General features: G+C 37.1%; 13 protein-coding genes and 1 long non-coding RNA gene across 16 annotated transcripts; 4 read left to right on the forward strand and 10 right to left on the reverse strand.

Annotated features, from left to right (window-relative positions):
* The first annotated feature begins 463 nt into the window (after positions 1-463).
* LOC113748922 lies at positions 464-5,275 on the forward strand. Its single transcript, XM_027292521.1, has 9 exons — positions 464-1,265; positions 1,369-1,476; positions 1,926-1,948; positions 2,447-2,872; positions 2,947-3,266; positions 3,576-3,708; positions 3,815-3,957; positions 4,157-4,286; positions 4,442-5,275. The coding sequence occupies exons 1-9, from the start codon at positions 640-642 to the stop codon at positions 4,789-4,791; spliced, it is 2,259 nt and encodes a 752-aa protein (XP_027148322.1). The 5' UTR covers positions 464-639; the 3' UTR covers positions 4,792-5,275.
* Positions 5,276-9,475: 4,200 nt separating this feature from the next.
* LOC113749887 (non-functional pseudokinase ZED1-like) lies at positions 9,476-10,648 on the reverse strand. Its single transcript, XM_027293762.1, has 2 exons — positions 9,785-10,648; positions 9,476-9,716 (listed from the first exon to the last, which is right to left on the reverse strand). Exons 1-2 carry the CDS (start codon positions 10,580-10,582, stop codon positions 9,624-9,626), a joined length of 891 nt encoding a protein of 296 aa, XP_027149563.1. The 5' UTR covers positions 10,583-10,648; the 3' UTR covers positions 9,476-9,623.
* Positions 10,649-12,945: 2,297 nt separating this feature from the next.
* LOC113750834 (non-functional pseudokinase ZED1-like) lies at positions 12,946-13,954 on the reverse strand. The gene is made up of 2 exons (XM_027294774.1): positions 13,745-13,954; positions 12,946-13,602 (listed from the first exon to the last, which is right to left on the reverse strand). Exons 1-2 carry the CDS (start codon positions 13,952-13,954, stop codon positions 12,988-12,990), a joined length of 825 nt encoding a protein of 274 aa, XP_027150575.1. The 3' UTR covers positions 12,946-12,987.
* Positions 13,955-21,769: 7,815 nt separating this feature from the next.
* Positions 21,770-22,846, reverse strand: LOC113750835 (non-functional pseudokinase ZED1-like). The gene is made up of 2 exons (XM_027294775.1): positions 22,076-22,846; positions 21,770-21,961 (listed from the first exon to the last, which is right to left on the reverse strand). Exons 1-2 carry the CDS (start codon positions 22,844-22,846, stop codon positions 21,770-21,772), a joined length of 963 nt encoding a protein of 320 aa, XP_027150576.1.
* Positions 22,847-24,051: 1,205 nt separating this feature from the next.
* On the forward strand, positions 24,052-29,745 carry LOC113750904 (UV-stimulated scaffold protein A homolog). Of its 3 annotated transcripts, XM_027294851.1 has the most exons (5): positions 24,210-24,268; positions 25,501-25,547; positions 25,661-27,343; positions 28,300-28,668; positions 29,155-29,745. In XM_027294851.1, the coding sequence occupies exons 2-3, from the start codon at positions 25,513-25,515 to the stop codon at positions 27,318-27,320; spliced, it is 1,695 nt and encodes a 564-aa protein (XP_027150652.1). In that variant the 5' UTR covers positions 24,210-24,268; positions 25,501-25,512; the 3' UTR covers positions 27,321-27,343; positions 28,300-28,668; positions 29,155-29,745. The 3 variants fall into 3 exon arrangements, with proteins under 3 accessions (XP_027150650.1, XP_027150651.1, XP_027150652.1); XM_027294849.1 differs by lacking the exon at positions 25,501-25,547 and having other exon boundaries at positions 24,052-24,268; positions 25,548-27,343; XM_027294850.1 differs by lacking the exon at positions 25,501-25,547 and having other exon boundaries at positions 24,052-24,268; positions 25,548-27,343; positions 28,300-28,664.
* A 2,396-nt stretch (positions 29,746-32,141) lies between these two features.
* On the reverse strand, positions 32,142-35,587 carry LOC113750836 (non-functional pseudokinase ZED1-like). Its single transcript, XM_027294776.1, has 3 exons — positions 34,568-35,587; positions 34,399-34,466; positions 32,142-32,310 (listed from the first exon to the last, which is right to left on the reverse strand). The coding sequence occupies exons 1-3, from the start codon at positions 35,585-35,587 to the stop codon at positions 32,142-32,144; spliced, it is 1,257 nt and encodes a 418-aa protein (XP_027150577.1).
* Positions 35,588-46,094: 10,507 nt separating this feature from the next.
* LOC113750837 (non-functional pseudokinase ZED1-like) lies at positions 46,095-47,138 on the reverse strand. Its single transcript, XM_027294777.1, has one exon. The coding sequence runs from the start codon at positions 47,136-47,138 to the stop codon at positions 46,095-46,097; it is 1,044 nt and encodes a 347-aa protein (XP_027150578.1).
* Positions 47,139-48,755: 1,617 nt separating this feature from the next.
* Positions 48,756-50,293, reverse strand: LOC113748926 (non-functional pseudokinase ZED1-like). Its single transcript, XM_027292526.1, has one exon. It carries the CDS (start codon positions 50,011-50,013, stop codon positions 48,985-48,987), a length of 1,029 nt encoding a protein of 342 aa, XP_027148327.1. The 5' UTR covers positions 50,014-50,293; the 3' UTR covers positions 48,756-48,984.
* Positions 50,294-61,050: 10,757 nt separating this feature from the next.
* LOC113749733 lies at positions 61,051-62,441 on the forward strand. The gene is made up of 2 exons (XR_003464573.1): positions 61,051-61,877; positions 61,981-62,441. It is a non-coding gene; the product is annotated as an uncharacterized LOC113749733 (long non-coding RNA).
* A 4,367-nt stretch (positions 62,442-66,808) lies between these two features.
* Positions 66,809-67,815, reverse strand: LOC113749976 (salicylic acid-binding protein 2-like). Its single transcript, XM_027293871.1, has one exon. The coding sequence runs from the start codon at positions 67,801-67,803 to the stop codon at positions 66,970-66,972; it is 834 nt and encodes a 277-aa protein (XP_027149672.1). The 5' UTR covers positions 67,804-67,815; the 3' UTR covers positions 66,809-66,969.
* An 18,413-nt stretch (positions 67,816-86,228) lies between these two features.
* Positions 86,229-87,429, reverse strand: LOC113750165 (probable leucine-rich repeat receptor-like protein kinase At5g49770). Its single transcript, XM_027294117.1, has 2 exons — positions 87,179-87,429; positions 86,229-86,746 (listed from the first exon to the last, which is right to left on the reverse strand). Exons 1-2 carry the CDS (start codon positions 87,396-87,398, stop codon positions 86,340-86,342), a joined length of 627 nt encoding a protein of 208 aa, XP_027149918.1. The 5' UTR covers positions 87,399-87,429; the 3' UTR covers positions 86,229-86,339.
* Positions 87,430-101,950: 14,521 nt separating this feature from the next.
* LOC113748674 (protein EMBRYO SAC DEVELOPMENT ARREST 30) lies at positions 101,951-110,712 on the reverse strand. The gene is made up of 11 exons (XM_027292195.1): positions 110,375-110,712; positions 110,055-110,260; positions 109,884-109,968; positions 109,201-109,271; positions 109,009-109,097; positions 108,682-108,925; positions 106,614-106,726; positions 105,884-105,974; positions 105,469-105,597; positions 103,421-103,974; positions 101,951-102,837 (listed from the first exon to the last, which is right to left on the reverse strand). The coding sequence occupies exons 2-11, from the start codon at positions 110,220-110,222 to the stop codon at positions 102,399-102,401; spliced, it is 1,983 nt and encodes a 660-aa protein (XP_027147996.1). The 5' UTR covers positions 110,223-110,260; positions 110,375-110,712; the 3' UTR covers positions 101,951-102,398.
* Positions 110,713-117,757: 7,045 nt separating this feature from the next.
* LOC113748756 lies at positions 117,758-125,526 on the forward strand. Its single transcript, XM_027292303.1, has 7 exons — positions 117,758-118,139; positions 121,632-122,222; positions 122,636-122,704; positions 122,913-123,017; positions 124,339-124,458; positions 124,693-124,782; positions 124,869-125,526. The coding sequence occupies exons 2-7, from the start codon at positions 121,737-121,739 to the stop codon at positions 124,983-124,985; spliced, it is 987 nt and encodes a 328-aa protein (XP_027148104.1). The 5' UTR covers positions 117,758-118,139; positions 121,632-121,736; the 3' UTR covers positions 124,986-125,526.
* Positions 125,527-125,604: 78 nt separating this feature from the next.
* On the reverse strand, positions 125,605-133,074 carry LOC113748755 (putative late blight resistance protein homolog R1B-23). The gene is made up of 3 exons (XM_027292302.1): positions 128,441-133,074; positions 127,757-127,902; positions 125,605-126,033 (listed from the first exon to the last, which is right to left on the reverse strand). Exons 1-2 carry the CDS (start codon positions 132,971-132,973, stop codon positions 127,792-127,794), a joined length of 4,644 nt encoding a protein of 1,547 aa, XP_027148103.1. The 5' UTR covers positions 132,974-133,074; the 3' UTR covers positions 125,605-126,033; positions 127,757-127,791.
* Positions 133,075-143,412: the final 10,338 nt, after the last annotated feature.

Here is a 143,412-nt window from a genome sequence, read left to right on the forward strand (position 1 = left end):
GAAAGGTCAAAAATACTTTTAGAAAACATTCCCATATAAGAGTTCAAAATTTAAAAATATTTTTGCAAAAATTGATTAAAGGAACTAAAAATATATATAAGAATTATTCCATTCTAAAACTGATAATCAAAATTTCATAAAAAATTTTAGTATCTTAAAAGTGTTATATTTTAGATTAATACAATCACTTGCAAAACACGTTGTTAAGTATTACTAGTCCAATCAGAAGTGCAAGTATCAAAATCACAAAAACTCAAACAAAATATAAAAATCTATTACTTATTAAAGGTATAATGGGCATTTTAATTAATATTACTACTAAAGCAACTTTTTGTCTGATTCCACTTTACATGAAGCCACGACCACGAGGGATTGGGTGGCCTTTATCAAATCATAGGGAATTTCCGTGGTATTAAGTGAAACTACAGGACAATATAACACATGTTTACAGACTAGTTCAAAGTGTTTGCGAGAAGACTAGTTGATTAGCTTTCAGAGTCAACTGAACAATACACCGACTAGTTCAAACATTTCTGCATCATAAGTTTCCTATTGAACCTGAGATCATCTGAATTTGATGATTTGTTACCATTGATTTTCAATAGGAAAGTGATGATAGTCATGATCGAAAGATCATAGATGCCTAGGAGTTGTGACAACTGGGAAAGGCTGGTGACAGCCACCCTGAGAAGAGAAGATCTCCGCCTCACTGCTCAGAGGACTCCAAGTGAGCTTTCCTTGGCATCATTATCATCATTTTCCTCCTTCGATCTAGCTTCTTCCTCTCGACGAGTTTCATCGTTCAACTTCTCCAGCTTGTTGGTGGGGGATTCATTGTCATACAATCAAATTCTCCAAGCAACGGATTACTTGAGTGAAAACAAGCTCATCAAGCATGGCTACTCTGGGGATTTCTTTTTTGGAGTTCTAGAAGGAGGGACTCCAGTTATAGTCAAGAAAATTGATCTCTCATCAGTCACCAAAGAATCCCTTTTCATAGAAGAACTGGAAATTCTTGCGAAGGTTTCTCATCATCATAGATTTGTCCCTCCGATTGGTCATTGCTTGGAGAATGAGGAGGAGAAGTTTCTTGTCTACAAGAATATGGCTAAAAAGGATTTGTCAACTTCCTTGTCTAGAAAAATAGATTCAGGTAATCTTAGAAAATTACCATTGCTGGACTGGGTAACGAGGTTGAAGATAGCAACTGAAGTTGCTGAGGGTTTGCGCTATCTACACCAATGTGTCCCTCCCCTTGTTCACAGGTAGCTGGGATGTTCCTCACTTTGTTCCTAGCAAACTTTTATTATTTGTATGTTTATTTGGGCTTTTGGGACATAAGTTGCAGCTTATCTTTCTATTGTCTAGCAACATTCAAGCAAGTAGCATACTTCTTGATGACAAGTTTGAAGTGACGTTAAGCCTTTATGAGGTCTTTGCTGAAGAAAACCACATGCGTCAGAATGGTATTTCCAGGTCAGTGCAGTAGCCAAAAGTTTAAAAGCTGTGTGCTCATTGCACATTGATAGACATCAAAATTGTCCTGTTGAGGGCGTTTGGATTTCGCATATAATGCTAATTTTATATATAAAGGAGGGCGTAGATATAAGCTTGCCCCCTTTACAACAAAATTAATCAAGCCAAGATTGCAACATCCCCAAATAGCCATCTGCTGTCTTGAAAATGTAAAAGGGATCATGAATTAACTTCTTTAGTTGATATGACATCTATCAGTCAGATTGACACTTAATGCTCTTCAATTTTACATGTGAAACTGGTGTTACATTCTGCTTTTCCATGATTCTACAAGTATTTGGTTCTTGCTACGTCTAAACTATGCCTGCCAAACTGAAACCATCACTCGTTTGCTTACCCAGTTTCAAATTTGATGTCTGACATGTGTATTTCATTCTTAATATTCTCAGGGCATTTGGACAAAGCGCTACTGGTACGTAAAATTTCATTCAATGATAGTCCCTCATCATCAAACATTTGTTATTCCACGAGTGGTTGAATTGACATGAAGCATAACTAGTGTAACCTTAACTATCTAGAATTGTTGAGTTCAATTTAGTTTATTCAATATAATTACATAGACCTGATTTTACGTACATGTCTATGCCATAGTAATACTAGGCAAAACCATCTACTTGATCATTTTGAAGTAATAAGGAAATATAGAGTGGTGTTGGACGGATATTCCCTATTAAAAGATGAAAATGATAAAGCAATTTTCGTAGAATTTTCCAGATTCAGCTATAGGGTTGCTCTTCTTCCCCATGTTCCAAAACAATTGCTAAAGCAAATAGATCTTGCTGTGTCCTTTTCTTTTCAATACATTCAGTAACCTTTGGGTTCCCTGGTAATCATTCATTTGAAAGTTAACAACGGTAGATGATGTGCTGGATATTCTTGTCTAAGTTAGTCTATTATCTTGAATGATCAGGTACATCTAATGAAAGTTATGCATCGTGTTCGTATGATGTTTATAGCTTTGGAAAGGTCCTGCTGGAGCTAGTCACAGGAAAGCTGGGTTTAAGTGCCACAGATGATTCCACCACCAATGGTTGGATAGCAAATTTGCTGTCTTATATTCTCCCTGACAATTCTGAACTCATTATAAACATCGTTGACTCATCTTTAGACATGGCTAGGCATGTCTTGGCCCACGTATGGGCAGTTTCTTTTATTGCTAAGGCATGTCTCAGTCCTGAATCTGCTAAACGACCCCAAATGCCTCAGATACTTTTGGCTTTAGAGCATATCAAATCATCAAGCTTCACCAGTAAATGTCCCAAGACTACGGGTGATCATGACTCACTTAGAGCAGCTATGGAGATTGCAGAGATACTCTGGGGATCTAAACTTGTAGGTTGGTTTATGAACGTCATTAGCATTTTGAGAATTTGAAATGCCGAATGCCAAAAGTGAAAGTATATCTTACAGGAAGGACAGCTCATGCAACTGCTTATACAGAAAGTTTAGGAAGTGGCATTGCCTCAAGGAACCATAAATTCTCACAAGCTGGTGGCTTTGAGAAGACACATCCAAATGGAGGGATCTTCGCTCACCCCAGTTTAACTATTTTCTCTTATTCAGAACTTAGAACTGCAACCAGACATTTTGGATGTGACATAGCTGTGACAGAAGTTGAATTTGGGAGAGTATACCAAGCCTGGCTTCGAGACAAATCCTCGTCAAAGCATGGCAATGGATCGGTAGTTGCTGTTAGAAATATGTCTTCCGAATATATGCAGCTATTTAAGGTAATGGAAACCAATCTTGTAAGTAGCAACTAACTTTAGATCTCTAGCAAAACCAATCCTTTCAACTGGTATCTAATTTCCAACTTCCAAGTGTTGCTCCGTCCTGGTTCAAACATACTTTCCACCTCGTACAACACAAGAGCATATCCTCCTAAGTTCTCTGGAAATTTTTTGCCAGCATCTCCATAATCCATATGAGAAATCTATCATTGGCCAACTCAGTGGTAGCTGAACTTTAATTTGCTTTTTCGTTACTTATTCAAACTTTTCTGTGATGCTTTATGTTTTTCTTTCATATTTTCTGGGCAGTCTCGTGTACTGTCACTTGGAAGGCTTTCTCATCCTAACATAGTCAAGTTCCTTGGATATTGTGAGGACAAAGACCTACTTGTTGTCCATGAATTTATGCAAAGTGGCTGCCTAGACAACCATCTCTTTAGAGGTGAGATTTAGATTATATTGCACTATTAGTATCTCAAACAATCTAAGCATCATCTATTTTTAGAAAATTTTCAATTGAAATAATCTTGATACTTGGATGTCTCTAGCTGGCTCTGATGTTCAGCCACTTTCCTGGGACACAAGACTTAACATTTTAACTGGAGCAGCTCGAGGCCTAGCCTTCTTGCATGCAACACAAAAGCAAGGTTTTTATGAATATTTTGGTACCTCAGACATCCTGCTTGATGGTGTAAGTTGAGAAGCAAATATTTGATCAATACAAGTTTATTGCATGTGCAATCAAATAACATAAATCTATCAGAGTTTATCAAACGACTTGAAAAAATTTAACGTGCATGCCGAGTTTTATATGTCATCAATAAAACTGCTGACATATCATTTAGCGATGCGATTATCATCCATCTCAATTTTGTTTATCTTGATTTCAGGCTTTCAATGCAAAGATATCAGGTTTTGGCACAGCAAAGATTATTCTTCCGATCGATGAAGTACATCCAAATTTTTTTAGGAATGGAAGATATGTTGATGCTCCTCCTGAGAATGTCTTTCCAGCTGCAGGTAACCCATCCAGATTGATCTCTTGAGGTTCTAGAATAAAGGTTTTGGATCTTGTGGTGCAACAGCGCTACCAAAGAAAATAAAGCTCGATTACTAGCTTAACAGGACTTGGAAAGATGAGATTATAATGCTAATAACTCTCCCTCATGTAACAGGGCTAATGAATATGGAAACAGGGCTAATGAATGTGGAAAGCGATGTATATGGTTTTGGTGTGGTATTGGTTGCATTGCTAACAGGTTTATCTACAAATGGAAGGAATCAACCTAGTTGGGGTGAAATCTATCCAATTCCATATTTTATGAATCTCAAAAGAAACAAATTGGTGAAAATTATGGATCCAAAGTTAGAAGGCAAATATCCTTTTAAAGCTGCACGAAAATTAGGTTCTCTTGCTTCCATGTGTCTTCAATATGAACCGCAATTCAGGCCATCAATGAAAGTTGTTGTCGAGGTACTTGAACGTGTTGCAGCTGCTAAGTGGAAAGACAAGAGCCCTGGATAAATCAGAAAGCTCATCAACAGGTCCAGCAACTTTAGCAGTCTTAAAAGTTCTGGGATTCTATCAATGCTTTGATGGAATCCAGCCAATAATAGCTACCTGTTGTTTTCTCTTCTAAAAATTAACAGATCCTTTCGTATGTTTGTCCTGGTTAGTTGACTGATGTCTACTACAGCTTTCTGTTTCTTTGGTAATCCAAGCCTCACTTGTCTGTGAAAGGTAATAGTGAATACAGCTTTACAGTCCTTGGATGGATGTCCTTTTAAGAATGAGCTTGAGCGACCAAGGTGAAGCCCCTTAACATTTGCTAGTGATTATTACTAAAAACAATGTACATGCTCACACATCAAATCACTAGTACTTACAACTACATTATCAATCGACTCTCAAATGTCGAATGTAATTATTTGTGCCTCAACTCTTAGCTTGAGAAAAGATGTACCATCTCAAAATTCAATGATTCACTTTTAACAGCCTTCCAATTGAAGCTGAAGCTTTGCAACCCAAGAAAGTTGTGGCTGCCCTCAGAACTATGTACCTTCTGGTTTCTGTTACAAAGACCAAAATTAACTTTTAGCTCGGATCGTTTGTCTTTTAAATTCACCCATGGCCTCAGGCCTATTCTTGTGATCACATGATAATGTTAAAGGATTCTGGAAGGCAAAAAGAACATACTGGTAACGGAAGTAGATAAAGGAAGATCAAAAACGTAAATGAAAAGAAAAATTAACAAAACAGAAAATGGAACAGAAGGAAAACTAAAAAAAAAAAAAAAAAGGAAAGCTATATGAAAGAAAGCAAATTATAGAAAGGCCATCTGTGGATGTTAGCCTAGGCTAACAAGCAACAAAGTCACATAGTATTGGATTTCTGTTTCTACACCGTCAATGATATTTTTCATTTTTTGAATGCTTTGGAACTGCAAAGGAGGTAGCAAAGAGGGAATGCAGGTAATGAGTTTGGCGCCATCAAGTAGGTTCTTGGCAAATTGGAATATCCAAGTGCAGAATAACCATAAAGCCAGAATTGCTTCTGATCTCAGAAGTGTGCTTGTATAGCAAACTGAAGTATTTTGCGTGACAATTGCAAGTGTTTTTATCCTATCAATGAGTTTTCTTAAAAGTTGTGATCATTATCATCTCCGCATCACTCACTCAATCGTGCTTAGATGGAAGTTTCTCGCTGCTGTGGAGAATCTGCCCTGCATGCCTGGAAGTATCCGAGTGCATTCTCACCAATGTTCATTGCTGAACATTCTGAGTCTCTGTCTATCTTTCGGTTTTGTCTATCTGTTATTTTATTTTTTTTAGCATGATCAGTGAGGCTAATTGTGCATTTATCGCTTATCGGCAATTCCACATTTATTACGAATAGACTAAAAGCAAATTTCACCTCTTTTATTGTTTGAAAACCTGAATGAAGGTTGTAGAAGACTAGCACTAGCTCAAGAGGTCTTGGTTCCAGGATTACAACAGTTTCTGTGGTGAAGGTTTTGAGAGATGGTGTAATTTTCCCTTCCAGTTCCCACATCAAAATGTAAAGCGAATTGAATCAATCATTCTGTCGGTGGTTCCTGATCAAACAATTTCCTAGTCCACGGGAGTTGTAATTATCATGGTCAAGGATCATAATTGTGAGAATATGTTGTGAAGAAGCCTAAGCACATGGTTACAAGTTCATCAGAATGGCGTAACTCCTTGTTCAACAAGTTCATGCCTAGTTTCTCAAACCTAATTCCAGATTGCTTCCTATTAAAGCTGTCAGAGATTAGCACATTTTTCATATTTGCAGATATCTTTTGCAGCATCCCATTTGCCTTCTACTTTAGCATAGACAAATTCATGGTACTTCTTATAGGGTAAACTATGACACTGTCCACCCCTTACGCTCCAGCCATTACCTCCTCGATCACCACCTCTACCACTCCCGCTTGTCTAAAACCTGGTTTTAGCTGGAACCTGTGCAGAAATTCATTGTCCATGCTCATAGGTTAAACTTGCCATTAAGAAAAAATGGAAAATTTGGATTAAAAAAAAAATAATCAACAGATTTCAATCAATTGGTGTATGGTAATATAAGGGCAGAAACAATACGTTGTTACTTTTCAATTCCGTGGGATGAGACTCAAGTAGATTCACAAGTATCCAAATTTTGACAAGAATAAGGTATTACTATAAGAACAAACACATTTTTCCAATTTAGTTATAAGGCTACTCTTTTTTGCCATGTTCCATGACAATCGACAGAGCGAATATATCTTGCTCAGCCCTTTTGTTTTCAGTACCTTCGGCAATTTTTTGGCTCCCTGATACTTCAGTGTTGAAATTCTTATTCAAAAAAGTGGAAATAGTCATCGATGTGCTGGAAATCCTTCTCAAAATTAGTCTATTTTGTTGACCCACCAGGTACATCAGGTGCAACTTACGCATCATGTGCCTTTGATGTTTGTAGCCTCGGAAAGGTTCTGCTTGAGCTAGTTGCTGGAAACCTGGTTCAAGTGCCAGAGATGATTTTGCCATCAACGATTGGTTGGAAAATGTGATGGCTTATATTCTCCCTGATGATGGGGAACTCATTGCAATCATCATGGAATCACCTTTAGTCACAAGTAACTATTTTTTGGACCAAGCATGGGCAGTTGCTCTTATTGCCAAGGCATGTCTCAGTCCCGAATCTTCTAAACGCCCGAATGGCGCGGATACTTTTGGCTTTAGAGCATGTTAAATCAGTAAGGTTCAGTATTACCAGCTTCAAGGCTACCGATAAGCATGGCTCTGTTAGGGCCATGGTTCAAAGTCGCGGTTGCGGTTGTGGTCGCGGTTTGGACAGTTCCACATCGATCTCGGCATATGGATTGCGGTTTCGGTGAGACGTGAATTTTTGAAATATTTAATATTCTAAAAATTGTAAAAAATATGATAAACAAAAATAATTAAAAAATAATAAAAATTCGAGTTGACTCGGGATGACTCGGAGTGATTCGATGTGACTCGACCGTTTCAACCCTTCATGGTGACATCTCGACGAGTCACGTATCTCGGTATCGATTCGTCGCGATCTCGTCTCGAACTAGGCCGAGACGGTGACGAATCATCCGTGTCTTCGAACCATGACTTGGGGCAGCTTTGGAGATTGCAGAAATTCTTTGGGGATCTAACATCTACTGGTTGGTTTATGAACATCTTTATCTTTCTGCGGATTTGAAACGACTAATGGTAAACAGATTAGTGTATCATGCAGGAAAGATACCAAATGCAACTGCATGTACAACAGCTTTAGGCAGTGGCTCTGCCTTAAGGAACCATGGAATCTCAGAAGCTGGTGGTATTGAGGAGACTTATCCAAATGGAGGGATCATCGCTCAGCCCACTTTAACTATCTTCTATCATGCAGAACTTATGGATGCAATCACTAGACATTTTTGTACGAATGCAACCAGATATTTTGGAAGTGTACTGGTGAGAGAAGTTGAACGCAGGAGAATATACCAAGCTTGGATTCAAGAAAAGGCCGCATTGAAGAGTGGCCAGAAATACGCAGCCATACAAGGTAATGGAAAAAACTTGCAATTTGTAACTAACTTCCCTCTAACAAAATTTATTCATTTCAAGTGGTATCTAATTTCCTTTTACCGTACAAGAACTGGTCCTCCCCATTTCAAAGCTGGTCCTTTCTGCTTTATAAAACACTGGAAGGTACCTTCCTAAGCTTTCTGGGATCTTTTGTTCTCATCTGCATTAAAGTTATTTATAGTTCGAAAACTCTTCGATAATTAAAGGTAAATAATGGAGGCCCTTGCTGTTCTTTGCGGTTATATATTTTGAACAGTATCAAATTCTCCAAGCCACAGATTGCTTGTCAGATTCAAAATTATAATGTAGGCCGCTCTTGGGATCTACTTACAGTGTTTTAGAAGACGGGAATCGAGTAGCCATTAGAAAATTGATTCATCCTTGGTCAAGAAACAATCATATCATTTAAGAATTGGAAATTCTCTGGATAGTTCTTATCCTAGATTGGTTCCTCTTCTTGGCCATTAACTTGAGAATAGGAATGAGATAATTGTTTAAATATTCCACAAGGAATTGTCAAGGAGTTTGTTTAGGAAAATTGCTTCAGGTTATGGTAGCTGATCACCATTTTTGGATTGGATAACAAGGTCGAAGATAGTAACTGGAGCTGCAGAGTCCCCCAGGTACTCATGCTTGGTAAATTCTGTCATCCTAACCTTTTGTCGGAGGTCAATGTGCTATTCCATGTCCATGAATGTACACAAATTTGCTGCTTAGAGAAACGCTAGTGCATAAGTTTTTTCTTTTTCACCAACTGGTAGTAACCTTAACATTCACCTAATCTAACTTTTTCGATGATTTAATGTCTTTAGGCAGCTCTACCATCTTTTATTCCCCCCTTGGCACTTTTCTGATACACAAGGCCTATGCTTTCAAGGCCTATGCACAAGGCCTATGCTTTCAGTGCAAGCAGTTCAAGGCCTAGCATTCTTTGGATTCATCAAAGAGACTATTCACACCCTCAAACATATTGGTTCTGGTGTTCGATAAAGATACATTAGATACAGATATGTTACTCTGCTTACTAAAAGCTCGGAAGTTCTATCACATTTACTGAACTTATGACAACATTATTCAGTGATCAACCCTAGTTCCTTTAAAAGGTTAACAAGCTTTCCGTACCTAATGATATAGCTTCCAATTCAGCTAGTTCATGCCCTAGTTCTGAACCTCCATCCTGCAGTGCTTTCTACTTAAAGCTGACCGTGGTTAGCACAATTCTCTATCTTGCAGAGCTCTTTAGCAACTTGAATCATATCAGGCCTATTGGGTGCCTTCGTCTGAGTACACATCATTGCAAGGTCCAAGAAAGCTTGAAAATGCTTGTCTTGCATTACATTTCCTTCCGTCCAAATTCTAGGATCCAGAATGTTGTTAGATTGATTCTTATCAATATAATACTTGACATAATCCACGATATCTACTTTTTCACCTCCATGATTCTTGCACATGGCTTCTTTTCCAGTTAAAAGCACCAGTAGGAGCACACCCATGCTGTACACATCAGTTTTCTCAGTAACAATGCCTGATTCCAAGTGTTCAGGATCTACAAAACCCCATGTGCCCATTACAACGTCTTCTACCTGTGATTTTCCTGGAGGAAGCTTTACGGAGAGGGAGAAATCAAATAGTTTAGGAGTACCATCCTTGTCTAAGATGACTGTAGACGGCTTTAAGTTCCTATAGACTATAGGTGTAGCAAATGCATTGTGCAGATAAGCAATTGCATTGGCAATGCCCTTTGCTATCTGCATTCTGCTTTTCCAAGATAACAGTTTCTCATCGTCTGGGTAATAGAGGAGTTCAGCAAGCAGCTGAGTTGCAGAGCATTCATACACCAAAGCAGGAAATTTCAATTCCAGGCAGCAGCCTCTAAGCTTCAGGATATTCTTGACGTGGCTCATCTGCGAAGAAACGGCTATATCACGAATAGGTCCACGGAAAACATGAGGGCTGATGGCTTCATATGCGCAGAATCTCTTGACAAAGATTTGTTTTTCTCCAAGAGAACCTCGAAACATGCATCCACTGTCTCCCAGGAAGACTTTTTCTGTGAAGTCCTTCGTTGCTCCAAGGAGTTCTTTCAGCGAAAAGGTTCGAATTGGATTTTCATATCTCCCACCAAAAGAAGCCATTAACTCCTCTAGCAGGGCACCTCCATTCTCAAAGAAGAAGGGTGAGGTTTCATCTTCCTTCTGTCGTTTTCTGAAGAGAGGTATCATTTTTTGGCTTTGGTCCTCAAGAAAATTTCTCAGATATCATAAAACCAGTAATTCATTCTAAGGTATGGGAAGTATCTCCAGTTGCCTATGTATCGAACTTAATTCTGATTTAAATAATTGATCAGCTTAGACTATGCATAGAACTACTGAAAGATTCAAGCAGATTGCGTGGTTTTACTTTGACATTTGGCATGCATTTGTCTTGTTTTGGCCCCATTTCCTTACTGTCAGGTCACTTCAATGAGTTCTTATCTCATACGCTACGGAAAAACATCAAACTCGGTTGCTTTTTCGTCATCAAAATCTTATACGGTGATCAAGAGTTCAATAAATGGGATGCTGCGTGAGGAATACCATTCATAGTCAATATATATCATCATTCTCAATTAAAAAAATTGATGACTATGATATATCTCTAAAGTTGCATCCCTTTCTTAGTTTTTGAGGATATTTAGCTAAAATTCTGCCAAAAGAGTGAAAAAAAAAGGATTCCTATCAGGATTAAATTTGATGCCCTTACCATTAAATAAATAATAATATATTATGATGCCAAATTCAATTGCCTTTTTTTGAGGGTTTTTGTTTTTTAAAGGAAGGGTATTTGTTTATTACAAGAAGAGAATTTGAAGCACAGTTAGATTTAGGTTGAAATTAGATTAAAGTTGTTGTTTATATGGAAATGAAATCTTTAAACAACAGAAAGAACAAAAATTCCAAGAAACGTTAGATCTGGAAACGGCCCTCAATAACTATAACTGATGAAGTGCCAATAGCGCATTATCCCCTGTATAGGAAAGAGAAACCATATCATCGGTATAAATAGAAACGTCACTCATGAATATATAAGTCATTCTAGTATTGTAGTCATGAATATATTAAATGTAATTTTGATTTGGTAGTTAAGTGATTTAGACTTTTGAGGATTTGGAGCAGGAACGGTTGGAGGAAACAACCATTCCGAAAGATTGATGGCCAAGATTTGGCCAAAAAAATGTAAGATTCAGATTTCATCTTTTACATCGTTTTTCATACCATGTGTAGAGTTCACAAAATTTTATTCTATAGTTACATGTTGTGCAAAGTGAGTTACATCGTGTGCAAATTAGTAGAGTGTTAATTGTTGGTTATTTTATTATTAATTTCCCCTTTGTCCCTGCCAAATATTGTTTTAATTGTTAATATCTACTTACATTTGGTTATATATGGTATTTGGACTTAATTTCAGGGAATGAAGCAGAAAACTACAAAAAATGAGGGACTTTCTGGAGACAATTGAGACTTCAAACAACCGGGCCCACATGGTGCTACAAACGGATTGCATTTTCTTTGCTGATTAGGAGATTAGAGTCCTACTAGTAATAGGAAACAAAATAAGAAGGAAAGCCTCGGTTGGTGCAGGAAGTTTTTTTGGGTTGTGCTTGTTTCTTATTCGGCGGGACCACGTAGAGAAGTTAGGAATTGTTTTAGATTAGGGACAGTTAGTTTTTCTTTTGGGTGATTATTCATTGGCCGCTGCTTTTCTTTTATCATTGTATCGCTTTTTGCGTTTCTTCGATTAGACTACTGGAAAACAAATTTTCTTTCTCGATTAATAGCAAGAAACCAATGCCTTTGAAATCAATGGAATTGTGCGGAAATTTTCTTATGAGGCGTGGCTACGCCTTTTATCTAGTCAAGGATCAATTCAACGGTGCAGTCTCGGATATCTGTGAAATTTAATTAATTTTCATGCATTCTTTAATTTGTTAATATTTGCATGTTGTCTACTTGAATTTTCATGGGATTATTTTGTTAATTGAATGTCAAGGGCCCGATGTTCAATGTGACTTGTTAATCCCCTGCCAAATTAGTCAATTAAATCAGTAATTATTTAATCGATTAATATTAGTGGCAATTAGTATTTTTACACACTAGGGCTCTACAAAAAAAAAAGATAAGAAGGCGTAATATATAGAAACAACAATCTTCCTGCAGCATCACTCAGTCTGTTTTGGATTATCCAATGCAATATTCCTTCACTTCCTGAAAGATGGCTAAAAATCTGAACTCAACATTTGTTTGATTGAGCTTGTTGGAAATCTAAAGAGTACAGATAAATATTTATGTTGCAAAACATATTTAGTTTCTAGCCTATTTTCAGTTACTCCAGATTGCTTTTAATGCCAATTATGAAGCCTATTTGATGTTATCTATGCAATAATTTTCTCAGAAATGAAGTTTGATTACACTGTTATAATGAAGCATTTCTCAGGAAGTCATTGAAAATTGAGAGAGATTTCTGTGTAACTGAAGTTCAGATTATTACTGACATTACCTACAGACGTACAATTGTATCTTGAAGCTGTACCGTAAGAACATGGATCAGGCCCTTGAGCTCATTCAATGATCAGGTGGTGGTGGTAGAGCTAATGACGAACAGACTTCTCAATATGGAGGAGCTCTTTTGCAACATCAAGCATATCTGGTCTATTAGCTCTTTCATATTCTGTGCATCTTAAAGCCAGATCCAGGAACGCCAGCAAATTCTGCCTGAGCCCGTCACTGTTTTCTCCTTCAATAATCTGTGGATCCAAAATTTGGTTAATTTGAGCATTGTCAAGGCAGTCTTTGATGTAATCTCTGACATGAATCGGTTCTACTGTTCCTTCTTGATACTTCATTATCGCTGTTTCTCCACTGAAAAGCACAAGCATGAGCATCCCAAAGCCATAAACATCTGTCTTCTGAGTAATAAAGCCTGTAATTGCGTATTGAGGCTCTAAGTATCCAAATGTCCCTTTAACACGATCTTCCACCTGCAGTTCTCCAGGAGGAAGAGATATTGAAAATGTGAAGTCAAAAAGTTTAGCAACACCACATTGGTCTATTATCACTTTATTTGGCGTCAAATCTCTATAAATAATCGGTGTAGGAAACACAGAATGAAGATAACCAATAACATTGGTGAAGAAGCGCTGAGCTTCCCCGAGGAGAGCTGACCTGATCAGCTCGGGGTGTCGATGGGAGAGCTGATCCAAGACCTGCAAAACAGAGAAGATGAGCTAACAGAGGGGGCCCGAGGGTTGTCCCCGAGGGCGCTCCGACGGCCAAGTTAGTTTTCCGATGGGTCAGGTTCACGGGAAGTAGCAACTGCCCAGAGTAAATTGTCAATAGTGAGCGTACCTTGTACAGTGGATGTGTGTTATTATTTATACCTTCAAGGGAGCCCGACCTCCGCACGACGCGGGACTTGCCCCGCATAGATGGTATCCCGCACTCAGGGGGATTACCCCCGACCTCTTCGGGGAGGACCTTCGCCTCCCCTGGGAGCCCTAGTCGGTACGGCCCGGGGCCGCTCCTAGGGATCTGAGGGCCAAGGCCCAGCTCGGCCATTCCTGGGCTGCCACGTGTCTGGGCCCAGAATGGGGCCTCTGCACTAGCCCCCTAGATTAGGTAGGACTGTCAGGCAGACCTAATCTACCTCCGCCACGTGGGAGGCCAGAGCCGCGCACTACTCTGCCAAGGTCACTTCTGGTACAGGGCTGTCACAGGGACGCTGCGCCCGCGTCCTTTCAGCTGTCCCGCCTCTTCGAGTTTCGTGCCAGCATTAAATGCGTTCACATGGGGGTCGGTTCAAATTCATGCAACCGTTCTTCCTCCACCCTTCCCCCCATAAATAGGGGATGCCAAATTCTCCTCTGTCCCATTTGCCATTTCCGCTTCTTCTTGTGCATTTCAAGTTATCACTCCCCCTGTGCACCCACAATTCCGTCCCCCAGCAACTTCCGGCGTCCTGTGCCCAGATTCCGGCGAGCCTTCAGTCCTTCTCCTGCCGTCATCAGTAAGTCCTTTTTGCGATTCATCCTCCCTCTTTGCAGTGTCTCTTTTACCTTCTGCCGCCTCCCATTTTTTATGTCGGATCATTCCGGCGCCTCTTCCTCTGTTGCTATAATTTCCGTCCGCCGCAGAGCCCCCCGGATCACCGTTCTTTCCTCGCCTTCCCCCTCATCTTCATCACCATCTTCTCCTCCTCCCCCTTCCTCTTCTTCTTTCTCTAGCCCCAACTTCCACACCTCAGACCTACTTGAGCCTACCGATACCATGAGTTCTCCGTCTGCCCACTCCCCTTCGGCCCAAGCCCTTGAGGAGGCAGCCGAGCTCGACGCGCTCATCGCGCGGCAGGCTACCTCCACTCCCTCCCCCAAATCCCCCCATGATTCCCCTGGCGGAGCCCAGGAGGGTGCCGGGGAGGATAGGGACTCATCGGGTGGGTCCCCTGCTCCCGAGCAGGGGAATGATTCTGAATTCTCCTATGGCTATCCCGACCTGCAGGAGGCCACCCTTTCTCCCCAGGATTTGGCCGAGCTGGCTAGGTCGTACTCCATCCCTCCAGCCTACGAGCCGAGGTGGGCCGGGCCCGACGACCGGGCCTGCCGGCCTCCTCCTGGCTTCGTAGCCATCTATAGGGAGCAGCTCATCGCAGGGCTCCGTCTCCCCATCCATCCAGCTCTAACCGAGATTCTGAACCACTGGGGGCTCAGAATCACACAGCTCCATCCCACCTCTATCAGGATCATCACCGGATTCCTGATCTACTGCCTTCTCTGCGACATCCCTTACTCTCTCTCCCTCTTCCGAGCTGCCTTCATTCTTAAGGCCGCCCTCCCGGGGTGGTACTACTTCTCCCGCCGTGGCCCCCAGACCAAGGGGGAAAAGGGGCCCAGGAGTTGTTCTACGGGCTCCCCTCCTCCGTGAAGGACTGGAAGGAGGACTTCTTCTTTGTCAGGTCCACACATTTTCCCCCCAATGTGTGGAAGGTTGGGGGAGTCAAGGCCGACCCCTACCCGGAGGACCTGGACTACGAGACCCTCGGCCAGTTGTTGGGTTCCAAGGTGAAGCTCGATGTCACCAAGATCTCCACTGAGCAGATCTCCGCAGCCGGGCTGATGGGGACGGTGTCCGGATCCTCTGGGGAGGTGGCCACCCCCCAGCCCAAACTCGACACCTGTAACGCTGGTCTTGCCCCTGTCGCATTTGTAGTATATAGTTTTCCTTTTTTACCCTTAACTGTCTTGCGTTTGGCTGATCTGGTGGTGTTCATTGCAGTGAGGAAGCTCTCCCAGCTACTGGGCGCGCCCCTCGAGGAGGCCACTCCCGACCCCCAGCCTGAGGCTGCTCGGGGGGTCCCAGGTGGGGCGTCCACCCCGGGGGACGGCTCAGCCCCCCAGAAAGAGACGTCACAACCCTCCCCCTCCAAGCAGGCCGCCAACAAGAAGAAAGCGGCCGGGCAGAAGAGGGGCAGGGCTGAGGAGGCCTCCCAGGTCGGGCAAAAGAGGCCCGCGCCGGCTGTTCCCTCGCCGCTCCTCCTTGTGCCATCTGGGGGTCCCGTCCACGTGGGCGTTGGCTCCGCTGAGGAGCATGCTCTGGAGTCCCCTCCTCCGAGCTTGTGGCACTTCCGCCACATCCTCCCCCAGAAGCCGGGCCAAGCCCCCACTATGCACGATCCCCGCCACTTCTGCCCCTCCTGGAAGCTCTCCATCAACGACCGGGTCCAATTCCCTGAGGCAGCTCGGGAGCTGATGGTGGGCTCGGTCCTTCCGCGGGACAAGAGGTGGATGGAGCTCGCCGACCCAGCCGAGCTCCAGGACATGTACTTCACCTTTCAGGCCCAAGTAAGTTTTCTGCCCCTGGGATAATTTGGCCTCCGTGTCTGGACTGGGTAGTGTGACGCGCTGAACTGCTTTCTTTCTCCTTCAGGCCAACGCCGCTGGTGCCGCCCTGGTGACCCGCTTCTCCGAGCTGTCACCCGACCTGGAGAAGATGCGGAAGAAGAACCTGGAGGCGGAGAAGAAGCTGTCCCAGGCTCTCAAGGAGGCCAGCTCCCTCAAGGCCAAACTGGACAAGGCCGAGAAGGAGCTGGACGCTGCTCAGGTCCAGCTTGCCTCTACCAGGTCGGAGCTCGACCAGGAGAAGGCCAGTGTGGCCAAGCTGAAGGAGGAGCACGTCCTCGAGCTCTCCGGCACCGTCAGCCGGGAGTGGAAGAGGGCTGTTCGGGAGTTCCTTACTTCCGACCAGTTTGAGGAGGACATCGCCCACCTCAACCTGCCCATCCTCCAGGTCGGCTGCACCCGGGCCCTGGACCAGGTGAAGAAGTTCAATCCTCCTGGCCTCGACTTGGCGAGATTCAAGGACTACAACCCTGCAGCCGAGGCGAGGCTGGACTGGCTCTTCGACGGGTATCGCAAGGGGCACTCCCTGAAGGAGCTGGCGAGTCGGGCTGACACTGGGGCCGAGCTGGAGGAAGTTCCCTTGGAGGAGGACGGGTCTCCTGGCCGAGCTGCCGGGAAGGAACCGGTGGTCTAGGGCGGCAGCCACCCCAGGGACCCTTTCTGTCTTCTTATAAGGATGTGACCGTGCTCCAGTTGAAAATGCTCTTGGAGGTTCATCCGAGATGGAAGGGCTCCCCTGCTCCCGGGCTCCTGAATGGCTTCCACCATACGCCTCTCAGCATGTTTAAGGTGTACTTTCAGCTCCTATCCCGGTCGGGCCACCAGCAGGTAGAACAGACATCGAAGGGGGCTGCCAACTCGGAAATTTTGCGGTAGATAGGTGGAGTACCTTGTAATAGATAGGCGGCTCAGAGACTCTGTAAGCCTTGTAATAGATAGGCTTCGAATGCAAAAACTTGAGGATTATTCTGCATTTCTTGCCTGCTCCCATTCTGTTGATCCGACCTCCTGGGTCGAACAGTTCATAAACATTAAGTGCGCTCGTGCCGACCTCCTGGGTCGACCACTTCATACTTTAAACATTAAACGCGTTCGTGCCGACCTCTTGGGTCGAACACTTCACACTTTAAACATTAAGTGCGTTCGTGCCGACCTCCTGGGTCGAGCACTTCACACTCTAAACATTAAGTGCGTTCGTGCCGACCTCCTGGGTCGAACACTTCACACTTTAAACATTACTCCGTACCCCTAGCCCCCCCACTAGGACATTGAGCGAGAGATCGCTTAGTGTGCTAGTGTGAGGTGCAGACTCGTTAAAAATGTGACCATGAAATAAGTACAAGCAGATTGTAAATTCAGGCTTTTATTGATTGAGAAAACAAGACTTCTGATTCCAGAGTACAGACTCGAATTTCTAGGCCACCCTATGCTATAAACAATCGCAGATTGGAGAAGTGCCAAGTACATGGTACCTCGGATCCATCCATGCTGGCGAGCCTGCAGTAACCGGCCCGACCTACCTCAATGACCTTGTAGGGGCCCTTCCAATTAGGGTCGAGCTTGTTGGAACTGTGAGCTCGGCTGATCGAGTTCTTCCTTAGGACGAGGTCCCCAAGCTGGTACTGTACCGTCCTCACTTTGGCGTTGTGATAGCGGGCGAGCTGGCTTTTATATTTAGCCATCCGAACAGCCGCTTCCTCACGCCTGGCTTCGAGCATGTCCAAGCTACACCGAAGCTCTTCCTCGTTGGAGGTTGCCACGAAGTTCTGTGTCCTGGGTGAGGGAAGTCCGACTTCCGCTGGCACCACCGCCTCTACTCCGTAAGATTTCAATTATTGATTCAGCAGCGAAGTCGGTGGAAACTGACGGAGAGAGTAATGAAACGGTGAAGGGAAGATTTGAGGATGAAAAGGATCTGACAAAGATTTGAGGAGGGGGAGGAGGAAGAGGAACAATTTTTGAGAGAAGATTTTGAACTTCCTAAATTGACCCTAACATTTATCTTGAAAATCGCGCAAACAGACATATTGGTAAACTTAACGGCCAAATATAACAGAATAGCCTCCAGTCTTAACTTTATATATTTCAGTGGTCAAAACCAGACTTTTAATAGTTGAGTGACCAAAACTAAACGATGACAAAAGTTTAATGACCAACCAGATAATTTGCTCTAAAAGAAATACTCTTACCTATCTGATCCATGGTTCGCCATTGCGGGTCACGTTCCTGTCGCGGTTTTGGTTGTTCCGCATCTGTCACGGCATATCAGTTGAATATCAGGTGATACGCACATTATAGCACATGAAAGTTTCCAAAATTTTTGAAAAAATTACTAAAATTAGAAAATACCAAAAAAGACACAATTAAAAAAATATCCGAGTCGACTCCGAGTGGACTTGGATATATATAGGCCAATACCATGTATCACGGATTCGAATCGGCTAATATCGGCTGAGTCAAAGCAAGTCGTCATGGATATGACAATATCCGTGATTCGGGTATCGGTCTCGTATCGGTCCCCTCTGTTCCAGTTACGACTCAGCCGATATTGCGAACCATGATCTGATCTGATGAATGTAAAGGTAATCTTTGTAATGTTGGCTTTTTACCCTGTTCAAGGGCCTTGTTTTCTGTTCTCCCTTCTCTTCTTTGATCATGACCTTCTTTTTTCCTGAATTAAAAAGCAATGTCTATTTAAGTAAACCATAATTGGAATTTGAACGTGCTCTCCAACGCTATTCTTGTTATGACTGGATCTGTAGTTTTGAATTCCCCAATATACAAGCCGTGATATTTATCAAGTAATAAGCTTCTCAATATCCAGTGCCAATAGTCAGGTGCGACTCAACCTTGTAGCAGACTAGCGGCTAGTTTACATTTGTGATTCTCGAAACATATGCTAGAGATGTTATAGTTGTTCACACATATCAAATCTAGGACCAAAAGAAAAGAGATTTCATGAAATACACAATTTGAAATCTTATCCCTCTTTATGTGTGTAAAAAGAACTATGAAGCTCTTCTACCCAGTCAAGAAAACTTCAATTGTGAACAGGTTATAGACTAACAACGATAAACAGACTTCTCCATCTGCCGAAGCTCTTTTGCTGCATCAATCATATCCGGCCTACTGGTTCGCTCATGTTCTGTGCATCGAAAAGCGAGATCCAAGAAAGCTAGCAACTGCTGCTCTAGCTCATGCACACAATTATCTCCTACCTCTTCCATTATCTTAGGATCCACAATTTGGTTGAGCTGATCATTGTCAAGGTACCCTTTGACATACTTTCGGATATGAATCAGTCTTTTGATTCCTGTATGATACATGACAGTATCTGTTTCTCCAGTTAAGAGCATGAGCATAAGAACGCCTAAGCTGTATACATCAGTTTTCTGTGTGACAAAGTATGATTTAAAGCATTGAGGATCTGTGTATACATCTGCCCACCTAAGCTGATTCTCCACCTTTAGTTCTCCAGGGGGAAGTGATATAGATAAGCCAAAGTCGAACAATTTTGCATCACCAAATTGGTCTATTATCACTTTGTCTATGGTTAAATTGCCAAAAATGACAGGTGTAGAAAATGCAGTATGAAGATAAACCAAGACATTGGCAACATCACTCGCGATCTTTATTCTACTTCTCCAAGACAGTATTTCTTTACCATCATCAGCAGGCAGGTTAAGGCAGTCAACAAGAAATTCAGTTCCAGTAGCATAACAATACACCATGGCTGGATGCTCGAATTCCAGGCAGCAACCAATAAGTTGTAAGACATTCTTGAGGTGCCTCATTTGTGAACTCATCACTATGTCGCGGATGATTCTGTTTGAAGCAATTTCATTCCACCTTGAATCTTTTCCCAGACCATTGTAAAATTGAACTAAAACCAGGCGTTTTCCCATGTTTCCTGTGAACATATCACCCATCTTAGTTTGACGGACTTGTTCTGAAAAGTTCCTGGTTGCCCTGATGATTTCTTCAGCTGTGAAGCTTCGGACAGGAAGTTCATAACGTGCACCAAAAGAAGCAATGAGATCCTCCAATACTAAACCTCCATTCTTGTAGAAGCAAAACAATCTTTTTTCTTTCTCCTTTCTCAGTTTTGGCCTAAGGACAGCAAAAGCACGCTTCATTTTATCCATCATTATTTTGGCAATGTAACCTGATTCAGACCTCAAACTGGGAACTGGATTATCTTATCTCAGAACAAAACTACGAAAGGAATGAAGCAGATGCTGTCAACTATAGATGAATGAGCTTAATTTCTAGTTACCTTAAAACTTGTGCGCAATGCTCATTGCCTTGAACTGGAGAAATCTTGCAATGGAGACAAAAGTATGATACTTGCGTTATAGAGAAAAAATTGTATCTTTGTTACAGAATGGACCATACTATAGATTGGAAATAGAAATGAAAATATCCAAGTATGATACAGTGAAGTCCGTGATCTAAAATCATTAGTCAAACAGCATCTAGCAGTCTCAAATATTGACTTTGGCTCATGAAGGCAAGTTCCAAGAAGCATCCAGGTGCACCAAGAGAAGCAATGGTGAAATTCCATTCTTGTAGAAGAAAAATCTTCTTCTTTCTTCCTCCGTTCTTAGTTTGGGTCTAAGGAAAGCAAAGATGCATATCATTTTATTCAACTTCATATTTGCAACCTAACATGATTCACAGTTCAAATTGGGAACTGGATTATCTCAGGAAGAACAATTAACAGGAATGAAGCAGACGCTACCGACTATCAAGATTTAATGGTCAAAATCTCCAAGAGATCAATGAGCTTTCTTGTTACCTTACTTCCTTGTAACTACAACTGATTATCTTGATCTGGTGAAGTCTGCATTGGACACAAAAGTATGATACTTCCGATGTAGATAAACAATCATCTGTAGCTTTCTCTTTTAGTAAACAAACCATTCTAGGTTGGACTTTGGACAATGAAAACATCAAAGTATGATCCAACTGAACATTCCATTAGTCAAAAACAACACACATATATTGACTTTTGGCACATTAAGGCATGTTCCAAGAAATATCCAAGCAGTTATCCCTGACTTCAATTCAAGCTATTAAAACATCCTGAAAATGGCCACATTTATATGCCTTGCCTATTTTGAGCCAGATATACTTGTTTCAAATTGGAATTTTCATTTAATTAACTATTCATATGTACTAATTTCTCTAGAAATGAAAACTTTCAGTCGGATTCCAAAATCACTGATGATGGATTGTAAGCGACTGATCACGATAACCATTGTGCCAGTTACATTAATTGACCTGCAAATCAAAACATCTTACAAATTCGGTTTTCTGATTCTGGGGGCTATACTTGATCATTATCTGCCAAAAAATCTTTTTGTGCACTTGAAAATCTTGTTTAACATACCATGAATTACAGAAGCTTTTTACAGTGAAAATACAAACATAAAGCACTTGATCCTCAGCCCATAGTCCATGGCAGTGGAAGAGCAAATTAAGAATAACGAACAGACTTCTCCATTTGACGGAGCAACTTTGCAACTTCAATCATATCTGGTCTATCCGCTCGGTCATGTTCTGTGCATCTCAAAGCGAGATCCAGGAAATCAAGCAACTGCTGCTCTACCTCAGGATCATTATAATTACCTTGCTGTTTGAACATGTTTTGATCCGCTATTTGGTTGAACTGATTGTTCAAAATATGCCTCTTAACATAATCCTAGATGTAAATTCTCCCTCCCATTTCTTCATCATACTTGATTGCATCCGTTTCTCCTGTAAAGAGCATGAGCATAAGCACACCAAAGCTGTAGACATCACTCTTTAGAGTAACAATATTTGACTTGAAGCATTGAGGGCCAGACGGAACATGTATCCATTTCAGCTGATTTTCCACCTCTGATTTTCCAGGAGGAAGGGAAATAGATAAGCCGAAATCAAACAATTTAGCTATACCGCTTCGGTCGATTATCACCTTATTTATGGTTAAATTCCCAAAAATGATGGGTGCAGAAAACGCAGAATGAAGATAAAGCAAAACATTGGCAATACCAGTCGCAATTGTCAGTCTATTCTTCCAAGATAGTAGTTTACCATCATTATTAGGAAGGCGCAGACGATTGGTAAGAAACTCAGATCCAGGAGCATAATAATACACCATAGCTGGATACGCAAATTCCAAGCAGCAGCCAACAAGCTGCAAGACATTCTTGAGGTGGCTAACTTGTGAAGTAACCACTATATCGCGAATAATTCTATCAGGGGCAGTTTCATTCCAAGAAGAATTCTTTGTCAGCCCACTATAAAATTTAACTAAAACTGGTCGTTCTTTCAAATTACCTGCAAACATATCACCAATGTTAGTACTACGAACTCGTTCAGAAAATTTTTTGGTTGCCTTGATGAGTTCCTCGGCAGCAAAGCTTCGGATAGGTAGTTCGTACCGTCCGCCAAAAGAAGCAATAACCTCCTCCAATGTTGAACTTCCATTCTTGAAAAAATATGATAGCTTGTCTTCTTCTTTCTCCCTTCTTGGTTTAAGAAATGGTAAAACTTTGATGATTTGTTCCATGAAGGATTTTTCTGTTTTCTCTGGAATGGGACTTCAAAGATCAGAACATAGAAATAAACACAATAATGAATGAACCATATGCTTATTTAGATTTCATTTCGTGTCAAAATTAACCTTCGATTATCTCAAACTTACATGGCTGCTACAATTGGATGGAAAGTCACAATATACTAACATAGATAGACATGGTTGACTTTGACAAGGAAGGCATGTACCAAGAAACATCGAACCAGTTCACTGCCAGCTTCTATTTGGTTTTCATGTAAAACTAGCTTGACATTGAGTATACATATATGTCTTCAGGTCAACAGCATAAATATCAAGTGGCAACCTGCTACTTTAACAAAACAGTACTATGTATATACCAACCCAACGATGATATCCAAGCAGAACCATATTGATGGAAAAAAAAAAACTTAAAAGGCAATTGAAGTTTGGATCATAATCTCTTCACTTTTTCCATTTGGCTTGAAAGTTTAAATAGAAGTAATCTAGGACTAAACTTACTCTTGGATTGAAAAGGGATTTCGTGAATACACAGTCTAAAATATTGTTTAGCATATGACTGATTTCAGAACAGTAATGTAGCTTTTTTCTAGTGTAAGAAAAGCACATGAAGCTCTTCTACCCAGTCAAGAAAAAAAAATTGAATAAACCGGGCATTTTACCATGTTTCCTGTGAATATATTATCAATCTTGTCCGCGTTTGACAAATGAGTTTTTTTGGTGTTTATTTAAGACTTTACTGTAATTTACTGTAGAAGTTGTAGAAAAATTTTTTAAACTGTGCAAATTTTTGAATATTTTGAAGTATAGTTTAAAATTTTTGAGATTACTGTAGCTAAAATTGTTAAAAAACTTATAACTGACAAAATTGGCCAAAAACTGATCAGCCAAACAGGCGACGGACTGGTTCTGAAAAGTTCTTGGTTGCCCTCATGATTTCTTCAGCTGTGAAGCTTCGGACAGGAAGTTCATTACGTGCACCAAAAGAAGCAATAACTTATAAAAGTTTACTTGCTAGTAAAATCCTAAAAGTTGAGACACTCAAATGAAAATACTTAAAAAATTTTTTTGGGCGGTGAGGATTTAATGGTAATATTAAAACGTCCGCTGACCTTTCAACCCTTTCCGAAAACAGAAAACTGGGATGTAATCCCGGGAAAATTTATGCGTACTATTCTAGTCCTAAGCAAAATGAAAATCTCAAAAATGGAGGAGGAGGCGCGGGAGGAAGGGGAGGGGGGAAGAGAAGGGAAGGTGGTGGTGGTCGGTTTGATAGAAAAAGCTACGAATTCTACGAGGCCAGAAGTGGACCCTCGCCTTCTCAAAGCCATTAAATCAGCTGTTCGTTACTCCGATTCCGAGCTCCGACTCGCCGCCCAAACACTAACGTCCCTCATGAAACGCGACCACTCTCAGGTGCTTCATTTTTCTCTTTATGTATTTATTTTTTTTGGTTTTTAGGAAATTTCTTTCTATTATCTTTGCAATTATGTTATCAATTTTGTGGTGGTGGTCGAAGGTTGATCTCAACATTGCACATATTTACTCGGTAAAGGTTTTAGAAAAGAAAAGTTTTAACTTTGATGAAGAAGCTTGAGGATTTTGATAGTATTTGAGATTCATAAGCTTTGTTTGTGGTAGTGTCTTCTTTTTATCCTTCTTCTTCTTTCCTATTTCTTTTCTAATTCATGAATGTCTAGGTGTCTGCTTTATTTGTCTACTAGTGGAGCAAGATCGGGCTGCTGATTTTTTGCTAAATTAGTGCTGGCTTTTTTATAATCTTCTGGAAACTACAATATGCCTACATAAATCTTGCTAAATTAGTGCTTTTGAAGTAGGTATAGGATGTTATAACTCTATTTGATGTGAAATATTATTGAATTCTGTGGTATCATGTATTAACTAGGTAGGAATGAGTATTTAGCTAAAACGAAAAGGAAAAGCTTGGGTAACTAAGTGTAATGTGGTTGCTGATAAATTTACGTAAAAATTGCATGTGATTGAATAATTTGTTGTTCTTTTGCTATATTTTCTAAATCTAGTGTCTTGAGTTGGAAGATGTACTATTTTGCTGAAAAAGTTAGGATGCACCCGTTGACACAAGAGTATTGCTGACAAATTTGGGAAAATTAGTTTATGATGTAAAAAATGGCTTCAGGAGAGGAATATTTTTCTTAATTGCCAAAAAGAAGGCTGAGGGTTGGATGCTTTCCCAGAAAACATAGTAAGTTGCATAAGTTCTGACTTGTAGTCAAAGCCTTTGATAATTCTCCTATAATCCATTTTCAGCTCAGCTCATTTTGAAGAGACTGTGTTATAGCTAAAGCCAGTAAAAAACTTGTGTCTTTGTGTGTGTGTGTGTGTGTGTGTGTGTGTGAGAGAGAGAGAGAGAGAGAGAGAGAGAGAACAGAAGAACAATGAAACAGATCTGATTCTCAGCTATGGATTTGTGTGCATGAATGGATAAAACAGAAGAAAATGAAAAATTATGTGGAAGCTGGAGTGATAGCCTTTGCTTTCTCCAGAAGGCATTTGCTGTCTGATATGACATTACTATTGTTTCATAGAGAGAAATTGGGTTGTGTTATTTTTAGTCCTTTTTAAATCTTACATCTCCATTCTACTCAAAATTCCATCCCATGAGACAGGAGTAAAATTGCATGGTGGAACTAAACATATTCAACTTGTTGTACAGGTACGATACCTTGCACTTCTCATAATAGATGAGTTGTTCATGCGGTCAAAGCTTTTCAGAACTCTTCTTGTTGAGAACCTAGATCAGTTGCTCACATTAAGTGTAGGATTCAGGAGGAATCTGCCGCTGCCAGCTCCTGCTGCTGTTGCATCTGTTCTGCGTTCAAAGGCTATTGAGTTCTTGGAGAAATGGAACACATCATTTGGTATACATTACAGGCAGCTGAGGCTAGGGTATGACTATCTGAAGAATACCCTTCGCTATCAATTCCCTAATTTGCAAGCAAATGCTGCTCGGATTCAGCAGGAAAGGAGGGAAAAAGAGATTAGGACAAAAGAAATATTGCTGAAGAAGTTTGAAAGCTTGAAGGAAAATCTGCCATCAATCAGAGATGATATTCAGTCAACAGTTGATGAAATTAGTGAATGTCTGGACATTATTCAAAATAAAGATGATAATGTGCCTTTGGTTCCTGTGGATGAAGAGGAAATAGAAGAATTCCACAATGCCGAACTGCGACAAATTCGTCTAGACTCCTTGAGAGAAGGTGAAAAGCTTCAAGAGAATAGTGAGAATAAGGTAATTTTTGATGCATTGAGAGAACTATACAAAGTTCTAGTAACAAAGCATTTGGCTGCAGTGCAAGAATGGACCTCCGTCCTCATAAGGGTGGAAGGGGCAGATAGCAGGTTCCGAGACAACACATTGAAGGAGCTCATAGATATTCGAAATCACCTTCAATCGGTGAAGAGAAAATGTGAAGTTTCAGGTTGTGCTCTTCCTAAAAGTACAACTTCTGAGGAAGAAGATATTTGGGAAGAGGGTACTCTGGAATCACATGCAAATGTTGAATCATTTATTGAAGAGAAAAAGAGCGAGTTATGTGTTGCATCCACTTCCAGTAAGTTTGAAGGCAAAGCTTCTGAAGGCAGCAAATCTAAGTTGGTAGCTGCCAAGAAACTGGATGGTGGCTACAGTCATATGGAACCTAATCCTGTGAGGAGCAAGCTAATGGCTGAAGCCCCAGTTCTGACGTGGGGTTCTTTCTTGGATAACTGGGGCTCAAACCAAGATGTATTGGCTAATCAGAGGGGTTTAGAAATTGAAAATCATTGGGGTAGGGTAGACTATGATGCAGTGATTCCGGCAGAAAAAATTGCTGAGTTGAATCTTCAGGCAATTGTTTACAAAGAGGAACCTGTTGAGATCCAACCATGTCGGGCCCCATTGAAGAAGGGGGGCCTTTGTCCAAGAAAAGACTTGAGAGTTTGTCCATTTCATGGACCAATCATTCCTCGGGATGATGAAGGGAGACCAATCAATCTGACTTCAAGTCCTGAGTTGGGGGGCGGTAACTCCTCAGGGGAAGAGATGAGTCCTGATTTAGTTGAGAAGCTAGTCAAGCAGGCTGTGAGAAATGTTCGTGAGAGAGACAAAGAGGCAGCTAAGAAGAGACACCATGACAAACAGGATTTGAAAAGAGCAAAGCTTGCAAAAGTTAGAGAACACAATGAAGCAGTTCTACGTGATGCTGCACTTGCTTCAACTTCAAGATCTTCATATATTGGTGAGGATACAGAGGCAGTCAGCGGCCCAAGATCTTTGCCTAGAAACAAGAGAGACACTCTCGCATCCATGCTGAAAAGGAAAGAAACTACTAAAGACAGGCTAGCCCAGAAGCTACTGAGTACCCGTGCTAAGGATGCTACAGTAAAACAGTTAACTGTGGAAGAGGAGTCAAATTACAAGGAAGCATTTCCAAACCAATGGTAGATGGAAATACATCTCTGATAATGGTGAGTTCAGTAAGTCATACAAAATGTAGGGATTCTCTTGGATTTGTGTCATATTGAATGTACTGTATGACGGATATTTCATTCATTCAATGGGAATTTTCTTTGCACTTTGTTTCCTTGATTCTGTAACCTTAGCGGGTTTGATGAGATTCGCCTCCATTCTTCTTCTCATTTGAACATTAATTCCCAGTTTTCTTCTTCTACAAAATCATTGCACAACGTCAATCTCATCAACAACCAAAATGGTAGGGTCCTCTTTCCTCCCTTTCCCAGTATCCGTGAGCTCCTTAGCGGGTTTGTACCAATTTTATGTACCCTCCAATCTGTGAGGTCTTTTCTTTTCTCTATATTGTTTTCTCTCTTTTTCTCTATTTTGCTCTTGTAGCTGTCATTCCTCCTAATTTATGTCAAAGTTTGGATCTTTATTCCTCATGGGTTAACTGATGCAAGATTGAATATTTACTATGGAAATTTGTCCTTGAAATAACATATGTTTGACTCTCCAAATTTAATGGACATGTTATATTTCATTACTCCTGAGTTGGTCAAATTAAAATAAAGATACATCCTCATGAAAGAGAGATGGGTATATGAGTGCATGTGTAAGTACTTGAGTGCTAGAAGCATTCTAGACCCTCTTGTGGCATGTTTAGCTGTTAATGATGCTCCACTATTTACATTTATTTTCTAGCTGTTTATTACATGTTTCATGTCATTTCTTTTTTGGTTATTTTCCTGTGAGAGTTGCTTGAATGATTCCAATCTCTCTGTCTCTCTCTGCCTCTCTTCGTGTGTTTTTAGGATTTAATCTATTGAAAGTGGTTTGTTTTAATCTTGTTTAGGATCTTGTAGCATCTTAACTGGTATCCCAGAAAGATACTGGTTTTCCTTGTTTATCATTGCACGGATTCTCTTATAACATGCTTTTTAAGCAAGCATACTGTTGTTTACTGCAGTGACACAATGGGCATACACTCTGTTCTGCCTGTAAAGTGAGGGCACATAATCGCTATCCAACATGTATTGGTGATATAAGATGTTTAGCACTAGAGAAAGTGGCTGAATCACTTGAACTTCCACCCAAGTATTGCTTCCTTGGATGCCCTGAGATATTCCTTATTACATAAGCTGAAACATGAGGCTGTTTGTAAATTCAGACCTTACAACCGTCCATACGCTGGTTCAGAGTGCTCAGTTCTTGGGGATATTTCTTACCTAGTTGCACATATGCGAGATGTTCACAAGGTGGACGTGCACTTTTAATCAGCTTTATGTCAAATCTAATCCTTGAGAAGTAGAAACCGCCACATGGACGCTAACTGTAGGTAACTTTGTTTTTGTGTACTTTCCTTAAATAGTGCTTCGAAACTATTTTGGTGTTTATGATGGATGTTAAATGTTAGTTGTAACTTGTGGGTCTTTGAACATGCTTAAAGTCTTGGAGCAGGCTATGGTCTGATTTAGTTAAAAATCATGTAGGTGATCGAGTTATACAAAACCAATTCATTTCATATTTCCTTTTTTCTGTTGAGCTGATTTTTTTTGCTCCCACAGTAGAGCTCTTATTTATACGATTTGCAATGCCAAGTAGTCAGTAAGTGCTAGTCTTTCCAATGAATATCTGCCCTCTTTAATTAAAAACATAACTAGAGAAAATGAAAGAAGGATAAGGCCTAGGGGAACCAAATGCTCATTATTAGCAGTGGTTGCGGGTAGCTTAAAGAGAATTTTGCCAAGTACTGCATTTTACTTTCCTCCTTTTCTCCTTTACCGTGAATGATTAACGTGTTGCACATTGTATCTCTTTTCAGGTTTTTAATTGTTTTGGCCGACTGCTTCTGCCTGCATTTTGAAGCTTGGCAACTTTGCATGGCTCCTGTTTATATGGCATTTCTTCAATTTATGGGAGATGATATAGAAGCTAGGAACTTCAGCTACACCTTGGAGGTGGGAGGCAATTGCCGGAAACTCACCAGTGCCCTAGAAGCCTTAGAGACGATCACAAGAAAGTCAGGGACTGCCAGGACGGTCTGATCATGCAGCTTAACATGGCGCTGTTTTTTTGTGGTGGAGACAGGAAAGAGCTCAAACAACAAGTGGCAGGGCGAATACGGAAGGAAATGCAGAATCCAGACAATGGGGCGCGAATACCTTATCTCTGTAGTTAAAATTACTCTTACTACACTAATCTTTCTGCATCTGTGCTGAATTTTTTTCTCATGTTATCTGTGCCTTGAGATGTCCAAAATCATTGAATATGCACATCAATTGGCTGGATTTTAGCTGCCACATGTTGATTAATAATCTCTCTTTCTGTAAGTCTTTGACATTTTTCAAGAATATCTACCCTAATAGTTGCAACAATGAGAATCAATGTGCAGAGCAGTGTGCTTTTTTGTGAATTGAGGAAAGAAGCAATGTGCAAGATTTTGTCATGTTCGAAATAATTGGATGAATTGCAAACTATTACCGAGAAAAATAAAACAAAACTTGAAAAAGAAAAGGATAAACGATAGAATGCAAGCCTCTTCGCAATTTGTATTCAGTATGCCTTGATAAGAATGAAAAACGTTTTGGTTTAAAACATATCTTCCTGTTGGAAGATGGCCATAGATGAAGCAAAATCATCATTTCAAGGAATATGGTAGTTCAAATAATCATTGTCTAATTAAAATCAAGAAAAACTCACCGAATATGGTTTTCAATTTCCGAAAATTTGGGAGCCTGATAAAGCAGACAAATTTTTTTTTTTTTTAAAAAAAGGATGCACTTAATTTTAGTGTCTAAACAGACATCAAGCTCTTCTACCAATCCAAAATTCATGAGTGGTGATGAAAGGGACAACAGAGGTTTAACTTCCATATCTGATTTAACTCTTTTGCATCATATGTCTGAGCATCTCAAAGTCAGATCCAAGAATGCTAGCAACTGCTGCTTTAGCCAATGATCATGATAGCCTTCTTTTCAATAATCTTAGGATCCACATTTTAGTTGAATTGATCAAATCTCAAGGTGGGTTTATGTATATTTGCAGGTCCGGATCAATCTTCCTGTTGCTTTTTATCATACATGACTCTTACCTCTTTTTCCAGGTTTATGAGAGCATGAACGTTAGCTCACCAAAGCTGTAAACATAAAATATAACAGGTGAAAATGCAGTATGAAGTTGAATGACAGGCATTGATAAATGATTAACTTCACTTCACTTGCAACCTTATTATACTTCCTTCCCAGGACAGTGTGGCTAAGCCGGTCAGCAAGAAATTCAAATCCAGGGGCACAACCATACACCATCTCAGGATCTGGCTGCAAGATATTCTTGGTGTGTCTCAATTGTGAAGTAATCATTATGTGATGGATAATCCTGTTGAAGACATTTCTATTCCACCAAGAAATCCCCCCTCCACCTTCGTGAGATTAGATTAAAGCTTGGCGTTCTTGGAAATTACCTGTAAACATGTTCCCCTGTTTACTCTGGCTGAACTGTGTAAAACATTCTTATTTGTCCTAATGATTTCTTCAGGGCAAAATCTGTGAAAAGGAAGCGTTTATTGAAAGAAGAAATTGGATCCTTCAGTTATATACTTCCATTATGTAGAAGAAAGCTAAGGTTTCTGCCTTCTCCTTTCTTAATTTTGGTGTAAGAAATGGAAAAACTTATCTCATTTTACCCATATGCCATTGTCTTCAGAATGCAAAAGGGTGTTCCAACTCAGAAAGGAGATAGATTATATCAGCAGATCTTTGAACAACAGATATAAACAGGAATGAAGCAGATGCTATCATGATTTAAGGGAAGATATATATACACAAAAATGAGCTTCCAAATTTGACGAAGCTCCTTCACAACTTCAATCATATTTGGCCTATCGATTCCGTTATCTTTTGTGCACCTCAAAGCAAGATCAAGAAAAGTTAACAATGTTCGTAAATATTTGTGTATTTCAAAAGATTTTGTCCCACATCGAAAAATCAGAGAGACTTCCATCATTTTATAATACTTAGCTTCTTATTGAACTTGTGTTAAGTTGGTAATTAATGTGATCTCGCTGCATGAGAAGAAGTTGAGTTGGGCTTATCCAGCGCAAAACATAATGGATTAGCTCTTTGCGCGTGGGCTAGCTCGGCTCAGTTTGCTTTAGAAAGCGCACACGATATAAGTTCCCGTGAACTTTTCTTTGTGGCTCATTCTTTCCTCCTCCAATTTTTTGCTGTTTAGCACGACTCAAGCTTGTTCCAATTACATCTCTATTTTCGTTAACATTTTCATTTCGTCAACATGGTCTAAGAAATGGAAATTCTTCAGTCCTTTTATCCACACATTACAGGAAATGCGGCATGCGGATGCTATCAATATCTGAGGGCAAATTCTTAAAATCTACATAAGATAAATGAGCTTTTAGTTACCTTATACTACTTGTATAGCTGATGAGGGGGGTTTTGAGAAACGTTCACTCTGTCAGCTTAGAATACTGAACTCAATTGGATATTAAGAACAAGAAAAATGAGATCTGCAGATATGTGATTCCCGAAAGTGTGTTCTTAAAATCAACCTTAATTTACTATGTAGAAAATTCTCAGGATTGATCTTGACCTTGAAAAGCATGCACCAACAACCAAGAAATGCCCAAGTGGTTGCCTAACGTTCATACTATCAGTCTAGACTCGAGAAATTTAACCACCAACTTCAGTTGAAATCTGACTGATTGTAATTTCGTTCAAAGTACACAGAGATGTCTCTTGATTACAAATTAATAGTTTATTAAGTTGAATGACAAGGAGCCAAAGGTAAGTTTCTCTAACCATTGGCTAGACTGTTATCTAATGTGTTATCAAGCAAGACATTAATCAAACCATTTGCTTTGCACTGCAAAAAGGTTGCAAGTTGAAGGAAAACAGATCCATGAGTCATCGTTAAAATTAACTGATATCGAGTTGAAGGAAAACATGAGTCAATTTGTAATGCACTGCAAAAAGAATGAAACAAAAAAGCCAACCAAAGAGGATCTCTTTTCTTTCTTCTGTGTGGTTATGGTTCACGAACCACTTCTAAAATTCCAATTTGTTATTCTTTTCAACAAGTTTAGCATTTTATGATCTGAATTATAACATATACAAAGCCCTTAAGCCTAGTCCTAAATTCCAGGTGGTGGTAATCTGCCAAGTACAGTTAGAGTTTTCATTTCATGGAGTTCCTTTTCAACTTCAATCATATCTAGCCTATCCATTATTGATGTTCTGTTTTTCTCAAATCAATATCCAAGAAACCTAGCAACTTCTGCTGTACCTCATGCTCATTTTAATAACAATGCTCTTGGAACATATTAAGATCCACAATTTGATTGAATTGATCATTTTCTACTTACCCTTTAATGATCCTGCATATTATTTCTTTCTCCCAATTCTAGATCAAACTTGATTGCATCTGTTTCTCCAGTAAAGAGCATGAGCACAAGCATACCAACGCTGTAACCATCCCTTTTCCTTGTAAAAACATTGGACTTAGCATGGAGGATCTGAGCTAGTAAACATGAGTCCACTTCAGCTGATTTTCCACTTCTGATTCTCCAGGAGGAAGGGAAATGGATAATCCAAAGTCGAACAATTTAGCAACACCACATTGATCAATTCATCACCTCATATATTGTTAAATTCCACCGATCATAGGTGTAGAAATTGCAGAATGAAGTGAACACAAGAAATTGGCAATACCAGTTGCAAACATTATGCTATTCTTTCAAGATAGTAGTTTACCATCTTAAGGATGGTGGAGACGATTAGTAAGAAATTCAGTTCGAGAAGCAAAATCATGCACGAGAGCTGGGGATTATAATTCTAAACAGCACTAATAAGCAGTACGACATTCTTGAGGTAGCTCAATTTGTGAACTAGTTGAGTATTATTTGAATAGGGGCAGGTTCATTTATACCAAGAAGAATATTTTTAGTCCAGTATAAAATTAAGCTTAAACTGCTCGTTCATTCAAATTACATGCAAACATGTTAGTAATGTTATTTTCAAGTCTCTTTGAGAAATATATGTTGATTGCCCTTTTGAGTTCCTTGGCAGTAAAGCTTTGAGTAGGAAATTTGTGTCGTCCAGCAAATTAAAGAAACAAAAAGCTTCTCCTGTACTGAGCTTCCATTATTGAAAAATGATAGTTTGCCTCCTTCTTTGCCCTTTCTTGGTTTGGGACATTTATGATTTGTTCCTTAGAGAATTTTTAGTTTCTCTCTGAGAAGCAACTCTGCAGCTCAGAGCATACAGAAAAATATTGTTTGGATTGTGTTTTATTTTCCCAAATTTATTTGCTTACATCATCATTACAATTTCCAATACACATTTTTACCTTCCCAATTACCTTTTTATCTCACATACATCACATCACAAAAAATGCTACAGTAAAAATATCTCTAATAATTCACAATCCAAACAGACCACATGAAGCTTATGCTTGTATCTGAGCTTCAAAATAACGAAAATGGATAGATTAGCCTTTGATTACCTTAAACTCTTATGGCTGCTACATTAGATATAGTTGACTTTGACAAAAAAGGCACGTACAAAGCAGCATCCAACCATTAATTGCGAGCTTCTACTCGGTTTCCTGTGAAATTAGCTTGACATGGTATATACTTGTATCTTCAAGTCAACAGCACAAATTTCAAGTGGCGACCTGCGATTCTAACCAAATATTACTATGTATCCAGTAACCTTATGATGATATCCAATCAGAACCATATTGATGTAAAACTAGAACGGTACTTGAAGTTCGAATCATGAGCTTATTCACTTTTCCGACTCACTTGAAAGTTGACTGTAAGCAATTGTCTAACAATGAAGAATAAGCCGGTTACTTCTACTATCCTACAAGTAGTTTCCTTTGGACTTTATGGCAGTATAGTTTCAATCACCTGGTGTAAAATTATTCCTAGGAGAGTGATGAAGAAAATCCAAAAGAACAATTTTTGTATAGACAGTTGCAGCTCAAAATCTTATTCAATTTCATTAATAGCTACTAGAGACAAGGAAGGGTGCAAAAATCCAGAACATACTTCAGAGATTTGCAAAATAAGCACAGATCCTGACATCTGGAGATGTCTGAATATGGATAAAGGAAACACTACACACAGACATTACGAGATCAAAAAAGATGGCAAGACCATCAAATCATTGATCCCACCGGCTAGATAAATGAGGATGGTAGAGCTAATAATTGCGCACAGACTTCTCGATTTGGCGGAGCTGTTTTGCAACCTCGATCATATCTGGCCTATCTTCTCCTTTTTCTTCTGTACATCTCAAAGCAAGATTAGTAAAAGGCAACAAATGCTGCTCTATCTCGTGTTCGTTGTAGCCTTCCTCTTCAAAACTCTTGGGATCCAGAATATGTTTGAGTTGATCATTCTCTAAGCGGCGTTTGAAATAAGGTATTGTTGGTTCACCGTCCTTGAACACACGTGTTTCTCCAGTAATTAGCAGAAGGATAAATACCCCTAAGCTGTACACATCACTCTTCTCGGTCACAAAGCCTGACTTGAAGTATTCAGGGTCGAGGTATCCAGAAGTGCCACAAATCTCATCTTCAATCTTCTTTTCTCCAGGGGGAAGGGATATCGAAAATTCAAAGCCAAATAATTTAGCTACTCCGCTACTGTCCAATATCACGCTGGCTAATTTCAAATTCCGGAAAATGATTGGCGAAGGAAATGCTGTATGAAGATAAAGCAAGACGTTGGCTATGTCACTTGCAATCTTTATTCTACTTTTCCAAGAAATTAGCTGACCGTTACGGGGATAGCTGAGGGAATGAGGAAGAGATTCCATCCCAGGAGCATAAGCATACACCAAAGCAGGAAGCTCGAATTCCAAACAGCAGCCTATAAGATGTAAGACATTCTTGAGGTGACTCATTTGTGAATTGACAACTATGCCGCGAATGATAAACTCAGGCCTGGCTGGAAACGCCCCACTTCCTACCTCACCAAATTTAACCAAAATGGGTCGGTCTTGCAAATTCCCTCTGAAAAACTTCCAACTATCAAGGGCAATATGATTGACCTGTTCTGAAAAGTTATTGGTTGCCCTGATGACTTCTCCGGCAGTGAAGCTTCGAATGGGAAGCTCGTACCGCCCACCAAAACAAGAAATTAGTCCCTCCAGCAGTAAACTTCCATTGTGGCGAAAGTGTTCCTTCTCCTCTTTTCGCTTATAGAACGGCAAAACGTTTCTCAGTTTATCCATAGTTGGAAGTTAGAACTCAGGAAAGGAATTGGAGTAGGAAAATTGGCGAACTTGGAAATCTGGAACTATGAGATGATGTCAATATTGGGCACAGAAATGCATTCCTAGTAAACAGCAACATATGATATTCAAGGTATGAACGAAGATAGTTCCAATTTCCAAGCAGTTGCCACTTGCTTGGGGGGCTTCTCTTGAATTTCCTGGAAAATCTGCAGTTTACTTTTAGGCTACTGATTTGAGGTAGATTGGAGTGGAAAGACCGCTGGCACCGTGGCTCAGTCCCTGTCAAGGGACCTGCATGTAAATCACTTGGTACATTTTTTTATTGATTGGACAAGTAAAATTATTGCAGCAGACAAAAGTTGTAAAATTTACAATAGGAGATGATGCTACTGGAAGGAACTCTACTGTCTCTTGATTGCATTCCATTTCCTTCATGTCTTTTTGCAAGTAACACTACAAAGGAGGTTGAATTCCATTAATAATAAGTAGAGCGTCTTTTTGCTTGGTAGTTTTACTTTGTAGTCTACATGATCTTTGGAGTGTCTTAACTTCTTTTTTTTTTTTTTTCAGGTCTGGAGGTTAATCTCCCAGGCTGGCGTTTGGAGTATCTTAACTAATACAAAAATTTATCGGCAATTAAACTTTTTATGAAATTTTCAACTTTTTATTCTTTAATCATTTAAAAACTTAGACAAATATTTTATGAATCATGTGTTTCAATAAGCTCACATATTAATTTCATTTTTATCCTTTTTTTTTTTTTGCTTTGAATAATTATTTTCATAGTTAACAAATTAACCTTTTTCCCAAGAAATATTTGCTCAAATAATTATTTTCATACATAACCTTTTTGCCAACAAGTTATGAAAAAAATCGCGGGCAACACTGCGTGAAGAGCAGGACAAATCCAACTAATAAAAATCCAACAGACATGTAGTACCCATTAAGGTCATACTAAGAAGATTGAGGTCATATAAGAGGAAGATCGGTGAGGCAACCCAGGTAAAAGAGGGTCGCTGTCCAGATAATTTTTCAATAAATAAGAAAAGTATATTATCCCTTGGACCTATCTTAGTACCAAGTACTCATAAGTTAGTTGAACTCTTCAACATTCGCATACAATTACGTATTCTTTGAAAATTTAAGCACCGGAAATATTTCTCTTTTACACACGTACTCAATCAATTAAAATAAGTAGAACAGTGTTTTTTTTTAAAATCAATTAAAATCAACCCGAGACCTCTTGCTTACACTGAGAACAGTGTGAAGCTCAATTAGAAATTATAGAATATAAACTTAGAAATTTTAGGCATCATCATCCTTGGTCATGCATAAAAAATATTTATCAAACACGAAGGAATCTCTAATTTGCTAAAAAAAAAATTTTTGAACTAAAAAGTAGCATTTAAACTAGGTTAAATTAATCTGAGTAAAATTATTAATATATGTATTTGTATATGTATATATATATGTATATGTTCATATACATATATGCATATATATATATATATACATATATATATATATATATATTCTTTGCTTCTTCTTCTTCTTATCTTTCTCTCTCCCTCTCTGTATCCCTCCCTCTCTCTCTTCCCCTTAGCATGTTGAAAACAAACTTGAAAACCTGCGTTATTCATCCAATTCTCATGGCAATAAGCACAGATAGTAAAATATGACTATAATTCCCCATAGCTGTTTGTCCTTGAGATAACATACGTTTGACTCTCCAAATTTAATGGACATGTTATATTTCATTACTCCTGAGTTGGTCAAATTAAAATAAAGATACATCCTCATGAAAGAGAGATGGGTATATGAGTGCATGTGTAAGTACTTGAGTGCTAGAAGCATTCTAGACCCTCTTGTGGCATGTTTAGCTGTTAATGATGCTCCACTATTTACATTTATTTTCTAGCTGTTTATTACATGTTTCATGTCATTTCTTTTTTGATTATTTTCTTGTGAGAGTTGCTTGAATGATTCCAATCTCTCTGTCTCTCTCTGCCTCTCTTCGTGTGTTTTTAGGATTTAATCTATTGAAAGTGGTTTGTTTTAATCTTGTTTAGGATCCCGTAGCATCTTAACTGGTATCCCAGAAAGATACTGGTTTTCCTTGTTTATCATTGCACGGATTCTCTTTTAACATGCTTTTTAAGCAAGTATACTGTGTTGACGCGAGCAATTTAAGGAGCAAAATCTGCTGTCAAATTTGGCAGATTGTGTAAATATTTTGTTTCCTTATTTGTAATTAATTGTCTTATGTTTAGGCTGTAATATAGGATCTTGATGTACCCCAATTAGTATATATATAGGCTGTAATAGCTTTAAAAAATATATAAAATATGAGAACGATTCTCCATCATCTTTTCTACATGATATCAGAGCAATACCTAACGTAGAAACAGATTTTTTTTTACTCTGCAACTATGACTGAAACAAACCCCTCCTCTTCTATTATTCCCCATGAATCTCGAATCATTGTCCAAGACAATACTCCTTTTCCATCTGGAATCATCTTAGATGATACGAATTTTCCGTTATGGTCACAGCTTATGGAGATGCATATTGGAGCTCGAAACAAATCTGGATTCCTTACAGGACAACTCTGAAACCTGCTGCAGATGACAAGCAATTGGAAGCCTGGCTTATTGATAATAACCGAGTTAAGAGTTTGCTTATTGACTCTATGAGTCCACTCTTGATGCAGCGATTCATCCGTCTTCAAACCGCCAAAGAAATATGGGAAGCAGTTGCAAAGACGTTCTATGACGGCTCGGATGAAACGCAACTCTTTGAACTGAATCGGAGATCATTTACTACTCATCAAAGTGGTAGACCCTTATCTGTATACTACAATGAACTGATTGGCATATTTCAGGAAATTGATGCTCGTGTTCAAACACAAGAAAATAATGCTGCTGTAATCATATCGCTGCACAAACATATGACTCGACTTCGAGTTCATATTTTTTTGGCTGGCCTTGACCCAGAATTCAATCAAGCTCGAAGTGAAATTTTGAGAAAAGATCCACCTCTGGATCTTGAGTCATGCTATGCATATGTTCGCAAGGATCACAACCAGAGACAAACTATGGAGGAACCTAAAGTTCAATCAGATGGCATGGTTCACTTGACTGCCCGCACGCGCCCTGCAAATGCCCAACAAACTAAAGGAAAAAAATCTGGCACTAAAGGAAACAACTATACTTGCACTCATTGTGGTGAAGAGGGACATTCCCAACAACGGTGCTATGAAATTATTGGGTATCCTGAATGGTGGGATTTTACAAAGAAACCTCGGAAGAAAATTGGACAAGCTGCCGTTACTACCACAACAGATGAGGAAGTGATTGCATCTACTTCAAACACAGCTTCAGCACATGTTGCCAAGGCTGGTAATCCAGGTCTGCCCAAAACTAATCTTACTATGAATGATACATGGATTATTGATACAGGTGCTACTGACCACATGACAAACGATTCTACCCATCTTTCCTCTATTCGTTCTTCAACTCAACCTCACATACTCACTGCTAATGGAGGAGTTGCACCCGTTACTGGCGAAGGATCAGTACATGTGTCAAATTCCATTAATCTTGATACTGTGCTTGTAGTCCCTTCTCTTTCGTCCAAACTTTTATCTGTTAGCAAAATCACAAAAGCCTTGAATTGTACTGTACGTTTTTGGCCTGATAAATGTCTTTTTCAGGACATTGCAACACAACGGACTCTTGGCTATGGTATTAGACGTGGGAATTTGTACTATCTTGATTTGGTCACTACAAACAATCAGATACCTGGTCAAGCAAATAAGATCGAAGGAGTCAAGGAAACAAAGATATGGCATGGTTGTGGCACCGTCGTCTTGGTCATCTATCATTTAATTATCTTCGCAAATTGAAACCAAGTTTGTTTTTACATACAAATTCTAAGTTTCATTGTGACATTTGTGAAATGGCAAAGAGCCATCGAATTCCTTATCTACCTAGTTATAATAAGAGTACTACACCTTTTATGACTATCCACTCTGATGTTTGGGGACCTGCTCAAGTTCCTACTTTGTCTGGTGCTCGTTATTTTGTGACATTTATTGATGAGTGTACTCGTATGAGTTGGATCTCTCTCCTAAGAAACAAGGGAGATGTTTGTTCTGTTTTCCAGGATCTATATAAAATGGTGGCTTCTCAGTATCAATGTCGAATTCAAGTTCTTCAATCTGATAATGGTGGGGAGTATATAAATTCTGATCTGGAGTTTTTTTGTCAAGAAAATGGCATTCGACACCAAACCTCATGTACTGGTACACCGCAACAAAATGGTTTGGCAGAACGAAAGAATCGCCAAATACTTGAGGTTGTTCGCGCGTCCTTGTTTGGAATGAAGGTGCCTCGAGAGTATTGGGGCGAAGCTGTTCGCTCTGCTGCATACCTTATCAATCGGACTCCATCACGAGTCATTGATTTCAAAACTCCATATCAAAAACTCCATGAACTTGTCCAAGCACCAATTGGTTCAAATCTGGAACCACGTGTGTTTGGTTGTACTGCATATGTCCACCAGGTTACAGGCAAGCTAGATCCACGTGCTATCCGCTGCATATTTGTTGGATACGCAGATTTCAAAAAAGGATATCGATGCTATAATCCTAATAAAAACAAAATGTATGTAACTCGAGATGTTACAGTCCATGAAGATCTTCCTTTTTTCGGTGGTCATGAGTGCTCTCTTCAGGGGGAGACAACACTTGATTTAGGTGAAGACAACACTCATGAGGTTTTTCAGGAACAAGCACAAATTGAAACTGAACCAGATGTTGATTTGTTGAATAATACACATCCTGAGGTTGTTGGTGGCTCTCATGAGAATCAAGATAGTACAATTTCCCAAGGCACACCAACAGCAATAGAAACTCCGAATGTGTCTCCTCAGGTAACATCATTACCTTCATCCCCTGTAATACATGAGTCAAGTCCTCTTAAAGCTGAACTAAGATATCCGATTAGGATAAACAGAGGGATTCCAAAAAATCAGTATGATGCTGATTTTAAAGCTAAGACTAAATATCCCATTAACAATTATACCTCTTCTCATCGTTTGTCAAAATCTCATGCACTTGTTGTAACTCAATTATCCCCTGTATCTATTCCAAGTAATGTGCAGGAAGCATTGATGGATTCAAAATGGAAGAAAGCTATGAATGATGAAATGGAAGCCTTGCAGAAAAATCATACATGGGAGCTTGTATCGCTGCCCGATAGGAAAAGAACAGTAGGATGCAGGTGGATTTTTACAGTTAAACTCAATCCCAATGGAGTCATAGACCGGTACAAGGCAAGACTTGTTACTAAAGAGTATACACAGAAGTACGGAATTGATTATGGGGATACATTTGCTCCTGTAGCAAAAATAAATACCATACGAGTAATTATTTCCATAGCAGCCAATCAAGAGTGGCCACTGCGACAGTTTGACGTTAAAAATGCTTTTCTCAATAGAACTCTGAATGAAGAAATATACATGGATCCTCCTCCGGGCATAAACTGTGGTGGCAAAGTATGCAAGCTAAGAAGGGCCTTATACGGATTGAAGCAATCCCCTCGAGCATGGTTTGGAAGGCTCTCAACTTTCATGAAGAAGAATGGATATAAACAAAGTGATGCAGATCATACACTTTTCATCAAGCAAGTTTTTAAAAAGGTGACTGCTCTTATTGTGTATGTTGATGATATGGTTGTCACAGGAAATGACTCAAATGAGATAGCTGCCCTCCAAGAAAGCCTTGCAACTGAGTTTGAACTTAAAGATCTTGGGCACCCGAAATATTTCTTAGGCATTGAAGTTGCAAGATCGAGCAACGGAATCTCTCTTTGCCAACGAAAGTATGTGCTGGATTTACTAGCAAAAACTGGTATGCTGGACTGTAAACCCATTGAAACTCCTATTGAGATGAATCACAAGTTAGCCATTCAACAAGACCAAACTCCAACCAATAAGGAGAGGTACCAAAGATTAGTTGGGAGACTAATATACTTATCACATACGCATCCTGACATTGCGTATGCTGTGAGCATTGTAAGTCAATTCATGCATGCACCAAGTGAAGATCATATGGAGGCTGTTTACCGGATCCTGCGATACCTAAAATCTTCTCCAGGAAAAGGATTATTTTTTGCTAAAAAAGGAGATCTAGAAATCAAAGGGTATACAGATGCAGATTGGGCTGGAAGTCAAACTGATCGAAAGTCTACATCAGGGTATTTCACATTTGTTGGAAGCAATCTGGTAACATGGCAAAGCAAGAAACAAAAGGTTGTAGCAAGATCAAGTGCAGAGGCAGAATTTCGTGGAATGGCACAAGGTATCTGTGAATTGCTATGGATAAAACGCATTGTACAAGATCTCGGTATATGTCTGTCAAAACCTATGATGTTATTATGTGATAACAAGGCGTCCATAGCAATTGCAAATAATCCTGTTCAGCATGACAGAACCAAACATGTGGAAGTTGATCGACACTTCATCAAAGATCATCTTGACAAGGGTACAATTAGTCTTCTGTTTGTCACATCAAAAGATCAACTAGCAGATGTTCTAACAAAGGCTGTATCTGGAAACGAGTTTCAAAGCTCACTTAACAAGTTGGGAATGATAGACTTATATTCACCAACTTGAGGGGGAGTGTTGACGCGAGCAATTTAAGGAGCAAAATCTGCTGTCAAATTTGGCAGATTGTGTAAATATTTCGTTTCCTTATTTGTAATTAATTGTCTTATGTTTAGGCTATAATATAGGATCTTGATGTACCCCAATTAGTATATATATAGGCTGTAATAGCTTTAAAAAATATATAAAATATGAGAACGATTCTCCATCATCTTTTCTACATACTGTTGTTTGCTGCAGTGGCACAATGGGCATACACTCTGTTCTGCCTGTAAAGTGAGGGCACATAATTGTTATCCAACGTGTAGTGGTGATAGAAGATGTTTAGCACTAGAGAAAGTGGCTGAATCACATGAACTTCCACCCAAGTATTGCTCCCTTGGATGCCCTCAGATATTCCTTATTGCATAAGCTGAAACATGAGGCTGTTTGTAAATTCAGACCTTACAACCATCCATACGCTGGTTCAGAGTGCTCAGTTCTTGGGGATATTTCTTACCTAGTTGCACATATGCGAGATGTTCACAAGGTGGACGTGCACTTTTAATCAGCTTTATGTCAAATCTAATCCTTGAGAAGTAGAAACCGCCACATGGACGCTAACTGTAGGTAAATTTGTTTTTGTTACTTTCCTTAAATAGTGCTTCCAAACTATTTTGGTGTTTATGATGGATGTTAAATATTAGTTGTAACTTGTGGGTCTTTGAACATGCTTAAAGTCTTGGAGCAGGCTATGTTCTGATTTAGTTAAAAATCATGTAGTTGATCGAGTAATACAAAACCAATTCATTTCATATTTCCCTTTTCTGTTGAGCTGATGTTTTTTTGCTCCCACAGAAGAGCTCTTATTTATACGATTTGCAATGCCAACTAGTCAGTAAGTGCTAGTCTGCTAGTCTTTCCAATGAATATCTGCCCTCTTTAATTAAAAACAAAAATAGAGAAAATGAAAGAAAGATAAGGCCTAGGGGAACCAAATGCTCATTATTAGCAGTGGTTGTGGGTAGCTTAAAGAGGATTTTGCCAAGTACTGCATTTTACTTTCCTCCTTTACTCCTTTACCGTGAATGATGAACGTGTTGCACATTGTATCCCTTTTCAAGTTTTTAATTGTTTTGGCCGACTGCTTCTGCCTGCATTTTGAAGCTTTGCAACTTTGCATGGCTCCTGTTTATATAGCATTTCTTCAATTTATGGGAGATGATCTAGAAGCTAGGAACTTCAGCTACACCTTGGAGGTGGGAGGCAATTGCCGGAAACTCACCAGTGCCCTAGAAGCCTTAGAGACGGTCACAAGAAAGTCAGGGACAGCCAGGATGGTCTGATCATGCAGTTTAACATGGCGCTATTTTTTTCTGGTGGAGACAGGCAAGAGCTTAAACAACAGGTCACAGGGCGAATAAGGAAGGAAATGCAGAATCCAGATAATGGGGCGCGAATACCTTATCTCTGTAGTTAAAATTACTCTTACTACACTAATCTTTCTGCATCTTTGCTGAATTTTTTCTCATGTTATTTGTGCCTTGAGATGTCCAAAATCATTGAATATGCACATCAATTGGCTGGATTTTAGCTGCCACATGTTGATTAATAAACTCTCTTTCTGTACCTTTGCTTTCTGTTTTTAACAGTCGACTTTAAGTTTAAGAGTTGCTAAAGAACAAGTCGTGTTCCATGTCAGGATATAGGAGTCTTTATTTGTAAATGCCGTTTTGACATTTTTTCAAGAATATCTGCCCGACTAGTTGCAACAATGAGAATCAGGGTGCAGAGGAGTGTGCTTTTTTGTGAATTGAGGAAAGAAGCAATGTGCAAGATTGTCATGTCCAAAATAATTAGATGAATTGCAAACTATTACCGAGAAAAATAAAACAAAACTTGAAAGAGAAAAGGATAAACGATAGAATGCCTTGATAAGAATGAAAAACCTTTTGGTTTAAACCATATCTTCCCGTAAGAAGATGGCCATAGATGAAGCAAAATCTTCATTTCAAGGAATATAGTCTTTCAAATAATCATTGTCTAACTAAAATCAAGAAATTCTCACTGAATATGGTTTTCAATTTCCGAAAATTTGGGAGCCTGATAAACCAGACACATTTTAAAAAAAAAAAAAAAAAGGATGCACTTAATTTTAGTGTTTAAACAAACATCAAGCTCTTCTACCAATCCAAAATTCATGAGTGGTGATGAAAGGGACAACACTTCTATATCTGATTTAACTCTTTTGCATCATATTTCTGAGCATCTCAAAGTCAGATCCAAGAATGCTAGCAACTGCTGCTTTAGCTAATGATCATGATAACCTTCTTTTCAATAATCTTAGGATCCACAATTTAGTTGAATTGATCAAATCTCAAGGTATATTTGCAGGTCCGGATCAATCTTCCTGTTGCTTTTTATCATACATGACTCTACCTCTTAGCTCACCAAAGCTGTAAACATAAAATATAACAGGTGAAAATGCAGTATGAAGGTGAACGACAGACATTGATAAATGATTAACTTCACTGCACTTGCAACCTTATTATACTTCCCAGGACATTGTGGCTAAGCCGGTCAGCAAGAGATTCAAATCCAGGGGCATAACCATACACCATCTCGGGATCTGGCTGCAAGATATTCTTGATGTGTCTCAATTGTGAAGTAATCAGAATATGATGGATAATCCACCAAGAAATCCCCTCTACACCTTTGTAAGATTAGATTAACGCTGGGCGTTCTTGTAAATTACCTGTATAACATGTTCCCCTGTTTACTCTGGCTGAACTGCATAAAACTTTCTGAGTTGCCCTAATGCTTTCGTCAGGGCAAATTCTGTGAAAAGGAAGCGTTTATTCAAAGAAGAAATTCGATCCTTCAGTTATCTACTTCCATTATTGTAGAAGAAAGCTAAGGTTTGTGCCTTCTCCTTTCTTCATTTTGGTGTAAGAAATGGAAAAACTTATCTCATTTTACCCATATGCCATTTTCTTTAGAATGCAAAAGGGTGTTCCAACTCAGAAAAGAGATAGGTTATATCAGCAGAACTTTGAACAACAGATATAAACAGGAATGAAGCAGATGATATCATGATTTAAGGGAAGATATATATATATACCCAAAAATAAGCTTCCAAATTACTAACCATATACGTAAATAGCCGATTCAAAAGATATCTTCTCAATCAGCTAATTAAGAACAATGAACAGACTTCAGCATTCGACGAAGCTCCTTCAATGGCCTATCGATTCCGTTATCTTTTGTGCACCTCAAAGCAAGATCAAGAAAAGTTAACAATGTTCGTAAATATTTATGTATTTCAAAAGATTTTGTCCCACGTTAAAAAATCAGAGAGATGGTACTTGAATGGTGTCCAATCAGATCCATATTGATGCAAAACTAGAATGGTACTTGAAGTTTGAATCATGGGCTTATTCACTTTTCCGACTCACTTGAAAGTTGACATGCAAGCAATCGTCTAATAATGAAGTATAAGCCGGTTACTTCTACTGTCCTGTAAGTAGTTTCCTTTGGACTTTATGGCAGTATAGTTTCAATAACCTGGTGTAAAAACATTCCTAAAAGAGTGATAAAGAAGACCCAAAAGAACATTTTTGTATAGACAGTTGCAGTTTAAACTCTAATTCAAGATTTCATTAATAGCTGCTAGAGACTAGGAAGGGTGTAATAATTTAAACATGCTTCAGGGAGTTGAAAAATGAGCACAGATCCTGACATCTGGGGATGTCCGAATATGGATCAAGAATCACTACACACAGATATTACGAGATTAAAAAAGATGGCAAAAAATATCAATCCTCTGATCCCACAGCTTAGATTAATGGGGATGGTAGAGCTAATAATTGCGCACAGACTTCTCGATTTGGAGGAGCTGTTTTGCAACCTCAATCATCTCTGGCCTATCTTCTCCTTTTTCTGCTATGCATCTCAAAGCAAGGCTAGTAAAAGGCAACAAATGCTGCTCTATCTCATGTTCGTTGTAGCCTTCCTCTTCGAAACTCTTAGGATCCAGGATATGTTTGAATTGATCATTCTCAAAGCGGAGTATGAAAGAAGATACTGTTGGTTCACCATCCTTTACAACGCGTGTTTCTCCAGTAATTAGCACAAGCATAATTACTCCTAAGCTGAACACATCACTCTTCTCAGTGACAAAACTGGAACAGCAGTACTCAGGGTCGATGTATCCAAATGTGCCTTTAGGCAGATCTTCAACCTTCTTTTCTCCACGGGGAAGGGATATCGAAAGTTCAAAGCCAAATAATTTAGCAACTCCGCAATTATCTAATGCCACTTTGTGAATTGTCAAATCCCGAAAAATGATTGGTGAAGGAAATGCTGTATGAAGATAAAGCAAGACATTGGCTATGTCACTTGCAATCTTTATTCTACTTTTCCAAGAAAGTAATTTACCATCGGGGGGGTAGTTGAGGCAACGAACTAGAGATTCCATCCCAGGTGCATAATGATACACCATAGCAGGAAACTTGAATTCCAAACAGCAGCCTATAAGATGCAAGACATTCTTGAGGTGACTCATTTGCGAATTCATAACTATGTCACGAATGATTGAATCAGCCATGCCTTCATGATTATAATCTTCGCAAAATTTAATCAAAACGGGGCGGTCTTGCAGATTACCCTTGAATGACTTCCCACCGTAGGTTATAATATGATTGACTTGTGAAGAGAAGTAATTGGTTGCCCTGATGAGTTCTCTGGCAGTGAAGCTTCGAATGGGAAGCTGGTATCGTCCTCCAAAACAACCAATTAATTCCTCCATTAGTAAACTTCCATTCTTACAAAAGTGTGACGATAAACTCTCCTCCTTCTTCTCTTTTCGTTTATAGCAAGGCAGAACTCTTCTCAGTTTATCCATGGTTAGACCTCAAGAAAGGAATTGCAGTAGGAGATGGTGCGGTTGGAAGTGTCCTTGGAATCAACCTCAATTTATTATTGGGATAATTGCAGAAACCTCACCTGGAGTTTCTAACACTTGCACTGACCTCCCCTATGGTTTGAAAAATTGCACTGACCTCCCCTAAACTTACTAATTCTTTGCAAATTCAGTCCAAACAATTAAAATATTGTTTTAGCGAGTGAAATTAGAATTTTGTACCAGATTTGTCTTTGTGCTATATGTCCAATGAATGACAAAGTATTACAAATCAATTAACAATTAATAAATTTTAAGGGGTATAGTTTATGGGCAAATACGCATTACCCATTTAAAGTACTGGCTCTTTATGGATATTTTACTTTCATAAAGTGTTACAGTAATATTCTTACAAAACGAAAATCGGTAGATTCTCTATTTAATATAAATTAAATGTTTAAAAAAAAAAAAAGAAATGGCCCATAAGGTATTAATTCTTTATGACTTTCATCCATTAGATGAGTAAAGTATTGGCTCTTTATGGGCATTTATTCCAAATCATTTAATTTATATTAAATATATAAATGTTTGTAACTAAAATTGAAAAAGTGTTACATTAATATTTTTACGGAAGGGAAACTGGTAGGTTTTATATTTAACAAAAATTAAATATTTGAGAGTAATACTCAAATATTTAATTTTTGTTAAATACAAAACCTATACTCTCAAATATTTAATTCGAATGAATACGTTGCGTATAATTCGAATAGGGGCAGTTTAGTTTCATTTATACCAAGAAGAATTATTTTTAGTCCAGTACAAATTAAGCTAAAACTGCTTGTTCTTTCAAATTACCTGCAAACATGCCAGTGATGTTAATTTAATGAACTCCTCCAGAAAATTTGTTGATTGCACTTATGAGTTCCTTGGCAGCAAAGCTTTGAATTGAATGCTGTACCGTCCACCAACCAAATAAAAGAAGCAACAATGTCCTCCAATTCTGAACTTCCATTCTTGAAAGGTACGATTGTTCGCCTTTCTCTTTATCCTTACCTGGTTTAAGAAACGGTAGGACATTTATGGTTTGTTCCGTAGAGGACTATTAGTATTTCTGTGAGAAGCAACTTTACAGCTCAGAACATACAAATAACACAGTGCCATGAAGCATATGGTTGTATCTCAAACTTGTATGGCTGCTACAATCGGATGGAAATAGATATAGAAGGCATGTGCAAAGAAACATCCTACCATTAATTGCGAGCTTCTACTCGGTTTCCAATAAAACTAGCTTGACATGGATTATACATATATCTTCAAGTCAACAGCACAAATATCAAGTAGTGTCCTGCCATTTTAATGATGATATCCAATCAGATCCATGTTGATGCAAAACTAGAATGGTACTCGGAAGTTTGAATCATGACTTGTTCACTTTTCCAACTTGGCTTGAAAGTTGATATGCAAGTAATTGTCTAATAATGAAGTCCAAGCTAATTACCCTTTACTGTCCTATAAGTAGTTTTCTTTGGACTTTATGGCAGTATAGTTTCAATCACCTGGTGTAAAAATATTCCTAGGAGAGTGATGAAGAAATTCCAAAAGAACAATTTTTGTAGACAGTTGCAGTTCAAAATCTTATTCAATTTCATTAATAGCTACTAGAGACAAGGAAGGGTGCAAAAATCCAGAACATACTTCAGAGATTTGCAAAATAAGCACAGATCCTGACATCTGGAGATGTCTGAATATGGATAAAGGAAACACTACACACAGACATTACGAGATCAAAAAAGATGGCAAGACCATCAAATCATTGATCCCACCGGCTAGATAAATGAGGATGGTAGAGCTAATAATTGCGCACAGACTTCTCGATTTGGCGGAGCTGTTTTGCAACCTCGATCATATCTGGCCTATCTTCTCCTTTTTCTTCTGTACATCTCAAAGCAAGATTAGTAAAAGGCAACAAATGCTGCTCTATCTCGTGTTCGTTGTAGCCTTCCTCTTCAAAACTCTTGGGATCCAGAATATGTTTGAGTTGATCATTCTCTAAGCGGCGTTTGAAATAAGGTATTGTTGGTTCACCGTCCTTGAACACACGTGTTTCTCCAGTAATTAGCATAAGGATAAGTACCCCTAAGCTGAACACATCACTCTTCTCGGTCACAAAGCCTGACATCATGTATTCAGGGTCGACGTATCCTAAAGTGCCACGAATGTGATCTTCAACCTTCTCTTCTCCAGGGGGAAGGGATATCGATAATTCAAAGTCAAATAATTTAGCTACTCCGCTATTGTCCAATATCACGCTGGCTAATGTCAAATCCCGAAAAATGATTGGTGAAGGAAATGCTGTATGAAGATAAAGCAAGACGTTGGCTATGTCACTTGCAATCTTTATTCTACTTTTCCAAGAAAGTAGTTTACCATTACGGGGATAGCTGAGGGAATGAGTAAGAGATTCCATCCCAGGAGCATAAGCATACACCGCAGCAGGAAGCTCGAATTCCAAACAGCAGCCTATAAGATGTAAGACATTCTTGAGGTGACCCATTTGTGAATTGACAACTATGCCGCGAATGATAAACTCAGCAGCAGACCCCCTACTTCCTACCCCATCAAATTGAACCGAAATGGGTCGGCCTTGCAAATCCCCTCTGAAACACTTCGGACCATGAAGGTCAATATGATTGACCTGTTCTGAAAAGTTATTGGTTGCCCTGATGAGTTCTCTGGCAGTGAAGCTTCGAATGGGAAGCTCGTACCGCCCACCAAAACAACCAATTAGTCCCTCCAGCAGTAAACTTCCATTGTGGCGAAAGTGCTCCTTCTCCTCTTTTCGCTTATAGAACGGCAAAACGTTTCTCAGTTTATCCATGGTTGGAAGTTAGAACTCAGGAAAGGAATTGGAGTAGGAAAATTGGCGAACTTGGAAATCTGGAACTATGAGATGATGTCAATATTGGGCACAGAAAAGCATTCCTAGTAAACAACAACATATGATATTCAAGGTATGAACGAAGACAGTTCCAATTTCCAAGCAGTTGCCACTTGCTTGGGGGGCTTCTCTTGAATTTCCTGGAAAATCAGCTACTACCTGCAGTTTACTTTTAGGCTACTGATTTGAGATAAGATTGGAGTGGAAAAACTGCCGGCACCGTGGCTCAGTCCCTATCAAGGGACCTGCATGTCAATCACTTGGTACTTTTTTTATTACCAATTATTGATTGGACAAGTAAAATTATTGCAGCAGAAAATTTAGGTCTTGTTTGGATTGCGGTTTTCCGTCGGAACATTACGTCGTTTTCCGTGATCACATTTCCTTATTACCTTTTTTCCTCACATACATCAAATCGCAACAGTAAAGCACGGGAAATATTTCTCTTTTACACACGTACTCAATCAATTAAAATCAGTAGAACAGTGTGAAGCTCAATTAGAATTTCTAGAATATAAACTTAGAAATTTTAGGCATCATCATCCTTGGTCATGCATAAACAATATTTATCAAACACAAAGGAATCTAATTTGCTAAAAAGTAGCATTTAAACTAGGTTAAATTAATCTGAGTAAAATTATTAATATATGTATATGTATATGTTCATATACATATATGCATATATATATATAGACATATATATATACATATATACATATATATATCTATATTCTTTGCTTCTTCTTCTTCTTATCTTTCTCTCTCCCTCTCTGTATCCCTCCCTCTCTCTCTCTTCCCCTTAGCATGTTGTAAACAAACTTGAAAACCTGCGTTATTCATCCAATTCTCATGGCAATAAGCACAGACAGTAAAATATGACTATAATTCCCCATAGGAACCAAAAGCAAAACTAGAAACAAGAACCACAATTTCTAGTTTATACTACAATATAGACAATACAAAAAACCAAAACAGATAACTAAATCAACTAGTTATATCTTATGTCGGCACAAATGTTATGTTAAATCAAGGATTCGCACAAAAGTTCAACAGAAAGGTAAGCCGTTCAGGAATCACCATGTTAAATGTCCTTGCAAGCAATTGCAAGCTTTCCAACAAAGTATGCATTTTTATGTTGTAAAATTAGAAAATGCAAAAACCCACCACACAGCAGAAGCAACTTGTGAGAAAAACTAAAGCTATTTAGAGTACCTACAATACTACCATTAATGACTACAGCATCGCGTATTAATGACTAAGATAGCAAATCAAAACTTTTCAAATCAGAAAATTAACATATTTTCATTATTTGAGCTAGTATCAATCTTGAACGATGTGGAGAAATGGTCACAGTCCATGAGACATAAAGAAGATACAAATATCCCCACGAACAACAATCAATGTGATAAAACTAGCAATATCTGAGAGAGACAATCTAGCAAGAAATCTGAAAGTGCCACTAAAGTACATTTGATTTACCGATAGCCACAAAAAGTACTTTGGTCACACTTGTAAAACAAGCATCACTTCATATCACAAAGCAGGCATAACTGATTTTTCAATCATAAAAGAAACATAATTAAGGTGCACCAAGCATCAGTGGTTACAAAAAGCAATCAGAAACTTTAAGAATTTAGTCAAATCATTAAATAGCACACAAGAGACATTGAAGAAACGATGACCATATGAAGCAATTTGTTTGTATAATTAAACATGACCAAATCGACCACAATGATGAAAAGTGCAGTCTCCACTGTGAACAAAAATCCATCTGAAGCTTTAATCAAAGAAACGAGCAATATGGAATAATCCACGTAGTAGAATTAAGGGGCCTCACCGCATCTTTAGTAACAAAGGCAATTGACAAGTTCAGAATTCCATCTGATCGTTAACGAGCACTACTTCAAACAGACTCCCTCAAAAAACTATGACCATAAAGAGTAATTTGACTGTCTACTCAAAATTAACCATATCCATCACAATCATAAAAGTACCATAGAATCTACTGCAACCATCGGATGACCAGTCTATTAGGCATGGAGAAGATGAGACGAACCACGAGTATTGCAAATGAACAAAAAACACTTTCAAAATCTGACAAAGAAGCAAACAACCTTAAATAGTCCACATAATTGTTTAACACCTGAATTAAGTACAATTCAGGTGTACCACCACACAGAGTGGTGACAAAAATAATTCACAAAGTCAAAATCCAGTCCACTAATAAAACAACACAACTTCAGATAAAGTCACTCAAGAAACTATGACCATAAGCGGCAATTTCTATGTAAACTTAAACACAACCAAATTGACCACAATAATACAATCATCAAATAGCACCAAACCAGGAACTAAAATACCAAGAAAGCCAAAGAAGTGTACAATATTAAGCATATACAAAGAATATCAGAATGGAAATGATGAATACTTCATCGAGAAGTCAGCAACAAATCCTTCTCTCACAAATTTTCCATGTTCGTAAGTTAGTATCACAATCCTTCCAACCTCAAAATCATGAAAAATATAGTTCCAGGATGTCAAATTGCAAATCGAGATTTGAAGCAAATAAACTACACAAACACAATGGCAAACAATTTTAATCATGTATACTGACTAGCATTATTTATCAAGATGCAGAAATGTAAATCTTCATAAAGAAGCAACACCGGACTGCTAGATTGGCAAAAAGGAGCAAAAAAAATTTAAAACCACTCAATCGAGTCAAATCATTACAAAACACAATTCAAACAGAGTCAATCAAGAAACAATCACCATAAGAACTATAACATAAGATCACTTTTACTTCTGACAAAAAGAAGAAATCAATCTACAACAGTCCACATAAGTGGCAAAAATTCCACTCAACTACAATTCAAGTATAATATTAAGTACATTGAGAATTCAGAATGAAAAAGATGTATACCTTATCTATATGTCAATGCTAAATCCATCTATCACAAATTTTGCATGAATGTAGTGAGTATCACACAATCTTTCCATTTTCAGAATCATGGAAAAAAAATATAGTGTCCTAGGACGTCAGATTGCAAATTGGGATTTGAAACAAACAAAACCAGACAAAAGCCTAAGATTGGATGCAAGAAAACACAAGAGTTGACACCTTCAATCCTATAAACCGGATGGCACCAGTAGCAAAATCACTCAAGTCATTTAATAGTGCCCTAAAATTAAATCACTATCAGATTGGGACCATACGAAGCAGGAAACTTGAAATATCCACTCACTATCATCGACAAGAGTAGCACTATTTCAAGAGTGGTGATCACAATATCACTGCTTTAGAGTATTAACACCTCACAAAAAGTAAGAAACCAAGGGAACCAAACAACTTCAATTGACTGTGTATATCCTATATTCTAAGGTTGTATGATGCTAAATATTGATCTATATCCCAGGACTAAATTCTTCTGTCACATACTTTCATATCCTGTTCTTTAAGAGATTTTTCATTTTCCAAAGTCATGATCCATTAAAACAAGTTCATAGATCCCAGAAAACACCAACTAGGAAAAAAATTAAAAATCTAGAACAAACTTCAAGGAACACCAACTAAATATGCTCCATAATTGAGCTCACAAAGTTAAAACTCAATAAGCACAGCACATTCCTTACTAATGAATGAGTATCAAGAGTCATTTGGATTGAAACACATAATCACAAAGCATGACAATTGCAAGGACACTTCCACGAATAAACTTACAGTCTTATTAAGTAGAGATAATAGAGAATCTTGAGAATGAAGAACTTGTCGCAAAGCAGCACACATATCAAAAGTTGTAGACATTCCAAAGAAAAAAAAAATCAAAACATGTAATTTAATATGAAAAAAGAAGATATCATTCACCGAAGCTGACTGAAGGAGGACCCTCAAGATAAAAAAAAAGATCATGGCAGTGAAACCAGTGAATGTTGACCAGAACAAGAAAAGCAAATTATAGCTCATATGAGAAAAACTTAAGAGGAAATAACAGAAACTAAAATGCTCCAAGCTTATTTCTTCTCTCTCTAAGCTATAAAATGTTACTCTCGACCAGATAATGATTTGAATAAAAAAAAGTTATTAATCTGCAGCTAGTCACAATTTACAATCTTAAAATCCTATACCAAAAGAAAAAAAAGGTCAATTTGAACCATCATGTCTGGTGCACTTCCAGGCATATATTACCTGAATGGGAATTTAAATCTATACCTATATCACTTCTTTAAACTGATGTCATAGACTAAACCACTCACTAAATGATCAAAACAAGAATAAGCTTGCAGTTATAGCAAAAGATAAAGTTTAGTAGTTCAAGAGTAAATACAGACAACCGCATCCTATATATATGGCTTTGGTCTCCAGCCTATCATTGCAAATTAACAGTAAATCTAATAGTTTCCATGCAGAAAGTTCCACATCACGTTTCTGTAGCAACTTGGTGATTATGTGGTGCCAAAACAAAAAGGATACTCCAAGTAATCTGAGCTAAGGGTAGAGCCTCTTAGTGGCTTGTAATCAAAGAGAAAACGGATACGCTATCCAAGTTCTCCAACAGAAAAGCTATCAACTGCAGCCTAAACTAGAGGGCCACTTAGTTCTCTTGAATAAAGCATCTAATTATACAAGCAGCAGCCTCTCAGACGCGCACTAGCTGTATTAGATATGGAGAAAAATTTAATCAACGAGACTTGTGATTGGAGAGTATTTTGATGCTACAAATGAAGTGGCTTGTTATCAAAGAGAATCACATATGAGATCCATGTAGTGCTACAGCACAAATGTTGGATTCAAGAAGCAACTACAGGCTACACTGAAAAGGCCACTTGTCTCTCTAACATTCACACTAGCTGGTACATTATGTGGAGAAAGACTTAATCAACAAGATTTATGTTTGCAACGTATCATGATGCCTCAAACCAAATACAATTAGTTCATAGATAACCAATTTTTGTACAAGGGTATGTTTGAAATAACTATACATGATCATGTTTAATTGTGTACAAAAAAATGAACCAATGTCAGAGAAAACACAAGGAATCAATTTTCTTCCAATATGTTTCCTATTATATATATCAAACAACATATGATTCTGCATCACAAAGATTCAGCAACGTGTATCTATTGACTTCAATCACACAACTAAAACAACAAAAAGTGGTGCTATCAGGGAATAACAAATCCCAAGAGCTTCTTGGCTTCCGGCAATTTTGCAGGATGTAGATTATTTTTAACCAATCTAATAAAAGAAAATGATCTTTAATTCCAAAAGACACAGTAAAACAAATACAAAGAAGTATTTCATGATGAATCAATCCTCCTCTAAGCTTATAAACCTAAATCGTGATTCTGCAACATGATAATTCAAAATTCATTTACTAAAATCTCAAAAGCCAAACAATAACATTGCTCATGCTCAGAAAGAAAAATATTATTTAGCCAGTACTCTTAAAATAATGCATGACCTCAAACAGAAAAGCAGATCCTCTTCAATTAATGATATAGTAATGGAACCATCTAAGGGAACTTAAACAAGGTGCCAATCTTCTTCAAACCTCATAAATCATCCCATAAACTATGTATGATTCTGCATCTATTCTATTCTGTACTTAGTACCTAAAGTCAGTAAACTTTTCAACAATAACTTCTTCTTCTACATGACAGGCCAAAACTGTCCTAAGACATTGGACAAGTGCATATTTGAAAAATTACTAATTGAAGAGTTGTATCTAAAAGCATCCCAATTTAACCACTAATAAAACCCAACCATGGCTTATCACATGAAAAAAAACGGCTCTGCATTTTAAGAACAACTATCAATTCTGGAATTGTGAAAACAAAATCACTATAGCCCAAGAGGCATAAAGAAGATGGCAAAAATTATAAGTATCCCCATGAAAAAAACTCAAAGCAAGAAGCACTCTCAAATTGAGATCTAAAGAAACGCAAGCAACTTGAAAGAATCGACAGAACTGCAACAGTGTATACATTTTCAGAATCATGATCGGTTGGTACCCGGATGTCAGATTGCTAATAATTTGAGACAAATAAACCAGCCAATTAATGGACCCCAGAAAGCACAATAGTCAACACCTTAAACCCTATACACTGATAGGCATTAGTTAATGAAAATTAAAAGCACAAGTCATCACAAAAACTACAAACAAATACAAAAAAGACGCATAATTACACATATACTAAAAACAGAGTTGAAATTAATAAAGTAGATGGATGTAATAGAAGTTAGACAAGGAATCCATTTCCTTGAAGCTCATACATCAACCAATAATTCATGAGTATGCAGCAAAGCTACTCAGCATTCATATATTAACTAAAATCAGGATACTAAATCCAACAATAGCTCATGTTTATATAGAAAAAAGCCCTGAAATATTGCTCTGGACATTATTATGTGGCACAATCAAACTAACATGAGAGTATAAGTCAAACTCACCTGGAAAACTGAATTCCAATTTGTCACATTACAAATGGAACAGATTTGCACCTTTTACCAACCACAACTAGCATCTAGGGCTCTGAAACAATAATATGAATGAATAGCCAAGAACCATCAGACTTAAATAAGAACTTTGAACAGGAAACAGACATAAGCAATTGAAAAAGACATGATGCAAGAGAAACGTTGATGCAAAACAGAGGCACTTCCAATCTATGTCCACAACAAGCGAGCAATCTAAAACATTCTTGACAGTCATTGATCAATAATCAACATGGTTAATAGATGACAATCAAGTAAAAAGACAGTGCCGTTACAAAGTTATGAGTCTTTCCAGATGATTAAATAGCAAAAGTTTACCTGAATCTTAAATTGGCATATGATCCAATCAAAAACCCCTGAATTTGCATCTTTCTTTCTCCGCCATTTTCACACACAGAAATACACACCCAATCCCCCATCTCTTCTGGAAAACAAATGCTACACAAATAATTTGTGGAAACCAAGAACTTGTTCAAAGAAAACTCTGAAAATCTTGTCAAAAAAATATATAATTGGGCCCAAATTGAATGTTATAATTTGGGAAAAAATATTTTTAAAAAAGTACACAAATTTTGAAATGACAGAGAGGTAGGGAGAGAGATGGTGAATATCAGCTTTGATGAGAGAAATGAAGGGGGAAAGGCTGGGGAGAATAGGAGGGTTTATATAAGGAGATGGGCTTTTGAGAATTAACGGTCGGGTATTTCAAATTTCTCATGGTCGGTGACTGAGCGATGTTTTCTTTGTAATTCAAAGTGCCCCCTCATAAAATATTTGTTTCTCTTTTTCGCCCCAAGATTATTTTACAATTGGATTCATCTGCAGCCTAAGTTTTTCAGTTTTTTTCTAATGTCACACAATTAACTTCACAACCCCAAAACTGAATCTGATTTTATAACTGACATGCACAGATTGCAAGAAAAGGAGAAGAAGGTACAGCCTTGAGGGAAAAAGGTACACTCAAGGGCTTATTTGTTCATAAATTATATTTTCTATCTATTCTCATTTTAGGGTAATTTGTACATTTTGTAATTAATCAAAAATTAAAAGATTGAATTGAAATCTGTTTCAAATTGAATAAACCAAGACAAGATTATGGAATTTTTAAACTTCCATTTTCTATAAATTAGAGAATGTTAATTCTTCGAAGCTAGTTTAGCATTGTAACAAATCCATGTTGAACATTTAGTTGATTTAACCCCTATGTCAAAAAGAAAATCTATTTTGTCTTTTATTATTTATTTTGTTCATTTTACAAAAGAAAGTTTTCTTTTTGAATTATAGGTAAAAAGAGAATTCCTAATGAAAAGCTTTTATGCGGTCTAATATTTTGAATTAACATTTAAATTGAAAGGGATTTTATTGTTCTAACTACATGGGAAAGACATCTATAGTTCAAGTATTAAAAACCAATCATTTGGTCTGTTTATTGATGAAATAATCTTCTACTGAAAAAGAAACTAATTTTTTTCATAAGGGAATGATATGTTATCTTTAAAATTGAATCAATAAAATAGTACCTTACTAAAAAACTGAAATTTAAATAGAAAAAAGAACAATACATGTTTTTTTTCAAACATTTTCTATTACTTAACACATTCGTAAAGTGTTTTTTGAATGGTACCTTTATTTGGTATTCTTTCTTATTTAATACTATATCTTATTCCAAAAAAGGGTAGCTTGACATTAAGATTACTGTCGGTAATGTAGTAACAAATGTTTTTGCTTTTTTTTTTTAGTATAAGTTGGAGGACTCGAACCCGAAACCTCTCACTTATACTCCCTCCCTCCGTACCACCCAACCCATCCCTCCCCCCTCAAATGTTTTTGCTTTTGTGTGAGGGCAACAACTATAATTGTAAGGGTGTGTCATTAAGTTCATGCAATTTAAAAAAAGCCTTAGTGAAAAAAAAATAAAAGAGGAGTTATAGGAGTTGTTTTTTGGGGGTATTTTTATTAAACCCAAGCTGTAGATGGGTGTTTTAATAAGACATTTGATTTGGTATTTTTAGAGTTTGCAATGTGTTTTTTATGGTATTTTTGAAGATAGTAGAAAAAATTATTTTGTGCTGCTGCAACCACCTCCTCTCTCCTCCCCTGCCACCCCCTAATCACTCCACTATCATTGAACCATAGTCATCTTAGCTGATATCACAATTTAGTTTGTCAAATTTAGGAATTGGTCCTAAATACCACTATATAAAGTTTTTGATTCCCCAATGTTTATGATATCAAACTGTTGTCATGACCTAAGGGTCTTGGCCTGGTTACCATGCAAAAAATTTACCATGGATGGGACTAATGGTCTATGGCCAACCCTTCAAAAAAATAACTGATGTAGGATACTTCCAATTATCAATTACTAAGCTGTACCAACCCTTTGATTAGCACAATGTGAAAAGTAGAAGAATTATTGTAAAACTAGACATGAGAAACCACATTCAATGAGTTAGAACGATGATAAAAACAAAAATTAAAATTTTATTTACTTTTGGTTTAAACAATTTTTGCTTTTATTTTCAATTTTACATGCTAAACATGCAAGTATACTAACTCCTTGTTTTATCATGACAGATGCAAATGAAAGTGGAAACTGTGAGGAAAGATGTTCCCATTATTGCAACATTAAGGGCTAGCGAAGTAGTACTTTGAACAAAAGAGTTAATATACGTACTGACAGTACATATAAGATTTACTTTAATATGGATTAATCTTATATATAATATCAGTCTGTATATTATCACCATTAGATATATGATACATGTTGAAAAAAACTGATGACAATTAATTGTGTATAGCTATAAAAGTTGGTCCTCCATCAATTTTCTCATTGACTTTTCAATTAAGTTCTTGTATTTTTAAATGTAGGTATACATTAGCTTGATTCTATTATATCATATTCGTGTATATATTACTTGAGATTTCACTAGTTTAAAGGATTTGACAAGTCTAATGGTTTGGAGACACCTAATTTTCATTTTAACCCGCGTTATTATAGAAATAGGTACATGTATATACCTTTTTATTTTGATTGGTGAAAATAAAAAATACTGAAAGAATAAATAATATAGGTCTTCAATTTGAATGAATAAATCTCTCTATTCTACCTTTTTTCCTTCTTTTAGTAAAACTTTTTCTCCTTTTTGCTTAGTATAAAAATCGTGCACAAGAAAACCAAAGAGTAAACTTATAAAGTCAAAACTATCAAGAGGACACAACTCTTAACTTTTGCGAGAACTAGAAGAGAGCTTAGGGTATGTTTGGTTTCCCATGGAATTGAGGTTTAGAATTGAAATTGAGGCCCCAATTCCAAATCTGTTGTTTGGATACTGCTTCGGTCAAAGAATTAGAATTGAATCTGAATTCTATAGGGGTCCAATTCCATGATTTGAATTCTTTACTGGACCAAAAGAATTCTAATTCCAATTCCACAACTAAACCCTGCGAAACGGGTCTACACGCGGATCTTGTGGGTAAAAAATTGAAATCGGGTCAACTAGGTAAGCAGCCCTCTCTCTCGATCACTTTTCCTCAACCGCAACTGCTTCTGCTCTGCGTCATCGCCTTCACCTCCACCCTAACATTTTGCCTCTTCCACCACCGTCTCCGGCATCGCTTTTTGCTTCTCCGGCTATCCCTCACCAATCGCAAGACTGCTCCGAGTGCTCTCTACTTACCCGTGCTTAATTTTCACGAACTGGGTTCTTCAGTCCGGAAGGTAACAACTAAAAGCTCTCCTTTGCTTCGATTTTTAGATGATTGCACACACTGAATTATATTTAGTCGAGAGTAGTTGTGAAATTATTTTCCGGATATGAACCCCATATGAAAAATGATTTTCAGGGGATTTTTTTAAAGTTATAAAATATTTTAATCGATTTGGACATAAAAATTTTGGGTGTGAAATGATAGAATTAGAATGAAATCTGGAGGAATTTGGGATCTCAAAGCCATGCTCCTAAGATTGATACGTACTAGGTTGTTGCCTAAAGAAGGAAACTTAGGACCAAGAGGATTGTTACTGATATCTAGCTCTTCAAGCTGTGATAGGCCTTTCAGATCGGGAATACTTCCATTTAACAGATTATAAGCCAAAACAAGACTTTTCAGATTCTTGAATGTGGCAATCTCTGGGGGGATGCCACCCTGAATGAAGTTGGAACTAATGTTTAGCACCTCTAGAGAATCAAGCCTATCAACCTTGGCAGGCAATGGTCCCCATATTCCCAGGGATACTAATGACAACTTTTTCAGATTGGAAAGCTTAGTTATGACTGTAAAGAATGAATCAATTGAAAATCCCTGGGACAGAGTTCTCTGAGGTATGGAAAAGTTTGCAGTAGATGGTTATACAACAAAGTTCAGTTTATCTTAAATAAAAATTAATATAATAATCACTTTAAAAAATTAAGTGGGTTATTTTGTAAAAAAGAAAAAAAAGTAGACCAAAGATATCTAAATTTGAGCAGCGGAATAATCTTTGAGCATACGAATTAGAGCTTGAATTAACACTTGAAGTGACACTTTGAGCGACTTAGCATGACTGCGCCCCAACTTTCAGGCTGCTTCTGTTCTTGACAGATTTTACCTGCGAGACACTAAGCAGATCAACTCTGCAAATGATTTAACACAGAATGTTATGGCTTCTATGCTTCTAGGAGGTAACAGAAGAAAAAGTTCTTACTTCTCTTTAAACAGGAAAAAATCTAACAGAAGAAACTTTAACGTACTATCTATATAGATTACTGTTGGATTTGATTCACATGGATTGATAATAGAATCAACAATGATTAGAGCATCTTACACCATCTACATGACATGCATAAAATATTCTAAATTGCCGCATTGGTCAAGGCATCACCATGAACCTTCCACTTCTTAAACTCAGTAGAGGCTAACATAAATGAACTCGCATTCCGATGGCCTCCACCACCGAATTCCTGCATGTGATTCTATGATGTATTAGCTCTTAACTCTAGCTATGCATTTTCATAACTGAACAGGAGAAGTGCTATGAGTTGTGAAGATATTAAGAACCTGTGAGATTTGTGTTGTATCCTCATTCTCAATGCTTCTTAAGCTTATTTTCAGCAGTCGATCATTTTCATATGTTGTACTAATGTCTATTTCTGAAGAACATGTCACATGACGATGTTGGAGTTTTCATTTAGGTTGCGATTGGCTGTTTGATATCCTACTCTGATGTAGGTTGCATTCTAAAATTCTCTTACTTGACTCCTGAGACCTCTTCTCCTACTTGGCACTGAATGAGTTTTTCTTCATTTAACATATGTATGAATTTTTCAGGTGCATATTTGCCTTTCATTTTTAGTTCTATAATGCAGTAGCTATTAAATATGTTCTTAAGAACATGACATTGTGATGTTTTTCTGGTGCATATCTGCCTCAGATATGGCATCTGAAGCAACATCTCAGTCAAAAGGGAAAGGCAAAGGGTATTTCACTTGGACTCCTGAAATGGATCGTGTAATGGGCACCTGTTTTATTGACCAAATGAACCAAGGAAACAAATTGGATGGTAAATGTGCATTGGTAATTGATTTTTTTTGGTAATCTCCAGTTGAAGTTGTTTTGTAGAAGAAGTTGAGCTGATTGCTGGAAGCCCAAGTAGAGCAAGTAGAAGTTGTTACTACTCCATCGTGTATCCATGACTTTTTAAATTCTGATGAGTTCTTTGTTTTTTATGTAATGGATCAAAACAAGATTATAGAAAGATTCTAGAGAGTATTTCAGCTATTTTCTCTGTTTTTGAGATGATAAGAATGGAACATTGGATCTTTTGTCTGATGAACTAGCATTTTAGATATTGAGATTAACATAGCTGCCTGTGTTGATGCCCTGACTTGTCCTTGAGTTACATGAACCTTTGCATTCTTTTTCAAAGTTAAGGAGATTTTGTATAAGTGCTCTTCCTGTATTCTGTTGGTTTTTATCTTCCACAAGTCTGCACACTCACTAAAGAATGGATGACAGATATTATTCTATTTAGCAAGTACTTGACTGTGTGTGAATTGGTCATCTGACAGTCTTAAGTTTTGTATTTTCCAATATCTCCTCCAAAGAAGCTGGTAAATATTAGTACAAAGGTTCGGCCGTGTATTTGTTATATTGTGTTACAAAAACAAGTCTCGGAACTTTGTCTTCATGATTGAGATCTATTCTACACTTTTTGGTAGAGTCATAAATTTTACCCTACTTGATTATCACCAAAAAAGTCGATTTGTATATTTTGTCTTCTTTTTCACTATTTTCTTGGGTCAGGTAATTTGTGACTAATTCACTATCTGGTATTCTACCATGGTTTAAGAAATATGCTAGTGTCATTGGGGATTTACTTTTAAGGGGGTGAGGTCCAGTTTTGGTTGGATGCCAATATCTATAGCATACGTTGAACAAAAGAAGGCAGTCAGATTGACACGTCTCGCTAATGCTGTGCTTAGCACAACCTAAGTCTGGAAATGTTCACCAAGAAATTGACATACGAGTGGGAAAAAATAAATTATTAAAGGCACAAATTGATTTTTACTTTTAAATCTTTAGTAAAAATTAGCTAAATGTAAGGAAAAAAAATTATTATATAGAAAAAAGAAAAAAAATTATGTAAGCAAATGTTTCATGAAAACAATTCTAATTCCTAATGAATTCTTCTCTCATGCAAACAAAGGATTTGGAATTTCAAATAAATTCCGTATCAATTCTATGCATTTCCCGAACGAAAGAATTGAAATGACTTGGAATTCCAATTCATAGAATTCCAATTCTATAGAATTTCAATTCTAATTCAATTCTAATTCTGTAGAACCAAACGTACCCTTAGTGTAATTTACCCTAAAATGAATATTCAATATATAGTTTGCACTAGAATTTTAAAAATTTTTAGTTGCAAACTTCCTGAGTCTAAGTCTAACCCTTTATTAGTAAAGATGTTATGACAATGATGTCAATGCATAAAATTACAAAATTAATTATTTTAACTAAGTAATTGTGAATCTTTTATGAAATTTCATCCCCTCGTGGTTAGTTCTTCTGGAAAGCAAGGATGAAGCACTCGAGAGGAGAACTCTTAAGATTGAAACAATAACTGTAAATCTACTTTGTACTCAAATTTGTACATAATAAGTGATAAATGTAAGAAAATTCTATGGTTCCTTTTTTTTTTTTTTTGAAAGGATAATTTATGCAAACCGGGGGGGGCGTAGGAAATGCTGTATGAAGATAAAGCAAGACATTGGGCAATATCACTTGCAATCTTTATTCTATGACTATTCGCACTACACGCAACACCTTATAGTCAATCAGAGGACAAACTTTGAACCGTGCAAAAAATTTTCCTGTAATCTCTTGTTGACCAAAATATTGAAAGATGTTTATACATTTATCACCGTAATCGTCAAATCTTCTCAGTAATCATAAACTCGTATTCTCTTCTCTTGTTATAAATTTCTTCACCTAACAATTCTAAACTCCCACTAGCACGATCATCAAATAATTTTTCCGTTCTGATGAAATCAACATTTTTCACCAAATCAATAATTCATAGTAAGTAAAAAACCAAAAAGTAACATGTACATACCTTTTTAAAAACTCAGTAGACCCTTTTAGAGAAATACTCATGCCGTATTTATAACTAGAAAAACTTGAAGAATAGAAAACAACCATATAATTAATTGCTTGACGCATTTCTAAATAGGAAAACTATTAGAACTTGAATCCCATAGAATGATAGAATTAACGAAATTGAATAAGAAACTCCTAAAAGGTTATTTTATTATGCCAACATGGTGAAGTAAAATGGTGTACAAACGGTACTATCCGGTAGAATATGCAAGGACATCTGTCCATTACACAAGACTTGTCTAGTGCGTTTTACCATTTTATGTGATTGGCAAGCTATTACACGGAGTAGGATTTACTCAGTGCGTACTCTTGCAGATTATTGCACTGGAAATGATTTATCTAATGTGTACTCTTGGGTGCATCTACCATTTCATGTGATTGGCGGGTTATTACACGGAGTAGGATTTACTCAGTCGCAGATTATTGCGCTGGAAATGATTTATCTAATGTGCACTTTTGGATGCATTGCACAGGACTTGTCTAGTGTGTCTTATTCTTTCATGTGATTGGTGTATTATTGCATGAAATAGAGTTTATTTAGTACATACTTTGTGGGTTATTGTCCGAGATAGTAGTATTTATCCGGTGCCCACTTTTGTGGGCTACTGCTGCAAATTCCCTTGTCAACAGAAAAGATTAGTAAATCCTTATCAAAATTCCCTTCTCAACAGAAAAGATAGTAAATCCCTTATCAACCGGACAACAGATGCCACTTGAGTTGATCCAAGGCAGGGGTACCTGAAGAAGTTCATATTCCAAGGCAGGGGTAGCAACGGTGTTGGCCGTCGGGTGATGGGCCAGACATTCTGTAATGTAATGTCGGCTCCAAACTCTTGGTCCCATAGATTTCGGTCGCAATTCGGCCACCTAAATATGACGCTTCAACGGCTATCATCTCTCCCCTGTCAAATATTGGAATTGCATCTCATTCATCTCTTTTTTCCTTCTGTTGTGTTTGCCGCCGTCTTCTGTTTCTATACTCAACAAATCCAAAAATTTGTTTTCTTCTTCTTCTTTCTTTCTTTCTTTTTTTTTTTTTTCCAATTGCTGTGCGAAGGCCATAAATCGGGTCGAAGAAAATTCTTTAAATACCAATTGGCAGTTTTTTTGCTTATTGACTCAAATCCTAAATTTATCAAATTTCTTTCATTTGCCACACAAAAGAAGAAACAGGGAAAAGTAATCTGTTTTTCTTGTAAATTAAATAGAAAATTTACTTTGAATAGTTAGAAACAAGCCATTTCCAGACTCAAAAAAGTTCAGGCTTGCATGGATGGTGCTCAAATCCTTCTTTTCTCTAAGTACCAACAGTAAACAGAAAAGGAAGATGACCCCAACTTTTCAACTCCTTTTCCCCACCTAAAAAGCAAGAAAACAAGACCCTTAGAGAGATTTTCCCCACTTCTTTTCTTTTTTCTTCTTGTAATCCATGCGACCCGAGGATCTGAACGTTGAAATGTCGTAATACGTGTAGACAAATATACACTTCATAAGCAATGAAAAGTTATTATGATTGGTCGTGGCAAAAGCGCTTAGGTAACAATATTAGTCCAAAACACATAAATCTGTAGCAAGAAACTCGCCGAGGCAATTTTCCTGAAAACTCATCCAAGCTGTTTTCGTCCCAAAAAATTGCAAAAATCTCTTCTAAACTTGAAAATCAAGAAGTCTACCGATAGATAAAAATAGTTCAAGCAAAAAAAAAACAACAATAGGCTATTGATTTAAAAAATCATTGCTAAACGCTCCTAAATATAACCTCAAACCTGAAAAAGATGCCTCATTTATCATTGATCCCTTGCTCTATCGGGAAAAAACAGCAAAACCCACAACATATGGTTTCTTCAAAAGTACAAAAGAACGCGGGCATAAGAAAGTGAAGGAATTAGAAGAATCAAAACTTTTTCCTCTTTCCTTTATTTTATTTTAATCAAAACATTTTTTTGTGCTCAACTGATTTTTTCACCATCTATTCTCCCGTAACAAAAGGGAGATGGAAGAAGAGAGGACAACAGGAAAGTTGAATTTGATGGGGATCTCTTCAAATATCTCATTGACCACGATGGGCAATGTATGAGAGAGAAAGGCTAAAGAATGGATAGGGCTGAGTGGTCATCTCAAGTCCATCGCTTCTAGCAAAAGGCATAGATAGATGATTGATTGATTGATTAAGAAAAGAAAAGGAAAAGGGAAAACAAAAGGGGAGAGGACGTCTCGAGACTGGGGTGGTTGGGGTTGGTGGAGCTTTCCAGTGAAATTTTACCGATTACGGATAGCACAAGAACACAAGTTAATTTGAACATAATCGTCCCGCAGTTTCTATACACTTACGTGATATTGTAGCAACTTTTCAGCTGGAAGTAGGTGGGCTACGTAAAACAATTCATATGACTCCATAACCAAAAGCTTTTACTGTTTCACGGAGAAAATTGTTTCCTGGGGAGAATCGGTCAGGATCACGCAAACTCAATATATTTTTTGACTGAAATCTTTCTATACTTGTGTGTCATTTTTCCTCTGGTCGGTGAGACGTGGTCCCTAACATTTTCATTTAAGATCTTAACTACGATGCTCTTTGTCAGAAATTTTCCTTGAAATGATTATCATCAATTTTAGTGCCCGCAGAAGCATTGAAACAATACCAATAGGGACTAATTACATTGAAATGGAAACTTGGGAAAGGGTCCAAACACCTGCAAACGCATCAAGAAATGTCGAAGACCATATGCAAAAGAAGCCTTAAACGTCTAATGTCGACAGACTAGATAGAAGCATAGTTCTTGAGCTGCACAGCTATTTCAAGCAAATAGTTGTAAAGCTGTTCTGGCTTAGAGATCATGACCATATGATCTGCACCGTCTATTACTCTAACCAAATCAGGCGGATTATTTTGTACCATCCACCTTTGAAGATCTACTGGTATTATCTTATCGTCTCCGGCTACAAAGTAAGCTCTAGCAATTGATCCAAACTTCTCCTTTGTAACTAGAAGTTGTCGTCTTGATTCATCATCATTGAAAGCCTTGCTCTCTCTCATCAACAACGATGCAAGTGCTAAATCCTGACGCGGTGAATGTTGATATAGTATTTTAAGAGGATCCAAAGGGTTTCCATCTGTGGTAAATTTGCTGTCTCCATATATATCCATCCCCGGATTGTAGTGCTCCACGAGCTTGTATATACTCAGCTCAGGTCCAAGCATCTGTGCTGCAACAAATACTGCAAATGCGATTTTTTCAGGAAATCTTTCCATGGCGGAGGAAACTGCGAAGCCACCCATGCTGTGGCCAACAAGAATGACCTTATCATCGGGCGATAGAGCCTTTAGATAGGAGTATAGAGGTTCATGATAGTCGTCAATGGTGTGCAAATCTGACACCTGTTTTGTATCAATCCCGGAGGCAGCCAAGTCCAGGGCTGTAACTTTGTGCCCTGCATCTTGCAGGAGAGATACCAACTTATACCAACACCATGCTCCGTGACAAGCACCATGAACGAGCACAAAGTGTCCTGATTTTGCAGATATCGAGGGCCAAAGAATCAAGGAAAGCAACAGGAATAGTTGTGCCGATGGTGGCGAAACTTTTGTTGCCATCCTTAGCTTATGAATTTGCTAATTGGATGTTGTGGTTAGCGCATGAGCTGCTCTCAAAGGGCTCTTTTTATATTGAGAGTCAACAATACATAAGTTGTATGTTTTATTTTTTTTGGAAAATTTCTAAAAAAGTGTATGCATCGCAAAACAAAATTCATGAGGAAGGTGCATTTTTTTGCATATATTGGGCCTGTTTGGAACCTGAGTTTTTTGGGAGTTTGTCTAAAACTTTACTGTAGTGCACTGTAGAAGTTGTTAAAAAAATTTTTTAGAAGTTTTTGTAGGATGAAAATTTTGTTTGTATAGTGAAAAACTTTTTTTCCTTTTCTTTTTTTCTTTTTCTCTTTCTTTTTCTTTTCTTTCTTCTTCTTCTTCTTCTTCTTCCTCGTTACCTCCCGGCAGCAACACCCTTTCCCCCTTCTCCCGCCAACTACCCTTTCCCCCGCCACCCCTCTGCCTCCCTTTCCCCTTCCCCCGCCCACTGCCCTCCCCCGCCACCCCGCCTCTGCCCTCCCTTTCCCCGCCCACTGCTGCCTCTGCCCTCCCTTCCCCCTTCTCCCTTTCCCCTTCCCCGCCCACTGCCCTTTCCCCCGCCACCCTCTGCCTCTCTCTCCCCCTTCCCCCGCCCACTGCCCTCTCCCGCCTCTGCCCTCCCTTTCCCCGCCCACTGCTGCCTCTGCCCTCCTTTCCCCCTTCCCCCGCCCGCTGTACTGCCCTTCCCCAGCCACCCCTCTGCCCCCTTCCCCCTTCCCTTTCTCCCTTCCCCCGCCCACTGCCCTTTCCCCGCCACTCCTCTGCCCTCCCTTTCCCCCTTCCCTCGCCCACTGCCGTCTACCCTGCCCTTTCCCCGCCCTTTGCCCTTCTCCTCCCCTCTACCCTTCCCCTGCAGCCCAGCCACACCAGACGCTCTGGCAGGCCCAAGCTCGCGACCAGACGCAGCCCAGGCTCAGCCTTTCCTCTTCTCCACAATGCACCAAACGCAGCTGAGGCTCGCGTCCCAGCCGCAACGCACGCGCAGGATGAGGGACGATACGGCGGTGGTGCCGGGTTGGGATGGGGGAGGAAGAAGGAAAAAAGGGAAAGGAATTTTTTTGGGTGTGTTTTGGGTATTTTGAGGTGTGTAGGAAAAAAATTTTGAGAAGTTTTTTGGGATTCCTGTAGCAAAAGTTGTTAAAAAACTAGTAGGTAAAAAACTTGTCCAAAAAACTGGCTTCCAAACAGGGCCATTGTTACAAGCATTAATCAATGTTACGTAAATACATTTTGTACAAAAGGTTGCATTTCAAACACGTAATCTTTCATGTTCGCAATTGATGTCCTTGTAAAGACTGGCATAGGAGTACATGCATTCCACGTTGCAAGTATTTGTTTCGGTAATTTTTGTGCCAAAGATGTTCCTAAAGTATGATATACGAAAACAATCAATTAGTGAATGGTATCACTTGACATTTTTACTCTAATTAATTGAGTATAAATTATAATTCGATGACGTAAAATATCTTTTTATTGGAAATTGGAAAAAAATTATCTTATAAATCTATAACTAACGTAATATGTCTAATAATTTTTTGATATGACCTAAAATTATATTAGTTTGAAAACTAACTTAGTTTTTTTTTATAATTATCTTACATGATTTCAAATGACTAATTTCTGTAAAACAAATCCTATCATAATGACATTCACATCTCAAAGTTCACATTCAAACGTAGAGTGCTAATGGTAAGAAGTGCATAGTTGCTATGCTTCACTTGGAAAGCCGGGACAGGGGCAAATGAGTCGAGCTCAATCAACTAGTTGGTGAGTTTGTTCGGTCACATTAACCAAAGTTCAAGCTTGAGTTCGAGCCTAATATGCAAAGCTTAAAAACTTGTCGAATTTAATCAAACTCAATTGAGTTTTACATATAAATGTTTTTTAAAATTTTTTTATTTGTCAGTATAAAATGCCGATTTTGTCTCTTGCTTAAAATATAAAATATAAATTTATGTTTCTTAAATTCAATTATGCTCAATTGAGCTTGAATTAAGTTTGACTAGACTCAATTTGCACGAGTTCGAGTTCGAACTCGAGCTTGAGTAAGGCACAATAAAATCGAATTTGAGTTAAAACTCGACTTTTAAGAGTTCGATGATCTAGAGATTGAGATTGAATCCAAGGTTGTGTTTGGATTGCATTTTCTGTCATTTTTAATGAAAAAATTACTGTAGCGATTCGATATATGTGAGGGAAAAAGGTGATAGGAAAATGTAATCACGGAAAACGACAATATTTTCCGACGGAAACAAGCAATCCAAACAAGGCTCAAGTTTTTTAATTCGAGTCGAATTCAAATAGTATACTATTTAATCTCGACTCAACTTGATTTGTACCCTTATTCATGACCTTATCGTTTGTCATCCCTTACGCCATTGTGAGTAACATGTAATTTCTGTGAAACACGTATTTGGTGGTGGATAACTCAAGACTCTGGAGCCAAGCCATTTTGAATTTCTTGGGCAATTTTTTGGGACCAGGATTCCTGGTTCAAAGTTTGGAACTTATGTCAGGACTAGGGGCCCAATTACAATCAGATAGGAAGTCTCAGGGGCGCTAGCATAATTAGTTAAATGTCAGAACCAGGGACCCAATTGTAATCAGATATAAAGTCTCAGGGGCACTAGCGTAATTAGTTTAGGTGGGACCAAATGCTGTTAGAATTCGTTATAACTAAATTCTGTTAGAATCAAATTCATTGCACGGAAATTCCGTGCCAGATAGATTTGGGCCAATTGAGCTGTATAAATCCAAGCAATTGGATGGATTGAAGAACAAAAAATAGAATTCAAATTTCCCTCTCAAATTCATATGTTCTTGATTCTCTCTTCTCCTCTTTCCCCTTTCTCCTTCTTTCACCCCAAATCTGTTGATCCAATTTCCTTCTCTCATCCTTCGTTTGAGAGGTCCTGACACCTGGTATCAGAGCTGCTAGCGAGTCCTCGGCAGTTCCAAGATCCACCAATGGCAGAAAGTACATGTTTCAAAACCTTGGAAGATCATATCAAGAAGCAGGAGCTCAAGTTGCAGGAAGTGTTGGAGGACGTGAAGAATATGCAGCTGCAAGTCAGGGAGGAAATGGCGGGAAGAGACAGAAAGATGGACACGATCGCGCTAGGGATGGATCATAAGCTGGAAGCACTCAATTCCATGATGAAGGCACTAATGGCTAGGGAAAAGAACTCAGATGATGGAGGCAAAGCTGGGAGAGATCGTTCGCCGTTGCTGCCAACACCTCCCATTCATCAGAAGTTGAGCATAGGAGCAGAAGAGGAAGTAAGGAGTTGTGAATTCCTGAGTAAGATTTCTAACTATAATCCTCCAAAACTTGAGTTACCTATGTTCAGTGGGAACAATCCTAGAGAATGGATTCGAAAATGCAATAAATATTTTCTGCTGAATAAGGTACCTGAGGAACACAAACTGTTGGTAGTAGAAATGTTTTTAGAAGGCAGAGCTGACAATTGGTTCCAGGGGATCAAATTAGAGAAGCCAAGGTTGACCTGGGGGGAATTTGGGGAGTTGATGTGCCAAAGGTTCGAAGGTACGTGCTGCAGAGATATTGTGGAGGTGTTTAATAAACTGCAGCAGGTTGGTTCAATAGAAGTTTACCAGGAGAGATTTGAGGAGTTGAAAACACTAATGCTGATCCAGAATCCAGGTCTTAGCGAGGAATACTTTATTTCCAGTTTCACAAGCGGACTCAAGGAGGAGATTAAGCCAATGGTCAAAATGCTCAGACCCAACACTCTCTCAGGAGCCATGGAGATAGCTCACCTGCAGGAACAGGCTCTCAAGTTGCAAGGGAAAACAGTCAGAGATGGCCACAAGGTAATGGTTGAACCCAGATTTGGGATGTATAGGCATCCCACCTCTACCAATGGGGGAGTTAGCACCTATAAACTACCACAGGATAATATACCTAAAGGAGCTTCCAAGATTTCAGATAGGAGTCCAGAGTTTAAGAGGTTATCTCCCCAGGAACTGCAGTTCAGAAGGAATAATGGCCTGTGCTTCAAGTGTGGGGAGAAATTTGGGGTAGGACATCAGTGTAGAATGAAGCATTTGAATCTCATGATGTATGAGGAAGAGGAGGACACTGAATTCTAGGATGCTCAAGGGGAACAGGATGAGCTGACTGGGAATCCAGGGAAACCAGTGGAAATTTCACTGAATGCTCTCTCAGATTCACTAAGGCGAAATACAATCATGCTGCAAGGCCAGCTGTTAGGGAAACCTGTCAAGATTCTGGTGGATACAGGCAGCAGTGATAGTTACATCCATCACAAGTTGGTGACTGCACAGACCATCTCCTTTGAGTATGTCAAACCTTTCACTGTCACCATGGGAAATGGGAGCTTGGTAACCGGTGGAGCTCAGTGCCCCAAGGTTCTATGGGATTAAATTTATTTAGTATTTTACTGCTAACAACTTTGACCCCATTTAATGGTTAAAGAAAAAAAAAAAAAAGAGACGTAGAGATTGGGATTGGTTCCTTAGTGTGAAAAAGGAAAATTCCTCTAAAGTAATGCTGCGTGAAATTCTGGATGCATATGAAATTAGAAATGTGATAACTTTGCAATTCATTCTCATTCATAATGAATTTCTTCGATTATACATAGAATTGCAATTTTTTTCGTTCAGCATGAAAATATATTTTTATGTCATATTGATGGCTTTTGCTTTTAAGATTATCTACATGTCGGTGGTTAGTATTATTGACAAGGTTAGAGGTCATGGAAAATGTTACTAATTTTAGGAGAAATTATGTATTGTAAAAATGATTTAACAATTTTCTACTAAGCATAACTATTGCATACAAAAAGAAAAGATATTTGATTTTATTTTGCTTTGATTAGAAGAACTTGTACTACTAATAAAGGAAATATCAATTCAACAATCAACGTGCACATGATTACAGTAATTTTTTAGTCAATTAGACTAATATATGCCATAAAGTAGTCAGATTTAGTCATTTGTGAATTGATAATTTTAACAGTTTACATAACATTCATCTATAAAAAAAATGATGATTATTATAATAATTTACATACCATTTGCCAATAAAAAAAGAGTTTGATAGAAAAAATGTGGATACAAATCCATAATGTAAATGATACAAAGTACGTTTGAAAGTCACAGAACTTAATATATGGGTAATTTTACTATAATTTTCAAAGATTATGCTACGTTAATACAACTTTAATTTTTATACTTGTGACCCAGAAAATAAATTTATTAAAATTTTACCATTTTATTAAATTCATAGGCATTAATATATGAAATTTGTGATGTATAAGTAAGTGCTATTTTATATACAACTCAAAAGATTTGTTGTTATTATAATACAACTTTAACTTTTATACTTGTGACCTAGTAAATAAATTTATTAAAGCTTTACCATTTTATTATATTCATAGGTATTAATATATGGAAATTGGGATGTATAGATGAGTGCAATTCTATATATAATTCGAAAGATTTGTTGTTATTGTCATCCAAACTTTCTAACCTTTCACAAATTCAAAAATAATTCAAAATTTATATTATGACAAATTATTCTTACATATTTTATAAGGTCATGTGCAAAAGATATAGTTTTCGTAGTATATTTAAAATGCTTAAAACATATAACATTTACAAAATGATACGTACAATTGTGTATCATATATTTACATTACGAGTAATTACTAATTATAATACTAAGTTTCAATCATTAATAAAAAATCTTAACATTATTTCAAATAAACTTCCTAATACTTGTTTCATATAAGTTTTTTTAAGTAAAATAGTAAATTTATACCACAAACTAGTAGGTTTTGACCACTAACCAAATTTACTATTCTATCAATAATATTTACTATTAATCTATAAAAACTTACTATTGCTTGAACCAAACTTACACTCCAAAAAGTAAGTTTCATATATAGAGTAGTAATTTATCTCAAAAAAAAAAAGCAAGTTCCATATTTATTCCAATTTACTTTTTGAGACATCAAAGTTATTAATTTATCGAGTTAACTTACTATTTTTTATGTAAAACTGACTAACCAAATTTTTATGTACTATTTTATTTAAGTGACCAGTCTAATAGGTAATCAAATGGTCACTAAAAGTGTTTTTACCTGTTATATCAGGTAAAAACAGTTTCGTTACCATAAAGATCGTTACTTCAGACTTTTCTAAAAGATAATAGAGAAATGTGATCACAGAAAACCACACAATTTTTTCTGCAGAAAATGACAATCCAAACAGGCATAACTCAACTTAACACTGCAGCAGAGCATCAAACCAAACATCTCAAGATAATATAACAATCATACGACAGAATCACAAACACTTGGTACACATATAAGGTTGATTTCTACGTGAAACCACAATCACGCAGTTTCTCAGTGCATTCTACTGAAATATCTTTCAATGTGCCCTTTTATATCTTTTCTCCAGACTTTTGTCAGATTTTATTGCCAGCACCAAGTATCCAGAAATTTTTGACAGGTATTTAGCAGATTATCTCGACGAAGAAGATGAAGAAGAATTAACATTAGAATCATCAGATGAAGACAACTACCCCACCAATTATTTCGATGACTTGGGGCCAGACGAATTACACAACATAGAAAACATGATGGAAGGATAAGTAAGCAACCCACTCAGCCTTGTCTGCCACAACCGGATTCCAAGACTTTGAGATCCGAAGAAAGCTGTAAAACCTTTTTACATCCGAAGAAAGCATTTCACGTGGTATTGTCAGAAAAATCATTATCAAGAACCCACTGCATTCGTTAACCCTGTCCAGAGGAAGGTATGCATCAAAATCAGTCTGCAACGAACCACTTCGCATGAACCCGACTACACGAACGAGTTTTCTTGCCGGCTGACAAACCAAAGACCATTAGAGTTGCTGAAAATTATTGTACAACCGATCCATATTCACTGTTGATAAGACAACTCACACATTTAGCATAGAACTTTTAGTGAGACTACCTCATGTTGGTATGTTTTGAACCAATATTTGCCATCTTCAACGAACTTTGCTTGCATGTTGTAGAAACCTGTGGCATAGCTGATCTGAACAAAAGGCCCTCAAGTTGCTTTTCTCATAGTTGTAGGCCGAGTGAAGACAAATAACACTCAAATTCAATATGATTGTTATTATCAAGTATTAACAAATATAATACAATTGTGGGGCTCAACCAATTGAGTACAAGACGACATGCAGCTTCAAGCAACAAGATTTTGATTACTTATCCAACTAAAACTCTTGAACAAGACCAAGTTTTGTGCAAGTTTAAGTGCTAATTTGATCAAATTTGACATTAAGGCGAGAGCTACATCTCGATTCTCTTTGCACTATGAATTTCAAACATTATTTGAATATCATTATTTGAATTTTTAATCTCTAAGTTCAATCATTTGCATCGTAAGCAAAATTAGCGGAATTAATTAAGGAGAGTGCACATAATGTACAAGTACAGCGATTGCGGATCAGTAAAAAGACTAATTCCACTTTATATCCATTAACTTGAACTTAATTTTTACCTTGCACCCTAAACTTTAATTTGGAATACATTGGACCCTAAACCCTAATCTCTCCTTTATCAATACACTAGTCTTGTCTTACCAAGTCTTTGAGCTAAATCCAAAGTCAATTGCCAACAAAAGAGAGCAGATCTAACAAAAATTTGGAAAAATGAGGGCTTCAAGCGGATCTAACAAAACACTACGGATTCCAAACTTAAACTTAGAAAAAGTTTCCAGGGAATGTGCCAAACACCAAAATAGTGAAGTGAATTAATCCCTTGTATTGGAAGGATCAACACCAATATGTATCGTCGGTTACCTGCTAATTTAATTTGGCTACAGGGCCAACGATTAGTCTGCTCAAGTCAACTCTTCTCGAATATATTTTATTAATGGAATTGGTGTTGCAACACGTCAATAATCAACAATTTAACATTTGAAAACTGCCAACTAAACTTAAGAATTATTAGTACTATGGTCGAGGCACACTCAATGCATGTACACTATGTTAATATGATATACCAAAAAAAATGATGTCCTAATAAATAGATCCTTATAAAGGTTCATGTTTTACCATCAAGGGTTCAAGAAATATGCACTCCTCAAATTAGAAAAAGGGGGAAAAAAAAGGCATGAAAGGGAAATTTGCTGTGAAGTAAACGTTGTTAAGATTTGCAGAAATATCCCACAACTAAACAGAAGATCGTCAAGTTAATAAATACTATATGCAAAAAGAAAAGGTAATAAAAAAAAAAGTACCTATACATATGTTGGAATATGAAGGCTGAGGCTCTTTCAAATTTATGAAGTCCAAGCCAAATTGCATCCCAGAATTGACAACAAAGAATGAATTTTACTCTATAGTTGGTTTTGTTCTCCTTGAAGCCACGAAAACCAGTTTTGTATTAACATTTTGCGATGCTGAATTCTTTTCTCTAGTTTCTTTTTTTTTAATTATTGAAGATGGCAATCCTAGAAAACTTAGAGGAGAAGAGTATGCATGGTAACAGCAGTTGGCTGGGAATATGGAAGTTGACATGGTTGCATAGTACTTGACTAGGGGGTATGGAAATTGAAATTGTTGTATAGTGCTCCATCATGCATAGGCAAAATAGGGATAACACATAATGACAAAGCCACTGGCCATTTGGTCCGGTGGTCATCCCTTTCTTTGGGATGCTGGAGGTCAGGGGTTCAACCCCTGCCTCCCACAACTTGCCACCTAACGTGGCTGGTCTTTGCCCCCACGGGGTAACTCGAGCGGTCCGCTCCCCCTCCTTAGGGTATGGCGACCTTCCTGGCTTGTTCAGGGTTCGAGTCCCGCTGTTAACGTGTTCTGTGTGGAGTGGGGCCTCCTCTCCCGGACCGCAGGGGATTAGTCGGGCCCCGTAAGGATTGACCCGGACACCCCTGTGTTGACAAAAAAAAAAAAACATAATGACAAGATTTTTTTATACCAAACCCAGCATAACATTGAACAATTATGTGCAGTGTACGATATGCAAATTCAAAGAAAAGCTAAGGATGGCAAGAAAACTTTCACTTCTATCAATGTAAACACCACTACTGATCTTCTTGAATTCTTGACCATTTGGCCCTTGACACTATTGATGACCATCATGAACACTCGAAAATAATGAATTAGGGGAATACTTTATTTCATTGATTCAAAAGAATATATACAACAGGTTTCAGCCTATATTAGGAAACTATACACAATTATATCCTTAATCCTAGGAATAAGATTTTACCCCAATTTAGCTCCTCTAATCTCTCCTAATTTACACGGTTTTATTACTCAATATTCTACTTCCCAAAACTACAGATTTTCCCACACTCAATATTCTACTTCCCAAAAATACAGATTTTTCCACACTCCCCCTCAAGCTGGTTTGAAGATATCTTTCATCACCAGCTTGCTCACTAACAAATCAAACTGTTTTTTGGGAAGACTCTTTGTAAGCAGATCTGCCACTTGGTCTCTAGTTGGCACATAGGTCATACAGACTACACCTCCTTCTATTTTTTCTTTGATGAAGTGCTTATCTACTTCAACATGTTTCGTTCGGTCATGAAGAACTGGATTGTGAGCAATAGAAATAGCCGCTTTATTGTCACAATACAATTTCATAGGAAGTACTTCTGAAACCTTCAACTCCTGTAATATTCTTCTAATCCATATCACTTCACAAATACCTTGAGCAACAGCCCGGAACTCTGCTTCTGCACTGCTCCTTGCCACAACATTCTGCTTCTTACTTCTCCAAGTTACCAAATTACCTCCCACATACGTACAATATCCAGAAGTTGATCTTCTATCTGTTATACATCCAGCCCAATCCGCATCGGTATAGGCTTCAACTTGAAGATGTCCTCGTGCCTTAAAGAAAATACCTTTGCCAGGTGTTCCCTTTAGGTACCTTAGGATTCTATGAATTGCTTCAAAGTGCTCTGAGCCTGGTGAATGCATGAACTGACTAACAATACTTACTGGAAATGCTATGTCAGGCCGAGTGTGTGATAAATAAATAAGTCTTCCAACTAGTCTTTGAAACTTTTCTCTGTCTCTTACTTTCTCTACACTAGCTGGTTGAAGTTTCAAATTTGGCTCCATGGGAGTTTCAGCTGGCCTGCATCCCATCATACCTGTCTCTTTGAGCAAATCAAGCACATACTTCTTCTGACTTACAACAATTCCCTCCTTGGATCGTGCAAACTCCATCCCGAGAAAATACTTTAAGTTTCCCAAGTCCTTGATTTCGAATTCCTTGGCCAGAAACTTCTTCGAATTCTCTAATCCTCCACAATCATCCCCTGTTAAAATAATGTCATCGACGTATACAATTAAGATTGCAACTTTACCTTCTTTTGAATGCCTATAAAACAAAGTATGGTCAGCCTGACTTTGTAAGAAACCAAATTTTTTAACCGCTTTGCTGAAGCGTTCAAACCAAGCTCTTGGTGATTGTTTAAGTCCATAAAGAGATTTCTTCAGTTTGCAAACTTTTCCAACACCATATTTGTCTACAAAACCTGGAGGAAGACTCATAAACACCTCCTCTTCTAGGTCTCCATTAAGAAAGGCATTTTTCACATCAAGTTGGTACAAAGGCCAATTTGCATTAATAGCAAGAGATAAAAGGACCCGAATAGAATTTATCTTGGCAACAGGGGCAAATGTTTCTTGATAATCTATTCCATGGGTTTGTGTAAAACCCTTCGCAACTAATCTGGCCTTGTACCTTTCTACAGTACCATCTGCTTTGCTTTTAACTGTAAACACCCATTTGCACCCAACAATCTTTTTCTCCCTAGGCAACTCCACCACATCCCATGTATCATTCTTCCTCAATGCTTCCATCTCTTCAAACACTGCAGATTTCCAGTTCTGATCAACCAACGCTTCTTTAATGTTTCTAGGAATCACAAGTTTTGAAATTTCAGTGGTAAAGGCTCTATATTTAGGGGAAAGGTTATCATAGGACACATATTTGGAAATTGGATGCCTAGTACAAGTACGGGTTCCTTTCCTAATGGCAATGGGAAGATCAAGATCAGATTCTTGAGTAGGAAGGTTTAAAACTGGGTCAGATTCTGGAACAGCAGAAGAAAAGAAAGGTAAAGTATTACCTGATGTATTTGGACAGACTTCCCTCGAGGACTTCTCATGAACAGGAGCTGAACTCATCAATGGACCTTCACCCTTTTTAAAAATATTTCTCCTAGTGTATACCACAGGCTCAAGATTGGAACGATTTTTTTCTCGTCGTAATATTTCCATATCTGATAAACCAATATCAGTTTCTGCACTATCAAATTGAGGGATCTTCGTTTCCTTATCTGTTTCAAAAATTATAGTTGGTAAAGCTTCAGTTTCCCAAAAATTTGATTCACTAGAATTCTCCCCCTGAATCAAAGGTTTGTTAAAGAAAGGAAGACCTTCAAAAAAGGTTGCATCCATAGTGACAAAGACTTTCCGTGTGAGAGGATTAAAGAATTTGTACCCTTTTTGATTTGGAGCATAACCAACAAAGACACATTTTTCGGCCCTAGGATCCAACTTGGACCGAGATTTCTTTGGAATATGCACATAAGCAGTGCAACCAAATATTTTTAAAGGCAAATCTGAATTAACTCTTGATTCAGGGAAAATTTTTTTAAAACACTCTAAAGGAGTACTATATTGTAAGACCTTGGAAGGCATCCTATTAATTAGGTATGATGCTGTTAAAACAGCATCCCCCCAAAAATATTTTGGTAAGTTCATATAAAACATCATGGCACGAGCGACTTCCAACAGATGTTTGTTTTTACGCTCGGCAATTCCATTTTGTTCGGGGGTATCAGTGCAAGAAGACTGATGTAAAATCCCTTTTTCTTCAAAAAATGTTCCAAGGATACTATTATAATACTCTGTTCCATTATCAGACCGCAAAATACTTGCTTTTGTTTGAAATTGATTTTCTATCATGTTATAGAAATTTTGAAAAATGGTTGCTACTTCTGACTTCTTATGCATTAAGTATACCCAACATAGACGAGTATGGTCGTCTATGAATGTTACAAACCACCTTTTTTCCGAAACAGTAGTAACCCTTGAGGGTCCCCAAACATCACTATGAAACAAATAAAATGGTTTTGATGGTAAATAAGGCCTTGGGACATAAGATTTTCGTTGACTTTTAGCAAGCAAACAACTTTCACATTTCAGTTTCAGGGGGTTCACATTCTTAAAAAGCAAAGGAAACAAATGTTTTAGATAAATAAAACTAGGATGGCCCAATCTGTAATGCCAAACCATTATTTGTTCAGAAGCAGATACAGAAATATTACTACTATACTCTTGAGCAATTTGAGCACTAGGTGAATTATCCTCAAGACAGTAAAGGCCATTGATCATTCTAGCTCTGCCAATCGTCATCCTCGAATTCTTGTCCTGAAAAGCACAATGAGATTCATCGAAAATAGCCAAACAATTAGAATCTTTTGTTAGTTTACTAACTGATAAAAGACTGCTGGCCAATTTTGGAACATGAAGAACAGATTTCAGGTTAACATTTTTTGAGATCTGTATTGAACCTTTTCCAGCAACAGGAGAGAAACCTCCATCTGCAACTTTGATCTTTTTATTTCCAGAACATGGTGTATATGATTGGAAGAGTTTAAAAGAATTTGTCATATGGTCTGAGGCTCCAGAGTCTATGATCCAAGGAGAAGGAAAGGTTGAGGAATTAGACAAAAAAGAATTGAATAGAGCCTTAGATCCAATACCTGTATGAGCCATAGAAGCATTAGGAAAGTCAGATGAGGTAGAACTGGATTTCAGTAGCATAAGAAGATGCTCCATTTGTTCTTTGGTGAAAGGGCCAGCATCAGCTTCATTAGCAGTAGGAACTCCTCGTCCAGACTTCTCTCCTCTGTTTTTCCAATTTGGAGGTTTTCCGTGCAGTTTCCAACATGTGTCACGAGTGTGACGAGGCTTATTACAATAGTCACACCAGACCTGTGATTTTTCACTGGATTTTTCTCCTGTTCTACGCGGATAAGTTGATGTTTTAAAGGATGAGGCAACCTCTAAAGCCGATCCTTCAACAGCAATTCCAGGACCCTTCTTTCCCAGCATTACATTTCTTCTGCTTTCCTCCCTTCTAACCTCTGAGAACACCTCACCAATTGAAGGAAGAGGCTGTCTCCCAATAATTCTCCCTCTAACTTCATCAAATTCAACGTTTAGCCCTGCCAGAAATTTAAAGATTCGGCTGTCTTCAACAGTTTTCTTATGATGCTGAAAATCCTCTGTTGATTTCCACTCATAGCTGTTGAAGAGATCCAAATCCTGCCATATTCGCTTAAGCGAATTGAAATATTTTGTGACAGTGTCTTCCCCTTGACGTAGATCTCCAATTTTGAGAGTCAACTCGAAAATCCGGGACTGATTTCCCAAATCAGAGTACATCTGATTGATATTTTCCCATAACTCTTGTGCCGTTGAATAGCACATGTAGTTAGAACTGATATCTTCCTCCATTGAGTTTACAAGCCATGTCATAACCATGGAGTTTTCCGCGTCCCATGTTGCGTAAGCAGGATCCGTGCATATTGGAGCCTTTGTTTCACCAGTTAAATACCCCATCTTGCCACGACCTCTGATATACATCCGGACTGCTTGTGACCATCGGAGAAAATTATCTCCATTCAGCCGAATGGTAGTAATCTGAATTGAGTGAGAATCAACCCCAGTTTTCAAGGATTCGATTCTGTTTTTTGATGAAGAGGCAGTAGTTTGAGGATTAATGGTAGAGTCTGATGATGTTTCAGACATGATGAAGGGACAGGGGACAATGTGAAAAAACAACTAGGAGGAAAAATCAGGCAAACCTAGCTCTGATACCAACTCGAAAATAATGAATTAGGGGAATACTTTATTTCATTGATTCAAAAGAATATATACAACAGGTTTCAGCCTATATTAGGAAACTATACACAATTATATCCTTAATCCTAGGAATAAGATTTTACCCCAATTTAGCTCCTCTAATCTCTCCTAATTTACACGGTTTTATTACTCAATATTCTACTTCCCAAAACTACAGATTTTCCCACACTCAATATTCTACTTCCCAAAAATACAGATTTTTCCACATGAACCTCAATATACCTATCTAGAGGCTCTATCCCTCAATGATAAGGTCATTCTTGTTGGCCACAGCATAGGTAGTGGCTGTGCAGTTTCCTCTGCCATGGAAAGATTTCCTAAAAAAGTAGCATTATGCGGCATCTGTTGCAGCGTTTATGCTTGGACCTGAGCTGAGCACTTACAAACTCGTGGTGCGTTACAATCTGGGGGTAGATATTTACGAAGACAGCAAATTTACAACGGATGGAATCCCTTATGATCCTCCATTAACTCTCCTGTTTGGGGCTAACTATAGTGAAAGACGCATCTTTGTTGATGAGAGAGGCAAAGTTCTTCAACGATGATGAATCGAGACGACAACTTCTAGTTACAATGCAGAAGTTTGGATTAATTGCTAGAGCTGATTCTGTTGCCAGAGAAGATAAGGGAATACCGCCAGATCTCCAAAGGTGGATGGTACTACAAAATAATCCGCCTGATTTGGCTACACTAATAAATGGAGCAGTTCATGATCTCTAAAACCAGAGAAGCTCTACAGCTATTTGCTCGAAATTGCTGTGCAGTTGATGAATCATGCTTCTATCTAGTCAGTCAACATTGTATTTTATGGCTGGCGTAAAATTTTACTTTTTTTTTTCGGTGTGTTTGCAAGTCTTTGGATCCTTCATTTTCGTTATATCTTTTGTTACTTGTGAAGAGCATTGGTGTACACATGTACAATGATGGATCTACTTGCCAAAGGAAAATTTCACTTTTAGGTATAAAATTTTTTAAAAATTTTATTTTTGCCTTGCCAATTCATCAATGTATCCCTCCTGACCAAAGTAAAATATACATTGCACTATTGCAGGTATCAGATGGTAGAAAATTTATGTTTTTACCCATATAATTAGTAGAAATTCAATACATTATGTACCTACGAGTAATTTGATAACATTTTTCAATTAAAAAAAGTGAATACTACAAGAACAAATTCAATACTTTAGGGAGTTTAGTTTACCTGTAAGCTTTTCTATATTAAGAAAAAAAAAGTACTTTAATGAGTTAAGAGCATTAGAGGATTCTTTATATTCTCTTATTTTATTCTTTTTAATAATGCATGTTGCTAATTGCCCTATAGAAATATTATTATTGCGCCTTTCTTTTTCTTTACTGCAACCTAAACCTATTATTCTATCCAAAGCTGTTTTACCTGTTGATTTTCTCATACTGGTAGGCCCAGTGCACACAAATAATACTTAAACTCATATGTATTATTAGCAAATACAGTACACTACACAACCAATTAATTGATCACAAGAAGATATGCACCTTCAAACAACGACAACAGTTGATTACTTGACCAACTAAAACTCTAAAGAAAGACAAGGCAACTACCTCCTCGCTATTCTTCATTTGAGGTATACTCTATCGTACATATATGTGACTAGAACCGGAAGTGTAGCACCTGAACAATGTACGGAAGTGTAGCACCTGAACAATGTAACGTCTTGTAATTCTATGTAAACTTTTTGTGCATTCTTACAACAAAGGTATGATATTTTTTTACTATTCATATAGGTTCCATATATAATAATTGTATCTCTATTATTAAGTTTTATAAATAGTTTACGTAGAATTATACCTTATTCAAAAAATATTATATCGTTCAAAACGGTTGTTACTGAAAACTATTCGTACCCTTGATCCACTAGAACCCAAGAGGGCAGCGCACTTACCTTACATTTGGTTAACACTTGGGGCTTTTTATAGTTTTGATAGGATGGTTAACCAGAAAACTACAAACCCAAAGCTTACTAATGTTGGAAGACGGGTTGGGAGACGGGTACGAATGATTGCACTAGCAATCATTCTTAACAGCATATTTCGTTTCAAAGGAGTTGTAATCTATCACAAATTAACTTATGCATCTTTTTAACAGGAAAACTATATTCATTCATTGTTCAAAACTACGTAGATGTGAGTTGTATCAAAAATTACGAGACATTGTTTGGACCTTACGTTTTAAATTTCTGCATTATTAATTGGCCAAGTATTAGTGACCATACCTTGTTATTGGGTCCCAATCCCTTGCTGCACTACCCTTTTTGTTTTGTGTTTATGGCGATAAAATATCACTGGAGGAATTACCTACACCGACATTGCTATATATTTTGGTCCAAATTAAACAAATATTGATAGTTTCATTTTGTTTCCACAAATATGGAAACAGAATTCTCAAACTTTATAGTCGACTTAGAAATCAACCTTTTTTTTCTCTTTGTCTCTTCATGCCCAGTCTAACGCCTATTGACAATAAGTTCTCCACAAGGGGTAAAGATTCAGTATTATTTGAGGTTAAGCACTACATCAACCTAAGCTAAGAGTGAGAGTTACGTCTAGGGTCTATACGAATCACCTTTAGAATTCTCCGCATCCTACGTAATGATGGGAGCCATATGTAAAACTAGTAGAGCCCTTGTTAGGATGATATGAACTGGGTTGGAAAGCCTGCGTGAGCTTTAGAATGATATGGACTGTCCATGTGAGGATTGTTAAGGCCTTGAAGGGCAGAAGTCAATACCCAACATCTCAAGTGAAGGCAAAAGTCACGTCTAGAATCTGTATCAGTCATCTCCGGGTTCTCCACAACCAGGTGTGATTTGGATATGAATTGCGCTTTGTAACGCAAAGACTTGGAAGGAGATGAATATGACGCCCAAAAAAGTTATGATTGGCTAGGTTAAAGGCATTCGATTTGAACATACAGTTGCTGTGGGACACAGGACATTAAAAGAGGATCTTGCGCTGAAATTCCGAAGAAGACTCATGGAAAACCCCTGTCAGCCACGAACGAGTGTTCCACGAATTTCTTGAACTTGGACAAGATCAGGAAAGATCAGAAATTCCTATGAGCCCGAGAATTCCATGAATTTCATGTACTTGGAGATGATATGGAAAATAGAAGAAGAAGAAAAGTCAATTGAGAAAATGAAAAATACATGCCTTTGAAATTGACTTGTACGTGTACCAAAAACAAACAAAATTATTAATATTTCTAGCAGTGGATATTGGTGAGAATCTAGATTAAGCTTCTACAGGGATAAGCAGTGACTCAATAATATTACCCTAACTTCATGAAAGCTCATTAAGGGAGAAATACAGTTTTGGTCCCAATGTTTAGTATCTGCGGTATTTGGTCCCTAAAATTTTGGTAAAAACAAGTCTTGTCTCCGATATTTCTAACTTGAAGCAGATTCAAGATATTTCTCCAAGGACAGTTATGTGCAGTCATGTATTTGTTAAAATAAATTTAAAGACAAAAAAGAAAAATAGTAGGCGACTTTAAACAACAAATTAAAGGCTATAATAACCTGCACGTGAGTAACGAGTTAACCAAGCGAAAGCGGAAAAAAGAATTTAAAAATTCATGTGTTTGTTAAAATAAATTTAAAGACAAAAAGGAAAGAAGCAGGTGACTTAAATAACAGATTAAGGACTAATAACCTCCACATGAGGAAGGAGTTAATCAAGAGAAAGTGAAAAGAAAATAGAAATTTGTTAAAGTACAAAGTTAAAACCAGTCGGTCTCCTAATTAATTAATTAATGAAGAACTCGTTTTCACTTCCTATCCCGTTACTCTAAGGAAAGAATTCTAACATTCAACTTATAGTTTAAGAAATCTCTTTGTTTTTTTTTTAGGTTAAAATTACTATGTACCATCACACGCATTATTCTTACTATTTAGAGTTAGTTGCTATCTTTTTTTTTCTTAATACAATTTATCAACACAGGACTACAGGTGAGTAATTGGGAAAAATCCGTCTGAATTTGCATCAAATTGAAAACATAAGGACTAAGTTTGTTATTACCGAAACTCTACAGACTAAAATCGAGCTGAGTACCAAACACTAGGGAATAAACCTCATTTCTCCCTAAAAGCAAACAAACTCACTAGTTGTGAGACTTGAATCCAGCATTTTCAATTTCTGGGATCGAATCATTTATTGGTTTATAATAATTAGTTTCCAAAATACTTTGACATTATTTGCAACCTATTACGCGTCAGTTCATCTGTTCCTCTTGTCCTACTTTTGGTTGATCTTCAATCATCCACTTTGCTTGTGTATATCAGTAGCCAAAAAATTTATGGAAGAATGAACTTATTCCCATGGTAACACATTCATCAGAAAATCAGCTAAAACTGAAACAAACATTATCATAGTGTAGTTTTGGAATCTCTTACACCCCCTTAATTGCCAAATACCAAAAACTAGCCTTTTCTATATCAGTGGAAAAAGCATAATTCAAACCCCTGAACCTAGTACACAGAGCAGTAATGTTGGTAAAGCACTAGGGCTAAGTATTGCGAACAGACTTCTCCATCTGGCGCAGCTCTTTTGCAACATCAATCATATCTGGCCTATTCATTCCCTCATATTCTGTGCATCTCAAAGCAAGATCAAGAAAATCGAGCAACTGCTGCTCCATCTCATCCTTATTGTTCCCTTCATCTTCCAACATTCTCGGATCAGCAATTTCTTTGACTTGGTGAGTCACAAGGAAGTCTTTAACATAATCCCGGATATGAATTCGCTCTCTTGTTCCTTCGCGATACCTCATTGCATCTGTTTCTCCAGTAAAGAGCGCGAGCATTAGCACGCCAAAGCTGTAAACATCAGTCTTCTCAGTAACAAGACCTGAAATCTTGTATTGAGGGTCCAGATGTCCACCTTGGCTTCCACCATGATCTTTCACTTGAACCTCTCCAGGGGGAAGGAATACAGAGAATGTGAAGTCAAACAATTTAGCAACACCAGAAGGGTCTATCAACACGTTAGAAGGGGTTAAATCCCTAAAAATTATAGGCGTACGAAATGAGGTATGAAGATAAAGCAAGACACTGGCAATATCTTTTGCGATCTTAACTCTGCATTTCCATGATAGAGCTTTACCATAAATGCGCCGGCAGAGACATTCATCAAGAAATTTAGTTCCGGGAGCATATTCATACACCATAACTGGAAAGGCGGATTCTAAACAGCAGCCAATTAGATGTAACACATTCTTGAGGTGGCTCATTTGTGAAGTGACGACTATGTCACGAATTACTACATTGGTTGGGGCTAAGTGCCAGACAACACATGTTGCTATACCGGTAAAACATCTAATCAAAACAGGGCGTTCTTCTAAATTACCTGTGAACATCTTGCAAAAACAAATTCGACGGCCTTGTCCAGAAACATTTCTAAGTGCCCTCTTGAGTTCTTTGGTAGTGAAGCATCTCATAGGAACGTTGTATCGTCCACCAAAACAAGAAATTAGCTCCTCTAGAACTAATCCCCCGTTGGTACATAAGTTAGACTCTCTGGACTTACTTCGTCTGAGAAATAGTATGACTTTTCTGATTGGATTCATTAAGGATTGTGTATTGATAAAAGTTTGTAGAATATATCAGAGCTCAGAAAATGAAATGTATGTGATGAAGCTGAAGAAAAAAGCAGCAGGATGAAGTAATATTTAAGGGATATCTGGAAACGAGGGATATTATCAAGTCTTCAGGACAACATTCTCATCTTGACTTTGGTACAAAAGTATGAACGAAGAAATATCTGAGCAGTTTCTCAGTGCATTCTACTGAAATTCTAGTGAAAATATTCAATGTGCCCTTTTATATCTTTTCTCCAGACTTTTGAAGTTTGACCTTAATCTAGTAGTAAACACTCGTATTATACCCGTACAATACAGGTTCGCACGTATCATTCAAAAAAATCTTCCGTATTTCATACATTTCAAAAATATTCTGAAAAATATTCGTACTTTTCAATTAATCATATATAACATGTAATAAACTTTTAACCTATTATACTTCACGAATTATACTTCAATTTTTTCAAAAAATTTTAAAATTTGAGTAAGGATAATGACATACATTTTGAATTATATATAAAATAAGAGCAACATATATCATAATAAGTGTAGATTTATATATATTTAAATAATAAGGTGATAAAACTTTAATAAATTTAACTTCTCATACATAAAAATAAGTTTAAAATTGGTATCAATGTAGCATAGTCTTCAAAAATTATAGTAAATTTATCCATATTTTTAGTTCCGTAACTTTCAAATATGTTTGTACTATTCACGTACAAATTTAAATATGTAATTTTTTTGAACACATATTTTTACGCCGAACTTTTAATCGTACTATTGAAAAAAATTTCGTATAATATACCTACCTATAATATCTCATTTTATACCTGTCACGTGTTTTTACTAACTATGTATGACGTTAATTTTGATCGGGAGTGTTAGTAGTGCCCTCTGGTCCAAACCAAATCCGGGAAGAGCAAGTGTGAATAAATGCTAGATGCAAACATCATTCTACCACTGAATATATCCTTATACTATATAAAAATGAGTTTAGGGCAACGATTTCAACCGCAAGGATGGGGCTATTTTGGAAATATGAGAGTATTTGAAGTGCAATTGGAGTATTAAATATGAATCATTATAGTTGATTTGGTTTTTTTTATAATTACTTAAATGTCCTCTCAGACATTTAAAGTTATGGGTAAGTTTAACATGTGACAGTATTCGATGGCCAAAGATTTCAACCGCAAGGATGGGGCTATTTTGGGAATATGAGAATATTTGACGTGCAATTGGAGTATTAAATATGAATCATTATAGCTGATTTGGTTTTTTTTTTATAATTACTTAAATGTCCTCTCAGACATTTAAAGCTATGGATAAGTTTAACATGTGACAGTATTTGATATCCAATTAAATATTAGGTACAATTGAATTCAACTTGTGTTTTAGTGGAATTACATAAAAATCCTTTTAATCATTTAATTGTATTAACATCCAAGTCTCTTAATTTCTTAAAGCCTTTCTCAACAGTTATTTGCAAACTTATGATATATAGATGTTAAGAGACAATTAATGCTGATTAGTAGAGAAGTTTGGTTTCTTGACTGTTACCATAGTCACCCCATCTATTCAAATTCATTTCATTTACCTATAACTTTGTTCCACTACAATCATGTAGTCTATTGAATTCAGATGTTGCTATATTAGCTACTACTCTTTCCCAGTTTGCAACATCTTTCTCAATAGGTATGTTTTCTTTAGCTAATCTACTTTTTTGGTTGTAAGAAATTTGTAATCTTACAAGTTGTATGTGCAATACTTTTTTAAGTGTTTTAATTCAATTGCCCATGTTTGATAGGCTTGATAGGGAGGAGATCACATTTGTTAATTGTTATTTGTGGTTTAGAATAAGTTTGTCATCATAAATTTTTTCATTAATAGATTGCATCTACTTCTTTTGTTGTTTTAACTATTAGTTACGGTAATTTTCAAATCATTTGCTACTTTATTGATTGATAGAACGGTTATTTGGCGTATTTTGCACTGTTATTTTGCCCTAATTTTGGCTATTCACGGTGCTAAGAATTGGAATTTCACTCATATTCGATATCTGTGTGAATTGTAGGTGGTAGGCATGAAAAATGATCTCGCGGGGTAAATTTCCAGAAGACTTTTCGTCTCAGGGCGTGGCCACGCCTTAGAAGGTGGACGAAACCGAAAGCCGGACTGCGGCCCACGTGAACCGCGAGAAGCATGGGATAAAAACTCCAAAAGGCTAGCTTTTGAATTGGGCCAGACGTCTGAGAGTTCCTGCGGCGGCTATAAAGAAAGGAAAAAGCAAGATTCAAAGCATCACTACTTTTAGTCTTAGTTTTACCTATTTGCGAGATTTGTCAGACGCTTTTATTTTTCTTTTGTTTCTTCTGCGGCCGAATGGGTCAGACACAGAAGACTTTTCTTTCCCTTGTTTTTGGCGTCTGCGTCTGACTCTTTTGCTTTTCGCTTTCGAATTGATTCAACTTCCGTTGGTTTTGGCATTGAACTTGGGGAATCCAGTACGGACTCCCACGCAGAGTCAAGCGAGACTTTTCACTTTTTCTATCTGCGTTACTTCACCAATCTAGATTCTTTGATGTTTGCGGGGATGAAATCAATTAAATTGCGTGAGCTTGACATGATGAGGAGCGGCTAATTCCCCCCTCTACCCAAAGGTTAGCGCGAGGGCGCGGTCCATCACATCTGTGAGATCTAACCGAATCTTCATTATTTCTCCCAATTTATTGCTATTCGTGCGTTTCCTGAATTAATTGTTCATGGGTATTTTATTAATTGAATATCAACGGCCGGGTATTTGAATTAATTTAATAGCCTACTACCACGTTAATTAAATAGAATCCGTAATTGTTCATTTAGTTAACACCTCGTGGCAACCACCATAATTGGTTTTATGATGGGAAAACGCAAGATCTAGCTTAAATAAATCCTCTTAGCGTGTTTATTGGTTAGGGTTGGGTTCTTCTAATTTTAATGCAATTGGGTAATTAAATTCCTACGGTCGTACCTAGGGTTGTTATCTTGTTAGAGAAGCAGTCAATGGTCGTACCTTGACTGTCGAAAAAGTAAGGAAGAGCTGGTTGTCAGAGCTTATTGATGACTATAACCAACCTAGTGATAAATGGATGAAATATCTTTGCATCGATGAGCATTTATTTGGACCGTGCCTGAGCAGTTGATCCTTTGGGTAGAACTTTTATTAATTGCTATTTTTAGTGAATTGTGCTTTGTGAGTTAGTTTTGAATTTTGTTTGTTTTATTTTATTTTATTTTTGTTTGCCTCCCATTGAAAATCCCCCAATTTCGTTCTACTAATTTGGAAAGAAATAATTTCCTACCTGCTCCCTGTGGAATCGACCCTACTTGCCATTGTACGCAAAATTAGTATTTTTATAGACAAATCCGGTATATCGGATCAAGCAAACTCCTCAGGAACATGGTGAATCAAGTAACCCATTGCACACCTAGGGTCCCTGCTCCAGTACTTGGATTTGTTCTATAATTATTTAATTGAGGTGGTAATTAGGACTTTTTAGTAATTATTATTGCACAGGTTCGGCACCTGTCAATTTTTGGCGCCGTTGCCGGGGAGCTGGCATTTGGATTATTTGTTTCTTTTCAAATTCAGTTTTTATTTTATTTTTATTTTTTTTCTTCTTGGTACTTTTGCTAGTTTATGCCCCGTTCTTCTCGCACAGGTGAATTAGTATACGACCCTGAGGTTGAGAAGGCAGCGCGTAGGCAGAGGCAAGAGACCAAGAGGCAAAAAGAAGGGCACTTATTTGTTGCAAACGAGTCAGCGGAAGACGAAGTAAGCATGGCCAACAACCAAACATTGAGGGAGCTGGCTGCCCCGGATCTGACTCACCAGCCCTTATGCATCACATTCCCCGCTTAGGCTGAGAATACTGCTTTCGAACTGAAGTCGGGGTTGATTCAACTCTTACCTTCTTACCATGGTCTCTCTAGCGAAGAACCTCACAAGCACGTCAAGGAGTTCGAGGTGGTTTGCTCTAGTATGAAACCTCCTGGGGTCACTGAAGAGCAAATTAGACTGAGGGCCTTTCCGTTCTCTCTTAAGGATGCAACTAAAGATTGGCTGTACTACCTACCAGCAGGTAGTATTACCACATGGGCGCAGCTGAAAAAGAAATTCTTGGAAAAATTCTTCCCTGCATCCCGGGCTGCGAGTTTGAGGAAGGAGATCTGCGGCATTAAACAATATTCCGGTGAGTCCTTGTATGAATACTGGGAAAGGTTTAACAAGTTGTGCACTAGATGGTCGCAGCATCAAATTAGTGAACAACTGTTAATCCAATACTTCTATGAAGGGCTCCAATCAACCGATAGGAGTATCATTGACACTGCGAGTGGGGGAGCACTTGCAAACAAGACACCGAGGGAAGCGTGGGAGCTCATCGAAGCCATGGCAGAGAACTCCCAGCAATTTGGTTTACTTGAGAGCAACCCTCCCCGTAGAGTCAACGAGGTAGAGACTTCATCTATACAGCAGCAACTGTCAGAATTGACGTCTGTTGTTAGACAATTGGCCATGAGAGACACGCCGCGAGCGAAGGTGTGTGGAATCTGTACTAGCATGGACCACTGCACGGACACGTGCCCCATTTTGCAAGAGGACGGGGCGGAACAGGTAAACATGGCCGGAGGCGTGCCCGCGCCCCGCAGGCAGTACGACCCGTACTCCAATACGTACAATCCGGGTTGGAGGGACCATCTCAATCTCAGTTATGGGAACATGCAACAAAGTTCATTTCCGAATCGTCCACCAGGATTCCACCAGCCATGGCAACCAAAATCTCAACCCTCGTCCTCCAATTCAGGAAGCTCCCTGGAGGACCTAGTCAAAAGCCTGGCCACGACTACTACCCAGCTTCAACAGGAGATCAGATCCTTGGCCGCGAATACCGCGCAGCTCCAGCAGGACACCAAAGCTGACAAGAAGGACCAAGATGTTCGAATAAGCCAACTGGCAACTGCCATCAACCGCTTGGAGTCCCACGTTTATGGGAAACTACCATCGCAACCCGAGGTAAATCCCAGGAATGTAAGTGCCATGACGCTGAGGAGTGGCAAGGAACTGGAAGGGCCTAAAGTGGAAAGTTCAAAAAGCAAAAGTGAAGAGGAGATAGAGAAGGAAATTGAAGAGGAAGGGCGTATTCGCAAGGATTCTAAGGTAACCTTCACTTCTCCGCCCACTATTAAATCTAACTTACCTCCTTTTCCTTGCAGGTTGGAAAAGACAACGAGGGCAGAAAAGGAAAAAGAAATCCTGGATGTGTTCCACAAAGTTCAAGTAAACATCCCCCTATTGGACGCGATCAAGCAGGTACCCAAGTACGCAAAGTTCTTGAAAGACTTGTGCGTTAACAAAAGAAAGCTAAGGGGTGATGAAAGAGTGATGGTGGGAGAGAATGTATCAGCTGTACTTCAAAGGAAACTCCCACCCAAATGCGGAGATCCAGGTATGTTTGCTATCCCCTGTAAGATTGGTCATTCTAGTATCAAAAATGCCATGATAGATTTAGGAGCTTCTATTAATGTGATGCCTAAGTCAATCTATGATTCCCTAAATTTAGGACCTTTAAAAGAAACGGGGATAATAATTCAATTGGCTGATCGTACATGTGCTTATCCGGATGGGATAGTTGAGGATGTTTTAGTGCAAGTAGATGGATTAATTTTTCCTGCTGATTTTTATGTGCTTTACATGGATGATAGAAGTGCCCCAAATCCATCACCCATTATATTAGGAAGACCATTTTTGAGTATTGCCCAGACTAAAATTGATGTTAGTAAGGGTACTCTCACGATGGAATTTGATGGAGAAATAGTCCACTTTAATATTTTTGATACAATGAAACATCCTGTTAACTCTCATTCTGTGTTTGCTATGTATACCACTAATCCCTCTGTGCAAGAATTTTCTAAGTTTGCTTATTGGGGTAAATCCAAGGTTGCTGCGAACAAGTCCTATAGGGTGAAAGCAATTCATGAGGTAAGAATGGAGAGAAAATTTAGGAAAAAAGTTGCACTCAATGGCCATGTGGATCCTGGAGGAAGGCCACCAATTACAAGGAAAATTCAATTACATCCAGACTAAAGAGTGGTGCTATGTCTAGCCAAAGACATTAAAGAAAGGCGCTGCTTGGGAGGCAACCCAAGGCTTCTTTTGTTTTAGTTTTCTTATATTTTTGAAGTTTTGTTAAGTGTTAGTGTCATTTAGTGGGTTGTTATTTTGTGACAGGAAGTTGACAGCTAGACATGCCCACGCTAGGTCATCACACCTAAGGAATGGAGTTTTGGAATTGACGGTCAGACGACTATAACTTCTAAGGCGTGCCCACGCCTTCCAACCCTTTCGAAAAAGAAACTTCAGTCTTCTTCTTCCTGTTGGTGTTGCGTCCGCCGCCACCACACCACCTTGTGCACGCAGCCGCCTCACCCCCCTCCGCCTTAGTATCTCATTTTTCTCTCCCCGGTGGTCAGGGAAGTTTCTCCTCTTTCCTCCTAATACTTTATTTGTCTCTTCTACATTGAGGACAATGTAGGTCTTAGGTGTGGGGGGAGTGGCTTCCATTGGTTCTTTTTCATTAGTTACTCGGAAAAAAAAGAAAAAAAAAACATGGGTTGAATGAAAAAAAAATATGAAAAATGAAAAACATTGTAGTTAGTCGGCTTTTTGGTTATTTCTATGCTTGTTAGTGTTGGGGCATGTTGCTGTGATGAATGACACAATCAAAGTGAGTGATTATGTGGTCAAGTATGCTAGCTATGCATTTTGTTTCCCTTGGCAATGCCGTTGAATGTTGAATATGCAGGAATTGACCCATTCTTGTAACTTTTGGGGAGCTTTTGAGCCTTGCTTGAGCATATTATTCTTGTTTGCTCTATTTTGTTTGATTGAGTGGGTATCACACATGGTATTTGCATTCTAGAACTTACTAGTTTATGCATGTCGAGGCCACATTTTTTGTTGAATTGGATGCATTTGAAATGATAAGGGCATTTAGGATTTAACCCTCTTCAGCTATCTAAAAAATCAAACCCTCATTTTATATCCCAATAGTGAACCAATTTGAGCTTTTGTCCTTCGTTTCTGGTTGATATCCGTGTTTGTTAACCCAAGACCTCTTTAAACTTTCTTGTTTACCCCTGTGTTGTCAAGGGATGCCTGAATTCCATCATTTGTGCAAAGCAAACAGAAATAGGGTTGCAAGTGCTGATAGATTAGGAGCTATATGACGCTATCCTTGTGTAAAGGAGGGGAAATTGGGAAAAAGGCCACTGACCAGAGGACTTTGGCTTACAGGGCGTGCCCACGCCTTACAGGACTTTCTCCTGAAAAAAAAAAAATTTTTCCTGAAGAGACCTCATGACCAGAGGACTATGGGCTACAAGGCGTGCCCACGCCTTGCGAGCAGTATTCAATCAAAAAAAAAAAAAAGAGAGAGAAAGAGAAAAAATTTTGGGGCACTTGTACAGGGTGTACAGCAAATGGAAACTGCCTTGTTAGTGAAACTCCTCCGGTAAACCACTGTGGTTATTGGTGAGTTTCGGACATTCTCTTGACACTTTACCCCCTATCCATACCTTATTAACCCGCCTTTCACCTGAGCCCCATTACAACCCTATTAAAGTCCCTTTGATTTATGTGTTTAGTTCACTTTTAAGCGGTGGAGATGTGATAAATGTACAAGCCTATGGTAATGGCATTCCGTGATGTTGAATTGAGCGTTCCTAGTATTCATATATATTCTTTGAATTACAACATGTCCGGTGTGTTCTACCTTTGGTGATATTGTCAGGGACCCTAGATGCTTGTGTTAGTATAGACTACTACATGACCTCTGCTCTCTTGATTGCACTTCTGAGCTCCGAAATGCTTGAGGGCAAGCATTGTCTAGGTGTGGGGGGATTTGATAGAACGGTTATTTGGCGTATTTTGCACTGTTATTTTGTCCTAATTTTGGCTATTCACGGTGCTAAGAATTGAAATTTCACTCATATTCGATATCTGTATGAATTGTAGGTGGTAAGCATGAAAAATGATCTCGCGGGGTAAATTTCCAGAAGACTTTTCGTCTCAGGGCGTGGCCACGCCTTAGAAGGTGGACGAAACCGAAAGCCGGGCTGCGGCCCACGTGAACCGCGAGAAGCATGGCATAAAAACTCCAAAAGGCTAGCTTTTGAATTGGGCCAGACGTCTGAGAGTTCCTGCGGCGGCTATAAAGAAGGAAAAAACAAGATTCAAAGCATCACTACTTTTAGTCTTAGTTTTACCTATTTGCGAGATTTGTCAGACGCTTTTATTTTTCTTTTGTTTCTTCTGCGGCCGAATGGGTCAGACAAAGAAGACTTTTCTTTCCCTTGTTTTTGGCGTCTGCGTCTGACTCTTTTGCTTTTCGCTTTCGAATTGATTCAACTTCCGTTGGTTTTGGCATTGAACTTGGGGAATCCAGTACGGACTCCCACGCAGAGTCAAGCGAGACTTTTCACTTTTTCTATCTGCGCTACTTCACCAATCCAGATTCTTTGATGTTTGCGGGGATGAAATCAATTAAATTGCGTGAGCTTGACATGATGAGGAGCGGCTAATTCCCCCCTCTACCCAAAGGTTGGCGCGAGGGCGCGGTCCATCACATCTGTGAGATCTAACCGAATCTTCATTATTTCTCCCAATTTATTGCTGTTCATGCGTTTCCTGAATTAATTGTTCATGGGTATTTTATTAATTGAATATCAACGGCCGGGTATTTGATTTAATTTAATAGCCTACTGCCACGTTAATTAAATAGAATCCGTAATTGTTCATTTAATTAACACCTCGTGGCAACCACCATAATTGGTTTTATGATGGGAAAACGCAAGATCTAGCTTAAATAAACCCTCTTAGCGTGTTTATTGGTTAGGGTTGGGTTTTTCTAGCTTTAATGCAATTGGGTAATTAAATTCCTACGGTCGTACCTAGGGTTGTTATCTGGTTAGAGAAGCAGTCAATGGTCGTACCTTGACTGTCAAAAAAGTAAGGAAGAGCTGGTTGTCAGAGCTTATTGATGGCTATAACCAACCTAGTGATAAATGGATGAAATATCTTTGCATCGATGAGCATTTATTTGGACCGTGCCTGAGCAGTTGATCCTTTGGGTAGAACTTTTATTAATTGCTATTTTTAGTTAATTGTGCTTTGTGAGTTAGTTTTGAATTTTGTTTGTTTTATTTTATTTTATTTTTGTTTGCCTCCCATTGAAAATCCCCCAATTTCGTTCTACTAATTTGGAAAGAAATAATTTCCTACCTGCTCCCTGTGGAATCGACCCTACTTGCCATTGTACGCAAAATTAGTATTTTTATAGACAAATCCGGTATATCGGATCAAGCAAACTCCTCAGGAACATGGTGAATCAAGTAACCCATTGCACACCTAGGGTCCCTGCTCCAGTACTTGGATTTGTTCTATAATTATTTAATTGAGGTGGTAATTAGGACTTTTTAGTAATTATTATTGCACAGGTTCGGCACCTGTCATTGATGATTCCATTTAGGCAATTTTTCACTTCATTTGATTTGCCAATATGTTTAACTATCTACTTAAAACTATTTGGCTGCAAATCTAAAGTATGTACTTCATTACTTTTAATTGTTTTCTTGAATTGAGTGGATTAAGATGTTTTAGTACTTTTTTTGAGGTAATTATTCATCTAGATTAGCGTGTTAGTTATTGTATATCTTTGCAACTAGGTCAAAAACTGATGTTTTGTGATTGTAACCCCTATCGAGAAGGAGATGCTTTGCTATATGTCCTAAATCATACAATAAATCATAATTGATTGATTTGTCAATATGGAGCTTTCCACGATGATATGTCCTTGGAATCAATATAAATCCAAGAATTTGGCTTGTAAGAACCGAAATTCCACTAGCAATGATTTATTCAAGTATGCTAATTTTTCAAATCTCACTTATATGACAAGATAATGAGGTAGATTGCCCTCATATCAAGATCAAATTCAAACTAAACGACAAAATTTAACATCCCTAAAATGCATGAGCAGATATAAGTAGATCTTTTATTCTATTAGATTAGACGCAAAGTGATTAATCGTATTTTATAATTATATTTCATTGCATATTATATTTTTTGACTCAATATGTAATTTATGATTTTTCTGTTTAATATCACATAATAAAATTGTCATACTTCAATTCTTATACTACAAAATACTAAATAATAATTATTAACTATCTTTAATTATAGGTACTAAACTCCCGCGCATGGCGCGGGCTTTTTCCCCTAGTTTTATAATATAAATGAGTTATTGTAAGTACTAGGCAACATTTGGCCACCAGGAAGGAGCTTAAGTCCCTCATTGGGCCATAGGTGAAGGTTCAAACCTTACCTGCAGCAAAAAAAATCTAAGAGTTGTGCCATAGCACTCCCTTGGTTTAGTTGGGTTTGTATATCCACTAGCCCCCTACCACAGCCTCCTTAGGCTCCCCCTCCCCCCTATATTAGGATAGAGTAGATTATACACATGTATCGTACTCCATTGGTCTAGTTGGGTCTGTATATCCACTAGCCCCCTACCACAGTCTCCTTAGGCTCCCCCTCCCCCCTAGATTAGAATAGAGTAAGTTATACACATATATCGTTGCTGAAAAAAAAAAGTACTAGGCAACATTTGAACTCCCAGCCCAGTACAAGATCAAACTCTGAGAGATCCATTCCTGACTACTGGAACAAAGTCTAGTGTAAAAATTTCATCAACCTCCCAACTTAACATTCCTCTAATATCCTTATTTTCAAATTTTAGATACTTTCACCCCACAAGATGAACAATTTCATATGAAAGTAATCATTTGAATGTATATTGTATTTATAATTTTTTTAAGATTCGTATGTAATGCTACCTGAGGTGGGTCGTTTCACTTCGGCGTGAATACGCACACCTTGGTTCTGCTACTGTTGAAGACCACCGAAGGGACCGAACGTCCCGACGTGTTGGACCCCGGACGAGCTCACCTCGGCACAACTTCCACCAAAGGCCGGGGTCAGGGATGTGTCCCTGACCATGTTCTCTTGTCAGATAATGGGACGGTCAGGTTCAGGTACAGGCTGACACCTGCCAGGGTTCGGAACGATTGATGGGACCTACTGTTGGAAAAAGCGGCTCGAACAATGCTAACACTTGAACACTTGAGTCGTGCTTGAAAGCACTGTCCTAAGAAACTATTTTAGGGTATTGAAACGTTTCCCCAGGATTAAACAAGTCTTCCTCTACTTTGTGAGAGAGACGTAAAACCAGCAAAAAAACTTGTTTCTAACCCAGCAGAAAAGTAAGAATGTTGTGAATGATAGACAAAGGAGGAGGTAGAGAGAGTTTTAAAGTGTAGACTTCATTTTTTGCAGTGCAAAATGAGCCTGGCAACTGGTTCTATTTATAAGCTTCACGGGATGGAAGAAGATAGAATTTTGAAAGCTAATTTTCCGTGAGAATAGGCTTGCTTCCCGTGCCAGACTTATCTTTTGAAGTAGTCAGAGATCTATCCTCTGTGGTGATAAGTTTGGAAAAGGTCAAGTCATTTGAAAAAAGACCATCCGAAGCTTAACTTCCTATCTGGCATTTGAACTTGCCTTTTAGTCAAAACCTTATCTTTGAAAACTTCTCCATCAAAATCGAAACAACCATTTCTGATGAAGTATTATTAGATAAAGCTTTAGTCCGAAACAAACGACAAAAAAAATCTTTTGAAATATCAAGTTTTTACAACACCTACTGCCGCTGCCAATCTGTCAAGTAAAGCTGACAGTCTGGGCGTGGCAGTCCCTAGGGAACGGGATCCTCTCAATCCCCTCTCCCCCTCATATAAATACTTCTAGGACCCCTCAGAAAAGGGTAAGACTTCTTATCTAACTCAGTAACTTGACCTTCACCTCTAAAAAGTAACTAATTAGAGCGTCGGAGGAGAATCAGGGGATTGAGCCCCGCATTTTTTGCAGCTTGAGCAGGTGACTTTTGAGGAGTTACATTTCTCACCTGAGGATACTCCAGCCGGTGAGGTAAATCCCGAGCAATCAAAAATCACCTCTTCACTACCATGATCCTTAGTAGTGAAATTTCAGAAACTCATATGGTAAAATAAAGGAATGAATAATAAAGTAAAGGAAAGGAAAATAAACTCCATTTTGTAATTAATTTCTATTGTAGTTCTTCAAATCATGGTGGAACCCCAGAAGACCCTCAATTTGTAAAAGCTCATACTGGTGAAAATTTTTGGTCTCCGTCATGGGTTGATCTTGGATGATATTTTATAAGATGGAATGACTTACAAGGGGGGCAAAAAAAAGAGCCCCTTTGGCTATTTGAGTTGTTCATATTGTTTATCGTGCACACGAGAACTCTTATCGAGTTGGTGCCTCGGTGAAGCTGATCCGAGATCCGACACTCACGATAGGAGAGAAAATCTATAGGCTTTTAGTTGCTTCGTGAAGAGGTGATTTTCTATTGGACGAGCTGTACCAACTGCTGGAGTGATCTCCTAAATGAGGTATGGCTTGGCGGAAGTCACCTGCTCAAGTTATAAGATGTGGGGCTTGATCATCTGGTTTGCCTCCGACGATTTAGTTAGTTCCCAGAAGGATATTAAGTAATGGAGTTTTTTAGAGAGTGATTCTTACAGAATATTTCTCCCCCCTCTTTCTGGGTGAAGGATTCTGGTATTTATATGGGACAATTTGGAGGAAAGTACGGTGGGATTCAACTTCCTAGGACCTGACAGGCTGAGTGTATCAGTCTGATTTGACAGATCAATGGCAGGGACTGGTCTCATCAGACATCTTGTCCTTCTGCGGGTGTCAGTCTGCGACCCGACTTCGGTTGTCAAGTCAGGCACAGTGATACTTCAAGATAGTAGTTGTGGTAGCTGAGGTGATCGAGATGGATAGGTGGCACCCCAGGTGTGATGGCCTCGGCTCAACATGACGAGGCTCGGGGTGACCATTATCAGGGCCTATGCGGGGGATGGGCTTGGCTTGATGGTAGGCCTGTCAATCGGGCCTAATGATCCGGACTTTGATGAGTTCAAGCTCAGCTCATTTAATTTGAATCATTTTCGAGTTTCGGGCTATGAGTTTCGGATTCGTAAATGTGAAGCTCATACTCAACTCACATAATATTCGGGTTGTGAGTCTTAATCGGGCTTAGCCCAAGCTCACTTATTACTCCTTAATTTTTTTAATATAATTACTATAACTATTAAGTTGTAAAACTAATTTAAACATTTACAAGACTATAATATTAAAACTAAACATGAACAAATAATAGTTCTTAAAACATATATAAATCAAAAAATTTTCAACAATATTTATATTTAATCCATTCAAAATGCATGAAAAATAGTAATAAAACATGCGATCATAAGCCAATACATCTTTAAAAGTTGAAACTTTTTTTATAATCTTGTGATTTAAATCCAAATATACTTGATGATTTTTGTGTTTGTAGACCAAAAAAAAATCAACCAATATTATGCCAATACAAAAATTTACTCAACCAATAAGAAAAATTAGAGATTTAGTTATGCATTACCAATATTGGCTCTCAAGAAAGCTCATGAAAGAGTTTTTAGATGTATTTTTGTGTTTTATAATTTATGTATATATTTAGTATTTAGTAATAATATATTTGGATATATAATTATACATAATATCAAAATATAAATATTATATATATAGGTAATTAAAGGGTCGGGCCTATATCGGATTTGAGCCTAATAAGGCCCAAGCTCGACTCACATTTAATTCGGGTCTAATTTTTAGGCTCAGACTCAGACCGGCTCACTAAATGATCGGGCTCATCGGGCTTTCTGTCGGGCCGAGCGAGCCGAGCTCGGGCTGGCCCAGCCCCATTAACAGTCCTAAGCCGAATTGAAATGACCACCCTCACTTCGCAAATATCTAGAGTCAGAATTTGATTTTTTTTTTATCTAATTTAAGGAAATTTAACTCTATTTAAATGATTTGAAAAGAAAATCCAAAACCCCTTTTCCTTCTTTCTCTCTTCCATATTTTTTTTGTGAACTATTATTTCCTCCTCTATTCTTTTTTTTCTCTACAAGGCCACTTCGATCGATCCATCCAACTGCATTAATTTAGTTAAACAAGGATACAGTCAAACAGTAAATTGTAGGTCTAACCATTTGAGAACTTATGTTCTTTGTATACAAAAAATTAAAGGAATTTTATAAAATTTATTCATTTTCTTGGTATACTTGAAGATGTAATTATTTATTGTAAAACGAAAATTGATTGTTAATATTGCCCTGTTAAGTCCTAAATTGTCACTAGCCCAGAGGTATAGCAAATATTCCTTTTAATTGGGTTAATCATGCTCAATTTTCTTTTCCAAAGGAAAAATTACAGCCAAGTGGACGGGAAAGGCCAAAATGGAGCGTTAAGAGCAAAGCTAATACTCCGAGGCCTAAAAACAGCACTCATACAGGGATCGGAGAGAAGCAAATTTTCACTAAAGAAACAATCACGTTAAAGCACAGTTAACCTCTGGCGTATCTCATGCTTCCAAGTGTCATCGCTCAAAAACAACTGGAAAAGTATACAGCTGATTTCTGTAAAAAAAAAAAAAAACATTTCCTCATTCCGGAGCCAGTGCAGCTCCCTCACCACAAAAACTTTCTGAGGGATTTTGAATATTCTCAAGGTATTACCCTCAAATGCTACCAGCAATAGGATTGCAAACACTCCAATCCAAGAAGCATGTCCACAAATTTTCACGTGCAATCTTCTATGTTTCTGTCTATAATGTTTTCTCTGGAGCCGGAGAAAAGTTTGCTAGTGCTCTGTGCTATTGTGCCTGCATCAATTGATTGTCAAGATTCAATGGCAAATGTAGAAAGCAGGAGGAGCAAGGGATGTACGGCGACAATCAGGTTCTATCTGTACAAGTATTCCTAATCGTCAGGGTCCATGTCCTCGCCCTGTTCCCAGGATGGAATTGCATTACTTTGGTCATTTCCTTCCGACTCCGGCTGCCCTTCTGAATCCACCTCATCTTCTTGTGATTCAAACTCTTCACCATTACCCTCTAGCACAACTGATTTTGCAAGACTTTGCTCCATCCACTTTGGACATTCATCCTGCCCTTCATAGAGCAGTTGGACGCTGCTATCCTTCCCAGACTGCAGAACCTCTGGTGTCCTGAGAGTCGTACAAGAACATTCTGGGATCGGGTGGGATAGAAACGACTTTGGCTTTGCCAGATGAAGTTCCTGATTAAGGCCCTCCTCAGCAAGGCTTTTGTTAAGATGGGCTTTGACAGCAAGAGTCCAATTATGTGGCGGATAGTAAAGATGAGCACTAGTACTGTTGAATAGTTCAGCAAGATATGTCCTGCTCGGGCAAGCACACCATAAAAAACCAAAACAAAAAAATAATGACAAATTTGAATCCAGCTTTTGACATTACAAAATAAAGCATCAGCCTCTATTCACGTCAGTGATAAGCCAATGTTACCGAGCGATAGAAGTTTTTGTTTCAAATCTTAATCCATATAATTAGTAATTCACCTCTCAACCCCAAAGAGGTAATTATGCAGCCAATTGCAAAAGTCATGTACTTTAATAGCTGAACTTAAACTGCATAGAAGTGCATTCAAACTAAGAAGGGGTATCTACTATACGGTAAGCAAGTTCCTTCATGCTAGAAAACTAAACCTCCAGCATTTTTTAAATCCCTAATGAACTCACAAAATGATACTGAAATGGAAACCACACCCAAATTTTAAAAGCAAGGACAATCCAATACCTGATAAAAATACTTTTAACATAAGAATGATCAAAATATCACACTATTTAAGTTGAAGAAAGAACCATATGCAGAGAAAAAAGGCATTATTACGACTTCAAAGAATTTCATGAAATGTCCAAAAGTTCATTATCTAATAGGATGATCTAAAGTCTATAGCACGTTTTACCTGTTTGGTCGAAATGTTCTTGAAGAAGCCATCTCATAGAGCCGGTGTCCCATGACCAAGCCAGAGAAATCAGGCCATTGACTACCATCATTGTCAAAGCCAGGAAAAAATGCATCAGCTTCCACTGAAACAATGTAATCAAGAGCATCCCATAACAATCGATGTGCCTGCTCCCTTAAATCAGAAGGCGAAGGGTTTGGCTCTGTATCATTTTCAGCAACCCAGCCATACCAACCTTCTTTCTCGTGCCGATAAATTGGTCGATCAGGAGGAGGGGGAAGCGGCCTGGGGCGAGGACCAGCCTTTTCCCATTCCTCTTTTTGTTGCTTAACACTTTTTGCAGGTAAAGCTTCAAGTGGATCTGGAGGAAGTGGGGTTTCTGGGCCAATTAAATCATCCAGCTCTTGTTTGCTGCACAAAGAAGTCCGATCCACCAAGTAGGTATACATCGCATGTAAAGGAATCAAAACCCTTTGACCACCAAAGGTTTCAGAACCGGCCAGATAGATTGTAGTTGTTGGAGGATAGCCCATTGCTCGAAGCAGAAGCCCTACCTACAAAGGCTAGAAGAATAAGTTCTGCCACCATTATATACAAGAAAATTAGGAAAAAATGATTGACCGCCACCCCCCCTCCCCAAAACAACAAATAAATTTGGTCTTCATTTATTTTAAGACTTTGTCTCAGTCCTCCCTCATTTTCCTCAAACCTTGATCTATTAATGGACTTTTTCGACAACACAATTTCTACCACTAGTTACTAGTAATAAAAGATGTTACTTGCTTTTCTTTATTTTTCTTCATTTTAAGATTTTCATTTCCAAAGCCCAGTGGTGGAAACAAAAGGGTTTGAAAGAAGCAGAGTCCATAAGACTTGTGTGTTCTAGAACAATGCTTGAAGGTGTTTCAGAGTCCACTCAACAAGTGTCCCATTCATTTCATAACAAATAAAGGAAGAAACATTGAGGGAAACCAGGAGAATAAAAAATATCCTTGAAGGACAAAATGTATTTGCTGCTTGCAAGTAATCTTTAAGAAAGGCAAAAAGGGAGTTTTACGTGTAATCAAAGAAAAGACACATACCAAAGTTTACAGACAGGTGCAAAAAATACAAAAGTCTAATAATATATCTGAAACTTGATTAAATTAGCATCAGACCATGATATCTGAATATATACTTCTTCCTTTTTCCAATCTATATGTCCTGCAGGTCTAAACTGACTTAGTCTACTTCAAGAATAATAAATCATCAGTTCTTTAAACCAATATTTCGATTGGTGTTGAACCACAAATTCAGCCATTGGAAGTATCAATGACCGCAACAAATTGCGTCATTTGAGATATACTAGATGCACGTGATACACAAGTCAAAAAAGTGCAGACTATGCAGAGTCCTTTTCCAAGTCTTGTTCGCCTTCTTGCAAATAGAGATTTAAGCCTTCCTATTTGTCTTTAAACTGATGCTCTATTCCTCTATTCTGGAGGAACTTTGATAACAATGGGCAAGCATGGACAATTCCTCTAGCTTTCTTCTCTTTCTTTCGTTTATGTACTAGTCACCTTGCCATATCTTTCTTTCCTTCCCCCACCACCACCCCCCCTCCCCCCCCCAAAAAAAAAACCCTTTTGGCCACAGGTAATTAAAGCCCAATTACTAGATTCACCCCAAGTCATTCAGTACATTACTCATTGGTAAAATTATAGTTAACAGTTCTAACATGAAAATTTTGATTGTTAGAGATAGCTTTGTTTAGATAAGGTAAAACATTCTTGAAAAAAATCAAAAAAACTAATGTCAAATAATGTGAGGAATTTCCTGGGAGAGGAGTGCCAAGTTCAATTTGGACACTCAAAGATGTTCTTAGGACATCATTAGGCAGTCAATTTTAGGGGCAGATAATCAAACGATGTGGTATCAAAAAGTCGTCAATTGGTGCTTCAGCAAATGTATTGGAAAAGAATGCTTGAAATCAGATATATGTTAAGTCGTAGAAAGAAAAACAGTGACAAACAAGGCCAAAACAAACCATATGAAATAGCTGCCTGTACCTCTTCTGGCATAAGTGGGCATGAGCCATTTGCTTTTTGAGCATATGAATCAACACTTAATTCTTGATTAACAATCCCCTGTTTGATTAACTGCTTCCGCCGATACTGTATCAGCTCAGAATGAATGTCCTATACCACAAATGAACATAAAAAGTTAACTCAAAACATTGAAGGAAAGCATAAAATCTGAACTGTAGCAATATTTGGAAGACACTTCAAGATCTAACTGTCAAGCAGGACAATATATCCATGCTTGATTAATAAACAACAAAAATTCGAGGAACACCCTTGGATTATCCTACACATCACATTAAGCATCTTGATCCATCATTCATCACTGTCATCAACAGGAGTCAAATTACAGCAATCAGAAACAAGAACATGGAAAACAACGGAAAGGAGATTTATAAAGGACCTGAAAGAGTTCAGCACATCCATGATATGCTAGGGTATCTCTTATAAGCCCAGGGTGATAAGAAAGGTAAGGATGACCTGGATAGCGTAACCTGCACATAAAGAATTCCTCAAGAGCTTAAGAGCATTGCAAAGCACTAATGTCCAGCCACCTCAAACGAACAATTCTTAAATTAGGAAAAATTTTGTACTACATGAACAAGACTTGGACTGACGAAATTCATGTTTATCACAAATAGGATATCTGTGGCTAAAACATTTTGACATGTTAAAAAAATCAAGTTAATGAGAAAAGGTCTGTTAGTGTTGAGGAATGTTTTAACAATATATAAACAAGATAGTTCCAAATCTCTCTCTAAGGGTTTGGAACACATTTAATTTTAAATTTGAAGCCACTAAGACCATGACATGAGTACCTAGCATGATATGTATTCAACTTCAATGATTAGTAATTCAGCGAACTCAACTCAAACCCCCAATTTTGGTGCATGATAAATATTCTATCCCAACAAAGAGCAAGCAAAATAAAAAACAACCACAGTCTACAGCATGGACTAGATATTTGGGTTTACATGTTACTATTCCCAAAAAAAATATAGAATAATAATGTAACCCAAAAAAAAAAAGCTTCGACAATTATTATTGAAATCTCATAATCCTTGGAATACAATCACTGACAATTGCAACCAAAACCCAATTTCTCCACAAAACTAGTTAGAAGGGTTTGATACCTTTGTACCATCAGGCGCCCAAGTGCAACAATTTCTGAGCGGAACTGAAGAGCATGAAAAGCAACACGACATCTCAGCCTCTGGTATTCACCCAGGCTATTAGGAAGAATGGACTGCAAGTAGTGACAAAGTAAACACCTTTGGCCAGTTAGGGCAATTAGTGAACTTTGCATATGTAAATTACAGTTAATGTTCAGATGATGCATGAATATATCCTTACATTTGAGATGATGAAAAAGTACACCACATGACAAATACAAGGGTAAGCAAATACATATAAATCAAGGAGGAACCACTTCAGACACTACTTTCACATCTTTTTTATTATGTTCCAGATATAACTAAAAGATCACAGAACTGCAAAATAAATTCTAATGTTAAACTGCAAATTAGGTAATGGTAAATATGACATTTATGTCTTTTCTGCACATTCAAGAAAGTTATAAGAATCAACTATATATTCTCTTCAGGGTTCCTTTCTGATGCTGGAGCATTTTAGATCTTAATTTGTTCTCATTAGTATATTATTAGTTATTATTTGCTGCTAAGCATGCAGTAGCATTATTAACTGTTCTGCATAGCTGGTGCACATCTGCTAGGCAGGTGCCTTATTAAGAGTCTCTCTGTTTTTGTCACTCGTAAGACAACAATATGTTTGGATCCCCATACTCATCTTATTGACTGCAGTCACGCAGTTTTGATATCAGTTCACTACCTAAACTTGTATCAGCTCCCTTGGGCTATTTTGTAGCCTAGAAGCTAATCCCCTTCAAACTCTTATGATTTCTCTTCATCTATCCTAGTAGTCTGGTGCTGTTATTGTAAAGGTCCTTTTAGTTTTCTTGCACAAATATTTCGCATTTGATACACACATTAGAAGTTCTAGTGTGAACTATTTTCAGAAGGTTCCAAGCCTTTACTACCATCCACAAAGTTCACAAATTTGAGAAGGTGCAACTACGAAAATAATGATCTAACATTCTGCAAAATTCATGTCACTCTACCATGTATAAGCCATACAGCACTCTGATGAGCAAGTATTTCAACTCACTGAACAACCTTAAAGAAAAGCAAAGAAGAAACAAAATCTGATATTAGTAATCCTACATTCTTCCGTAAAACAAGGGCCACATAAGGACCCAGTTTTCAAAACCAACGTTTAAAAAAATTTAAGAACTTATATCAATTAAGAAGAGTACCAAAGATTAAAATATTCTCATTATGAACTGGCCCGGGCTAGTTTTACAAGAAATATCTAGCCAACATTTTACATAGTCCAGCCTTCCCTTCTGTAGTTTTTAAAACACTCCAGTTAGTTAAATACAATTGACCATGTTGCACTTGTTATGAAACTGGTAGGCAAGTTTCCTTAGCTTTAGAAAATTCAAGGCCACGGATATTTCAACCATTATGATATCTCAAGGAAAATCAGTATAATTATACCTCAACATTAACATCTGAAAATCAAATCACACAGCTAAAAAGCATATGAATGTTTTATGGCATTACCTTAACAGCACAGCAATAACAGTTTAACTTGAATTGGACTCTGACTGTCCTGAATTTTAGATAGTTGGACCTAAGCACTGCTGAGATTTTCGTTAGGCCAGTGTAACTACAAATTCCCATGAAAGAAGTTTGGATGATGTCACGTTGAAGATCAGACTTGACATATGAGCCCAAATGAGCTAATCGAGGATCACTCTTCAGAACCAGATTTATAAGCTTAACGAAAGGCACAGAGGAAAAAAAAATGAAAGCTTGCCAGAAGCAAACAGGAAAAAGGCTTTCCACTCTCAGTTTTGGTCTAGAAGCAGCAGTCTATTGGATTTATTAGCATAACAGCAAATTAAGGTAATATCTTTAATCCCATAGTTATTTGTTTTCAAAACTTTATTAGACACAACCCAAGTTGCATGCATAATACATTCAGTTAGAAAAAATCTGTTCAATAATTGAGTTCATAAAGGAATAGTTGGAACTCTAATTACACTTGAACACCACCAATTGTCTAATTGGACTAAAGAGAGAGAGATAGAGAGAGAGAGAGAGAGAGAGAGAGAGAGACCTGTAGGCATCCTCCATCAGTAACTATGAGCCCAACAACCTTAGCTTTCTTTAGTTTGGGTAAAACATTGGTCAGGTAAAAGCTTGGAGGAGCTGAATGTTGGGGTCTGAAAGTTGGAAATTGCTTCTGCTTTCTGGCATCCTTGTGATTTGGGGGAAGATCCTTCACAATGATTACATCAGTTGCTAGAGCTGCAATGAACTGCTCCTCATTGTAGATATATGAAAAGCTTTTGAAGTTGGAACTGCAACTTGCAGATAACAGTTTTAAAATTCACTCAAGCATGCAGATAACTCTAGTTTTTATTCGCTCAAAAACAATAACAACCTGATTCCTTTTGAGCGAATACTTTGTTGAATCTCAGGGATAACAAGGGTGGCATTTAGGAGTCTTGCAACAGCGACCAGGTCACAAATCTAAAATGTTTCTCAACGGTTACAAGCTCTGTGAGGGTAAAAAACGAGGGAAAAAAAGGCACAAGAAAATGCAAACCAATAGAAGAGGAATATTTAAGCATACTGAATTCCTGATCTTCTCAAAGCCCCCAAAGATTTTTGCATAAATGAAGCCATTGTTCTGTGTGATTGGAACTGAGACAATAAAGAAAATGATGTCAAATGGAGGCAACAATAGTACAACTCAAAATAAAGGAAGCAACATCAGATGATGATACAATACAGGATGTCCAGTATGACATTACCATTAATCAAGGTGAAATGTTAACAGGCATTGCCACATTTTTTGTCACCTTTGACTTTCCTATTGTAAATGCGCAAACACCTACCTTTAGATGTCTGGAAGCAAGCAATAACAGAATATGGACCAAAACTTGAAATTTTCAGGATAAATCCTAAGCTTTGTGGAAAAACGGGTTGATAGTAACACAAAACTTATTCAGAAGAATGAAGAACGAAATGCAAAATATAAACACAAAATCAGAAGTGGCACCATAATATAAGAGAGTAGTTTTCATTGAAGATTATAGCTCGTTCTAAAATACAGCTTTCTTAACCTATCTTTTGCTTGAGAAAAACCTTAGATATTGATCATTTCTAAGCACAGACAAGGGGAATAAACTACCAAAATGAATGTTCGCAAACAAGTTAATGATGCTGAACTAACTAATAACTAGTTATACCCTAACTAATAATTAAAATTAAAATTTCACAAAGTAAAATCTCCGCATTTATGACGCACATTACCAGGATATGCACTTCTTGGTTTCGCATATGGATGCAATCCTTCCAATGCCTTGACCTTTCCCCACAACTTCTTATTCACCGGAACCTATTACCAATTATTCAAAACAACACAACACCATCAAAAATACAGTCATATTCAGATGCTCAAGTAACCTCTTATCCCTAATTTACCTCAACATCTTCAGCAGGAATGAATTGACTCCAACTTTTAGTCATGAATGGAATTCCAGCGTAATGAACAATGTTCGCACTCGACTTTGCAAGAAATAAATGCACTAACAAAGATACAAATGATAACACTAGCCCTCCCAATGCCGCCCATTTTATCTTCGATTTCATCTCCCCCCCAAAATTACTCCAAAGAGCCAACAAACAATCTGCCAAAAAAAAATTAACAAAAATTAATCAGAATAAGCAAAAATAATCAATTTCATAAAACAAAATTAATAACTTTAATTAAGCAAAAACAAAAAAAGGAATCGGCAATATACCAGCAAACTTTGGAGGTAACGACGAGGTAACCAATTTCAGAATTATTGTATTAGGCAATGGCAAGCATGAATAGAAGGAAAAAAGGGCAAATTAGGGTTTAAGAAATTGAAATTCTGAGTTCTGAGCGGAATCGCAAAAACCGAAGCTGGATCGAGATGAACTAAACGACGCCGAATATACATAACATATATATATCTGTATGTAGGAGAAAGTAGAGTTGGGAATCGGTGTATGTAGAAGGTTTAACTATGTGAAATCAGTGTGTGTTTTTGTGTTTGAAGACTCTGAAAGAGTGTGAAAGAAGCGAAGAAGAAGAAGAAAGAAGCAGGAATAAAGAAGAAATGGGGAGCTGCCGAGAGAGTTCAATGCCGGGACTAGAATTTAGATTTGGCCCTTTTTTTTAAGAATTTAATTTTGGATTTTCTTGCTTTCTTGGATAATTAGATTTGGCCGTCTAATATTTCCTTTTTAGGCAAAATCCTGTTTTTGGGTCCCCCTATTTTGAGTTGGTACGGGGCTTTTTTTGTTTTTTTTTTTTTTTTTGCGTGGATACTGTTTGTTTTCAATTTTCATCATACATGTCACCATAAACTATACTATGCCCTTTATGTATTATAGAATTCTGTCTAAAATGACACTAAAATCTTCTCCATGGTTCCTTTTAAGCCTTAAAAATTTCTTGAGCATATAAGCCTTATTGGATGCAAAAAAGGATGATATTTGAAGTAGAGACATGGGAAAAAAAGAAAAGAAAAAATTTTGGATTGTGATTTTTTATAAAAAAAAAATTTTACGTTTTCTGTGAACACATTTTTCAATCACTTTTTTATCTCACATATATTAAATTACTACGGTACATCTTCCTACAAAAACTTCTAAAAATTGCAATCCAATCAAGCTAAAAAGGACTATGCGTAAAAAAAAATGCTATAAAGAAAAGGACTATGCGTTGTTTTCGGAAGCAAGGGAAGGATTACCTACACAAGACACTATTCACGTACAAAAATGAAGAAAAACACTGTATATAATGACTACAAGATTCTATAACTATTTTAACTATAGTATTTGGTGACTAATATGGAAATATTTTAATGAACATTTTGTGATAAATTTGCATGATTTGATGGTTGAAATTTTTTGCAGAAATAGATTTATTCATGGTAAAGGTATAAATGACTTGAATTAAACCAAATACTTTTGTTATACTTTTGACAATTGATTGATTGATTTATTAAATTCAACTAAAACGAACTATTAACAAGTTGAGCTCAAATAACTTGAAGTTTTGACATATAAAATTCCAAATTATCCTAATCCAATCAAGATCAAGTCAAGTTTGAAAATTTAATTAACACGGAATGCTCTTTCGTATTTGGCATTTTATGTTGATCCAACCTAGCTCAAATTTTATATTGATATTCGGTTTTGGGATTTTCAACAATTGTTCATTAACACACCTAAGGGTCCATTTGGGATTGCAATAATTTATTGAAAAGTAGTTTATCCAATAGAACTTTTAATAAAGTACTTATTAAATGCTTAAATGCTTTTAAATATATTGTTTGGATACATAATTAAATAAATACTTATTGCATCGAATAATGTATAATTTGAGAATTTTTAAAAGTATTTATCTTTTTTTAGTTCATAATATATGATAAAATGATTAAATTTAATGTTTGAATTATAAAACACAAAAACTATTTTAAAAGCACCAAATTTTAGCTTTTACTAAGAGAGCTTTTAACACCAAAAGTTCCACGCTTAATTTTATGGGATGATATTTATTAAACGCCTCAAAACTCAAAAGTAATTTTAGCACTCAAAAATACTTTTTTATCAGAACCATTGCAACCCTCAAACGGCTCCCTATTTGGATTGCTATTTTATGGAATTTTTATTTAAAAAAATGTAATATAGTGATTTGACGTATATAAGGTAAAAAAAAAGATTGAAAAATGTATTTACGAAAACATAAAAATGTGCTCAAGGGCAAATATTGGGTCAGTTGTAGCTTGAGGGGAATTTTCGCCAATTTAGTCTCTGAATATTTTGACTAAAACCAATTTCGTTCTTTTAACCAATTTAGTCCTTGAATAAGTTTCTTACATCCAATGTAGGACTTTTCACCACATTTTACTCAATCCACATGGACCTATTGGGGCATAATCATCACACTAGCCTAATCTTTTGCAATTAATCAGCGAAACAGATTAGTAAGATCATTAAAAAAAAGGGGTAAGCATCTAGTTTTTGAAGACATTGGGGCTCCTCACAATTTCTCAATTCTCTCTGTGAAGAAGCTCCAATAAGATGCATCCGCGAAGAAACTACCTCAATGATGCATCAAGTTCGAGCAGCTGCCAATAATCAAATCATGAGAATGAAGAAAGTGGAAAATTATCAGAGGTGAAGAGAGGGAAAGTAGATCACTACAATGGAGATGAGGTTGCGTTTTGTGATTGTAATGAACCGTGTCAAATCGCTACTACATGGACATTGTCGAATCTTGGAAGAAGATTCCACGGTTGCAAGAATTATGGGGTATTTTTTTATTTTGTCAATAAATGTGAGGGGAATTTTTTTGGCAATATAATTGGATATGGGTATTTAGTAGTAATTTCTAATTTAGTTCCATTTGCAATAATAGGCAATCTAATTTCTACATCTAATGGGGGTATTAATATTGATTACAACCGCCGAAGGCTTGCAAGTGTTTTTTGTGGTTTGATCCACCAATGTCGAAGATGACGAAAAATATGATGGCAAAATTCTTGAAGGAACCAAGGAACGCCAAGCTAGAGAACCAGTTCATAAAAAATTGAACTTGTAAGGTTGGAAGAAGAGAACAAGATGATGAAGGCTGAAATTCAAAAGCTAAAAGATAAGAGCAAATAGATAGTTTTTGTTGTCGTTTGTTGTGGTTGTTTGTTAACTATTGTGCTTGTTGGCAACGACAAAAGAGGACATGCTATCTTGGACTTAGGGATGGCAACGGGGCAGGGTTGGGGCGGGGGACCCATCCCCTATCCCCCGTCCCGCTGCCTACAAACTCCCCCCGCCCCCGCCCCATCCCCTGTCCCCCGTTCCCCCGGCCCCGTCCCCGCCCCGCCCCGCTTCCCCCGCGGGTGCCCCCGCGAAACTAATAAAAATTTGTTATATAATTTTATTATGGTTAAATTTTAACAAATAATTAAGTACTAAAATATCAACACATCATCAAATTATTATTCATTGTAATTTTACAATTGAAACTTATAAAAACAATCAAACAAAAATTATTTGAATACAATCCAACATGATAAAATAAATATAACTAAAGTAGTCAAGTTTTCACTTTTGGTACAAATACAATCACTAATTCATTATTGTACTTGTGCTTTTTTTAAGAAAAAATGTTATTGTGTTAAGTGTAATTAGGGATTTAGTATAAATGCATTAGTAAATTTAGTATAACCAATTAATAATTTGTAGTAGTACACATGTATAATTATTAGTATAATTAATAATATCAATTATATTATATAAACTAATAGACATCATATAATACAGATAACTAATAATATCATTATCATAAATTTGTAACCAATTAAATTATATATTATATATAATTATATACCTATATATATTTTATATATTTATTTGTTTAAAGCGGGTGGTGGGGCGGGGAATGGGACCGGGGCACACTCCCCCGCCCCCCGCCTCGTTTCTAAGCGGGGAGGGGAAAAATTCCCACCGCCCCCGCCCCAACCCCCTTCCCATTAGCCCCCCGCGGCACCCGCCCCCATTGCCATCTCTACTTGGACTAAGGGCTCCAAATGTTAGTTTAGATTTTAGGGAAGGCTATGTAGTTAGATTTAGACTTTTGTCCACGAAACTTGCAAAGTTGCTGTGATTGGCCTTAATTGTTTTGGTTATAGTGTGGTTGTAAGGCATTGTAAACCATTTGATGTAGCAATTGTCTAAGTAATATATGCAATGGTTTGACAAATTGAGAAATCTGGATATATGCAAAGGCTGTGGCAACTTGGTGTCTAAACAGAATTTCACCTTAAAATTTGATATTCCGTTAACATAACTAAACCAAGTAACACTCGACAAATGTCTAGCCAAAAAAAGGCAATAGGAAGTTTTCATATAACCAACACGTTCTAGTCGTCCAAAGAGATCAATGCCAAGCTTTTAGTTCATGTCTAGCCAACAAATACAAGCCAAGGTAACATAGGCAGACTTTTACAAAACAGTGACCCGGTTCATTCTCTATGCTTCCTCCACAAGATCAGTACACTATAATTACAATTGCAAGATCTATATTAAGAAAACTTCATTCCCTAAATTCTTTGCTTTCATGAATATCTTGTAGACCTGTAGTACGGTGATGTGTACATTAAGTTCCAAATACACCTTCTCCTTAAATTCCTTAACAGTCACTTTCTTATTCAATATTAAAAATTCTGCATACTTTCTAGTTAGAAAACCTGAAGTGGCTCTTTCGTGGTAAAATGTCCGGCCATAAGTGCTCAGGTCCCACAATTTTCATCACAAGGTAGTCATCACTTGATTCAATCTTAAACAGCATCCATTCACAAACTTCTGCCTTGCATTTAACTCTTATCCATGTGGCATCTTATTTTTCCTACTAAATATCTTTGCCCCACTTGACTATGTAGTTGTCCATTGCTAATTTGAACAACTTTTTATCATCAAAGACTTGTCCAACATGGAATTTAGGATCTTCCATGTCAACTTCAGGCTTGAACCTTACTAGACTAGGCTTCTTAGGCTTCCTTTTCTTTCTACTGTCTTCATCTGAGGAAGAATGGTCACTGTTCAACTCATATAAGCCAAGTGATTCAAATTCTTCATGGATTGGAATATGATCTCCTTCATCCAAGTGCAGGTCCTTAAAACTAGTAGGTTTGGCCCTAGGTTTTTTCTTCTTAGCTGCAGGTGTTGGAATTTTATGGGTTTTACCCTTCTTGCCCCTATTTTTACCTCTACCACCAGGTTGAATCTTTCCAATTCAACCACCTAACTCTTGCTCAGGAAGAGCAATGCCACTATAGAATATCATATCTTCATCATCATGACTAAAATCGTAATCGCTGTCGTGGATGTTTTCACCAAGGGATGAATCCGAATGGGCAGCATCATTAGCTTCATTATCATCATTTCCTCCATGTTCAGCAGCCTCTATTTTTCCATTTTTGGACTTTACATGCTCCATCATTTGCTCCACATAAATTGGTATGTTTTTGAGGTCAACTAGTTCAACATCATCAAAGGTTATATCCACATGTAAACCATCTTCTTCTTGTTGAATCTTCTCAGCAGTTACTGCGCTTGGACCAGTGTTGCTATTAATATCTCTTATGTGGAATTCATAGACACCATACACATCAGCTTTTGCATATTTTTTACCAATGCAAGCCACATCTATTACAGGATCCTCACTAGAGATGTTCGCGAGCCGAGCTACTCGCGAGTAGCTCGCGAGTAGCTCGGTCAACAACTCGACTCCCAATCGAGTCGAGTTTCGAGTCGTATTATCCCGGCTCGTGGCTCGTCGGGTAGCTCGACGAGCCGGAGTTAATTAAATAAAATATTTATAATTTAAATAATATATATTTATTATAATTATAAAATGACCATTATGGGTATAAGTTATATGGAATTTACAATATTACCTTCTTTATAATAAAATCCTATAATGGCAAAAAAGTAATAACTACTGTTTGGATTAGCTGTTTTTGGGTTTGTTTTTCAAAAACACTACTGTAGCATTTTGAATCTGAAAAACAAGTCCGTTTGGATTAGTTATTTTTTGGGTTGTTTTTCAAAAACTATATGAAAAACTTTTACTGTAGATTTTTTTGGATTATTTTTAGAGGTATTTTTGAAACATATTTTTGAGTATTTTTAGAATATTATAATTTTTATATTTTTATATAAATATACATTTATGCATTTATAATACATTTATAGATATTTATAAATAAATATATTTATATATTCATATAAAAATATATAAATGTATTATATTATATATAATACATAATATAAATATATTTATAAATGTATAAGTGTATATTATTATAAATGTATAAATTATAAATGAATATTATAAATATATTATAAATTATAAGTGTATATTATTATAAATGTATAAATTAATATATTATAAATATATATTAATATTATGTAGAAATGTATTTATATAATTAATATAAATGTATATATGCATTGATATTATGTATAAATGTAAAATTAATATTATGTATATTAATATAAATGTATAAATGTATTATATTATATATAATACATAATATAAATGTATATTTAAATGTATAAGTGTATATTATTAAAAATGGATAAATTATAAATGAATATTATATAAATGTATAAATTAATAAATTATAAATATATATTAATATTATGTAGAAATGTATTAATATAATTAATATAAATATATACATGTATTAATATTATGTATAAATGTAAAATTAATATTATGTATATTAATATAAATATATAAATGTATTATATTATATATTATACATAATATAAATGTATATTATAAATATGCATAAATATTTATATATTATGCATAAATGTACATTTATATAATGTATAATATATTATATATTATATTATATATAATTTATATAACATATAATATTTATGTAAATATATTATAAATATATAAAAATATATTATAAATAAAATAAAATATTTATAATATGTATGTATAAATATATAATATTAGAAATGTATAATATATATAATATACATTATTATTAACATAATTTATGTATAATATACATAATTGAAATATACATATTAATATATATTAATATATATTATAAAACAAAATTGAATAAATATATTTATAAATTTATATATAAATAAATGTATTTATATAAATATATAATATTTATTTCAATTGATATAATATATATAATATTATACATAATTGAAATAAATATATTTATATTAATATAATATATATATATATATATAATATACATAATTGAAATATACATATTAAAATACATAATTGAAATATACATATTAAAATATATTAAAATATAATTGAAATGTACATATTAAAATACATAATTAAAATATACAAATTGAAATATACTTATTAAAATATACAAATTAAATATACATAATTGAAATATATTTGGAGTTGTTTTTGATATATTGTTTGGATATGGTGTTTTTGAAGTTGTTTTTGAAATACACATTACTGTAGCATTTGGAATGTGAAAAACAGTTTTTAAAAAACAGGTGCAAAAACACTTAATCCAAACGCAGCCATAATTGTAAAAAACACTAAAATGAAAAAATGTCTAAAAAAAAAAGGAAGAAAAGACTTTCTTCCTTCTCTGTGCCGACTGTGCGACTTTCTTCTCTGTTCGAAGAAAGCCTAGCAAAAAAATTCACTTTACCAGCCGGCAGCTGACTCTGACTGATTTAGATCTACACCCTCACTCCGTTCGTCGCCGACGCCGTTGCTCGCCGCATCTGTGAGACTCCATCGCCATCGCCATCGCCTTAACAAGTCCCAAGTCCCAAGTCCCAAGTCCCAAATCGAAGCTGCTCTCTGCCTCTCCGGCCTCCGCCAGTCCGCCGCGCTCTACGTCTCCTGTCGGCTGTGTCCTGCCGTGCTGGTTCATCGCTGCCGAGTGTCGAAGACGAAGCACCAAGATCTCACTAGTTCATCGCTGGTTCATCACTGCTCATCTCTGGCTCACTTAGGTAAGTGCTCCTCTGTTTTTGGCTCTGTGTCTCTGGCATTAAAATTGGCCAAGATCGACTAGGAAACTTGTTATCCTGAATTGATAAGGGGACGAAATCTGAGCTTCCAATTGCAAACTCTAACTGTTGTAGTAGTTTAGATTAGGTGTGATATAACATAAGCTTTGTATTTTATACACAAGAAGCTCTCTCCAGTTGTGCAGCCTTTAAAAGTTAAGGCCTTGGGGAAAAATTCCACCTTTTACCCGTTAGAAAGATTCATTCATTCTGTTCTTCCTATGGTGGTGGCATTTTTTTTTTTCTTTTAAAGTCAAAAAGGCACACTTGTGAACGAAGGAGCATGGTAGCATAGCTTATGCCGTAAACCATGCAAACCATGCTGCTTAAAGTTAAGAGCATTGATTATTTTTGCTTTGATAGTTGTGAGTGTTAACACAACAGTGAGATGGATGCTGATCTTGAAATGGCTAGGCATGTTGTATATGTCCACCAGAACAAAGAGTCTCCTGCTCTTGGATTTACTCCACTTGAACCATCTGTCCTGCGGTAACATTAAACCTTGTACTTTTGGTTTAAAGCTTCTCAATCAAAAACGGTGTAGCAATATCTAAATGAAGTATCACCATCTTGAATTGTAGCGAACGCAGAATTGCAGTGTGTACTAATGAATTCTCTCTCTTTCGCACGCTTTTCTCTGCATTCTGTACATGTAGCTGACTTTGCTAAATCTGTCCCAACATTTGGTGGTTGGAGGCTGGACCTGATCCCCGCTGTTTGTATTAGAAAAATATTTATGCTGATGCTACTACTATTTACTTTATATATTGCTGTTCTGCTTTGAACATATAAATGGTTTTAATGTTACATTTTCATAATCTTGAACCTTTTAAATTGAAGGAGAATCTGATTTGTTACCATAAAACACTCCATCTGCTTTGAATATGGGTTTTAGCATTTGATCAGAAATCGTTCCTCAAACAGAAAAGATGAAGGGGAGGCATATTCGTCAAAGATGGCAATGGCTCAGCGACAATGGGGGCGTCCTTTAAAACAATCCGAAATTAAAAGCAGTGAAATGGATAATTAGATCAGCATATTGCAGAATTTATAGATTTTATTTCAATTGTTTTCGTTGTTGGTATATATATATATATATATATTTTGGAGAGTGAATGAAGGATACAGTAGTGTCTATTTACTAATCAACCCCATAATCAACAACAGAAGCAGAAGTCGTCAATTCTACAGTCTCAACAGCATGCCATGTAAGTAGGAGCATGCAAGTAATAGATTTTCATTCATGTATCTACATATTATTTTCCCAATTGATAAGAATGAGTATGAAACAGAAGGGAGGGTTTCCCTGATTTCTGGTAAAATTGCTTGATCCAACACCAATTATAAAACTGAACCGTGGATTTTCTCAATACAAGAGTTTTCAACTTCATTCTTCTATATCCTGTTCAAACACTTGTAATTCTGCTGGACTATGGTCCATTTCTGAACCAGGAACATATTTTTCTGACATGTTCTTGTTTAAAGCAGCTTTCTTTAGTTAGTAATTAGTGATATTTGTGGGGAAAAGGAATTTCTGGATAGATCTTGGCATTGGTTTCTGAATTGAGCTTGTGGTAGTTGGGATATTGTGGCTGTTTGAGATAATTGTTTGTCTCTCAATTTGGTGGCTCAGCTCATGTTTTGCTGAGTTTTGAAATTTTGTGGGGAATTTTGGTTAGTTTGGGTACTTTTGCAGCACACTTAGGAACTATGATCCGAGGAATTAGAATCATCCATATTTTCTGCTCTTGTGGGCACCTACCGTTGGTGGGTAATTGCTGAATTTGAAAGTTTCATGTCAAGCAATCCAGCAAGTGGGAATTTCCCTTTTTTCTTCTCTATTCTTCTTTGTGGTGAATCTGATTTTTAGGGGTGTTAAAGATGCTAACTGTGGGAGGTAGAATGTGGATACTTTTAGTTGTATTTGTATTGATGAATCATGGATTTTATGCCTCATTTACTCCAGCTGATAGCTACTTGCTTGCCTTTGAATCTTCCCAAAACATCACCTTTGATATGTTTTTTTCGTCAAATCGAGTCAAAAAGCTTGATAAGACTCGACTTGATAAGGCTCGATTAAAGATCGAGCCTTATCGAGTCGAGTCTCGAGCCTGAGGAAATTCTTCGAGTCGATCTTCGAGTATCGATTTTCTTGGCTCGATCGAGCTCGAGTCGAGCTCGAGCCTCTGTGTGTATGAGTCGAGTCGAGCTCGAGTATAGTGATACTCGAGCTCGACTCGGCTCGATTACATCCCTAAATTATTCCTCACCATTTATTAGCCAAAGCTTGAGCACATTAGTTTCACAGGGGATTCTATACATCATCTTTGAATCATTCGAACAGCCCACAAGAGTGCAGAAGTCATGCAAAATTGATGTACTAACTCTCATTGGATTAACTCCTTCAAATGTTTCTATGCAACCCCCTACATATGTCTCTTATGGATCTTTAATATATACACCACCATAATGCACTATCAAAGTAAAATAGTCCACATGTTAACTTGCTTTTTTATTTCCAACAAAAAACAAAACACAAAAATTCCTTTATTCTTTAGAAATAAAGAACCTTGGTCCCAACTATGTGTAACTTTTCATGAACATGAAAGTTACGGCACACTATAATTTAAAGGCAAAGGGACCACATCACAGCTCACAAAACAAACAAAAGTTACTTTAAAAACAAATTAAAAAAATACCAAATTTCACCGACACAGTCACAAACATACAATTTAATTTAATAATTATCAAAATTTCACCATCACAAATCATAAGCAAACAAAGTAAAATTTCAGAAGTATACCATAACCAAAGTAAATACTTTCTTTTCCATGTGGAAATCTATATGTAATTTAACAAAAAATTTCACCATTTCCGAATCCGTTCATGCCCCACCACAACTATACGATACTGGAAAATTAAACCCCCTCCCTCAAATCCTTCCATTATATATTATTTCACCAATTCAACACACTAGTGGCACTAAAATCGACCAACTAATACATACGGGTAGAAAGAGTTAGATTTGAAATTACGGCTTACTTGATCTTGTTGATGACTTTGATTAATTATTGCCATCCTTGTCACCATCGCCAATGTCCACTGCAGAACTTGCGATGTTCTCGATTCGATTCTAGCCTCCGTTGTGATTTTATCGAAACCCTAGTTCTTCCCCCAATTTCCTCCAATTACATTCTATTTTTTTAGATTAATCCCATGGGTGAGGTATTCGTCGATTAATTGCAAAAGATTAGACTAGTGTGATGATTATTCCCTTGTAGGTCCACATCAGTGAAAAGTCCTACGTTGGATGTAAGAAACTTCTTCAAGAACTAAATTGGTTAAAATAATTTATCAAGGATAAAATTAATTTTAGTGAAAATATTCAGAAACCAAATTGGCGAAATTCCCTAACTTTAGTTATTGCGTCAGCAGCATCCAATCCCGCCCAAAACGCAACATTATCCCCTCCGAGACAGCACGCAATTGACACAAATATCCCAAACAAAAATCATTCCCTTTCCCTCTCCCAAAACCACCATGATCACCACGCAACTCCTCCTCGCACCACCGCCACGGCCACTGCTCTCCATTTTCTCTCCTAAACCGTCACTACCCCCAATCACCACCTCAGTTAAGTCCCCCACTATTCACCTGCCAATTACAAAGCCCATAATCTCCAGCAGACGAGACTTTCGGGCCTGGGCCGACGACGGAGACGGGGACAGCGGCAGCCCCGACGACTACGACATGGACGACGAAGAAGCTGAGGAAGTAGACAACAAGAAAGACTTCGACGTTGACTACGACACCACCACCGCCATTTCCGCAGCCGCGGCCGGAGGAGAGGATGACATTCTGATAGTTCAGAGCAAGAGCTTTATTTCTACTCAGGGTTGGGATTCCGAGAAGATTGTGGAATATAGGATTAATGAAGAGGAGTTTCATAAAATTTGTTTGCTCGACTGTGATTTCTTTATTCGGAAACCTCCTGACCCCGACGACGACGTTTACGACTTCCGGGAGGTAGGAGAGTTTTCTCTTTCAGCATTGCTCACTCTTCTAGGGTAGTGGTACCTTTTGGCTACATTGTGTTGTACATTATGCTGCAAAGTTGTACCCTGTGAATTTTTTTTGGGCTGAATAGTAGTAAGGTACCTTCTGGCTTAAATATTGCATAGTATGTTGTAAAAGTTTTAGCACGTTGTGATGTAGATTCTGTTGTACATTATTCTGTAACATTTGCATTATGTGATTTCTTTGTTGATATTGCCCATGGGCGTTGTTAGTTTTAGTATGAGTTTCTTAGTGCTAAAAAAATAAGGGACGAAAATCATTTTTCCAAAGTGTTGTACGCTATGCAGTAAAGATTGTAGATTTCTTTCTTGACTAATGAGTATGGTTAAAGGATGTATGAGGTTTCATTTTGCAATGTGCAGATGTATGTCACGCCTCCTGACACAGATGTATATGCGATCCCAAAGGTTCTTGCTCCAATGCCTCAAAAGGTATGCAATGGTTTTCAGGACCTTTTATGTATACGTTGACAATGTACTATAGGTTGTATGCTTATTCCACCTTTGGTACAATATGGTAATGATAGATTTGAGGATCTTCAGCTTTTAATGTAGAATATGATCATATTAGTTACTTTTGTATAGCCATGCCAAAATTTGATTGATTTGCTCACTTCAATGGTTTCTCTTTGTTTTGTAGTACATTCGATGTGCACAGACTGATTATGGATGCTACAATGTAACAGAGCCACCTATTGATGCACCCAGAGATCCCATGTATAAATCCGAGAGGGAGGTCTTGAAGGTATGTGTGGGCTACAGTTTGCATTATGCAGCTTTTCCTGTAGATTTTGATGCAGCTTTGCTTCCAAACTTTATCAAAAATTTGAATTTTGTATAGTTCGATATTTCCATTTTGTTAGGCAGTGAGTAGTATTTGAGTTTGTGCGAGGCCCAAATTGTTTAAGAGTGGCAGAGAACATTTATGTAAAAATTGCTTATTTCTGTAGTATTTTTCTGTGCTTATCAATTGTTATTCCCCTTTTTAGAGGATACTTTCTATCGTTGTTGATGTCAGTTGATGATCAACAAATGTGGTACTAGGTGTATAGTTTTTTAGCTCAGTTCTAGGTTTTGAGGCCATTAGACCTTCAATTGTAGCTCATGAAGGGTAAGCCAAAGTTGTTGGAAAGAAAGAGGTCATGATGTGTCGAGTTCTCGTAAAATGCAAAGAACTTGGTAGTGCCATAACTAGGAATACATGTGAAGTTCTTGCTCCTAAAATTCTACTCTGTTGGAAGCTCTCATTAATATATTTAAGCCATACATTTCTGAGCAAACTAGGGAAGGAAGTTGTAATTGGAAGTCCAGAAATGTGGAGGTACTGCAGTATCCTAGCCTGGACCTAGAGTGTTGCTTTAGTCTGTGTTCACAGTAATTTCGTTTTCAACTAAAAGTCATCCCGTGTCAATTCTCATCAAGTTGGAAAAATCATCCTCAAACTCAAATTTGATATGGGGATCAATAGGATTTCCAGATAAGCTGTTCCATATTCTCCTTTGTTTATCTTTGCTTCTGTTTCTTGATCCTTCACCACAAAACTTGACTTGTAAAGATATCCTAGAGCGTGCCTAACCTAAATTGGTTGAAATGTTATTTGCGGATTTCTACCTGCTGGTACTCTAAAAATATTATCTGATTTATTGATATAAACAACTACGTCATATTGTTGTTTCCTTAATAAGCCACGATTTTGCTTTGCTTGTTTCGCTTCAATGTATTATCTCCTTTAGAACTTTTAGTGAAAGATATGCACTTGTCTCTCTCAATTTGTTTTTGTCTATGGAATTGTTGGTTAAATAAATCTGTCTTTCTATTTCCTATATTTGACCAATTCTTTTGGTTTATTGTGCAGTTAAGTAAATGTTATTCCCTGTCAACTCTGAAGGGTTGTTTGAGCAATTTTGAATACAAAATCATCAAAACTACTCCTTTTTTTGTTTTCCTATTATTTTGTATTTTACAACCTATTTAAACAAGTCTGGTGTTCCTTTTATGCTGTGACAAGGTTGAGCCATGATTAAAATATCTTCCTTCCTGAATAGCATGATTGTGTTTTATTGCAGATTTTCCTGACGAAGCATTATAGAAACCGCAGATCTGGTGATCCTGATTTCATGCTTGATTTTGAGGAGATTTATGTAATTGATTCAAAGACAAAATCAATAACAAGAGCTAAAGTTGTGGTAAGGAATCGTATGGGCTTTGAACTAATGGTTTAAGTCTTGCTTTTGAGTTTACCTTCTCAGAATGCCTTCATCGAAATTCTGTGCTTCTTAGGCTGGAGTATGAAGACATATTTTTACACTAAAGCTTATACTATTGTACTGGTAAAAAAGGGATGTCCGGTACAATAGGTGCTTTGTCCTGACATATAGGCTTGACAAATCAACATAATATGGTTTTTTCCTCCGGACTAGGTGACTGTACCAGACGGGAAAAACAGGGACAGGAGGAATGATCTGCTTGTTATACGTGACAATGGAAATTCCTTCAGAATAATTCCTCCGGTAACTGTTCTTTTTATCTCGGTTTTATACTTATTTATGGTGGCTTTTACTTCAGCTTCTAGACTTACGTATCTTGTTTGTCCTAGAATGAAAGAGATACTCCAACAGATGTGATAGAGAAGGAAGAATGGAGCAAAACTAGGCAAGACATGGAAAGACACCTGAGTAAGCTGAGAGATTTCAGTGTGTCAAATTGGTTCTAGCCAACTAGTATTGTGGTTAAGAAAGTTCTGGGCGTTGCTTTCCAATGAATGTCGTGCTGCCAATTGGAACTGTTCAGAGTATGATCCATAATCGTGAACATTTCCGTACACGGCCAGCAGCTACCCGTGACCTTATCTAGGACGCATTGCAAACCCCAAAAAGCTGCTGCTCTAAGGATGATCATACTTGTTAGCTTCAATGTATTGCCAGCGGTGACAAGTCAGCTCGTCACTTCGCATTCACCAAGTGGAAGAAACTTGTGAGTTCAATTCACCTGTTTCTTCTGTAGCTTTCTCGTGTAGCTGCATGGCTATTTCCCAGGAACTTGGAAGCTTTGGTAGAAGTTTTATGCAGCAAAATCAGCACTAGTAGGTGCAGAAAGGTTATTTAGCCCATGAAAATATGCTTATACAGTGTTCTTCTTGTAAGGCAATCATGTGAGTCATGCCTGCAATGGATTTCTACCATGATGCTATCGATTGTGCCTTAATATAAAAGTCTTGTGCATCGTTGGGTGCTTTACGCCCCACCCCTTTCTCATCCCTGTGTTATGATCCTGCTCATTTGCATTCATGAAAGGGTATATAGTTTCGGTCCACTTAGCAAAAGGAGAAAACATAGAGAAAATGAAAATGGTCTGCTGGCATTTGTAACGTTGTAATTGCGCCTTTCTTTCTGACAGGCCACAAATTTCCTTACATGCTAACAAAACCCAAAAAACAAAAAGTCATTTTGGGGAAAAAGAGAAATGATACAGCAAATCAAATTCAATCGTGAAGCATAGAGTCTGCAAGTTCAAATTAATATGCGAAACTTTGAAATTAAAAACCTCAACAAACGTGCGACACAGAACCCTGGAAATCTGATCCAGGCAGGATAGGAACTTTGAGAGTGCCATTTCTTCTTGATCATCTTCAGGAGGAAAGACGGTAACGATAAGCAGCGGAAAAATAGAGTAACGTTGGAAATGCAGCCAAGATAAGCAGAGGGAAAATAGTGTAATCTGGAACCTGCCTTCAGCTAAAAATTTTCTCCAGTGCTGTCAGCCTGTCACAAATCAGAAAGCACAGCATTAACATCGATTAAATTGAAGTGAAAATTATTCACGAATGGTAAATTCAGATTCAACTAAATTTCAACACAGTGGGCATTAAATGTTTCAAGAAATGTATTCTTTCTGCTTTCCTTTTTGGAATTCATTTCATGAGCAGTTTATTTTATCTCAGAATTTGTGTTAATAGATCAACATATTACCATTGTTTTTAAACTCGGACCATTAAATGAATCACTATTCAACTCGGTTCAAATACCTTTTTATTGTTTTATTTATTATGTAAATTAGATGACTTTAAAATTAAAAAAAATAGTATGAACTGGTTTAAAGATATGATTTTTACCGGTTTTTGATTGGTTCAGTCCATTCTTGATTGGATTTGACTAGTTTGACTAGTGAATTAAACCAATACCATGATTGACCCGTGGTTCGACTTGTTGAGCTGATTAGTCTGATCCAACTTTCAAAAGACTACATGTCACGTGCCTCTAGATTAATTTACTTCAGTATCATTCAAAATAGAGGTAAACTCTTCTTTAATTCGCAATGAATGATCATTCTATTATGCTAGTTAAAGTGGAAATAATGCATTTATTTTAGGGTACATGATTTCTGTCCCGCAAACTAATGTGCATTAATGCAAAATTAGATGGTAAGCCGTGCACATGCAAGTATTTTGATTCTTTTTTTTCCCTTTATTTTTATGAAAAAAGTAAGGAAAATACTAAAGTAACATATGAACTAAACTCAGTTTGGAAAGCTAGCACTATTGTTTTTTGGATCCGTTTCCTTTCAAATCAGATAAAAAAAAAAAGAAACAAAATTATGAAGACACATAAAAAATGATGTGCAAATGCATACGTACATATATAATGATTCAAGTTCTAATCTACCATTTTCAAGTCTTGTAGCTTGTCTATCCCTTCTTGGCTACTCTTATCACAAATTTGTTTTTCCATAGTTATCCTCTATAGCACCATCTTTTTATTTCTTTTGTCATCAACAAAAAGAAATTAATTAGTTTATCAATAACATAACATACATAAATTTTGCCAAGCAAAACAAACTTGTAGAGCATATTTTGCATAAAGATGACTAATAGGATTTTTTCAAAAAGGATCATTATTAGATGAAAATCTAAACTTTTTGGCTTTAGTAATCAATTTCAATGCATAAAAAAAAGGGAAAAAAAATTAGCATTCTCCGAGACTATTGGTTGGAGTTCTTAAGTGTTCGAAAGCCTATGCATTTTCTTCTTCATCACAACAATCCCTGATGTTCAAAGAATCAATAGTCCTATAGCGTGATAGTTTTATTCTGACCACTCATCACTAATAATAACATGAATCCTCATAGTCCATCAAGAATTTTGAAATCCTTAAAATTAGAGGGATAAATATTTTCCATATATATATATATATATATATATATTTACCCCCTACCCCCACACACACCTTTTCCATCCCCTAACTGACAAACTCAAGATTCGAACCCTGAACAGCACAGTGCACAAAGCGAACTATTCTTTTGCCTTTTCCATGTATAGCTGCATGTTAAAACTATTTGAAACTACCATATTTTGACATAAGTTTCAATTCAAGAAACCAACCCGATTAGGACACAACTTTATCAATTTCATCTGTTAGAGGTGCTACATGGGAAAGAGAAAAAGTAACAAGACTAATGAAGTTTATGATTGAGAAGAAGTTAAGTTACCTGTCGACATGAGAAAGAAACTACAGAAAGGGCTTCTATATCTCCAGTCCGGAAATAAGGACCTTGAGCTCCTCATTTCCGGAGTCCCTTTGTTCTTCCTCGATTTTCTTGACAGAAACAGCAGCAGCTTCGGCACACCAATGCACCTAGGCCTGTCAACGGGTCGGGTCTAGACCCGGATCCGGACCGGATCCGTGAAATTATTGCGGGTATGGGTAGGGATTTAATTCCGTTTTCCGGATCCGGATCCGGATCCGTTTTGTCAAACAAAAAAACGGGTCGGATACGGAATATAGTATTCCGGCCCGTATTAGACCCGGATCCGGATATAAATGAATTAATAATTTTAAATATGTATATTTATCAATATAATTTGATTAGAGTGATGTATTTTAATAAAGTTAATTTGATTTCTTTTCTTATTTGGTTTTTTCTTTGCATTAGTTAAAAATTAGTTTACAAATATATTTTTTTTTCATTTTTATTAGAAATTATAAATTTTGCTAAATTTGTTCAGGTAGACCCGGATCCGGATCCGGGACCCGCCGGATCCGGATCCGGAACATAGAATAAAAGACCCGTCGGGTAAACGGGTCGGGTCCGGGTCCGGCATAGTAATTCGGGTCCGGGTCCGGAATAATGAATTCCGGCCCGGACCCGGCCCGTTGACAGCCCTAAATGCACCTCAATTATCTGTATTGTGGGGATCTCCCCAAAACTTAATGGCACCTCCTCAAGCTGCGTACATCTTTGCAAGACTAGCTGCTCAAGGGAGGGAAAGTGATCATTGGAAGCTTTCCACTGAGCAATGTCCAGCTTGTCCAATTTCAGGTATTTGAGATTCTGGAATTCTCCTTTTTTTGGTTCCCATTCCCGTCCCTCAAAAGCTTTAAAGAGTAATTTCAAACTCTGAAGGTTTGGTAGTCTCCCGATTGTTGATATTTCAGTCCATGGTAGGCGAAACTTTGACAGTGTCAACTTCTTGAGATTTGCAGGGAAGCTAAATTTACAAGGATAAGCAACTCTACCATGATAAAATATCTTGAGTGACTCGAGGGAAGTCAGAGCATCCAGCACCGGAAAATTCCATGACTCCATAAAAATGCATCTTAGTTTCCGAAGTTTAGGTAGCCTTCTCATTATTTTCTCTGTAGCTCTGCCAGGACGAAGAACTGGTGTAGAAAGGGTATCCAGATTGCCCAATACACATCGGGTTTCAAGCTTATTGTCATCCAAAATGAATGCAGCACGGTCATTTATGTGGACATGCCTTAAGCTTTCCATTTCCCAAAATGCGTCCGGAATTTCAACTTCGCCAGATAGTCCCTTCAGAAGAAAAGTTTCTAACTTCCTGAGCTTAGCTATTGATGTTGGAACAGAATTTACAGCTCCTCTGAGAGCTAAGTATCTCAACTGAACAAGTAGTTCCAGTCCAGTGGGAAAAGAACTACCCATGTTGATGCTCTCCAAATCCAGCACTCTTAGAAGTTTAAAGTTTTTAGAAATGAATGAAATGTCATAAGGTTGCCTTGGGAACCAATCATTATAGGCCAGAAATAGTAGACTATGTACACGAGGACCACAAGGCCTCAACATGGTAAAATGCTCCCTTTTGGAACAAATGCACAGCCGACGTTGTTTGTATTTCGGAGGAATTGTGGAAAAAGAATCAGCGAGGTTGTGAACTTTACCATCAGGAGTAGTGGCGAAATGTTCATCATACCCGTGGACAAGCTGGAAAAAGTTCTCCTCTTGAGCTTTTCTCTGGCATAGCTCCCGCAGTAGATCATGAATGCGGCATGATCTCACCCTACCGTCTGATCTTGTTTTGGCCACGATAACTAGGCTTCTATGTATCAAATCTAGTAAGCAGTCCTCTGCAGCATCCTCCAATCTCTTAACACCAGTTTCTTGCAAAAACCCTTCTGCAATCCATAGCCTTGACAACTTTGATACTGGAATCTCATGGTCCTCCGGAAAGGCTGCAAAGTAAAGAAAGCATCTCTTCAAATAATCTGGCAAGTGCAGGTAACTCAACTCCAGTACACGCAGGCACCCCATTTGTGGATCCGTAACAATGTGAGAGCTCAAATTTCTCGAAACTTGTTCCCAACTAAGAGGTGTCTTTTCTGTTGTTGCAAGCAAACCCGCTATCACAACAACTGACAGAGGTAGTCCGTCACACTTCCGTGCAATTTCCATCCCGACTTCCTGCAGCGATGGAGGACAACCTTCTTTTCCAAACAACTTTAATTCCAATAACTCCCAACTTTGAATGCTAGAAAGTAGATGAAGGAAGTAAGGTTTGCAACCTGACTTAGCTTCAAAAGCTACATCTTCCAATCGGCTGGTAAACAAAACTCTACTTCCATTGTTATCATTGGGAAATGAATCTCTCAAGTCGTTCCATGCTTCGATATCCCACAAATCATCCATGACGATGAGATATCTTCTCCTCTTTAGCCTTTTGCGCAATTCTAGGGCCACATCTTCGGCATCCTTTTTCTGGATTTGGTCAGTGGTCTCACTGATTTGGCTCAAGATATCAAGTAGTAACTGTCTCTTGTTATATACTTGAGAGATGCAGCACCATGCACGAACATAGAAGTGGCTGGTAACAGTAGGGTTATTGAACACTTCCTTGGCCAGAGTTGTCTTGCCAAGCCCAGCCATGCCTACAATTGGGATGATATCCCTTTCCATTGTTCCTCTTGTTAGTCGATCGACAACCCCCCTTTCTGCATCTTCGAAACCTATCACAACCTCATCAACTGTTGGGCTACTAGCTTGTGATTGTGCCTCACTGGAGGTCTTGGCACCTCTATCCGCTTCAGAGTCAAACCTTTTCTCGTCAGAAATCTCAATCATGTTTGCTTTTAAAAGTTTAATCTCTTCTATGACAGCAGAAAGCCATAGCATACGAATGCATAGGGGGCCATCTCCAACCACAAAGGAGTCAACAGCATATTCTAGTTCATATGCAATTTTTGTAATTCTAGTCCGAAGAACTTTCAGTTCCTCATGGTCATGATGTTGCTTTACACTTTTTATGAGGAAAGATATGAGGAAGTCCAAGTCCATATATACCATGTCAAGCTGATGCTTTGCAGAAGCAATTGAAATAGCATTGCAGTCAAGTAGCTCCCTCAGATTTCCCAAGAACGAGCTTAGAAAGCCAAGATCATCAGTCTTGGGATATGGCTGCGGAATTTGGAGATAACTTTGCCCGATCTCAGCCTTCAAAAGCACTATTTTATCTATCAAATCAGAAAGCGAACGGTTCATTTCCTTGGACATGTCTTCTTTCGTTAAATTATCACCGAGCAAGAAAACTAGACATGTGGCTTCCTTGGTCAGAGCTTCGAGTTTCATCCAGATCTGTTCGCCAAATTCCTTGAACTCCTTAGGAGACTCCAAGAGAACGATCCTGAGAAATCTTACCCCCTCTTGAACCTTTTGAAGAGTTTGAACCGGATCCTTCATATCGATCATCCAGCTAGCATCGTGGCTTTGTAGTTCTGCTAAAAAGATCTCTGCCTTGACAAGATTAATCTTGTCGAGTAACTTGAGCAACTGAAAATTGGCTTCATCAATTGCCTCATTTGCATTTTCATCGGACCAAAATGAGAGTATGAAGGAAGATGACTCTTTAGTCACAGCTTCAAAATGTTTCAAGAATAATTTTCCATCCTCCGTATCTTCCTCCATTTTTGAGGGATCCATGAGAAATTCTCTAAAATATTTAAGCCCCTCATGAAGGGTTAGAATTTGATCATTAATAGGGGCTATGAATTCAGCCTTTTGGTCTTTTAGCCTCATCAAATATGACTCTCCCTCAATGAGCTTTATCTTTTCCAGCAGCAAAAAAATTTCAAGATTCACTTCCCTTACCGTCTCTTTGGTCACCTTCTTTTCGTGCATCAAGTGAATGAGGGCCGTAATCTCACGAGCCATTGTTGCTGCATCTTTACTGAGCTGCTTTATATCCTCCTTCTCCTTCTCAAGTGGATCACTGAGGAACGATCTCAGGAATCCCAGACTCTGGTGAAGGCCTATCATTCTATCCTTCGAAGTTGCAATGAAACTTTCCTGAGAGTCCTGTAGCTGTATCAGAAATATCTCTGCTTTGATCAGCTTCATCTTTTCCAGCAAGCTAGCAAACATACGATTCATATCCCTCAGTTGGTCCTCTGTTGCTTTGTTGACAAGAAAATTGTACTCGAAACATCCTACCTCCTTGGCCGTTGCTTTAATATCTGCTGATATTTGGTAATAATCTCTTGTGATCGGATAAGTTTGGGGCTTGATCACAAACTCCATCAGGAAAACCATCTCTTCAAAGATGATAACATTTTGGTCATTCATGAAGCTGACTGAGTTTTCCATGAGGAAATTGACAAAATTCAGAGCTTCTCTTTTACCATCACCCGATTTTTCCTTTGCCGAAGCGCTGAGAAGCGTAACATGCATCTCAATGAGCTCTGCAGTATCAGTCTTAAACTTCTGTAGCAGATCAGAAAGCTTAATCTCCACTTCACGTGCTTTGTATCTATAATTCGTTTCACCAACCCAACACAGATAGGACAAACATGCTGCTACCTTGGTCACAGACGGAACATACTGCATAAAAGATCCCATTACCTGCCTTGCATCATCTCTCCAAGAAGTATCAGATATGAGATTCTTAAGAAACTTGAGCTTCTTTACAAGAACTTCCATTTGCTTCTTCAATGACAAGATCAGATTTTTCGACTCAAGAAGATCATCTAAGTTATTTATGACAAAATCACACAAATCCGTAAGGCGTGCGGGATGCAATGATGAGTAGTTGGATGATGATGAATCCCATGAATGCTGATTCAACAATAATGTGTAATCTTGCTGTATATTTGGCTCAAAACACTTGACCTTATTTGCTATAAAAGAAACCGCACTGGCAAGACCCTGGATTGTTCTCGTAACTGAAAGAGCTTTGTAAAGGCACTGGGCTGCCTCGGAGGAGGCAGCTTCTATGCTGGAAATAAGCGGCTTTGATCTGCTAAAACTGATAAGAGAAACCTTCTTCAACAACTCCATGCATAACAGATACGTCCTCAGAAATCTCAGATCCTGTCTAAGGATCAGCATTTGATTCTTCAAACCATTAGTCAAACACCAGTGTTCCTCTGCAAACTCCAAATAGTACAGGGCATCATCATAGAAGAAAGGAAAGACCATGTTTCACTTGTTAGTTTTCTACCTTAGATTCTTAGCAGAATTATAATTCTGTCTCTCACTGGAGAGAACGCAAGTGATTAGTGTAAACTCTTACTGTTTCAAATAGCAGACTGCAAATTATGCAATGCAGTCGGCTGTGTCTCGAGGGCAGGAACAGTTACACCCACCCCCCCCCCCCAAAAAAAAAGAAAGAAAAACTTCTTGTGAAAAGGATTGTATGGATCTGTTTCCGCCCCATGTGTTTTTCAAAGCATCTAGGACAGGTTCCTTCAATGGCTGAAAAGGTAGATAATTGATTAAGATTTTTTTTGGGTGTGATTTTTATGTTCTAAAAAGGGTGTTATGCATCATATCTTGCCCAATGATACGAGTCAAATAGGAATTTTTTTTTTTTTGGCTTTGGATTGTGTATGACCTGAAATTGATAAGGGTTCGGAGGGTTTCAGATGTTAATTTTTTGACAAAGATTAAGGGTGTGTTTGGAAAATTACAAAAATTAAGGCTATGTTTTTCATGATATTTTTTTCAATCACCTTTTTATCTCACATATATTAAATCATTATAGTAATTTTTGTACAAAAAATTCACAAAAATACAATCCAAACAGAGCCTAATTATTCCAAGAAACTACAAGAATACAAATATAAATATGTGCATTCACACGTTAGTTGCTAAGTATATGTACTAATCAGTCCAATAAATCAACTCCGTATTATCCACAATCTTATATAAATCTTTTTTATTGGCTAAAAATTTCTCCTCAAACTAGGTGTGCTATGAGCTATCTGCATCATTGGTGTGGATGCAATAAATTATATGTACTAGACCACCAACCTTCATATTCATTCATAAATGACTGGGGCTACAAAATAGTTATGACCAATCTTTTCATTTTAGAAAATACATTTTAGTTTGGTTTCTGTCAAAATCATTTGATGTTAGAGACAGTTTTATCAAATTATACACACGGCCAACAGCAAATGGCAGATAACTTATATAATCTTGTATTTACACTCTCCTCCCACAGACTTTGTCACCTCATCCAAACCACCTCACCTAAACTGATTGGATTCGATTAGGAGCTTTCTTTTAACTATTCTTTTTCGAGATTTTAAGTTTTCATTTAGCGACTATTTCTTTAAAAAGTTAAATAAATTATCAATAGTTAGGTAAGTTCTTTATACAAGCAATCGGTGTTGTGGAACTTAAATTGAAATATAAATCAAGTTACCCTATTTGCCTCGACCTTGACTGTCACGATCCGAGCCCGTACTTTGCTCGAAATGCAAAAGTCGTCGTGCCTTAAAGAATATAACTCTGCAAAGTACGAGGCATTAATAATTATTACTTCTTATTTGCAAAAGCAATAGATAATCTAGTGCGGAACTTATTTTTAATAATACAACAAATGAAAATAAAATGATTAAGTAATCAGTCTATTGAACCATACATGCTCATTATTAATATAACGAATCCAAATATAACATTTTTAATCACTATTTGATTATGCCTTCATCGGCGTTGAATACTCAATCTAACGATTGACTGCACTAAAATGGGCAGTCAAAGGGACCTTCGGAATACCCTTTAATCAACATTGCAGTTTACTATAGCCCCTACCGATTTTGCTGTGGCCATTAGAGCCGTCATATCAACATTCATATTTAATCAAATAAGATCAAGTAAAATTGTATGAACATGAACATTTCATATATATATAGCTAGAGGTGGCAATTTGTCCCAAATCCCAATGGGTTATCCATGCCCATGGGGACTTTGGGCGGGATGGGTACTGGAATTCGATATTGAGTTTAAAATGGGACAAATTCCAATTGTACCCGTTAATTGATGGGAAATTTTGGAAAATACTTGGGTACCCATTGGGCTCAAATAATAAGGCTCCGTTTGGATTAGCTATTTTTGGGGGTGTTTTTGAAATATTTTATTGTAGCAGTGTATATGAAAAATTTTTACTATAAAATTTTTTTGAATATTTGATATACTAATATCGATGGAATGTTTTTTGAGTTATTGTATATTACTGTAACATTGTATTTGAAAAACTTGTTTTTTGAAAAAATAGTCAATCCAAACGGAGTCTTAGATTCAAAAATTATCTTGAATAATTTTTATAGTTATACCAGCGAATATAATCTAGCAGTCTTCCTAGTCATTATCCACAAGAATTTCCAGCATTTCAGTCAGTTTAGACCTGTCATCATTGGACAATGATGAGGATAAATTTTCAACACCCTAAGTGCCTTGGCCATCTTGATATATGTTGGAATATGGCTGTATATCTCTTTTTCTTTATTTGTTAATCCAATTTTTGGTGGGAATCGTGAGTATAAAGCACTTGCATGTTTATTTAATAAAACTAAAATAAATTTAATAAATCAAAAATATTAAAGTTATATAAAAAATAAAAAATGAATTAAAGGAAAAAAAATATGTAGAAAATATTTGGGTATTGGGCGGGATCAATCTAAACCCATGCCAAAGTAATCCTGCCCAAATTAGTCCCAAAACACATATGAGTAAGGTTGGGTCCAAACTCATATGACTCGGTTCCATCTCAAATCCAAGCAAATCCAGCCCATCCCGCCCATTTTGCCACCTCTACACATAGCGTTCATGGCAAAAAAAAAAAACATTTTGATGCATCAAATATAACCATACAAGGACATTTTCATACATTCCTTAGTCCCTGGTCAGATACGTATAGACTAGTCATGTAACTTGCAATTGAAATCCGACATGATCTATTTGGCATCATTAAATATTAGAAGAATTGATCACCCTTGCCACTCATCGATGCCAGTCTGAAAAAACTTATGAAACATTTTGTAGACTTCTAGGCACATGACTAAAATTCTGAGTCCTTTATATTTCATTAATCAACATGATATGAATTATAACTTGCTCACAGAAATCTATGATTAATACTTGAATTACAAATCATGCTTGAAAATCTAGAGAGGTTTAATAAACTAGCCGTCAGTAACCCAAATTGATATTAAGTTCATCTAGTGAGAGGTGCGTGGTAAGCAAGGAATCATGTCCACCCTATATGATCAATCACATATGGATTACTATTCTAAATACTCTCACGGACAACCCAAGTTTAGATTAGTCAGAATACAATTCAAATGGTTCAACAATTTCTCAAGTTTTGATGTCCAGATAGCTTTAGTACAATTCATACAGTTAAAATCTTGATTTACTTTACAAGATGAATAAAAATTTAAAAAGAATGAAAATCTTAGAGCCTTACTTGCGGTTGTAGTCACGAGTTATTATCCGACTCCTAAATTCATTCTTCTCCCTTTTACCTCTTTTGAAAGCTTGCTCACCCTCTCCCTCATGCTCACCTTTGTGTTTGTTAATTTGTCAGAGAAAGAAATATGATTTAGTTTGTGTGTAGGTTATATAAATCTCTTACTCTCTAGTAGTGTTATTTGGAGAAATCAAAGCTCGATTGAAGAGGCAATATCCTAATTGGTTGTTGGTAAGGTCATGTAACTGGGCTTGATTAAATATAATTAGAATCTTACCATGGGAATTAAAGAAAATGGATTGACTACATTCATCATCGAATCTTATGACTAGTGTTGAGTAGTATGGCTAAGTTTATTTGCCTAAGTAATGATTTTTGGGGAATGATTTGCCTAAATAATATGGTAAGGACGTGATTTTAGGGATATTACATTGACTGGCATAATATTGTTCACCATTGGTAAGTTTCACTAAATTTATTGGCAATATTGCCAAAGCAAAAAATAGGGATAATATCAGAAACCTCCCTTGAGGTTTCTCTTAATATCACTTGGAATTCTTGAGGTTTTAGAAATATCATTTACCTCTCCTAGTAATTGTAAAAAGACTATATTAACCCTCATTTGACACATAATTCACAACATATCAAATCAATGTAGCTCCAAAATTGCAAAAAAAAAAAAAGAAACAAAGTCACTTTCTTCTTTTTCCCTTTTCTCTATCATTCTCTCTTACTCATATTTTTTGGATGATTATGTAACATTTTATTTGTAAATTATAATAAATTAAATTTTGTTTGCCTTTTACTTTTTGTGATTGTGAAAAAGTGGGGTATGATTTATTTATTTGCTTATTTTGAGTTGATTTTTATAATGATTGGTATAGTTTATTAGTTTGAGTAATGGTTGAGAAGTTGTTAGAAAAAAAATATAAATTCATCAGAAATCGATTTTGAACATATAGAATTAAATTGATGCAAGTGTATTTCTTTTCAAATATCTTGTTTATTTTTAAATTTTATATTTTTATGGGGTATAGCATTGTGATGTGGTAGTACTATAAGAGATTGTTTTTGACGTGATGGTTTTCTTGAAATGAACAAAGTGGTTTAGAAATATTTTTATTTAGCAAATGAAAGGATAATTCAGGATTTTTAAAAATTTTGTTACACAAATAACAAAAGTAAGGGAAGTAAGTGATATTTTTGAAACTTTAGGGGTGCCAAGTGATATTAAGAGAAACCTTAGGGGAGGTTTCTGATATTATCCCCAACAAATAAGAGTGAGAACAAATCTTACTGGATTTTTCTACCCATCCCTCTTAAATAATAGCTTAGATAAGTTTTTTTGGGCAAAATTGTTCATTAAGTCAGAATTTGCGTTGGATTATAATTTTTGCTATCGCAATATTATTAGCTATTCAATTAGATTGGTTAGTCTTAAGAAAAAAGCTTTAAATTCTGTTACCTTATTAAACTAACTTGCATTAGCAAAACTTTTCTTTTGCAAAAAACTTGATAATTACATACAAAAATAGGATTAATCTTGTATACACTATTACCGTTAGATATATGACCCATGTGTATCAAATTCAAATTTTGCTCATGTGCCATTCATCCAATGTGATAGTGTATACACTGACAATGTATATAAGATTTTCTCATAAAAATACTAGTAATTAAGGCACACTTGACACTTGATGTGTTCACAAATAATAAAAATATTTGTAAAAATTATTTTCCTTCCCTCAATGAAGCTGGAGACAAAATAATGCAATTCTTTAAAAATGATAAATGGGTCAATAACTAGACAATTGGAGAAGTTTGAATATTGTGGAGTTATCAATAATGTTTAGAAGTTTGAATAGTTTATCGATGATACAAATAAGTGCATGCAAATAAGTGTAAATAGGAGGATTTGTGTCCTTTTTTTTTTATTTTAATAAGTTGGGACCATTTTATCTTTTTAGTATAAAAAGTGACCGCTGTGTATATTAATACTAATACTATGGTAGCTCATTCGAAACTAATTCAAGTCATAATCATGTGAAATTCAAACATAATTTTAAACTCACCTTAAAAGTAATTTTTTTTTTTTAGCTCAATCTAACTCAACTCCTTCTAACATGGCATCCACAATTAACTTCATAAAACACATCTTATGTGCCCCAAATACATCCCAGCATGGCATTCATAATCCACTATATTTATTTTACAATTACGGTTTTAGAAGTAAGAAACAACTTGCTCAATTTCTTTGCTAAATCAACTGAGATCCTTGTAAAGCCATATGATTATACTTTTTTTTACTTGTTTCAAGAATCTAAACCAGCATCATTTAACTTTTGACCAAAAAAATCAATGTACAGAGGGATAAGAACAACACTTTTAGTGGATATATAGTTGGTGCCTTTTGGAAGACGGTGCTTGGGTTCTTATGTTCACGGAATCAGTGTGATCAGTCAGCAATAGCTAATGCCATTGATTAACTAATAACCTCCCCATTAAACTCATTTTTACTTCTAATCCGATGGCTAAATCTTTAAAATACAAAGGTAAGTTGGTAAAAATTTAAGGTTAGAAATATAAGGATGCAGCTATAAGATACCAACTGAATGGCCAAAACAATATATCCCTCTTCATAGCAAAAAACCCATAATTCATGCCACACTCGTACACAGAGAGTTTTAGACGTTAATTCCTATCATAACTCCACAAATATTGGCAGAATATTTTATTGTCTTCCACTCTAGACCTTTCAACTCCTTCAATTTCTTAATCAAAGCCTTCAAACCCTTCATACTAGCTTAAGTGGCACAACAAAGAGCTACCATCATCATGTTCTTGGTGTCAAAAAAATTTTCTCCCATTGCAGCCAAGATGGAAAATCCACTTTCCAAGAATACTTTTCCAGTTTTTTCTATGTTTCATGGGAGAAAAGCTGGAACGCACCCATAAGGCCTTGGTTCTCATCTAGGCATCTTTTAATCCGATTAACTGGCAATAAGAATTTAAGTTTTTTCTCCAAATGTAATGTACAAGCATTGGATTCCAATCTCACCAACCTAAGAGGCAAAAAACAAATGCAGCAAAGAAAAAATCAGTCCCATTTAGATGCCAAGTATTGTGACAAAGTGTACCAAATGACACTCAATCAACAAATTTAGCATCAGAACAAATAAAGCAAAAATCAGAAAAAATAAAGCAAGGTATAAAAAAGCACGAGTATATTGAGCAAAAAATTTCAATTAAGATATTAAATTCATTCTTGTCCTTAATGTAGGAGATAGAGTAGTTGCAAAAAAGGGTGCAGAGATAAAGACTATCATAGCAGTGCGAAGCAACAGCAGCAAGCCCAATGAAAGTGAATCAATGACATTTTAAAAGTAGTGACAAACAATTGAAATTATCATAATCATGTCATTGGCTCTATCATATATGTTATACTAGTTAAATTTGTTGCTACTAATATATTATGTTAGAAATTTTGCTGCAAACGCTTTGACACAACGAAACTTCAATGCTTCCTTTGAATGTTAAACTTGTTTAGTATAAATATAGCTAAGGGGCTAGACCGTTGAGCAAAGAACATTTATGCCATTTGCATAATCTTACTATTGTATTGTTACTAAATTATGGTTCAAATACATCAATCCTATTAGTAAATGTTTATCTCCGAGGAGATGTTTGCATAGTGGATAGGGTATGCTTCTCTTTGAATTCTGGCAAGATAAAATATTGAGATGTTACATTGCACCAAACACGCCCTTTCTTGTTGTGTTTAGAGTTGTCTATGAGATGAAAATCCAGAGGAAAAAAAAAGAGCCTATATGAAGGTATTTGATAAATTAGAGACAAAAGGTAAGTGCTCTTCCTTGGCTAATATTTAGCGAGTACAATATTAATAAAAGCTCTAACGAGAATTAGGATTTCTTGACAAATTATGTTGCTATGGATAACCTTATTAACTGTTTATAACAGTTGGATAGTAGGAGCTTTCAAGCACACGATTTTCTTATACTAGTGTAATATGAGGGAAGGTAGTAGTCGAATACACAACAAAATTGATAGAGGGATATAGGTATTTAGGCAATGCTAATATGGCTGGAGAGTAGGCTTCTTTTTGGATTCCGGTAAGAGCACAATGGCGAGAAGTACACAACAACAAACAAGTCAATTCTTGTTGCGTTAGCTCTTCTAGTACGAGGAAGGAGTTTGTGGTTAATGAAAAGCCTAAGGAGACAAAAGCCTACGTGGAAGTATTTGACAAATCAAAGACAAAAGGTTGGTGCTCGACCTTTCTCGATTAAAACTTGGTGAGTCTAACACTATCAAAAGCAGGCTCTAATAAGACGTTAGAACCTCTTGATAGATTGTGCTACTACGGATGATTTTAACAAGTATATAAAAGAGTTGGATGTGTGGAGTTTCCAGACACAGGATTCCTTAAACTAGTGTATGAGGGATGATGATAGTTGATTATACAGCAAAATTGGTAGAGAGATTTTGTCAATGAATTTCGATCTTAAGTTTGCAGGTGTTTATGTTATTTGGCGCACATGACATTTCTGAACATTTCCTTATTTGTATTTCTATTAGTTTTGGTCCAAAAACATTCGTAATTTCACAGTTTTTAGACGAAACATTCAAGTTATAAGGATATTTTACTAGTTAAATGGAGAAGCCGATGGCAAAAAACTCCTATTCAAGTTGCATCTGTTTATACTTCCTATAAAAGTACCATCCTTGAAGTGTAAGCAGAATTTTCTCTTACTTTTTGTAATACATAAATTACCTAATGCATTTCAATAATGATGAATAAATAAATATCAATCATCTTAATTAGTTGCCACAAAAGTTGTCTATAATTGAAACAGCACAATGAAACAGTAAATCCATCATTAAGAGCAAGCAAACAAATTGAAAAAAAAAATCCTAAAACTGAAAACCAATAGCCAAACCACATAAAGTGGACAACTCAAATGACACCAAAGAAAACGTTCAAGTGCTCCTGGTACAATTAATGATGGCTAAGTTGCTTGTACTTCATTTCTTGGTGAGATTAGACCAAGTCCACCCAACAGGCAATACAGAAGCAATCTCCAATAGAGGGGGAAAAGAAGAAGGAGAAAAGGTTAGAATGAAAAATTAGTTTTGCTCAATTTGTGCTTAATTCAGCATCTAAAAATTATCCACAATACTATTTTTTTGTAAACTTAGAAATGTTTAAGAAGTCATTTAGATTAACAATTTCTATAGCAAAATCATTCAAAATAATGGGTCAAATCATAACTAGAAACTTTGGTGAATGTAAACATAATAAGAGTGGTGTAAACTATATAAAAAAATAACCCCATATGCTTATGACGCAAATTTTGTTAACTGTGGTTCTCTCTAAATTTTTCGTGTGTTTATTATTTGTTTTCCCTCACTCTAAGTACCCCATATTACTATTTCTCCACTGTTATAATGCAGCAATAAACTACACGCTTACTCATATGATTGCTGTCCCTATATGACAGTAGTTTCATAGTCTCAATGTTATCCCTTTCTCTGGTTTCGTTATCATGCATATAATATTACTACTCCATATAACAATGCTGTCACATGACCAAAATGAAGAAAGAACTATGATAGTATTACTATAACTTGTGAATACTTTGCATGTGAAGAATATAATTAATTAATTTTTTTCAAAAAAAAAAAGAATATAATTAAAAAAAAGTGGCAGACCTTTATTAGTGTATAAATTTGCAAAGGAGAAATTTAATATAACATATGTAACCAAAAATTTAATCATTTTAATACCATTCATGAAGGCTAGATTTACAAATTATAACTCAACAAGTTTTGCTTTGTATTTGGCACTCAATATATGAGATCTCTAGCCAAAGTTAATTGTGTCTTTGATATCATTTTTAAAAGCTGAACCTAAAAATTTGAACTTAATAGATTTTGCTTTCGCATATGTAGACAAGAATAGTACATTATAATTTGCCATTGTTTCTTTGTATACAGAGATAAAATGTACGCATGATCGGTGGAAAGTAAAATATTATGATTTTAACAATCAACATTTCATAGAATGCTTTAGTACAAAAAAAAAAAGTTTGAAAAAATATAATTACGTGCAAAGCACATGTAATATTACTAATTATGGTTAATTCATCCTCATATAAATGAGTAGCATATGACTCTGTTGGAAAAGAAGACCAGAACTTCTTTCTTGTGAACATGAAGACCAGAACAAATGGTAATGGAAGTACTGAATAATTAAAGCATACCAGCCCAAAAGGTGCGTAAAATAATTATACAAACCAAATCCAGAAAGCTAATACGAAACACAAGTAAACTATATAAAGGTCAGACATTAACAACAAATCACATAATTTACTACAATAATCAAAGAGCAAGCATCACCCTTTTGTTTGTTTTCTTTTCTTTTCTTTTCTTTTCTTTCTTTGGATAAATCTTTTGCCTTTTGTGAATTATGTATTTGGCTCAAAAGCTTATTCGTATGCTTTTAATTTTGAATAATTTTAACACCGTTATGTTGCCAAAATCCAGTCTCAAAAGGAGGGCAATTTTGCAAAAATTTATGGTGCAGTCGGTGGGTGGACGAAGAGCCTTAGAGTCGGATTAGGGACTCCTACAATCACAATTTAGATTGTAGTGTGTAAATAAATAGTGAAGATGGGTTTGATTTGAAAGTAAACATATAAGACTAAATGTAGGATTCTTTAAGAAGGGGCAAAATTATTGTATTTCTACATATTGTTGTGTTAGTATCTATATTTGTTGGTTCAGTGTCCAGTTTACACCAAACAATCTAATTGCAGAAACCCCTGAACCATTAGAGTTCCCGGTACTGAAATCCTTAAACGAGAAAGAAATATCATTTGCCATAGAAATATTTTTGATGTATAAATTGCAATCTGGAATAATGTCCAATGTTTGCTAATCATATCCTTTTCATAATTTGGGTATATCATGGGCCTCCGTATGACTAGAGCATCCACAGGCACGTGGATGCCTCAAATTACTTGTCAAACTTTCAACAATTAAATTTGTTTCGGCACACTTTGGACCCTTAAATAATAGATGTAATCTTGTTCTATTCATACAATTTAATTTTAGACACTTTATCATATAAAATTTGATATCC

Source organism: Coffea eugenioides, chromosome 10, assembly GCF_003713205.1.
Source record: "Coffea eugenioides isolate CCC68of chromosome 10, Ceug_1.0, whole genome shotgun sequence".
NCBI lineage: Eukaryota > Viridiplantae > Streptophyta > Magnoliopsida > Gentianales > Rubiaceae > Coffea > Coffea eugenioides.

Bases quoted from the DNA above. Each gene is read 5' to 3' on its own strand.
- LOC113748756 (XM_027292303.1), top strand. From the start codon at position 121,737: ATGATCACCACGCAACTCCTCCTCGCACCACCGCCACGGCCACTGCTC. The intron at 122,705-122,912 runs GTATGCAATGGT...TTTGTTTTGTAG, and splicing joins TTGCTCCAATGCCTCAAAAG to TACATTCGATGTGCACAGAC. The intron at 124,459-124,692 runs GTAAGGAATCGT...CCTCCGGACTAG, and splicing joins TAACAAGAGCTAAAGTTGTG to GTGACTGTACCAGACGGGAA.
- LOC113750904 (XM_027294849.1), top strand. From the start codon at position 24,059: ATGGAGGAGGAGGCGCGGGAGGAAGGGGAGGGGGGAAGAGAAGGGAAG. The intron at 24,269-25,547 runs GTGCTTCATTTT...CTTGTTGTACAG, and splicing joins TGAAACGCGACCACTCTCAG to GTACGATACCTTGCACTTCT.
- LOC113748674 (XM_027292195.1), bottom strand. From the start codon at position 110,222: ATGAAATCGAAGATAAAATGGGCGGCATTGGGAGGGCTAGTGTTATCA. The intron at 109,272-109,883 runs GTAATGTGCGTC...TTATTGTCTCAG, and splicing joins ACCAAGAAGTGCATATCCTG to TTCCAATCACACAGAACAAT. The intron at 106,727-108,681 runs GTCTCTCTCTCT...CACTACTTGCAG, and splicing joins CTGATGGAGGATGCCTACAG to TCCATTCTTCCTAATAGCCT.
- LOC113749887 (XM_027293762.1), bottom strand. From the start codon at position 10,582: ATGATACCTCTCTTCAGAAAACGACAGAAGGAAGATGAAACCTCACCC. The intron at 9,717-9,784 runs GTAGATATCGTG...TCTGGATCCTAG, and splicing joins AGAATCATGGAGGTGAAAAA to AATTTGGACGGAAGGAAATG.
- LOC113750836 (XM_027294776.1), bottom strand. From the start codon at position 35,587: ATGGATAAACTGAGAAACGTTTTGCCGTTCTATAAGCGAAAAGAGGAG. The intron at 34,467-34,567 runs GTGCGCAATTAT...GTCTGTGTGTAG, and splicing joins TCCGCCAAATCGAGAAGTCT to TGTTTCCTTTATCCATATTC. The intron at 32,311-34,398 runs GTATGTTCTGGA...TTCTTTTTGCAG, and splicing joins TTATTTTGCAAATCTCTGAA to TGCATTACAAATTGACTCAT.
- LOC113749976 (XM_027293871.1), bottom strand. From the start codon at position 67,803: ATGGCAACAAAAGTTTCGCCACCATCGGCACAACTATTCCTGTTGCTT.
- LOC113748922 (XM_027292521.1), top strand. From the start codon at position 640: ATGCCTAGGAGTTGTGACAACTGGGAAAGGCTGGTGACAGCCACCCTG. The intron at 3,267-3,575 runs GTAATGGAAACC...TTTTCTGGGCAG, and splicing joins AATATATGCAGCTATTTAAG to TCTCGTGTACTGTCACTTGG. The intron at 3,709-3,814 runs GTGAGATTTAGA...GGATGTCTCTAG, and splicing joins AGACAACCATCTCTTTAGAG to CTGGCTCTGATGTTCAGCCA.
- LOC113748926 (XM_027292526.1), bottom strand. From the start codon at position 50,013: ATGGATAAACTGAGAAACGTTTTGCCGTTCTATAAGCGAAAAGAGGAG.
- LOC113750165 (XM_027294117.1), bottom strand. From the start codon at position 87,398: ATGAATCCAATCAGAAAAGTCATACTATTTCTCAGACGAAGTAAGTCC. The intron at 86,747-87,178 runs GTAATTTAGAAG...TTCCCCCTGGAG, and splicing joins TTTTTGCAAGATGTTCACAG to AGGTTCAAGTGAAAGATCAT.
- LOC113748755 (XM_027292302.1), bottom strand. From the start codon at position 132,973: ATGGTCTTTCCTTTCTTCTATGATGATGCCCTGTACTATTTGGAGTTT. The intron at 127,903-128,440 runs GTGCATTTAGGG...TGACAGGCCTAG, and splicing joins CCACAATACAGATAATTGAG to GTGCATTGGTGTGCCGAAGC.
- LOC113750837 (XM_027294777.1), bottom strand. From the start codon at position 47,138: ATGGATAAACTGAGAAGAGTTCTGCCTTGCTATAAACGAAAAGAGAAG.
- LOC113750835 (XM_027294775.1), bottom strand. From the start codon at position 22,846: ATGGAACAAATCATCAAAGTTTTACCATTTCTTAAACCAAGAAGGGAG. The intron at 21,962-22,075 runs GTGCTTATGCTC...TTGAACAATCAG, and splicing joins GTGATGTCTACAGCTTTGGT to TTCAACCAAATAGCGGATCA.
- LOC113750834 (XM_027294774.1), bottom strand. From the start codon at position 13,954: ATGGCCGAGCTGGGCCTTGGCCCTCAGATCCCTAGGAGCGGCCCCGGG. The intron at 13,603-13,744 runs GTACGCTCACTA...TCTGTTTTGCAG, and splicing joins ACACACATCCACTGTACAAG to GTCTTGGATCAGCTCTCCCA.